The sequence below is a fragment of the Ambystoma mexicanum genome, chromosome 2p, assembly GCF_040938575.1.
Source record: "Ambystoma mexicanum isolate Mex_15411 chromosome 2p, UKY_AmexF1_1, whole genome shotgun sequence".
NCBI lineage: Eukaryota > Metazoa > Chordata > Amphibia > Caudata > Ambystomatidae > Ambystoma > Ambystoma mexicanum.
This window is the reverse complement of record NC_090923.1, coordinates 428,320,417-428,464,595: the sequence shown is the minus strand read 5'-3', so window position 1 is coordinate 428,464,595 and position 144,179 is coordinate 428,320,417.

The following is a 144,179-nucleotide window of genomic DNA, read 5'->3' as shown; positions in this document are numbered from 1 at the left end:
GAAGAGCTTAGACCATGTGTAATCGTCTAAAACATAGCCAAAGTCATCTTCCCATTTGTGGCGTATCGAGCACAACTTCAGGGATGATATTAGAATGTTGTAGAATTTTGAAGCCTTTGTGTCAGTGGGCATAGTAAGATGTGGCAATCTTAAGGCATCAGGAGTCAGAATATCATTGGAGGAGCTGTGTAGAGCGTCAAAGCAAGAATTAACTAATTCGTTATAGAAGTTGTATTCTGTGTTGGGGTTTGAGAATTGACTTTTAAGCTGCTGAAAGGAAAGGATAGATGTTTTTTTTATGATTTGTTGTATAAATCTAATACCCTTTTTCTTCCAGGATGTTCTGTTTAGGGTTTTATTCTTAATCAGTATCTTATTGTTATGCCATAGATAAGGAGAAAGGCATTTTTTTGGGGAGTCTGTCTGTGTGAATAAAAAGAGTTGGAGGGCTGATATTGTGGCTTTAATGGGATCTGATATTGCTAGCGAGGAGTGCTTAAATACATAAATGAGGTTGGTAATTTCAGTGGGATACATTAACTGTTTCTCCATAGTACACCATGTGGCAATATCTGACGTTATGGGGCAGGCAAACCAGTATCTAGCTTGCTTCAAAAGAAAGGCAGTGTGGTATGCTTTGAAATCAGGAAACCTAACCCCTCCCTTGTCATATGGTGCTTTCAATTTGATTAGAGCTATTCTTTTGCTTTTACCCCCCCCCATAGGAAATTTAGTAGGATAGAGTAAATTGATTTATAAAAGGATGGAGATATCGGAACACATAAGAGTTGTAGATAATATAAAATTATTGGTGATAGCATCATCTTGATCGTATCTAGTCGGCCCCACCTAGACAGATATAAGGGGGACCATCTGGATGTTAGTTCCTTTAGTCTATCTAGTAATGATTGTGTATTCTGCTTGATGATGTCTTGAATGGTAGGAGCAAATCTAAGGCCTAGGTATTTAATAGAAGAACTGCACCATTTAAAACCAAAGGGGTCAATTTCATGTCTGAGGCAATAGGGATTGAGGGGCATAATTTCTGACTTATCCTTGTTAAGTTTATAACCAGAAACCGAGCTAAATTGAGATAGTACTTCGAGTAAATATGGGAGGTGTGTTTTGGGGTTTTTGATGAGAATGAGGATATCATCAGCGTAAGCGGCTATTTTAATATGGGATGAGCCGCATGCAATACCTGGGATGTTTTTATTGGATCTGACTAGTTCTAGTAACGGTTCTAAGGAGAGGATGTATAGAATGGGTGAGAGGGGACAGCCTTGTCTAATACCTCTGCTGAGGTAAAGAAATGGGGAGGTAAGACCATTAATACAGATTGAAGATTTTGGGGAGGAGTAAAGTAACTTGACTAGAGAGATGAACTTGTCGCTGCAACCATGCCAACGGAGGGATTGAAACATAAAATACCAGCAGACTCGATCAAAGGCTTTTTCTGCATCTAATGCTATAACCACTGCTCCGTGCTTATCTTTTTTATTTTTATTAGATAGGTGGATAGCATTTAGAAGGAGTCTGGCATTGGAGGAGATGTTGCGCCCTTTAACATAGCCGACTTGTTCTGGTTTGACAAGGGAAGGAAGGGAGGATTCAATCCTGTTGGCTAAGATTTTTGCAAAGATTTTACTTTCCACGTTTATTAGAGAGATAGGCCGATAATTTCCTGGTAATGACGGGTCCTTATCGGGTTTAGGCAATATAATGAGTAAGGCCTCTGAAAAGGAACCTGAGGACGTTTCTTGCGAGATAAAGTAAGAGAATAGATTTTGAAGCTTAGGTATGAGAGATCGAGATAATCTATCATAGAATTCTGTGGAAAGGCCATCTGGGCCTGGAGCTTTGCCTTTACCCAATCCTTTAATTGCTTTGGAAATCTCTGGGAGAGTGATTACAGTGTCTAAAGAGGATAAATCAGTTTGGGGGTAGGAGGATCTGTTAATATTATCAAAGAAGGACGTGATGTTGTTATGGGGAATGGAGTTCTCGGTAGTATATAGTTTGGTATAGAAGTCTCTGAAACAATTTAATATATCTTTGGGATGATGATTAACCGTGCCAGATTGGTCTGTAATATGGGATATGAGAAATTTCTCCTTTTTGGTTTTTAAGTATGAAGCTAGTGCCTTCCCTGCTTTACTAGATGTTTGGTATATTTTTGTTTTGTATTTAAGAATTGTCCCTGCAGCGAGATCTGTGATCTCCTTGTTGATTGAGAAGCGTAAAGACAGTACTTTGTGGAGATTGGTAGGGTTGGAGACTCTGTAATAATGTTGTTCGGCTGTAGTTAGCTGAGAATAAAGGTCATCTAAGTGTTTTTTGCGTAGAGCTCTCATTTTTCCTGAGTAAGCCATGATGTGACCTCTCAAGGCAGCTTTAAAGGTATCCCAATTGTTCACTACCGAAGTGTCACTGTCTAGATTGTCTGCATAGAATTGCTGAGCAAAAGACTCTACTGATAGGATGAATTGAGGGTCTTGTAAAAGAAAGTTGTTAAGCTTCCATCTAGATGACGGTTTTCGAACATCAGAAAGACTGAAAGAGGTACAGACAGGGGCATGATCAGAAATAATGATGTTTTCTATTTTGGAGTCTATAATGGTACCTGTCAGGTTTTTGGTAGAGAAAATTTAATCAAGACGTGAGAGAGTATTATGTGGGGAAGAGTGGAAAGTGAGTGGGGTGAGATATTCTCCATGCATCAATAAAACCAGTTTCGGCTAAGCATCCTAAGAAGGATTTGTGTGTTTTGTTATTTTTGAACAAGCAGCTTGATTTTCTGTCCAGAAAAGGGTCAAGGACTTGATTCATATCCCCACTCATAATTAAATTGGTAAAGTTTTTTTGAAGTATCATTTGTTTGATGGTAGTCCAAAACATAGAATCTGGATTAGTGGGGCCATAAATATTCAGAATGGTAACTTCAGTGGAATCTATCTTTAATTTAGCCCAAACCCATCTGCCATCTGTATCCGCACCTTGGTCAAGAACTTTATATGATAATTTCTTGCTGATTAAAATAGCTACACCATTTTATTTAGCAACAGCAGGACTAGAAATTATTTCTTTGATCCAACGGGACTTCAGTTTTAGTGTTTCACTGATAGATAAATGCGTTTCCTGTATACAAGCTATGGAGGGGTTGAGTTTGTTAAGATGAGAGATGACCTTACACCTTTTGATGGGATTATTGCAATCTTTGATGTTCCATGTGACACATTTAAAAATTATTGTAGCATTTTAAATATTATGATAGTATAGCAATAACATGAGACCATATATATACAAATGTTAGGTGTTCCAGAACAGTATCTGAAATAGCATTTGTGAGCCATATAAATGCAATTAATAAGTGCCACGGAACAATATCTTGAATACCATATAATGATAAAAAGACACATTAGGAAAACACATGAGGTAATAGGATGAGGGTTGGGGTGTCTGATCATAACCGCCTGCCTGATGGCTTGAAGATATGGGGTAGAACACTGATCAGATTGGAAAAAATGGGAGGCTAGGGGAGTATAAAGTTGTAGGGAAGGGTGACACCCGCTGAGTCGTCAAAAAGGGAGTAGAGCGACTCAGGATGGAAGATGGACGCCACGTGGCCACCCGTCCCACGTCATACATACAGGAGATAATCATTGCATTAAATTTGTAATAGTAAGGAGAGAAAGAGAGAAAGGGGGTAAAATGATCATGTAACAAAAGAAGTGGAGGTACTTGCAGGTGAGGATGTGTCCATGTTATCAGATTTGATGGATCTTATGAATGCTCTTAGGACTGCTGGTTCTTCAAACATCCTGATATGGCCTTCATATGTTATTTTAAAAGAACATGGGTGGTATAGCCCATAGCGTATGTTGAGCTGTTTCAAGGCTGGATGAAAGGATAAAAATACTTTCCTGCGTTGGGCCGTGCTTTTAGCAACATCTTGTGAGATGAAAATCTTAGAGCCATTCCATATAAGGGATTTACATTATTTTGCTGCGGATATGATGAGTTGGAGTTGGGAGTATTCAAGAAGATAAAAGATCATTGTTCTGGATGAAGGTCGAGGGGAGGTGGAAGCAGATAGTTGGCCGATTCTATGAGCACGTTTAATATTAAGTGTTAGGTCAGGAGGTAAGTGAAGCAGCTTTGATAGAAATGTTTGCAAAAAGAAAATGGTATTAATTCCCTCTGATCCCTCTGGCAGCCCTGAAATGCAGAGGTTATTACGTCTGCTACGATTTTCCAAATCTTCATTGTGTTTTTGAAGTTCTTTTATTGCATTTTCCAGTTGTGTTACTTTAGGCGTAGTTTCTTCTACAATACCCACTGTTTTCTCCACCTCGTCCATTCTATTCTCAAAGCCCCTCCATCTGTCGTCCAACTGTTGTAATTTTAAATTTGTGGTCTCTATGAAGGGCTTGAGTGATCTAATTTCTGACAAAATGGCATCCAAAGCAGGGTCCAAGATGTCCAACGGCGGAGGTGAGTCACTTTTGGGTCTCTTAAGGTTGGAAGTGGGAGTATTAGATTCTTTGGTAGCAGAAGTTTTGTTTTTTTTGTTGGCCTCCATAATATTGGCTGCAAAGTATGGATATATGAGCATTTGAAAAGAGCTTGGTTGGCTATATTAATGATGGAAGGTACAGAATTGCAGAAAGTTATTACATGTAGAGCAGAAGTAGGTTCTGTTTCAGATGGAAGATGTTTTGAAAAGGGCTTGTGGTGGTAAGCACAGCCGCATAGAGTCTTTAAACAGCAAGTACGTGAGGCTCTATATTCCAAAGTTTACAATTATTATGTCCATATTATTTCGGTAGTACTACTCCTGATAGAGGAGGTTAATAGAAGTACTGTTGAATAATAAGGCGTAAACTTAGGCGTGAGTTGAGAGTGCTACAAGCCTTGTAGTGGTAGGATGCTTCCTATTAATATGGGTATCCAATTATAGTTAGGTTCAATTTACGGTTGAAGTTATACCCAGTTCCATGCTTATTCCATCATGTTAAATGCGTGGTTCACTCATAGTTCAGGAGACCAAATATGTGCTCGCTATCAGAGCCAGAGGCGAGCGAGAATAGGAATTTGTCTCATGAGTGGCAATGTGTGGTAGATATTCTGTGAAGTATAACAGTATTCCTTTCTATGTTTCTTTTTTTATCCTCTTTATTTAGTCACCAAAGTCTTAGAAATTACGTAAATGGGATGTTCTATATTTTATTTTTTTTGCATGGAGGGGTATAACCAAAATATTGTTTATATTGAGATGGTTTCTTTATCTTGTGGTATATGGTTTCTTATGAAGCCACGTAGGGCTTACTAATCCTCTTTCTATTTTATCCTTTTTTTTTTTTTTTCTTTTCTCTCCTCAAGGGAAGCTAAGAATATGGTGCTGTTGCACGCCGGCACCAGAGGCGGCCGCTTTGAGGCAGAGAAGAGATGGAGGGTGGACCAGGCCGCAGCCGGCGCGTCACGTTACACGTGACGCCGACACTTACTTCAGAGTGGGCGGATACCGGAAGGTGGCTGCGGCGGTCCCTGGAGCTGGAATGCCGGAGCTGGTGAGGCAGCGCGGCCGAGCATGGAGCAGCACTGAATTTCGCTCAACGGTATGTGGAGGAGGTCCGGAGCTCGGGGCAGGAAGAGAAAGGTAAGTTATGTGGGAGAAGAATATGGGGAAATGCCTTTTTTTTTTAAACGGTGGGACGGAGCTGCCAGGCTACGCCGCCATCTTCGTTGGCGTCAAGCCATGCCCCCCAATTTGGTGATTTCCTATTTACTGTGCAGGAAGTTTTTTAAAGGTCTCAAGAGAAGAAGACCAATTTACTTTTGATCAGAAAACCGTCATTGTAAAGATCTTTTTCTCTTGAGACCTTTAAACTTTAAAATGCATTTTTCTCTTTTTTTATGCATTCGGGGTGTTTGTCCCCTGAGCCCCCAATTGTTCTCCCCCCACCCTCTCCCGTGGGATTTTAGCCCCAGCCCCCACACCCCTAAACCAAAACACATACATACAACACACACACCAACACACACACGTGCACACACACACACGTGCACACACACCCCCTCACTTACCCGTTCTCCTTGCTCACCGCTTCCTGGTCCCGCAGAAGCGGTCAGGGGTGTGACAGTTCGCTTTAGAAAGGCCGCTACGTGCGGTCACGGAGCGGTCTCTCTAAAGCAACTTTTTAGGGAAAAGATCTTTTCACTGAGAACAGCAGATTGCGTTGCATACACTTGTGTTGAATGCATTTCACTGTCCGGGATACAAGAAACCCATGGTACAATAACAGCCTGACACCTATCTGGTATGGCCATTGGGGGTACTAAATGGTCTGGGTGTTCAGCAAGGGTGTGATCGGCATGGCTCCATATATTATAACGGGAAGCAATCTCAGTAGCCATCACAAATAGTTAATTTGGGAGCTATTATAAGGAAAACGTCAGGTAACAGATGATAAACTCACAGAGACAACTAACTCTTTAATCCATCTGAAATCAAATGAAAGGGTCATTTGAAGTACTAATGGTGGCATTTCGTGGCTGACCAGCACCTCTGTAGGTCTGGGTGAAAACAGATTTCCGGTATGCTTTGGTGTGGTCGATATAATGAGTGATGTACATGTGTTTAACTCTGTATTATTACAGTGTGGAAAATTCATGGAAAACATGTCCTAACAAGCCTACGCCTTACATGTAACTGACAATGCCCAAGAAGTAACATCATTTCAGTCATAAAACTTCCATAGCCCTTCCAAACGTTTAGCTATCATTTTATGAGTGATCCAGACATGTGGAAAATGAGGTTATTTCAGGGCTTCCATGGGCGCCTGTCAGACATTTCATTGACTCTGCCACAGCCTTGCAGGTCTTTCAAATTCACACGCCTGATATTGTGCTGATGTGAGCGAAATCCTCATTCCAATATAGTAGTGTGACGAGCCACTAGTGACTAGGCGGACACGTCTGCCAACCGATATGTCTGGAAGATTTTCATGCAGGCTTTAAAGGAATGTATTTCTATGGAATCTGCGCCATTTAGCGTCTGCTAAAGAGCAGATGGACTCCATATCAATCCCTGATAAATGCTGCCGGCCAGCATCATTTGCAGGTGACATATTCTTTTTAAGAGGCAACAGGGTTCGTAATTAAGATTCAGTAAGAAGGAGCTAAAACCAACTCCTGGGTGTCAGGCATCACCCAATAGGCAAGAACTGCGCCTGGGGAACCAGGAGCAAGTACTCAGTAATCAGGCACTGATGCTGGGGAACCAGGAGCAAGTACTCAGTAATCAGGCACTGATGCTGGGGAACCAGGAGCAAGTACTCAGTAATCAGGCACTGATGCTGGGGAACCAGGAGCAAGTACTCAGTAATCAGGCACTGATGCTGGGGAACCAGGAGCGAGTACTTAGTAATCAGGCACTGATGCTGGGGAACCAGGAGCGAGTACCGGGCGCACTGTGAATCTGACTTCTAGAGGAGATGCACACTTTAACTTTTTTCCATTGTGGGTGGTTGATTATGTTTAAATGTGTATTATATGTGTCCTAATTCTTCTATATTAAGATTCTCAAGTTAATGCCATATTTGCATGTTTGTAAGGCACCAATTGCCGCCTGGGGAGTCAAAAGTAGCTCCTGGTAGCTGTTGCTTTCAATTTAACCAGGCCCTCCTAGGCTAGAAGCAGGAGCTAAATAGCTAAATAGCTCCCAGCTACCCCTCAATTTTTAACCCTGTCGAAGGAAAGACTAAAGGCAATTTCTTCTGATTCTACTCTTTTCTTTTACACTCTGCCTTATTCAAATATTCAAAATGGCATGCATGGGTCCCAGCAGCACATAAGTGCAGCAATTGGTGGTCCGCTGAATGGAATTTGCAGTTATTAGAATATGCCCCCTAATGCGGTATAAAGAGAGGCAGATAAAAGAGTAATTCAAAGATTCAACTCCCTGTTTTGTAACACAAACACATTGCATCGAATGTACTGACTGAGTTAAGTTTCTGCACTATTTGAAGACAGTGCTAATGATATACAGGCACAGTATTTTCCGGTGCAACTCTGCCTTCCTTAACATTTACGCCTTTCATGGTAAAAAATCTGTGGCGACCCAGGAAATCGAGGAGATTTTGGACAATGTGGAGAGGAGTGTTTCGACGGCGTAGTTTGGAATCACACTTTGACTCATGACATGTTTGCAACATGTTCGACTGTTTCAACCCAAACATTATCAACTACTCTGCCTGATAACGGGAACACAGGCTCCTATGAAGTTCACTCTAAATATGAAACCACATTTCTATCTGATCGTATGTTTGGGGGAGTATTAATAACTGTGTCAAATCTGGCTCATATCCGCTGAAACTACTATTCGAGAACCTCTTTAGATCTGACAAGCCTGTACTCGTGAATAGAAGCAATGTATTAGCACTGTTTTATGAAATCCCTAATTTAAGGTTACAACGAAAGATATAGTGCTTGTTGAATTCCTGGATCCTAATAGAGATGACTGGGTTACATTGCACAACTAAAATCGTATTTGATGTCTTAATTAATGAGGCTAATATCCTAAAACAACTAGATTATGATATTGTGCCCTTTGAATCCACTGAGATGAATAATGTAGAGTGGCCTGTAAACAAGTAGACCTTACAATCAACAGGAGAGTGATGAGAAGGCTGGTCTAACTATAACCATGGGAGGATATTGCGTTGGTGCCAGAGCAGTGAGCTTTACAAAACCTCAAAGTGACGAAATGTCTGATGAGTCAGATTGGACCTGGCTCGCTGCAGTCTTAAAGAAGTTCACCTCTAAACTAAAGGGTCTAAAACATCAGCTTTAGTAAGAGTGAGCAAGTCAAGATTATTTCTTAGATTGTGTGTGGATTCATGTAGTTACTTACAATGTTGAATTTCATGCTTTTTTAAGAAGGTCAGATAGCACAGTGAGTTGAGCGCTTGTCCTGACATCTGTGCACCGTCTGCTGATGCAGCTTTGAATCCCCATCCTTTCATCCTTCCAAGGTTGATAAATCTTTCATCCTTCCAAGGTTGATAAATTGAGTACCATACAGTGGGATATTTATATCAACTGTTATTTCAGCGGATGGAAACCTGCAGGTTTGTATCGCTAAAAAAGGAAAACATTACAAAAGCACACGCTTGTTTTATTACTGGAAATTTGGCTTACCTCCTGCTCGAGTCTAGATGGGTTCCACATTGTTTTCCAGGCAGCAATTAAAGGAATGTGGGGCGCCCATTCGATTGTCTCATAAATGCCACTAGGAATGAGGCAGGATTTAAAGTGTTAAAACAATGTGATATTGGTAGGGTAGTTACGGCTGTCTATTGTCTCAAGAAATTAATAATATCATTAAACATGATTTGGTTTTGAACATTTCTTGGCAACAGACTACTTTCAAACCTAATTTACTACTGGATAACCTATCACATTCTTCTGACATCTACCTCCTTCTTGAAGACGTTGATCTCGACGTCCTCGCTTTCTCCCACCGAGACATGGTTCAATGCCAGCTCAGTCACTGCTTTTGACTCCCTTCTCCCTGATGGCTACAAGATCCTCTCCAAGTCTTGCCCCAACCGACCTGGTGGTGCAGTAGCCCTGATCTTCCCTGAGTGGGTCCCTACCTCTCTTCTACCCACCCAGCCCTACTCCTCCTTTGAAAGTCTTGTCTGAAAGCTTGGTGTCTCTCCAACTCTCTCACCCTTGCCACTATCTACTGGCCACCTGGCCCTGTGTCTGTCTTCCTTTCAGAATGGGCTGACTTCACCTCCTCTCTTCTGACCTCTACTTCTAAACTCCTCCTCCTTGGAGACTTAAACATCCACCTTGACTCCAATGCTTCTGCCTCTTCTCTTATCCGTGATCTTTGTACCTCTCTCTCTCACTACTCTCCCCTCTGGCCCTATCCACTGTGCCGGACACACTCTTGATACCTTCATTCGTGCTGATCTCCCGCTCTCCAACCTTCTCATTGCCCCGCTCTCCTGGTCTGATCACTCTCTCCTCTCTTCTCATCTGAGATCTCTCGGCTCCCTGACCGAGCCTCCAACAGCACTGCCAACCTCTGCTGCAGTCCATCCGACCGATGAAACGAGTGTCAGCTGCTGCATTTGCCTCAACCGTCAGCACCTCCTTCTTCCCCTCCTCTTTTAAAAAAAATAAAGTAGTTTTATTGGTTTCAACAAAATAACTTACAGACTCATGTAATCACTCACAAGACAATATATAGCCACTTGTGTCTGTTCCCCCCAACATCCCCCACCCACTTCCCAGCCTATTCCACTTGCCCTGTCTACTTATTCTATGCATCTGAATGTACCAAGCATGTACCTACATCTCTAACCCATTTCTTGTATCGGTGCATGTGCCCCCATTTGGGTGCCACTGCATGCAGACGCCATCAGTTCCTGCAAAATATGCTTACAAGCATCTAAGTCTACATTCTGTTCCCCTAGCCCCTGGCGGGATGCTTCATGCCACAATGAGGTTTCTGACAACGTCCTTTTCTGGAAGTCCCTCCACCACACGTTTACTACCAGACCCTTGTGTGATTTCCAACCCATTGCTATCCTACGCTTCACCCTGATGTATGCTAGGTCTTTCAACTTGGTAACGTGTCTCGTTTGCTTTGATCTTGGAAAAATTCCTAGCAAACAAGCTTCAAGCTCTAGGAGATCCAACGTCTATTGTTATACTTGCTTTGGCCAAGGCCTGAGTGACCTCTTCCCAATATTGTAGAATCTTCCTGCAGGCCCAGAAAATGTGCACCAGGTCTGCATTGATCAGGCCACATTTCGTGCAGGTTTGTTGTGTTGCCCTGCTGGATTTGGCTATTTACTTCAGGGTTAAATACGCCCTCTGAGTTACATATAATTGGATCAGCTGGAGCTTCGTATTTCTGGATACTTTCTTGCGATACGCTATAGCCCTTCCCCAAGCCTCATCTGTCAATTTCTCCTGCAAGTCTGCTTCCCAGTTACTCCTGGTCTGTACTAGCTTATCCCCCGGCCTTGCTATAATATCTTAGAGCGTTTTTCTATTGTGTCATCTTCCAGCAGTACTCTCTCTATTCCCGGCAATTTACGTTTTATTGTATTGAGGAGTGAGGAGTAAATCATGTGTTGCCCTTCCTGTACTCCTGTTTCTGAAGTGAGTGCGCTGAAGTTTATCGGTCTCCCCTCCCGTAGCACATCTCTCACTGTCACCACCCCTATGGGCTCCCAGTACTTCCTCACATTCAGCTTTAGTTGTGCATCTTCCCCCTTTAGTGCCACCAGTGGGATCTGGGGGGAGTAGGGTGTTTCTTTATTTAAAACACAAGCTCTATGTCATATTTTCTTGTCCAGCCCCAACAGCAACAGGGGTTTCGAGTCCTGTGATGCGGTGGTCTATATCGCCTATTTCAAAAAGAATGGGGTGCATGCCCGCTGTAGCAACTGGGTGTCTTGGGTCTGTTCGTCTGACAGCCAGTTTATGATGAATTGAAGTTGACAGGCCACAAAATATGCTTCAAAGTCATGCACTTTTATCCCCCCTTGATCGTACGGCCTCCACAATTTCTCCAGCGCCATCCTTCACCTCGATTTGTGCCATAGGAAGCCTCTACATGTGGCATCAAGTTTCCTAAAAAAGGCTTTAGGTATATCAAACGGAGCATTAGTGACATGATGGAGGAGCCTGAGGAGCACCACCACAGTTAATAGCGCAGTCCTTCCCATCAATGAAAGCGGCAGTCTAGCCCAAAAAGTAATGGATTTCTCAATTGTGCCTACCGCTTTGAGTGTTTTTTGTATGTGTTCTGTCTTAGGATCATGAAAAATGTCTACTCCCCGATATTTAAATGTGTTTGCTTCCCATTTAATTGGTAGTTCTGGTAGCGTATTCAGGGGTTTCCCTTTATACCCCAATAGGGGGAACAAGCACGACTTCTGTTCATTAATCGTGATACCAGATAGATCTGCGTAGTGGTAAAACTCATCCAAAATATACTGCAAGTTAATTTCTGGGTGTTGTATCTAAAGAAGCATATCATCAGCATATAGGGAGATCAGATTCTTGCTTCCATGAGTGGTTATGCCTGCCTCTTGATATTCATTTTGAATATACACCGCTAATGGCTCCAAGGCCAGTATAAATAACATAGGAGACCATGGGCAGCCCTGCCGTGCGCCTTTACTTAACCGCCATTGTTCTGAGATATCGGTGCCCGTCTTGACCCTCACCATTGGATTGCTATATAGCACCTTTATCCTTTTAATATATGTGGGACCTGTACCAAAGCTTTTCAGTACCATCAGCAGCCATGACCATCTGACCAATACAAATGCTTTGACTGCATCAAGCGAAGCGACCGCCAGAAGCTGAGTGCTGTTATGTATGTGGTCTATGATATGGTGTAACCGTCTTAGGCTAAATGTAATATTTCTGTCCTGGATATACCCCGACTGGTCCGGGTGTATGAGTTTGGAAATTACTGGCTTCAGCCTGTTAGCCATCAGGGCTGTTAGCATCTTCCTGTCTTGACTGAGCAGCGAGAGGGGTCTGTAAAATCTGCATTCGGTTTCGGGTTTGTTGGGCTTCAATAGTGGGACAATAACTGACTCTCTCAGCGAGATAGGTAAAGTGCCCTTGTCTAGCACTTCGTTCAGCATTGCTAGTAATGGGGGCATGACATCCGCCATGAATTCTTTATAAAATGTGCTTGGTAAACTGTTTCCTCTGGGAGCTTTACCAGTCGGCAACCCTCTTATAGTGTATTCTAACTCCTCTATGGTGATGGGGGCCTCCAACCTGTCCGCTGCCTCTGCATCCAGCTTCAGGAGATCTATCAGTGCTAAGGGCTCTTCTATCTCTGATGCCCGGGTTACTGACGCCTCCGCATATAACACCTTGTAATAATCATAAAAACATTTGTTTATACCTTCTTTTGTCTCACAAACCTCCCCATTCCCCGCTACTATTGTCCATATCATATCTCGCTCAGATTCACTTTTATATAGCCAGGCCAGGAAGCGTCCTGGTTTATCTCCTTCAGCGTGCTGTCTTTCCATGTATTTCCAATAACTCAAAATACCCAATCTATCCCAGTGCTTTAGGCACTCCTGCTGAATGCCAATGGCCTCCTGAGCCTTTTCCTTGGACATGGCACCCCAGCAATCCATGGCTTCTAATTTAGTTTCTGCTTTATGTAGGTCTATTTCTATCGTGGCCTCTTTTCCCTTTGCTTAGCTATTGCTGTCCCCCTAATTACTACTTTGAAGGCTTCCCATAGTGTACCTACTGATTCTACAATTCCTTTGTTGGGTGTGAAGTAGTCACTCATGCCTTCTCTTAGGTGTTCCTGAAACGCTCCATCCCTCAGGGATTCGCTCCTAAACCTCCATGTCGGGATGTGTGTCCTGGGGGGAAAGTGCGCCATATGACCACCAGACCGGCATGATCTGATAATACTCATGCTTTACATTCTGCAGTTTTGAATTCACCTTAGGGCTCATCCTCTGTCAGACATAATCCAGTCTGGTGTAAGGATCTTGGGGGCTGTGTAATGTGAATATCCACGGGTCTGCGGATGTAGAGTCCTCCATATGTCTGACAGTTTAAATGCTTGCAGCAGTGTATTCAAGGGCTTGGCTGAAGGGGCTGGGTGTATAAATTTATCATGAGATCTATCTAACGCTGGGTTGAGTGTGCAGTTAACGTCTCCTCCCCAAATTAATGTACCATCTCTGTGTGTGCTAATTTGGGAGTATAACATGCGAAAGTAGGCTGCTGTATCCTGGTTTGGCAGATATGTGTTGTTAATACAACATTTTCTCTGTTCCACCCATTTCTGCATTACAATCATCCTGCGATCTTTATCCTGAAAAGACTTGAGCACCCGCAGTGGCATAGTTCATGCTACCCATATCAGTACCCCTCTCACACATGCTGAATATGGCGAGCCTAGCGTTATGCCTCTCCATTTCTTGGCTAGGGCACTTTGTTTCTCCCTTGTAAGATGCGTTTCCTGTAGGAGTGCTATGTATCATTTGATGTCTCAAATATGTCATAATTCTGTTATGTTTAATATAGCTGTTTAGACCCCCGACATTCCAGGATGCTATTTTAAGTCCCCCCATCGCATCTAAAAGCTCTGACATGCCTGGCAGTCCGATGCTCAAATTCTGCATAGCCTGTGTGGATCTATAGGCTAACTCCCAACTAATTACCCCAACTCCCCTTCCCTCCCCCCCAACAATTGCCCAGCTCAATACCTTGTGCTCAGGCAACCCCGCTTCTCACTCTCGTCCCAGATACTTGTCCTGATGCACGGCGTGCAACAGGTGGAAATGTAACTGCTAGTATCCGAAAAACAAATCCAGTTTTAGGTGAAGGACGCTTCTTCGCAGTGCATACTTAAATGGGCACTACGCCATTGGCTCCTGCAGTTAGCAAAATGTTAGCGCCTGAGGCTTCCACCGAGAGGTCGTACCTCAACATCTTCATATAGTTATGATGCTCTGCATCCTCCCAGATTCTCTATAGGTCCTCAACATGCGTCCTCTTCTCCGCTTGCTCGGTTGTCCGCTCCGGTTGGCAAATTCTCCATGTCCATCCACTTATGTGCATCCTCCTTTGTTTATAACTTTCAGTCTAGCCAGATACAGCAACATGTACTTAAGGTTCACTGCACGCAGCCTCCTTTCGACCGATATGTAGTGCATCCTCTGTTTCTGCACTTGTAGGGTGTAGTCTGGGTTTGCAGTAATGGTGTCTGACACTCGCTGAAATGGCCTTACTTTACGAAGTGTTTGAGGATCTTTTTCCTATCCTTGTAATTTAATATCCGGGCTATTGTTGGCCATGGTAGTGCTCCCAGTGGTGGTTTCCTCATCAGAGACCTGTGAGTCCTTTCTACTGTGAAGCCTTGAGTGATGGTTCCCGGGCCTATTTCCTGTAGCAGCATTTTCTCTATGAAGTTTGTAGGGATTGCTCCTTCTTCTTGTTCAGGGAGTGTATGGAAGGAAAGGTCGTAGGACCCCCCTCCACTGCTTTGCCCAGCTACGTGAGGCTCATGACTCGTCGGCAGCCCCCTATGCACCTGGGCCCGGGAGGAAGGGCGGCTGCGGACCGACACGTGAGGCTGCACGGCCAGTAGCCTGGCATAACATAGATACCATTTTGTAATAAGCAAGACTCCATTTTAAGTGTATGGGACCCAGGCCCATGCAGAATAGCTGCAGCTCGGCCCCCACTTGACCGCACACGGAGAGGCTTGCACTTCCCCCAGCCTCCACGCTATGGCAGATCCACTGAAAGCCCGTTCTCACGAGCAAATAGACACGAACAAGCAACAGAACAAATACTGTATCATTTTCCTTCCGCAGTACATCCTTGCCCTAGGACTGACCGGACTTGTAGTTGGAGTCTGGAAAAGAACAAAAACAATCCCCCTCAAACACACCCCAACCCCGTGCCTAACCCCTGCCCAGGTAATATATGGTGTCCCTGACCCCCCTGTTCAGTTCCCCAGATAATGTGTTAACCACATATACTAAACCCTCGAGTCTCTCAGCCTCATTCCTGTTGCCCAAGAATGTGAAGTAATTAATGGTAAATGTATAATACAGGCTACTTATGTTAAAGCAAAGTGACCCCGCATACCTTCAAGATGCTTTTATGTTCTAAGGTCCAGTGTATAACTACTCGAAATATTTACCCTATCTCATCCAATGTTTGCTGCTAGTGTAAAAAGGATAAGTGAAAAAGCAATATATAAAATGCTTGTGTATGATGTGACGAAATATGATGTATTACATGTAAGCCACGTAGGGTATCGAATCAGTTTGTAGTCTAATTGAAACGTTATATTAATATACTGCTGTCGTGCTCCTGAGGGTATGACCCAACCTGACACTACCTCATGTTTTAGTTTTTTCCGTCTGTCGTTTTCATGAATTACACTTATTAAGACCGACTAATGGTATGTACTGTATGTGATATTGACAATTCTTTAATGTTATGAGCTTAGTAATGCAGACAAAGGTAAACAACAGAAATGTGTAATTTCCCAAATGCTCCCAGTTTTAACATGCATCCCCTCCAATGGTATAGTGTGCCGCCCGTGAAGAGAGATTCGCTTGGTGCTCCAAGGCCATCTCCCCCTCCTCCCGCCAAAGCCCACAGGGGTTCGCTGGTGAGCGAGCTGCACAGCCTCACCTCCCCACATTCCTGCTGGACCCGCTTCAAGTATTTACCTCCCCCATGGCAGAGACCGCCGTGGCTAGGCCAAATGAATTATGAGCTACCTGGTCCTAAATCCCACCGCCTTTGAGGTGCCAGTTAGGTTCCCCCACTGACCAAATGGTACCCCAGTTCACCCCAAATCCAACAGACCACAAAGGCAGTTATCCATCCTTTTGCAAACATCCCTCAGAGTCATCCCATACTACACCAAACAGAGTGAAATGATGAAGACAGCCTGACCCATGCCCCCTGATAAGATACTTGGTCCTACGGGACTGTACCCCTTGCAACTGACAACTTTATGATGATGCATAGAAACAGCCTCGTATTGCATATTGTTTTCCTGTGTCCCCACATAGGTATTAGGTTAATGTGTTAGAAGTTTTAAATAACAACTTGGTATAAATGAATGTGATGAATGGGTATGAAAGGCCACAAGGGCAGGTTTCTAGAACTATCGTGGTGAATCTTCATTGACAGCCAGCGGTCACAAGCTCCACCCCTGATGAGCCCAGCTAACCCAAGCATGTTGGGATGCCACCACTTGGATCTCCGCCAATCATGGAGCACCAAACCTATAGCTAGACATCGCCATCCAATCCCCAAGACTCTGTGGCCCCCATAGTTTACCTCATGAATGACGTGTATTTGTAATATAACTGACTGTCTTTGCTATTGTCAGAAAGAGCGCTCTTTGAGTTTGCAGAGTCCTTTGCATGCCCTATTTGATTTAGATAAAACCTTTTAACTTCACCCGCACTTGGTCGTGGTCTCATTCCCTCCTGGGGTGTGTCCTTTATTACCTCTCATTATGGGGGGTCTGTATCTCATTGGGGGACGGTTACTTTCAGTGGTGACCCCATCGACGTGATTCATCTTAATTGTCCCCTTTTGGCACAAGACGACCCCGGCCGCAGTGAAGACGCACGGCGCGCCCGCTCAAGAGCGCTGCCCGCCTACGGCAAATGGTACGCTTAGACGTGCGCACGCAGTAGGGAGAATGGGTACGGGTCCCGTTCCAAAAAACCCTTAGTACCGCTCGCCAGAGCCTCGGGTGTCCATTGAGTGTGAGGCAGCGCTGCCTGGACGGACCAAGTCCGGAGCATCTCGGATCAAGACGGGCACTTGAATATTAAGTGCGAGTGACACTAAAAGGAGAGGGATATAAATAAGGGTGCATGAGGTCGAGCAAGAGGGAAGGGGGTCTTTTAGGAGTAAACTGACTGGTACTTTAATACTTTTCTCTTTTCTGTTGCATATGGCCATTAGGATAAGTTAAGGAGATTACAAGGTGAGAAAAGGAAAACGGGAACCTAGTTCTGCAAGGGGGTAGAAGGCGGCGCCGCATAGTGCTATCTTTGCTAGTTCTGGGAATAGTGGAAATAGAAATAAAGGTGTCTGAGATAAGGGAGACATGGTGTATAAATTAGAAACTGTTTATTTCTTCTCCTTTATTCCAAGTGAATTGATGTTAGGTAAACTACTATAAACTCTAAGGCTCGAAGGAAAGAATTGGGTGAGGGACAGAGGGTCTTTTTCAAAGGAAAGATACAAAGCAAGAAAAGGGAGGGTCTTGTTATGTGTTGTATGTTCAGCATTTGTTAAATGTCTATTTGTGTTAAATATGCTATGTGATTTACGTTTAAGAAAAACTGCACTGCAAATTAATAATGTTGAATTAATGGTACAAGAGATTTCTGTGGTATGGTCATTGTAAGTGTGACCCGGTAAGATTCAAGACAGATGCATTGTGTAAAGGCATTTTAACATTTGAGAATTGTTAGTGATAGAGCACACACACAAACCCACACACATGAGTCATAGTAACAGTCACAGACAACACAGGAGGGCGAACGACTAGAAAATAACATGGGGGCGGAAACACCCCTGGCCCATATTTGTAAAAACATACCTGGCTATGCAGAACGCATAACCAAGTACCATGACCAGTGGGTCACAGAATTAAAAGGAGAAGGGCTACCCCAGGTATGGCCGCAAGGAGGGTCATTTGATAAAAGTGTCTTGGACATGGTTGCCACATGCATAGTCATAAAATACAAGGGAAAGCAATTTCATAATAGAATAGAGATACTCGATCTGTGGAGGTTGTTTGAAGAGGTCCCCCCACTTAAAAGAAAAGACATGACACCAGAACAGCCCACCACTATCAACACTCCCCTGGGAGCAAATGAGAGTGAAGGTGAGGATGGGAAGAAAGAAGGGTTAATAGAGGTAACACGGCTGTACCCTCTCCTAAACAAGCAAGTGCCCGCTGAGGGGTATAGTGATCCTGCGTATGTGCCCGCTCTTACCCTTGCAGCTGCCCCACGGCCAACTGCACCGCCACCATATGATTGCCCCAGAACTAGTGGGCAGGTAAGTACTCCTACAGTAGATATTGAAAAACTAACAGAAGACTTACATTCCCGACTATGGCCAGAAATGAGCTATCTAGAACACAAACAATATGTGAACAGAGTGGAACGAGTATGACAAGACCCGAACAACCGCTAAGGTCCTCCAAAGAGGGGTGGAAAAAGGGGGACATATTATTCTGGATACAGGAAGAGCCAACTAGAATAATAGAATTGGAGCCACATGTTCTTGGAGAAAACACAGGGGAGGAAGGGATGGCCACTGGGGGAATGGAAGAGCTGTGGTGTGATATAGAGGAGGATGAGCAGGAAGCTGGAAGACTGGGCATAGCAGCAGGGGGAAGATCAGGAAGGATGGATGAGAAGCCACCCCTGGGAAGGGCTATGGAAGAAGAGTGGACATGGAGGTTAAGAAACAGGATGGGAAGAATGGCCACGCTGGGGAGAAAGGTGTTGAAGGTAAGTACCAGCAAATGAACCAAAAATAAACTACAGCTTCCCTTGGTACATAGAGGGTGAGGGAGGCCAAACTACATACCCTGGGCTCAGATGGATATGGCAAATTTATTAGAACTATTGCCCCCACTGTCAGGAGGGGCAAGTAAGTGGATATATGCATTCGAGAAACACACTGCGGGAGTGCCATTAGCAGTAGGTGATGTCAAAAGTTTGTTGGTGTCGGCAGTAGGTGACCAAGCCGACAGGGTTTGGTCAAAGTCAGGTTTTCCAGGAGTAACACTGGATTGTGACCGCCATGATGGAGCCTCCTTTAATACAGTACATGCAAGGATATGGGAGGCCTTAAGAGAAACCTTCCCAGACATGCCAGATTTACAGTCAGTAATGCAATGTACCATGAATGATGGGGAAGATGCTATGGATTTAATTTTTCGAATGCAGGAGATGTGGAGAGCAGAGACGGGTACGGCCTGGGATTAATCAACATCCCTATTTTTCTTTATAATAAAGAGGGGGCTCTCAAAAGGAGTTCAAAAAGCACTCGATAAAATAGCAGGGATTGAGGAGAAAGGCTGGCCAGAAATCCAAAGTATAATAGTGCACCACTGCACGAGAATTAAAGAACGAGAGAAGGAGATAGCACAGAAAAGGTTGGCAGACCAGGCAAAATTAATACAAACGAAACTGGTCAAGGTAGCTGCAGCCATAGCAGCACTCCCCACAGATAGGGATGAAGAAGAGGAGGTGGGACCAGTAGCAATACAAGGGAGGATGGAAGCAAATTGGGCAGGCACTGGGTAGGCACAGTGGAATGGACAGGAGCAGTACGGAGGACCGCAGTGGCAAGTGTGGAGCCCCTGGGGAGGAAGAGGTGGATACTGAGGGCGCAGAAGGGGTGGTCAGGGGTACGGAGGAAATGGCAGGTATGAGGGGCAAGGACCTAGAGGAGGACAAGGGAATTGTTGGAACTGTGGGAGGTGGGGACACTTCTTGCTTGAATGCAGGAGCAGGCCAAATAACAATTACCAGGATGATCAACCTTATGGTCACCCGCATCCAGGAAGTCCATATGGGCTACCAATGGGAGGGGGACAAAGACAGCAGGAACAAAGGTGCCCAGAGCAAAACAGGGAGGAACCGCATAATACCCAGCAGCACCCACAATGCCGCGAACATATACCATACACACAGACCAATCCCTTCACCACAACAGCAAATGGTGCACCTGCACCGTATGGGGGAGTGGCAGTGGCATCGGGAAATGTCTTCAGCCAGGGGGGGAACACGAGACATCCAGCATAGGACATCCCACAAAGAGCACTTGCGTGTCCAGTACTATCGACGGCCTACAATGCAGCAGAGGAACCATTGATAGGGGCGGAGATAGGGAATAAACAATTCATTTTTATGGTGGATTCGGGAGCTGAGAAGTCATATCTGCGTGAAGGCCGGTTTCCACTATCTTATTGTAAATTGGAGATGCAGGGGTTCTCTGGGGTGGTGGTCGAAGTTCCTTATACAGAAGAGTTAGATGTCACAGTGGGAGGTAAAACAGGAAGGGCTCCGCTATTGTACTATGAACAGTCGCCGATTAACTCACTGGGAAGGGATCTCCTCAGTAAGCTTAACATGACCATATCCTTCACAGAGAGAGGAATAGTGTGCTCAACACCTTGGATCTGCCCTATGCGTGTAATGCTGGTGGTGCATGCGCGAGCAACAGCACCAGAAGTGCGCAGGATACCAGTGGATCCTGACATGTTTATTCGGGGATTGAAAACATTGGCATGGGTGGTCCCAGAATTAAAGAACCTAGAATGGAGGGTACCCGCAGAGTTTATTTTTCGCCCGATAGCACGCCCGGAGATAATGCCTGGGACAGTGATGTCATTGGATTTACATGCAGTTCAGATCTCAGCCAAAAGAATAGCAGTTATTGCAATGGACATACACGGTTGCGAGTGGCGCACAGTTTTGTGCATCAATGCCGATATTGCATTAAGAGATTTGTTAGATGAAGACCTCTTCACAGACAGCGATGGGGAAATAATAATGGAGATAGCAATCCCCTGCGACATCATGATACAAGAAAGACAAGTGCCAGTCCAACTAATGGCTGTGGTGGGAGCACCACCTTCCATTTTTGATAGTGACATGAAATCAGTGCCAAGTGCCCTGTGGACCACCGGCCCGCACGATGTGGGACTATGGCATGGGGTTACACCAGTTAAGATAACAGGAGCTATACTGCCCAGAGTGAAACAATACCCCCTATCCCGAGAAGCAGAAGAAGCGATAAAAGAAACAGTCAGCGCAAGGAATAATAGTGCCCTCAAACTCACCATGTAATACATGTATCTACCCTATTAAAAATAGCAAAAGGAGGGGCGTGGAGGATGATCCAAGATCTACGGCCACTCAATGACGTCATCTAAAATTAGTTCGCTTTGGTCCCCAAACCCTGCATCTATCCTCTGCAGCATCCCAAAAGATGCGTCTCACTTCACAGTGGTGGATTTGAAGAACGCATTCTTCTCAATACCACTTGCAGAAGAGTGCAGATACTTAACAGCATTTACCTTGGGAGGGAAAAGATACGAGCATTGCAGATTACCCCAGGGTTACTGCGAGAGCCCCAGCATAGTCAACCGAATTCTACATGAAGATCTAGGGAATATGACAGCAGACAGTGCAATTATTCAATACGTGGATGATTTGCTGATCTGCGGAAAAAATGTGGAGGAGTGTAGAAAAGACTCTCTTACCCTCCTGACATGTTGGCCAACAAGGGTTACAAAGTTGACAAAGAGAAATTGCAGTACTGCCAATGAGAAGTGTTATACCTGGGACAGCTAATTTCAAAAGACGGCAAGAAAATAATACCAGACAGAGTAGCGGCCATTACGGCAGTAGGAAGACCAAAAACAGTGAAAGAGATGCAAACATTTTGTCGGTATGTGTAACTACTGTCGAGCATGGATACTAGATTACGCAGCATACACGAGGCCCTAATTGCAGGCACTCAAAGAAGCCCAAAGAGAAAACACTGAGATACAATGGTCAGCAGAACTAGATGATGCTTTCACATCACTCAAAGAACTGATTTCAAGTGCTCCAGTACTCGTGAACCCAGATTATGAATGCGAGTTCTATCTGTTTTCACATTGTAAGGGATCCCTCATGACAGCAGTGCTGACACAAAAGACATCACACACAAACCCCTGGCATATTACAGTGACATACTGGATGCAGTGATGGAAGGACACTTTGCTTTGAGCAATCTCTCGCAGCCGCAGCGTTTGCAATTGAGAAAAGTGCAACAATAGTGATGGGGTGTTCTGTGACATTGTTCGAGGAACACTCACTATTTGCAATCTTGGAACGATCCAAAAGCACACTCACAACACAAAGAGCCACTGCATATGAAATTATTCTGCCCAGTGCAAACATACATGTAGTAAGATGCAAAACGGTGAACCCAGCGACATTCATTACAGAGCCATGCACGTTAGAGGACATGCAAGCACACGATTGTGCAACATACAAGGGTGAGGAGGGAGAAACCACCATGGTAAGTGAAAATGCACTAAACGAAGGGTAGGTATTCTTCATAGAAGGGTCAGCATCAATAAATTCAGAGACAGGAGAAGAACACGTAGGGATAGCTGTTGTAAGGTTAGAAGAAGGTGAGTACGAAGTGTTATTACAACAACGCCTACCTGCCCATTTCTCCGCACAAGCAGCCGAGTTAATAGCACTCATTGAAGCATTGCATGCAGCAAAGGGGTGTGCAGTCACAATATACACAGATTCAGCGTATATGACTACTACCGTACATGGAGGATTGGCAAGATGGGAACAGAGAGGGTTTCACAGAGCAGATGGGTCAACTGTACAACACACAGAGCTCCTAAAAGAGCTGATCGAGGCGTTAAAACACCCCACCATGGTAGCCATAGTGAAGTGCCAGGCACATACAACCAACACAGATGTAATCTCTTTGGGGAACACAGCAGTAGACGCTGATGCCAAAGAAGCTCCTTACTTAGTGAAAGAGAGAACAGGTGAGTACCTGATACAAAAACACGTAGAAGAGGATCTCCCAGATGGCTATAACACCATGCCCGTGCCACAAATACTAGAGCTGCAAGATGGGGCAACAATAGAGGAAAAGGAGCTGTGGGAAAAGCGAGGATGTAGCCAGTCAGCAACAGACCTCCTATGGCGTCAAAACAATACAGGTAAGGTAGTGATGCCACTCAAGTTATTAGAAGTGGCTTTCCAACAACTGCATTTCCCAGCACATAATGCGAAACAGCATATTGCAGCAGAGATTCAGGAGAACTGGTTTGTCCTAGGTCTACAGGAACAACTTTCAAGAATGGCAATGGAATGCACCACATGCCAAATATATAATTCAGGGATGACACAGAGAACGTTACGAGGAACAATCCCAAAACCTACAGGCCCCTTCAGAGAGCTGCATATTGACTATGCAGACATGGGAGAGAGATGTAATGGGGCACGTTACATGATAGTAGTGGTTTGTCCGTTCTCAAGGTTGGTTGAAGCAGGACCCTGTGCACATCCGGATGCCAAATGCGCTGCAAAGGTCTTGGTGAGGGAGGTATCCCCGCGCTGGGGAACTTGCGACGTAATTTGCTCGGATAATGGCACACATTTTGTCAATGGAACATAGAACATATGTTCAAGGAAGTAACAGCGTTGCTAGGAATCAAACACAAATTATGCTTGATTTATCATCCGCAAAGTAATGGCATAGTTGAGAAAATCAACAGCCTCCTGAAGGGGGGGTTGTCGAAATTGTGCTTCTCACTTAAAAAGAACTTGGTGCACTGTCTGCCTTTGGCCTTGTTCGAGCTGAGAAATCAGCCCAGCAAGGACCACCATCTGTCACCACACGAAATAGTGACAGGAAGGCGCATGCATACAGCTCACTCCCCACTCCGCAGACATTGAGACGCCCATAGAAGCACCACGGTACTAGGTGAAGAGTTTAATGAATACTTGACAAAGCTCACCAAAGCAGCCCGTATGATAGCAAGACAACTTGCACCCCCATTCACACACGAGAAAGAAAACGAAACAACAAAATTGACTGAAGAGAACCCAACAGGTCAGTTAACGCCAGGAGAGATGGTGTATGTGAGGAGTTTCGTGCGTAGGTGGAATGCACCAAGATTTCATGGCCCATACGAAGTAGTGTTTTGTACACCAACGGCAGTGAAGGTAAAGGGCCTGAGATATTGGATACATTTAACAGACATACAAAGCCTATGACAATGTCACACAGAGGGAGGACGAGGAGGTACAACAAACAGTGTAACAATAGATGAAGAGAAAGAAATGTACTGCATCCTGTCAATAAATAGTGGTCTATATTGAAAAGAAATCAAATGAATAAGATGACTGTGTAGCATGACAATGTATATAACTTTGAAAATGCAACATGGAGCTCTTTCTCTCTCTTCCTCTCTCTTGCTCTCTATCTCTTTAACGTTTATATATTTGTTGTGAGATTGCTTAATACACTTTTATGTTTCAATGTATAGGAGAAACCATGGTAACGAACGGGCAGCCCGCCCAGAATAATGTTAGGGCAGACAGAAACGGCAACGAGAATTTTGATTTGCGCCGATATTCATATGAGTGTGGTCTGTTTGTATGTGCAGTTATATTCTTTACGATGATGTTTGGACTAACCTTCTATTGGGCAATTACATTCATCTCTATAGAGATGAATGAGGGGGGAGGGAATGGAACCAACAATGGAACAAGCATGGTGAATGGGACAAAGATGGTTAAAGAAGGGGCTTATTTAATATGGGATGGCTTCCAGCTTGTATGGGGTTATGACAGCCACCCTGATCATGCACAGCACCCCAATGACATCAGTACCCCATGCCCAACTCTCGTGCACAACACTTCTGAATATAATATTCATGGGTTAAATGATCGAAACACCTCTGTTTTATCATGGTTATACAACACCACTGCCACCCCACCCTCACCAACAATCACCTCACTCATACAAAATGAGTCACCCCTAAGCAGGAAGGAAGAAAATGATGAGATGTCTGAAAGATTTCAGGCCTTATATGATGAGTGGGAAAAGTAGGGGACGGGCAAGCGGGGAACAACGCTGCAAGCAGAAGACCCTAGACATCCACATCAGTCAAATAAATGGTATGCGGATATGAGCTCCACCGCAAAACAGATAACTAATGAGAGTTGTTTTGTATGTTCCTTGATTCCCCATGCCTCAGGCACACCTAAGGTACTACTGCCTCAAGAATTGCCTCTTGCAGACGCCCAGTGTCTCCTTCAACTCACCCTATGTAGAATTAAGAACACCTTCCAGGCACACACAGTGTCTTTTGAAATGCTGCAAAATGAAAAGACTTGCTACTCAAGAGCTAAAGGAGTGATATGTTTGAAAGAATCTTTTTTCGTGATTAAAGGGACATTGTTTTCAGAAAATAAATGGAAGGATGAAGTAATAACATGCAAAGCAGAAGCATTACGAGGATTGCCAGCAGAGAAACTACAATGGGTCGAGAAAACCTGCACACCAGTTTGGATGGAACATATCACAAGGTTAACATGGGTGACAGCTATAGAAAATCCGTTCAAGCTGCAAAAATAAATATCCTACAAACTATGCGTTCATGGTGAGGGGAAAAACAAAATGGACACAAACAAGAGCTGCAATCTGACACTCAGTATCCCAGACATGAAGAAAGGGACAGCAGCACTTATGGACACTTACTGGGTCTGCGGTAAACAAGCATAACTACACCTCCCACAGTCTTGGAGGGGCACATGTTCTCTGGCAACGCTGCACTCAGCCCTGATGGTGATCCCAGAAAATCACATTGAAGCAGGAAAGGGATTGCAAGCCAACCGTCGCCCAGAAAATCCACAATCCGCAGAAGAACCACCACTGTATGCCCTGTCAACGGACAACGTACGAGGTGTGATATCACGAAAGCGGAGATCGTGCAACTATATAACCAAAGCCTCTTCAGATCTGTTGGCACAGATCCCTGACAAGTACCGGCTGTTCAACTCAGCTGAAACCTTCTTTGCCTCCCTCGTCCCGAGTATTTAGGTGCGAGCCAATGCAAAATGGCTCCAAATCACACGCTGGGAGTTGATCCAACTGGCCAACGACACTGAAGAAGGGTTCAACGTGATCAAGGTGGAGCTAAGGGCCCTAAGGCTAATGACAATGCAGAACAGGTATGTCCTAGACCTGTTGACGGCGATGGATGGAGGTGTTTGCCGAAAGATCAGGGGCACGTGCTGTACATTCGGCCTTCTGAAGATGCGGACAATGGAACACTATCACACGTTATTGCGGGAGTGAACAATTTGGGGGAGCGGATGAAGACAGAAGGTGGAGTGGACCCGAGCTCTTGGCTTGACAACCTTTTTTCCTGGGTACCATCCTGGCTAGGATTGACTATCAAAATGCTAGTACCCATCATCGTATTTTTAATACTGATTTTTTGTGTGTGCCAGCTAGGTCTTCGGTGCTGCGCAAACGCAGTCCCTAATGGTGCAATGATGATGGTGACAATGGGCAATGCTAGAGGAACAGCACAAATCATGCAGGAGGTGCAAGTACAGACAGGTGAGGATCCCGAACCCAAGTATAGAATGGTGCCTTTATACTATGACGGGGATATAGTGGACAGATTATACCACACAACAATAAAAGAGCCCCTGGAACGAGAATGGTATAAAGAGGTATGGGTAGATCTGGAGGGAGATGGGGGATGTATATATATGACCTGCTCACCAGACGAATATGCTAGGATGGGGGTAAGTCTCTGAGGGGTGTATAGAGCCTGGATGCCAATAAAAGGGACACCGGCATGGGATGAAGCAGTTGCGAATGAAAAGGAACGCCAGAGGTTGGGCGAGTTGCAGTATTCGTTACTTAAGTAACAAAAGGGGGGAAATGTATGGAAGGAAAGGTCTGTAGGACCCCCTCCCCTGCATTGCCCACCTACGTGAGGCTTGTGACTTGTCGGCAGCCCCCCATGCACCGGTGCCCGGGACGCAGGGCGGCTGCGGACCGACACATGAGGCTGCATGGCCAGTAGCCTGGCATAACATAGACACCATTTTGTAATAAGAAAGACTCCATTTTAAGTGTACTGAACCCATGCCAATGCAGAATAGCTGGCGTATCAAACTGCAGCTCAGCCCCCACTTGACCACACACGGAGAGGCTTGCACTTCCCCCAGCCTCCACCCTATGCAGATCCACTGAAAGCCCGTTCTCACGAGCAACTAGACACGAACAAGCAACAAAACAAATACTGTATCATTTTCCTTCCGCAGTACATCATTGCCCTGGGACTGACCGGACTCATAGTTGGAGTCTAGAAAAAAACAAAAACCACCCCCCTCAAACACACCCCAACCCCATGCCTAACCCCTGTGCAGGTAATATATGGTGCCCAAGAATGTGAAGTTATTAATGGTAAATGTATAATACAGGCTACTTATGTTAAAGCAAAGTGACCCCGCATACCCTAAAGATGCTTTTATGTTCTAGGGTCCAGTGTATAACTACTAAAAATATTTACCCTGTCTCATCCAATGTTTGCTGCTAGTGAAAAAAGGATAAGTGAAAAAGCAATATATAAAATGCTTGTGTATGATGTAATGAAATATGACGTATTACATGTAAGCCACATAGGGTATCGAATCAGTTTGTAGTCTAATTGAAACGTTATATTAATATGCTGCTGTCGTGCTCCTGAGGGTATGACCCCACCATGTATTAAGACCGACTAATGCTACGTACTGTATGTGATATTGACAATTCTCTATTGTTATGAGCTTAGTAATATCGACAAAGGTAAACAACAGAAATGTGTAATTTCCCAAATGCTCCCAGCTTTAACATGCATCCCCTCCAATGGTATAGTGTGCCGCCCCTTGAATAGAGAGTTGCTTGGTGCTCCAAGGCCATCTCCCCCTCCTCCCGCCAAAGCCCGCAGGGGCTCACTGGTGAGCGAGCTGCACAGCCTCACCTCCCCACATTCCTGCTGGACCCGCTTCAAGTATTTACCTCCCCCATGGCAGAGACCGCCGTGGCTAGGCCAAATGAATTATGAGCTACCTGGTCCTAAATCCCACCACCTTTGAGGTACCAGTTAGGTTCCCCCACTGACCCAATGGTACCCCAGTTCTCCCCAAATCCAACAGACCACAAAGGCATTTATCCGTCCTTGTGCAAACACCCCTCAGAGTCATCCTATACTACACCAAACAGAGTAAAATGATGAAGACAGCCTGACCCATGCCCCCTGATAAGATACCTGGTCCCACGGGACTGGACCCCTTGCAACTGACAACTTTATGATGATGTATAGAAACAGCCTCGTATTGCATATTGTTTTCCTGTGTCCCCACATAGTTATTAGGTTAATGTGTTAGACGTTTTAAATAACAACTTGGTATAAATGAATGTGATGAATGGGTATGAAAGGCCACAAGGGCAAGTTTCTAGAACTATCGTGGTGAATCTTCATTGACAGCCAGCACTCACAAGCTCCACCCCCGATGAGCCCAGCTGACCCAAGCACGTCGGGATGCCAACACGTGGATCTCCGCCAATCATGGAGCACCAAACCTATAGCTAGACATCGCCATCCAATCTCCAAGACTCTGTGGCCCCTATAGTTTACCTCATGAATGACGTGTTTTTGTAATATAACTGACTGTCTTTGCTATTTTCAGACAGAGCGCTCTCAGAGTTTGCAGAGTCCTTTGCATGCCCTATTTGATTTAGATAAAACCTTTTAACTTCACCCGCACTTGGTCGTGGTCTCATTCTCTCCTGGGGTGTGTCCTTTATTGCCTCTCATTACAGGGGGTCTTTAGCTCATTGGGGGATGCTTACTTTCAGGAACCCAATGTTTCTTACGTTGTTGCGCCTGGCCCTCCCTTCCGCATCTTCGACTCTTCCCTCAAGGTTCCGTATTTGTTGCTGCAGTATCATAACTTCTCTTGAAGTGTCTTTCAAGTCGCTTGTATTTACTGCCACTTCCTTTTCAAGAGCTCCTTTTCGTTCAGCCTATCATCCTCCCTCAAGAGGTTCACATCTAAAATGATGGTGTCCATTTTAGATGCTATAGCGTCCAGGACCTTTTGGTCCCCTCTCGTGTGGACCTGCTCTCTTTGTGGTGTTGAGGTCGTCAGGGTGGTGCCCTCCGCTGGGTTTGAAAGTTTAGCAAACGTATCTAGTGTGGGCTTCTTCACCTGGTTTTTTTGGGTCTTGGACACCATGACTGATTGCTTTTGCACCACTCTGTTCATCTTCTTTGAACCCCTTTCTGATTCATGTCTATTCCACTGCTCACTAGGCACTCCCGCGTGGTTCCATACCCACCTTGTATCTCTTCAGATGGTCCCTCCAGCGTTTCGGATGGGGGATTTGAGGTTGCTTTGCTGGTGCTTAAATGTCCTGGAAGTGCTCAGCTATTGTTATGCTCACCTGGTCTTGCAGGGACGTTGGGGCACGGTCGCAGCCGTCCCTGGAAGTGGATCACTTTTGTCAGGCTTTTTCCCCTGCACATATGCTGTGGGCTGCGACAATTGGTGACACTGCTCCTGTTGATTAATGATGATCAGCTCTCTGTCCTGCTTCTCACTGCAGGGGCGCTTCTTGATGCAGAGAGTTCCTTCACTGGCCCATTGTACATGGCAGCCCAGACCAGCTGTGGCTTAGCCAATCCTGATGGTAAGTGTTGTATGGCTTTAAAATATTGTGATGTTAGTTTCTGATTATTGTCTGTGTCTTTTAATGATGTCTCTCTTCTGCTTTCTTCCAACAGGTGAAGTTGCGGCCCTGCGGCAGTTGCAGTGAATGAAGCAAGGCCAAAATGGAAGAGAAAGGAGCCCACAATGCTCGGACAGCAGGTGAGTGTTGGTTAAAGGTTGAGCATGAAGATTTGTCAAAAGCGCAACCTTAAATATGTCTTTGTAATTTCTAACCTTGTCTTTATATTTTTCTCTTGCAGGTGCCATCTTCGGATGAACTGCTCGCTGTGCCCGATGTCGGGGTTAAAGTGCTGCTTTCCGGAGGTCTGGAGATGGATGATGAATGCCAGAGTCAGCAGTGATGCGTGCCGACGAGAACAGGTCCCAAGGTGAGTGCTGAGGCTGGTAGCTGGAATCAAAAGTAAGATGCGCTCAGGCGGTGGTGAGCGCTACGCAGCCATCAATGCAGCATAACGCAAAGCGCTTGCATGAAGGCTGGGCGGACTTATATAGTCTAGCTCTGGCCACGCCCATTAGCCTTGGCTTACCGGCCCCACCCTGCCACTCCTAAAGGATGATGCACATGCAATCCAGCTTTCCCCAGCAGCCACGCCCGAATAAATGCATGTGGAAGTTCCTGCAGATGAAATAAAGTACTTTTTCACCAAATAAAGTGTGTCAGCTTACATTTGTTCATGAGCCTGGTGCCAAAGGGGCCAGGACTGAGTCCAGTTTGGCCTTTTAGGCATTATTGTCCCAAAGGGACAATTAAACATTGTGTTATCCCTTACCCTCGTCCCCTGACGGTGCAGTCTGTGTTTTCGGCCCAGTGGTCATGACAACACTCCCCCTCAAGGCCCCTCTCATGGGTGTTCTTTCTCCTGGTCCTGGCTTGGTGGGATTGTTGCGATGGAATTGTCTGATCAGTCGTGGAGTGTGGACGAATTCACTGGGTTCCCAGGTACGGTCTTAAGGTCCATAACCCTTCCAGTCTATAAGATAGTACAATTTAGATCGCACTAACTTGGAATCCAGAATAGCTTTGATCTGATATTCCGGTTCTCCTTCTATGATGTCAGGCTCGGGTGGTGCTTCAATCCGAGTACCTGGTTTCATTGGTTTCAGGAGTGAAACATGGAATACCGGATGGATTCGCATATTAGGTGGTAGTTCCAATTTCATGGCAGAAGGGTTTATCACAGCTTTGATGGGATAAGGCCCCAGGTACCTGGGACAGAAGGATTGTGGTCCTTTCAGGGGAATTTTTTTGGATGCTAACCAAACCTTGTCTCTGACCTGATAATATGGGGCCTCTCTTCGGTGTCGGTCTGCAAACTGTTTCTGCTTCTAGTTAGCTCTGGTAAAACGTTCTGCTGCCTCTTTAAGAATCTGAGTGATGGTTTTATGTAAGGTTGTCACTGCTGGCATTTCCAATTCATCAAGTGAATCAAAAACAGACGTTTGAGGATGTCGACCATGCACCGTGTACAATGGAGTCTGTCCGGTGCTAGTGTGGATGGAATTGTTTTAGGCATATTCGGTCAACCAAAGTATGTCTTTCCAGGATTTCTCAGTTTGTTGCAACATCACCTTAGATATTGCTTCAAGGTTTGGTTGTCCATTCGGTTTGGCCATCGGTTTGAGGATGATGACTAGTAGATAACCATAGCTCGATTTTGGCTATTTCGTAGCATCTCCTCCAGAGTGCTGAGACAAACTGAGTTCAGCGATCTGATATTAATATTGATGGGAACCTGTGTAATCTGACAATCTGTTCCAAAAACACGGTGGCGAGGGCAGAAGCAGTGGGGAGTCCTTTTGATGGGATGAAATTGGCCATTTTGGAGAACAAATCCACAATAACTAAGATGGTGTTATATCCATTGCAGGGAGGAAGATCTATGATAAAGTCCATTGACAACGTATGCCATGGTTCTGCCGGTACCGTCAATGGATGCAGTAAACTGGCTGAGTTTAGTTTTTGAGATTTGTGTTGTGCGCAGACACCATAGGTCATGATAAATTGGGCACTGTCTTTTCTCCAAGTTGGCCACCAATAGTTTTTTTGTATTTTAGTTTGGTTCTTGGCAATTCCTAGATGTCTGTCCACTAGTGAATCATGATAGTTTGCTATTATTTGATCTTGTAGTGTTTTGTCCTGAATGTACAGTCTCCCTTGAAAGTATGGTAGATCATTTTCAATGGTGTATTGGTCTCCTCAAGATAGCCATTCATGTTTTGTTGATTGATTCATCTGAGATTGGAGATCGGTTTTCAAGTCGTCCAAACAGGTGGTTGCAGCGATTTTGTTCAGCATTCGTTCTTCAGGAATGATGCCCACGGGCTCAGACCTGGTAAAAGCTTCTTTGTCCTCAGTCATGCGTGACAGAGTGTCTGCTTTTCCATTGCGTGCTCTGGGTCTATAGGTGATGATAAAATCGTATTCCACAAAGAAAAGAGCACAACGAAGTTGGCGTGAGGATTGGGCTTTGGCGGTCTTCAAGTATTGCAGATTGAGGTGATCCGTGATGACAGTGACTGTATGTCACGCTCCAAGAAAGTAATGTCTCCATGCTTTGAAGGCTGCTTTAATCGCTAGCAGTTATTTGTCTGTGATCGCATAGTTCAACTCGGTGCAGAAAACTTAAGGGACCAGAATGCTACAGGATGTAATTGTCCTGTTTCGAGGTCCTTCTGCGCCAATACTGTCCCCATGGCTACATTGGAGGCATCTGTTTCGACCACGTATGGCAGGTCCGGCCGAGGGTGTTGAAGAACTCGTGCTGTGATGAAGGCAAGTTTTAGCTCGTGGAAGGCTTTCTCTGCTTCTGAAGACCAAAGGAATTTCTTGTTTTTTCTCAGCAGGGAGGTAATTGGATGTGCTATCTGCGAAAACCTGGGAATAAACCGAAGATATAAATTGGCCAGTCCGAGCACACTTTGTACTCCTTTTGTTGATGTTGGTGATGGCCACTGGAGGATAGCATCCACCTTGCGTGTGTCCATGTGTACTCCTCGTGGTGTAAGCATAAAGCCCAAAAATTCAACTTCTGTTACATGGAAGAAACACTTTTCCAACTTGTCAAACAGCTGATGTTGTCGAAGCTTTTCCAATACTGCTCGCACATGGCCGACATGGTCCTCCTTGGAAGCTGAGTAAATGAGAATGTCATCAATGTAGACAAATGCGCAAATGTCCAATAATTCACGAAGCACGTTTTTCATAAAAAATTGGGACGCTGCGGGGGCATTACATAACCCAAAGGACTTAACCTGGTATTCGAAAAGACCATACTTTGTGTGGAAAACCATCTTTCACTCATCCCCCTTTTTAACTCTTACAAGATGATAGGCTCCTCGTAGATCCAGTTTTGTGTAAATATGAGCATTCTTTACCTGATCCAAAAGCTCTGGAATAAGTGACAGTGGATATCTGTTTTTTACTGTGATCTGGTTAATTGCTGTATAGTCAATGCAAGTTCTTCATTCACCCTCCTTTTTAGGTACAAAAAAGAGCCGAGGAGGCAGGGGACTTGGTCTCCAGGCACCAGATCAATTTGGCAATCGTAAGGCCTGTGTGGAGGCAGGAGGTTCGCTTGTTCTTTCTGAAAAACCTCCTGGTAATCAAGATATTCAGGTTGTAAGGAACCAGTGAGTCCCAGAATGGTTCCTTTCTTTGATTTCAGGTTGCAAACATTTTTATTGTAACTGGTGTTAGCACACTCTTGAGGAAAGGTCAGAACTAATTTTCGCCAGTCGATCCTAGGGTTGTGGGTTTCCAGCCAAGACATTCCTAATATCATCTGGAACTGAGGGGCACCGATGAGATCGAAGGTAATGTCTTCTTGATGAACGTCCCGACATATAAGAATGACTTTTTTGGTATACTGCATCACTGGCCTGGACGATAGCTGGGAACCATCCACTGCTGAGACGTTTTCCGATTTCTGCTTTTGTCGGAGAGGAAGGCTTATTTGTGTAGCCAGATCTTGGTCAATATAATTTCCCAGTGCTCCGCTATCAATGTATGCCTCCAAGGCATGTATCTTTGATGGTTTGTGGTTAAACAAAAGTACCGGGATGACTAGATTTGAGGTCTGTACGGATTCCTTCTTTTCGCTCGACAAGTGGATCCCCGCGCTTGCCGTGGGCATTGGAGTTTCCCGTATCTTGTTCTTCTTTCTCGTCATCTTTGTCCGTTGCTCCAACTAATTTCTTGGGTGGTTTCACCTGGCATTCTCGGAGGAAGTGCCCTGCTTTCCCGCAGCATAAGCAAAGCTGTTGTTGCCTTCTTTTCTCCCTTGCTGCCTTGGTGATAGGACTCTGTAATCCACCAATCTGCATTGGTTCAGTCTGTTCATGTGATTTGGCTTCATTGTGACAGGATCGCACATAGACCGACCTCCCTTCAGCTCTTGTTCGGTCCATTTTTTGATCCTGCAATCTGTGATGGAGCTGCACGGTCAAGTTGACGTATTCCGCACATCCGTCGGGGGGATTTACCACTTGAGCTAGAACATCCTTAAGTTCCCCACACAAGTCTCGATAAAAGAGCGTAGTTCTCTTTTCTTCTTGTCAGTTTGTCTGTGCTACAAGATGACTGAAGGTTTGTGATGTAGGTCAATAGGTCTTGGTTTCCCTGTCTGAGTGACAACAATTCATTGTCCAGAGCTTTTCCTTGAGTATGCCTTGCAAACAATTTCTCCATCTCACGCTGAAATTCCCCAAACTGGTCTGTTCCCGAAGTATCCATAACGCCCAGGCAGAGATTTGTAGAGGCTATTACGCTCACCTGGTCTCTGCGGGGACGTTGGGGCACGGTTGCAGCCCTCCCTGGAAGTGGATCACCCTTGTCAGGCTTCTTCCCCTGCACATATGCTGTGGACTGAAACAATTGGTGACACTGCTCCTGTTGATTAATGATGATCTGCTCTCCGTCCTGCTTCTCACTGCAGGGGCGCTTCTTGTTGGACCGAGTTCCTTCACTGGCCCATTTTACGTGGCAGCCTGACCAGCTGTGGCTTAGCCACTCCTGATGGTAAGTGTCTTATGGCTTTAAAATATTGTGATGTTAGTTCCTGATTATTGTCCGTGTCTTTTAATGATGTCTCTCTTCTGCTTTCTTCCAACAGGTAAAATTGCAGCCCTGTGGTATTTGCAGTGCATGAAGCGAGGCAAAAATGGAAGAGAAAGGAGCCCACAATGCTCCAACAGCAGGTGAGTGTTGGTCTAAGGTTGAGCGTGAAGATTTGTCAAAAGCGCGACCTTAAACATAATGTATTCATAATTTCTAACCTTGTCTTTATCTTTTTCTCTTGCAGGTGCCGTCTTCGGATGAACTGCTCGCCGTGCCACGATTTCGGGATTTAAGTGCTGCTTTCAGGAGGTCTGGAGATGTATGATGAATGCCAGAGTCAGCAGTGATGCGTGCTGACGAGAACAGTTCCCAAGGTAAGTGCTTAGGCTGGTAGCTGGAAATAAAGGTAAGATGCGCTCAGGCGACAGTGAGTGTTACGCTGCCATCAGTGCAGAATAACACAAAGCGCTTGCATGAAGGCTGGGCAGACTTATATAGTCTAGCTCTGGCCACACCCATTAGCTTTGGCTTACCGGCCCCATCCTGCCAGTCCTAAAGAATGCTGCACGTGCAATCTAGCTTTCCCCAGCAGCCACGCCCGAATGAATGCACGTGGAAGTTCCTGCAGATGAAATAAAGTACTTTTGCACCAAATAAAGTGTGCCAGCTTACATTTGTTCATGAGCCTGGGGCCAAAGGTGCCAGGACTGAGTTTCAGTTGGGCCTTTTATGCTTTATTGTCCCAAAGGGACAATTAAAAGTTGTTTTATCCCTTACCCTCATCCCCTTATGGTACGGGGTCTGTGTTTTCGGGCCAGTGGCCATGACAGCTATTAGACGTCCACCATAAGTATTATCATGATAGTGAGCGACTGCACGCCCCAATGGAAGGTAGTTGCTTGTTTTACTTCATATTGTGTATGGAGGGATGCTGATAAGTATTGTATTCCCCTCGCTCCGTAGGGAACCTTCTATGTTCATGGAGGTTGTTAGCTTTCCTCTCCGATGAGTTTCATGGAGGATGGTAGCTTTCCTCTCCGATGAGTTTCTTTTTCTCTCCTCTCTCTCGTTGAGTTGTGCGCCTGTGATCACGCGCCTTGCTTCACTACTATTGGTAACACCAGCACTGCATGCTCGGGCAGCAGCTATATATTTACAGCACTCTTTTGTTTCATGGAGTTTGTGGTTGTATTTATGCTTATTCGTGTCTGCTACTGCCCGTATGTTAATGTGTTAAACTGGTGTCTGGGAGTCCCTGGTGTACACTGCTGCTGAGCAACCAACTGAAAGACTGTCGTGGTGGTGAGCGTTCATGCACCGCGATGGTAGGTAGCCGCTTGTTCACTCGTATGTTGTGCACTTTGTGAGTGCAATATGTCCTTCCCTGGCCAAGTTGGTGGTGGCCAGCGTGCACTTCTCTGCTTAAATGGTCACCCCTGTGTTGTTCGTTCACCACTATACTGAGGGATCTGGCTGTGTCTGGGAACTTTGGCAATCTTACTCATTATCTCTTTCAATGTTGCGACCTTGCACAGCATATGGATGAATCTTCTATGTTCCGTCGTGCCGCAGAACTGTGTGTGGGTGCCTACTTGCTTGCTTAACCACCATAGGGATTCCACCAGTCAGCATGCCATGACTGGATAGCCACCTCTTCATTGCGGCGTCCCGTCTTTCTTTGGGATTCATGATTCAATTTTCGCTACTACATGTCCAATTTCTGACTGTGTCACTTATTTAGCAGAGCCATTGATATATATAACATTGTTTCTGGTGTTAACATGGGCCCCATTCCAGGGCTGTGCTTGGACGGATGTGGATTGACTTAAGCTGTGTGTTGTACACCTTCTCGGACTTCAGCGTGTGTATGCCCTTCATTCAGCCCACTTTGATCTGAGCCGACTCCTGCCTCCGCCTGTCCTCAACCTCCAGCCTGTATTGGGACCAATGTCTGGGGGGGACCGGTGTTACCGCAGGCAAAGCTTCACTACCCACACACTGAGGGATCCCTACAGCATCTGAATGCAGCACAGCCAAAGTTGCTGTTCTGCAAAGTGACCTGTTTCAAGAGGGCTTTTCTCCCATCGCCTATACCACTCTTATGCCCTCAGCGCCTTTGGTAATACTTGCGGCCATGAGTATAAGAGCCACCCTGCTCCTCGCTCAATGGGTTCACCTGTCTCAGGCACCGATGCAGCCGTATGTCCCATGGCATGAGGCTCATTTGTCTCCAGTTTAGCTGGATGGAATCTGACCTGATAGTTCCCCAGTGTGGGTTTCGGCAGGGTTTCTGCCTAGTGCTCGGTTGTCCCTTCACCGAAGCTGCACTATGCCATAGTGCCCCGTACCCACACAGGTCATTATCTTCCTGATGCCTCCATCTTGTGTTCACTCCACTTGCTGGGTGGCGAATTTCAGCCGGCCCACTCTCTGTTATTTATTCGCCTCCAGTTTCTTGTTTGCAGCCGGCTAGGCACACCTCCTTTATTGAATCAGTGATGAGTTAACAGGTGCCAACGTACATTGTAGCCTCAATTTCAGGACAGGATCTTTTTTGGATCGGCAGGAGCAACAGGAGTCACGTCCTACTGCATGGATGCATAGCCACGCCCTTCTCTCCTCCTCTTGATTCTCTCACCGACTATGTCCTTGCCAACCTTCATCTTGCTATCACCAACACTCTTGATATTCTTGCTTCTGTCATGAGGATCTTTCTGAAACCTACCTCCAAGCATGACAGTTGGTACGACTCCGATCTAGTCGCTCTGAAACGCAAGTGCAGAGTTGCTGAACTGAAGTGGCAGAACTCAGACTCATTCTCTGATAAACTGGCCTGCCGCCTACTCCAAAGGCCATACATGTCTCTTTATCCGATCAAACAAGAGGGCTCACATCCAGGCTCTTATCTCTGGAGCCTCTAACAACACAGCTGAACTCTTCAAAATCTGCAAAGAACTAGCCAACCAATCTGCAGTCGCCACCTCACCTCTTCCTTCTTGGGCCCTCTGAACTGGCCACCCATTTCACTTCTAAATCTCAGGTCATTCTGACCTCTCTCTCTCTTCTTCCCCCTGCTCAATTCTTCCCCATCGCCCCTACCTCCCTTGGTCTCACTTCCACCCCTCCCACTCTCTTCACCTTCTCACCTATCACAACAGATGAGATCTCTAGAGTTGTCTTCTCTATTAAGGCCTCGTCCAAACAGGCGCCACCCTGTTCTTCCAGAACCATTAAGGACACCATCTCCTCCCTCATTCTGGCTCTTGCTGACTTCTGCAACTACTCCCTAGGATCTGACTCTTTCCCCTTTTCTTGAAAGCACTCCCTTGTGAACCCCTTGATTTGAACTCTCCTGCTGTTCTCATTCTCCTTGACCTCTCTTCCGCCTTTCACACGGTCAACCATTCCATCCTCATAGAGCGGGTCCAAGATACTCTTGGTATCTCAGACCGGGCACTGAATTGGTTGACGTCCTTCCTCACTGACCAGCCTTCCTTGTTGCTCCTCGGCCGTCCCCCTTTTCCTCCTCCTCCACTCTCTCTACATGTGATGTTCCCCAGGGCTCTATCCTCTAGCCTTGGCTCTTCAACATTTACCTTGCACCTCTTGCTGTCCTGATCTCTGCCTTCTCTCCTCATTTCCAGTGTTATGCAGATGACATACAACTCTTTTTCAAGATCCCCACTTCCTCTTCCTCCTATATCATCCCTGTCTGCTATTCAGTCTTGGTGCACCTCCAATGATCTCTGTCTTTATGCCAGTAAGACTGAGATCCTTCGTATCGGGACACCTGCTCCAAGCTTCCCCCCTGCACTCTTCCCGTCCTCTATGGGCTCACCTCTCTCCTTCCACTGAGGTCAGAAACCTTGGGGTCATCTTCAGCTCCTCCCTCTCTTTTTTTCCTCACATCTCCGAGCTTGCAAAGAAGGCCCACTTTCAACTTCACCTCCTTAGGGGCATTCTCCCTTTACGGACCTTCCCCCAGAAGCTCAATGTCACTAGAGCTATGGTCCTTACCAGACTAGACTACTGTAACAGCCTTTTCCACAATCTGCCTCTTTCTTCACTCCGTCCTCTTCAACTAATCCAGAATAGGGCTGCAAGAGTTATCAATGGCCTCAAGCCCTGGAACCGAGATCTCGCCAGCTCTAAAATCTCTCCACTGGCTTCCGGTTCCTGCAAGGATCAAATTCAAGACCCTTTGTATCATCCACAAAGCCGCCTGGGGCATGGGACCACGCTACCTGCAACTCTCTCACACTAAATATTCTCCTTCCAGATTCCTTCGATCTTCTAGCTCCAACTCTTTGCTGATCAACCGTTTCTCCAAGCAGAGAGCGGTATACAGTATTTATGTTGTATATTTTATATTGAATCCCCATATATCGAATTTTTTATATTGAAAAGTCACTTTGCACTGCAGAAATACACTATGCACGGTTCCATGAATCAGGGTGTATGTTGGCAGCGCAAAGTCAATTTGCACCAGTGAAAAGGCACTTTGCACAGTGCAAAAAATTCAATGAATCAGACCCTAAGGGCTGCTACTCACTCCACAACCGGTGAAAAGGCAATCATTACCATTGAAATACAAAACAATGTCCATATTATGAATATAAAGAGGAAATGTTTTAAAATAGCTCTGCAACCTTAATTGTCACAAATTAGGTAAGTAAATGAAGAAGGTCCACTACTGGTTAAATATGGGACCCAGTTCACCCACAAAACCCAGTAATAAAAATGTTATAACAATATACATAATTTAGCTACCATAGGCAATACGTTCTGTCTGAAGAATAGTTATTTGTGATTCTAAAATGAGTATAAAATCACTAGTACACTTTCCAGAAGACTCAAGGGCTCTAATGGACACCAGAGAAGACTGGCAAAGTAGAGATTCAAGTACCACATTAGTAGAGTTTTTCAAGTTGCCCATATGTTCTCCCATAGGAATCAATGGACTCAGCCCAAAATACCTTCTATGGCTATACGGTAAAGTTTGTTAAACAGCAGTGGCTGTTCATCCATAATGGGCGGGGGGACATCGACCCACCATTCCCCTCGCCTATTATGGAGTAGCCAAGGACCCAGCACACAGAAACACTGAGCCCTCCCTCAGCTGCTTTTTCCAGCTGATGGATCTGTGTATGCTTGTGTTATGAGTGAGTGTATGATTATGGGTGCTTGCTGCGTGAATGTTTTGTGAATGTGTGTGTGTATCCAAGGCGTTGATTTTGGTGAGTGTGGGGAGGAGGGCTGTACAACGAAGGAATTTTTTAAATGTGCCTTTGTTGCACAAACCCTCTCACCACCAGCCAAAATGTGTTCTTCTTATGAGCTGCTGTGAGGCCCAGGGGTCAGAGATAGTATTTATTTTACTGGACATCTATTATAAAAGTCCAGTAGAAAATACAATGCCTGCCCTCTGGGCCTCCAGCATCTTGCATACACACATATCATGTTGATTGCGTGTGTGTGTTAGGTACTGTGGGGCCCGGGGGACAGGGCTGGTGTTTTTTTACTGGATATCTATGATAGATGTCTAGTAAAATAGCACCATTCCTATCCCCCGGACCACTCAGCCCCTTGCATACACACAAAATCATGTTGATTGTGTGCATCTGTGAGGCACTGTGGCGCCCAGGGGATGGGTATGGTATTTGTTTTTTTTAATTTTTTTTTATTTTTAATTTAAAATTTTTGTAATTAGATCAAGAATGGGCAATAAATCACAAAGTCTCATAACACAGCATAAAGGATACAAACATGTAGGAACAGAAAAAGAAAGAAAAACAAAAAGAAGACATCAATATACAATCTTCAAGGTGAACTAGTACCTACTCAAAAAAGCTCCCCAGACCTTCTTATGTAAACTCAATTTTCCCATTTTTCTATAAATACATTTCTCAATATTCGCAAAGCAGCTCATTTCTGTAATTCAATCCTCCAAAACTGGTGAGACACGAGATTTCCAGCTCCTCAAAATCATTTTTTTGCAAAGAGAAGCACCTCTGAACAAAAATGTCTTTTCTGATAGCGAAAGGTCTTCAAGCAAATCATTGCAGCCTAGCACCATTGTTTTAAAATCCAAGTCAATATTTCGGTTCAAAACCCAGAGACAAAGAATACAAACCTCATTCCAAAACCCACAAACCCTCACATAGTCCCACAGAAGATGTTCCATACTGCCTTTCTCACTCCAGCAACACCAACAAACATCAGAATCACACAAACCTCTACTTTTAAGCCTTTCCGTCTCCAAAAAACTCGATTGAGAATTTTAATTTGTCTCAAACGTTGAGTCAAACTTATCGTGCAAAGCTTCACATTTGCACACATCACAAGCCATAGGTCAGAAGTGATTTCACAACCCACCATTCTCCTCCATTCATTAAGTAATTCGGCATTCTCTTTACAATTCGATACAATTCGATGATAAACCCTACTCGCAAGTGACTGAACACCAGTAGTGAAAAGTTCAACATTCGCATCCTCGTCACAATGCACTTCACGAATACATCTCTTCAATTTCCTGTAGTCCGAGATAGAAACATTTTCTACAGTAAATGTAGCACTTAGCTCAGTAAAGTCAATCCATTTCTCATTTTTAAAAATATCACTAATCCATTGAATTCCTCTGAGAAAACATTCCGGCCAAAACAACACCTTGCCATTGTCTGTTATAGCTTTATTCAGCCAAATAGATGCCTCCGGCGATTTCAGAGCAACCGAGCCACACATCTCATAGATATTCTTCCTAACATCTCTAAGAAACTCAGTCAAGGGACATCACCTACCGTGTTTGCCAACAGTTGTGAATATCGCTCTTGGGGCGAGTGGGCCCATCACACTTGCCTCAGCCATAGCCCACTCACTAGGAGATTCCTTCAAAAAGGGAAGAAAAAATTGGCAAGAGAAGGCCAAATGATATGCCTTAAAATTCGGTACACCTAGCCCCCCCTTCTCGACCGGAAGCTGGAGTTTCCAAAGCTTCAGTCTTGGTGGTTTCTCATCCCAAAGAAAGGACTGTAGAGTGGTATCAATCAACTAATATTGACCAATTTTCAGGGGAAGCATACTCAGAATATAATACATTTTTGGTGTAGCATTCATCTTAAGCGTATTAACCTTACCCCACAGAGATAGATGCAAAACCGACCACCTTTGGACGTTCAATTTCAGCTCCCTACAAACCATACCCATGCTCTCTTCAACCATATCACTTATACCCGGAGTCAACCAAACTCCCAAGTACTTCAGTTTTTTCTCACACCATTGAAATCCAAACCCCACTGCCAAAGACTTATCACAATGCGCAGACACCGGCCTTACCTCCGATTTAGACCAGTTAATCTTATATCCAGCCACTTCATGAAACCAATTAAGTGTGTTCATCAACGAATGCAAAGACAAATCCAAGTTCTTCAAAACTAATAAAAGATCATCTGTGTAGAACCAAATCTTCTGTTCAACACCGTGAAAGGAAACACCTTGCAAATTCAAATCACATCTCAATGCAATAGCTAGCGGTTCAATGGCTAGGACAAACAACTATGGTGACAGTGGACAACCTTGCCTAGTGCCCCTATGTAAATCAAAAGACTCGGACAATAAGCCATTAGTTTTAACATCGGCTGTGGGGTGAGCATATAAAAGGGAAACCCACGCAATGTATTCTTCTCCTATGTTCATATTTCGTAAAACCATAAACAAATACTGCCAGTTAATTCGATCAAATGCTTTCTCAGCATCTAGGGAGAAAACCGCCACGTCTTCATCCAAATCCTGTGCATGGGACATGGTCAATAGCAAATTCCTGATATTACTGGAAGTCCCATGACCTTTAACAAACCCAGATTGGTCAGTATGGATAAGCTTCGGCATGAGTTGTTCAATACGTAAAGCAAGTAATTTAGACAAAATCTTATTCAGTGTTTATCAAACTGATTGGCCGATAGTTTGACGGCAAGTTACAATCCTTGCCCTTCTTTAAAAAGACCAAAATAGTTGCATGGGTTGTAGACGACGGGAGAAGGCCAACTTCCTTGGATTCAGTAAACATATCCTTCAAAAGACCCAACACCCTTTCTGGCAAAGTTTTATAGAACTCAACCGGTAATCCATCAGGTCCCGGATTCTTCCCAGAATTCAATTTACCAATGGCAACCTGATTTCATCAATTGTGACCCGTCTGTTCAACTCTTCCTTCTCATCACAATTAACCTTTGGAACATCCAACATGTGCAGAAAATGTTCACCTTGACCAGTAACATCAGATTCATTTCTATTTAGATCAGCATAAAAGACTGCATTAATCTAACGCAGATCAAAAGTGGTCACACCATTCCAATCCTGAATTGAAGTAATGGCACCCTCAGAGTGTTGTTGTCTCAATCTGTAAGCTAGCCAATTATCGGACTTTTGGCCTCGTTCGAAATAAGTACATTTGATCCTATACAAATCTCTTTTAGCTTTCATACACAAAATGTCATGCAGTTCTTTCTTCAGCTTCCTCATTTCATTCCTCTTACCATCATCATTCGGAACACACACCAATTCTCTCGTCACCTCAATAATACGAGAATCAATATCAGAAGTCAACCTATCCAATTTCTTCCTTTTGCTGCTAGACAAACTTAGAGCAAGACCTTGCATCCTCCATTTAAAGGCCTCCCAGATAGTTATTTTACTAAGTTCTTCCGAAGTGTTTTCCAACACAAAAGAATCGGCTTCAGTCCTAAACTTCTCCAATAGGAAATCATCATATACAATGGATGTATTCATTTTCCATTGAAACAATCTACAGCATTCAAAGTTCAGAGCTACACTCATAAAGACAGGAGCATGATCAGTGACAGCAATAGAACCAATACTGCTGTCTAACAAATTTGCGGTTATCCCACCCGCTGTGAGTAGCATATCAATTCTCCAATAAGTAGAATGTGAGCCAGAATAAAAGGTAAACTCCCTGACATCAGGGTGGTGCAGCCTCCAGCAATCTTTCAAATCAAAATCTTCAACAAGAGTCCTAAATGAACGATAATGTACACCTTTCCTCTGAATCATCCTCTGAGTTGAACGATCAATAGAAGGATCATAAACCAAGTTAAAATCGCCTCCAATTAAAATATTGGGACAATCGAGATCAAGCAAGAATTTGGACACATCCCTATAGCCGGTCAAGTGGCACAGCGAGTAGCGTGCTCGCTTTGATATTTGTGCAGAGCCTGCTAACGCAGGTTTGAATCCCGGCGGGGCTGAACTCAGCCTTTCATCCTTCCGAGGTCGATAAATGAGCACCACACTCCGTGGGTAATAATAAGCAGCGCTCAGATACCTGAGGGTTCGTAGTGCTATATAAATGCCAAATTATTATTATTATTATTATTATAGAAGGAACCATCATCCAGAGATGGAGCATAAACACTGCAAAACACATTCTTAGTCCCCTGAATATCCACCAAAAGAGCAAGCATCCTGCCTACTTTATCACTGCAAGTTTTCAAAATTTTAATCAGAGAACCTTTCGAACAAGAATTGCAACACCCCTGCTTTTACTGGAATAGCATGAGGTGAAGGCAGTGATAACCCACCTCTTCTGTAAAACACTTACATCCTCTTTCAATAGGTGAGTTTTCTGCTAAAAACAAACATCACATTTCATATCCTCAATACAATTAAGAATCTTCTGCCGTTTCACCGGATTATTCATACCATTAATATTCCATGAGGTGATCGATAGACGCGATTCCCTGCTAGCAGACATTGTGATAGGTCCGAAATGAAACCAAAAAGTAAGCACTAGTTCAAAAAACAAAAAAAACAAAGAAAATCCGCACCCCCCAAAACAGAAATATGACGCCAACGTTACAAGTGCTCTAAAAAACCCAATACCCCTGGCACCCCTCCCGAATAAGATTTCAATTGCCTATACAAGAACACAAGCATCACTGCTGAAAACCAGTATGATACAACGTAGTGCAGCATATTCCCCCATACCATACCATACCATAACATGGCCCAACAGCTAACAAAACACTTACCACATCGCATGCCAGGATTACATAGAGATGTGAGAGTATGTAACATAGCCGTAACATTATAGAGCATATTGACTACATGTAAAAGTCACTGTCACCCCACACCATACAATCAACCTTGCGCAGTTCCTCAGAAAACGCACATACTCAGGACCTGACCTCTACCCTCGTAATGCAATAAGAGCAATGTATCTCAGCAACAGTAGGGTCCATATTAAACTCAAGATTAAGTAATTATCAATTGGAACCCACCAATGTAGCAAAGAAAAATTACCAGGTCAAATGGCAACCACAAATCAAGTACTAAATGCAGTATACTAGTTAACTAACACACTAAATAATATACTTATATACTTATTTAGATCTCCAGCGTCTCCAGCATTACCTAAGCCCAATGATGGAAACGGTATAGAGTAATTAGCCCTGGCCACTTTGTGCTAATATCCAGTAGCATAGATTAATGCACAAATAAAATAAGCAATATCACGTGTTCTCGAAAATAAAATAATAGCAAACCGAAGATTAACTAACACCGCAGCCCCCATCACAAAAGAATTGCAACCGTTACCCCCCCTCAAACTGATACAAACACAGGCAGCCATAGAAGGAACTAGATGCGGGGGCACACTGCAAGGGCATTGCAAGGAGGTGGCGATGGCAAAGGGGGACAATAGAGCAAAGTATTAATTTCCATGTCCACTCCAGCACTGCATCATCATTTGATGCTCTGTTCCAAGTGCAATATACCAAAACGGAACTCATGAAACGAGATCCCAGCCATGTTTATATCACATTGCCATGTGATCCACCAAACGATGATTGTCACCTTAATCGCCCTAACAAGTCATGTGTTACTTTCAATGCACTTGTGCTGGCAAGGGCCCCTTTTAAGTCTGAGCGAGCACCTTTAGTCATTGCTCTCCTTCGCCTCCCCAACAGTCATATGTGGCGTTTGCGAAAAGAACGATGCCCTGCAACCCCGATGCAGTAACGCTTGGGTGAGCAGGCTAGGTCGCCCCTAAGCATGCTGTAAGGAGTTCACGCATCGGGAGTCGGGTAATTCGTGTCACCAGGCTCCAGCACAAAGGATTTCATTGGGGGAAGGGGAAGGAGGGGGGTATGCGCGCCCTCTCTCAGAAAGGCAGTGGCCCTAGTACACATGAGCAGTCTTTCTCCTTTAGCAAGTCCTGAGAGAACAAAGGTCAGCCGGCATAACGGCTGGAGAGCGCATGCATTTTGAAACGCTGCTCTCCCACCCATGCAAGCCCTGCGTACCAGAGCGGACAGCCGCTGCGCTCCCCATGATCGGCCCCCTGTCCACATAAGCAGCCGATTCCTCTCTGACGCCACACACAGTCTCAGGCAGAGAGCCGGCCATGCAAGAATCATTGAGGCATGAAACATAGCCACCATGCAAAGAAAGGGGAGGGGAGCGAAACGTCAATCCAGGTTTCACCTCACCGTGTCCACACCATGTTCCACCTCACCGTGTCCACACTTGCCAGTCGAGTGAGCGCACTGCAACGCATTCCCTTCCCAGCAGGTCCGCAATATTATGTCCCATCTTTCCGGCCCTCGGCGGTAAGCACGCGTATCCGGAATCAGACATCCGGGCATGTGACTGATCAGCTGGTCAGATGAATAATGGGTTCTTTCCTCAAGTAAACAAGCTTCCTCCAGCAAGTCCCGAGCCAAGCTTCCACGATAAAAAAACGTTTAAATGCAGCATATAACAGACGCCATTTTAATAATAAAAATACAACTCTAAAAAACACTGAAAACAGAGTTTATTCACCAAATAACACAGTTAATCAGCAATATTACGTGTCTTTTGAAAATCCTCCAACCAGGAAAATGCCTCCTTAGAGTCAGACGTAGTTTTATCACCCTCTGGCAGCATCAATGTTAGTAAATTCAATTTATTCAAGAAGACCCTCACTTGAAGTTCCCTTGCCAAGTCTTTCACACCTTTAAAGGCTCTCCTAGCCTCCACAACCTCCTTAGTATAGTCAGGATAGGTATAAATGGGTTTACCTTTGAAGGAAGCAGCTCCTCTACTCCTGGATGCAGTCAATAAGGATTCCCTTTTCCTGGAGTGAGTGAAGGATACCAATATGTGCCTAGGTCTGGAACCAGGGGCTTTACCGACCCTGTATGCATGATCAATGTCATTTTCACAGATGTTATCCACTCCATAACACTCTTTAGCAATCTGCATAACCAGTGGTATCAAATTCTCAGCCTTGGGATCAGCATGCTCCATAACCCCAACCAGTCTGATATTCCTTTCCCTCAACTTCAAATCCATTTCCAGGTGCTTGCTTTTCTCACTCTGTAAATCCGTTTGCAGATTTTTATAGGCTCTGTAGCTCCCTGCCATCTCAGAACCCATATTAGAAGATTTTTTCTCCAATTCAGATACCCTTGTATCCAGATGTGCAACTGTTAGATTAATCTCAGTCATGGTTGTCTTGACTTCAGCCATGTCCAGAGCAACTTGTCTCATCAACTTGAACAAATCCTGAATGCTGGGATTTTCCTCATCCATATCTGAAAGGTGCTTTTGTTTTTTTGATGAAAGATTTTCGGGCTCCTGAATTTTCTTCTTAGAATTAATATTAGTAGGAAATAGCTTCAGGCAGGGACCAGGAGCTGCAGGTTCAAGCTGCTTCCACCTTGGCCAACATTCCGGAACCGGGTATGGTACCGGAATGTTGGCCAAAGTGGGTATCGTATTTGTTTACTGGACATCTATGATAGATATCTAGTAAAAAGTACCATGCCGGCCCCCCGGGGTCCTACAGCACCTCGCATACACACATAATCACGTTGACTGTGTGCGTGTGTTAGGCGCTGTGGGGGCCAAGGGACAGGGATGGTATTTTATGATGGACATCTATGATAGATGTCTAGTACAAAATACCATGCCTGCCCCTGGTTACCTAAAGCCTTGCATACACACGTTATTTTTATTTATTTATTTCTTAAGCGCCAAAAGCCCACAGGCATCTGGCCGCTCATATACACAATGAATTAAAGTAGACGAGACAAGAAGTAGGGCATCTGAGAAAGAAGATTCAGAAATGTGGCAAGCACTAGCCAGATGTAATCATTCAAACAGTAAGGTTTTGAAATGCTTCCAGGCGTAGTGCCACATACATTGATTGTATGCGTGTGTGGAGCTGGGGATACAGGGGCAGGCATGTAATTTGTTTTACTGGGGATCTATGATAGATGTCCAGGAAAAAATACTGTGCCTGACCCCTGTTCCGCCCAGCGCCTTGCATACAAGCAATCACATTCATTGTGTGTGTGTGAGGCCATGGGGCCTAGGGGGCAGGTATGCATTTTTTACTGGGTTTGCCCAGAAAAAAATGCCAGCCCAGTCGGATGGGATTCCTAGTGCCTCACATGTGAAGTTATGCCTAACACCTAAGCCATCCAGTGTCTCGGATGCACACATAATTGATTATCTGTGCATGGGAGGTGCTGTAGAGCCCAGGGGGAAAGCATGCCATTTTATTAATGGGCATCTGTGATAGATGCCCCGTAAAAAAGGCCAGCACCTCACATGCACATAATTGCACACCTCACATGCACACAATTGATTGCATCTATGCCCAGTCAAAAATGTCATGGCTGTAACCTGGGACCCGAGTGCCTGACACAAATCTTCTCCCTGGACCCCTAGCACCTCACACTTGCACATAATCACATTCATGATTAATATGATTATGTCTAAGTGCAAGGCACTGGTGCACCAGGGGGCAAGCATGGCATTTGTGACTGGGCATAAGTATGATAAGTGTTATTATGTAACTGGACTGGCATTTTTATGCAACCTGTCAAGCCATTTTTTACTGTGGCATGACGTTTTGTATTGGGCATCCTTGATAAAGCAAGCATGATCAGTGGCATTATTCTTACTGTGGCATGACATTTTGTATTGGGCATCTTGGATTAAGCAAACATGATAAGTGTTATTATGTAGTTAGACTGGCATTTCATTGAAGCCAGTCTAGCAATTTCTTATTGTTGTACGACATTTTGTATTGGGCATCTTTGATTAAGCAAGTATGATAAGTGTTATTATGTAGCTAGACTGACATTTTGATGCAGCCAGCTTGGACATGTTTTTATACTCTGGAATGCATTTTAATGGTAAAGCCAACTGCTCTTATGTTCTTATGCAGGGATACTACCATATATTGGCAGAACAATCATGGACATGTTTTCGTATAGTATAATTACTGGCTTAATGTGCAAAGCAAACATGAGTATGTTCTTATATGGGAATACTATGGTATAATGGTGCAGTCAGCATTGAAATATATGGGCACAGCAACTGTGAAAATGTTTTATACTGGCACATATTGTGGGCAAAGGCATCATGAAAATGTTTTGCAGAAATGCTCCTGTGCACTGTTGGTGACTTGCATCTATTGGATTTTTTCATGAGTTACCCTACAAAACCAATTGCAAACTGTTTGGCTTTTAACACATTTTCTAAAAAATGTCTTGGGGAGACCCCCCGAACCTCACTTTATTGGTTTAGGCTCTCTATGCTTCCTCTTGTATTTAACAAAACAGTTCTTTGTACTTTCTTCAAATAGCTGTATTGCTGGGTTTTTTTCGAACACAGTTTGGTTTCTTATCAGCTCGTCCTTCGACTCAACGGCTGTGATGAACCGCTTCTTTCCCTTTTCTCTGGTGTCAAGGCCGGTACCACGGTGGCAAGCGTCTCCCCTCAGCTTGGTTATCAGCAAAGAAGAGCCTTGTGTACCGTTGACATCTGCTGCAACACACGCTGGCTATTGTTAGCGGTATTACAATTCCTTCTGTGGAGGATTCACAGGTCTGGCTCGGAAAGGGCAAGTTCGCTACTCTCCTTGCACCCTCTCGGCTTGAGCCGTCTTTCTCCTCCACTTGAACTGCCATGCTGAGTTAGCTCTCTCATCATGCAGTCTGCCTTGCTCATATTGTGCTCTCGTGCTTCACCTTTTATCCCTGTGGAGAAGGGAAAGGGCCATTAGGTGTGTGTGATTCCGGTCAATTGCCTGTCTTTTCCTGACCGTGGCGTTGGGACATTTCAGGTAAATGGCTTTGGTTTTTGTCCATCGTCTTTCACGATGTGTGAAAATGTTGGGGTCGGAAAGGGGGGGGGGTAAAGTGTTTGACTATCGTACAGGGTAGGATGGGAAAAAGGTATAAGAAGGTGGATACGCATCTCACCAGTCAATGTCTGTCTTCCACTCCGCAAGGACCCCCCATTCAGGTGATCCTTCCTCACTGGTCCACCCCCAGGAACTGGATCCAATAGCGATGGCCATGTCCTGGCCACCTGGAAGACAGATCCCCGCAGACTAGTAAGTGAGACACCTTTAGGTTTCTCACATATTCTTCCCACAGGGAAGGGGGATATGCCTGTCCTTTGTCCAGGTTTCTGGTAGGTAAGACCTGGAAGAGAACAGGGATGAGAGAAATCCAGGAACTCCCGCATATTCTGCTGGTTGTGGTTGTGATAGGCAGAGGTGGAATGGGTTCATTTGTCTCTTTGCAATAGCCCATGAATTGTGGTTTAAGGTCTGTTTTGGGTTCAATGTTTTCCCAGTTCCATTTTGGGGAGTTTTCCGAAAAGTACGTTTGCCATGATTTCTGGGGTAGAAAATCTCCAAAGGGTGGTGGAGGCTCCTGTAAGAGAGTAGAGAAGATGGGGAAATCCCACCCCAGAATGACTTCTTCGGGGAGTCCGGGAATTAAAGCGGATGGTATCTCGCAGGACTCACCATGGATCTCAATGTGTACTTGTATTTTGGAATATATTTTGTAGCCATGTAGACATGTTACTCTTACTAGGGCCACATTGTCCAGATCTTTTGTTGTAACTAAATCAGCCTGTATAGCAGTTTGCTTACTACCTGAGTCAATCAGGGCTCTCACTTGCCTCCCATTCACCCAAGCCTTTTCATAAGTAAACTCAACAGAAGTTTGACACAGGCAGATGCTGAAAGCTTCTAGCTCTTCCTTGGGTTCTTCACATTCTTTGCCCTTCAAACATCCTGTTTTCATGGGTTAATCTTTTATATTCTTTGGACAGTATTTAGCTAGATGTCCTGTTTCTCTACAAGAAAAACAGATCAAAGGAGGTGGTCTATTTCCTTTTAACTCCTCTTTTCTACTTTCATCCTTAGCCTTTGGATCAATTTTCCTACTTTCTATTCTCTCCCGTGATATTCCTTCTTTGATCCTCTGTAGTCCCCCTTGTTTATCTACTCCTTCGATGGATGGACTTATGGTCCTTCCGTTCTTCCCATCGATGGGGTGAATGGAAGTGTTAAGCTGTATCTGAATGGTTCTGTGCAGTCTCAATGGCCGTAACTAGAGTAGGCCGATTTAACTGGAGTAAAGATTTTTGCAGGAAAGGAGGTAAATAATCTGTGAATTATTCTAAGATAATCATTTCCGTTAGTTCTTTAAGGACTTGTTATTAATCCATAGGGCCACTGTGTTTTTAATGTGTTCACCTAGTTCTAAAGGGGTTTCTCCTGGGTTTAACTTTATGGCTCGCAATTTTTTTCGGTAGAAATTATAGGTCTGCCCCACTCTTTTTAGTAACCGTTCTTTGATAGATAGAAAGGTGTCTCCCTGTGCAAGGTTACTTAGTTAATAGAAAGATTGGAGTTCGCCTTCAAAAAGGCTCCCAAGTAGCATCTTTGCAGTCTTACTTCCCATCCTAGTTGGTTGGCCGGGCATTCAAAATTTAGGAAATCATTTCCTAAATCCTCGTCTTCAAGATATGGCTGAAGTATGCCTTGTGGTAGTAATGGTTTAGTTTGTTATTCAATTAACTTTGTAAAGTTTTCTTGGAGCCTATTGTCTGCCTTTATCTGACGGGCGGCTAACTGGACAAAGACGTTGGCTAAGTCGGCCATTTCTTCTGGCCGTGTAAGGGTACCTTCTGTGGTATCTGAATTTGAAAAGAAACAGCTCTTGATTCTGTTGGATAAGGTTTCAAAGTCCTCATAATCATCTGAGTCTGTCGAAGGAGTAGGTTGCAGATACTTTGTTGTTAACCCTGAAGGTCCTGCAGCGGATGAAGACTGAGTTCCGAAAAACAAAAGGTTCGAAGGGAGAGGGACTCAGAGCACTAGGTCTGATAAAAGAAAACACAGGTCGAACTTTAAGGATTATTCTGTCCCAAGGCTGTATGTTGTAATGGGAGAGTGGAACAGTATCTAATAACACTTGTGTTTTAAAGAATAGATCTTGTTGACTAGGTGGAATACACAACTGAGAGAACAGCACCTATTTCAGTGTGGATATGCGATCAGAATATAGGAGATCAACTATTTTATTTTCACCTTCCGGTAGTACCGCAATTATTAATATGGGTTTAAGTTTTTATCAGTTGAATCATATCCCACTCGTGACACCACGGCCCTCATTACAAGTGTGCTGGTCCAGAAACAACAGTGCTGGTAAGCTTACCGGCACGTTGTTTCCATACCGGCACACTACGAGTCTGCTGCCGGGTGCTGGCATGCACACCTTGTCTGACCCTGGCGGGCAGAGCGGCACCAACCAGCAGACTTTCATGGAAGCACCAGCACCGTTTTTTAACGGTGCCGGTGCTTCCGTGTTCCCCATTCCCATGGAGTCCTATTGGACTCCTAGGGAATGGGGATCACCATTTTACTGGCGCCTGACTTCCCGGACCGCTGGGGCTGTAATGCCCCGGTTATTCCGGCAAGTCAGGTGCCGGTAAATCATTATGGGTCCGGCGGCCACCTGCCAGTTTTTCCAGCACGGTTACCGCAGACTCGTAATGAGGGCCCATACGTAAGTCACACATGGTGGCAACAGTAAAGACAGACACAAGTGATCACAGTTCAAGGGTGTTCATTAAACTGTATATGCGGGTTGGAAAAATGCCTAATATAAACCTAAATCTACGATGGGAGCAAGCTACAGCCATCAAATGATACGAAGGCAGTTCTAGTGGCATCCTGTCAAAATAAAAGGACTATACTAAGAAAAACCTATTGCCAATCCTTATGCTGAATACAAACAAAAAGTGTGGGATAGGGTTCATAGGAAAGAAAGAAGAGTTCACAGATTATAAGTCAGGATGCAGTAGTCTGGGTCTCCCTTCCCCACATGTTTGTGCAAAGGACAAGTTAGGACTCCGGAGCACAGCACACACTCGAGCTTTCCCAGCATAAGCTAACAGTTTCGCTCTCATCTATCAGAGCCTTTGGTGGTTAAGTATCTGTTCTACAAAAAGTCTTGCCTCCGAGGATCTGATGTGTCCAAATTAATAAATAAAAGTGCCTTTCTGCATGCACGTTGGGTGATGCCTTTTCATCCCTGGATCCCCCTCTTCCGGGGTCAGATCCCTAGAAAGTACTTTACAATATCTGAACCTTCTGTATTTCACTCTCTTGCTTCCGAGGGCCTGATTTATTCTGAACAACAAAACAAAAGTTATTTTCCACTTGGTTACAGAGTGATGCTTCTTCACCCCTGCTCCCCCTCCTTCGGGCTTAGAGCCCTCTTGAATGTCAGCCTCCCTCTGTCGGGTTCACTATGGCTTTAACACAATCTTATCTGTGCCATTCACAAATCTTAATGTCTTTTTTTATACAGTTCACTGTGGACAATGGTCTGCTGGGTTCACTCTTGTCAACACACTGCACATATGGGACTTCAGACTTTGCCCCCTGTTCATCAGCATCCCTCCGTCGGGTTCACTCTTCCCAGCTTTTGTAATTTACACAGTTCTTGCTCTCTGTTTATCGGCATCCCTCCGTCAGGTTCACTCTTGCCAACATTTGTAATTTACACAGTTCTTATGATGAGGGATTCACTTCCCTTAGCTTTACCTTTATTTGCCGGTCAAATACTGCACGGTGGATTTTACTAGTCCCCATACGATCACTTTTACCCTCTTCACACGCCGTTCCCAAGGCCTTCTGGTAATGGTATATTTAACCTTAGGGTAATCGCCCAGAGTTTCCCAAGTGTACACCCACACGGTGTCTGACTGGTATTACCCAAATTGATAGTTTACAAACAATTGTATGCTAATCTGGCCGCATTCAGCCAGTATCATTCAATCGTTTGTAAACTATCAGTTTGGGTAATCTCTACCAAACATGGGGAGCAGGGGTTGAGGGGGTGTCCCCCGCTCCTCATGTTTGGTAGTGATAGCTTTGGGGGTACCGGGGGTGGGGGAGTGTATGGAGGTGGTTTTTTTGTTGTAGTTTGGGCAGATTTGGCCGCACCAAAATTGGCTTTGCGGTGAGCAGCACACAATTGTGTCATGGCCAAACCATATACATCCATCTGAATTCTCCCTAGCTGGTTTTCTCCTCTCATTTTTGACAAAACAGTTCTTTGTACTTTCTTCAAATAGCCGTATTGCTACTTTTGTTCAAACTACTTTTGTTCAAACACAGTTCGGTTTCTTATCGCTCTCCCCTCGACTCACCGGCTGCGATGAACCACTTCTTTTCCTTGTCTCTGGAGTGAAGGCCGGTACCACAGTGGCAAGTGTCTCCCCTTGGTTTGGTTATAAATGGAGGAGGGCCTTGTATACCGTTGACATCTACTGCAACACACGTTGGCTATTGTTTGCAGTCTTACGATTCCTTCTGTGGAGGATTCACGGGCCTGGCTCGGAAAGGGTAAGTTTGCTTTTCTCCTTGTCACCCTCTTTCGGTTCACGCTGTCTTTTTCCTCTTGAACTGCCATGCTGAGTTAGCTCTCCCATAGTGCGGTCTGCCTTGCTTGTATTGTGCTCTCGTACTCCACCTTTTATCCCTTTGGGGAAGGGAAAGGGCCGTATGGCGTGTGTGCTTCCAGTTAATTGCTTGACTTTGCCTGACCCTGGAGTAGGGACATGTCAGGTAAATGACTTTGGTGTTTGTCCATCGTCTTTCGTAATGCATGAACATGTTCCTGTCGGAAATGGGGGGTAGAGTGTTTGAGTATCATACTGGGTAGGATGGGAAAAAGGTATAAGAAGGGGCATAACATGTCTCACCCATCAGTTTCCCGCTTCTACTCCACAAGGACCCCCAATCCAGGTGATCCTCCCTCACTGGGCCACCCCAGGAACTGGATCCAATACTGATGGCTGTGTACTGGCCACCTGGATGACAGATCCCCATGGGCTACGAAGTGAGACAGCATCAGGTTTCTCTGATGTTCCATCTAAGGCATCTTACCGGCTATGCCCCCTCAGCGAAATTCAAAAACAGGGAAAGGACTGGTTGGAGGGAGGAATGTGACCCTTTAATCCTGCATGCTGCTGATGTCTTCTTGCTGCTAAGAAGAGCTGGAACTGGGCCGGTTTCAGATAGGACAGTATCACCACAAAACAATGTAAATGTTAAGAAAAATGAATTTGTGTATGTGCATGTTCTGAATATGGTGTGTGTGTTTGAATGAAGATGCACAAATGGGTGCATGTACTAGTATTTATACCTTTGTGTGAACTTAACCCTAAACACTCTGAATGAAAACATTGTCATATGGCCCCTATATTTTGGGAATATGTCTTTAGGTTTAACACAAGTTCAAGTTCATCTCTAGAATATGCATAGCAGAAAACAGAGAAAAGAATATCAGATCTAAACACAGTCAAACACACATCATGGGGTTGCCTAAGTTATTAAGGACCCTATTTTGTAGATGGTCTCAAGTGTCTCTTCACAAGTGTAATACATAGATCTATATCCGCACTAATACACAGTTCAGGTCCTCACTAAAAATAGGTCCTTGCTTCAACAGTGAGGATTCCTTATTTTGACCTCACAAGTATAGACTTGTCAGATTATGCCTTTACCTGTGCTTGTGACTTAGATAGTTCGAATGAGTATGCATGCATGTGTGGCTGTCTCAGTGTATGTGTTCATGTGCAACTATGTGTGGGTGTGTATATGTGTCTATGTGTGTGTGTGCATTTAGTGGATGAAGGGAGCTGGTGGTGCATGCTGGCATATATTGGGCAAGCACATCATGAAAATATACTTGCAGTGCCATAACTGGTAGTTATTGGGTATACTACAAAGCTACTCAAAGCGATAGTTCACTCTAAAATGTTATTGGCTCAAAAGATGGGCATGATCAAAAATATATATAAAAAATATTTTTTAAGACAGTTCACATGTAAACTTTTGAGCAAATGAGGTTCAAAGTCACACTTTTCAATTTCTAGGAGGCATCAATTTTGTGAAATGGATGAGCCTCCTGTGCTTCTGTTAAGTTCTGCCCTTGCGGCACTAATAAAGCAAAAGCCAGTCAGCTATAATAAACAAAAGCTACCACTGGGTGGCTTTTTCCTCATTATTGCTGGTGAGAAGATAATGCAGGCAGGAAGGCTGCATGCAGGTAAGTGCTTATTTCTTTTAGCACCGAAAACGTAAAATATATTTGTTTGCGGTGGCTTCAGCTTTGAGTCTCCTGGGCTCCTCCGTTTCGGGGGAGCCCAGGAGACTCAGGGCTGAAGCCACCACAATCATAAATATAACATTGTTGTATTTATAAATGCTGCTGTTTTCTTTTCTAAGTTCCCTGGCTCCTCCGACCCAGGGTAGCCAAGGAAACTTAGAATAGAAAACCGTGATATTTATAAATAAAACCGCATTGTATTTATGACTGCAGTGGCTTTTGCTTTGACATAAAGCTGAAGCCACCACAATCATAAATCAATGTTGTTGCACTTATGATATCCATCGTTTTCATACCTCTGCAATCATAAATACAACAACGTTGTATTTAAAATTGCCGCGCCTTTGCGTGTAGGCAAGTGCAGGCAATTATGAATACTTCGCCGGCATCCGCAGGGGAAACTAGAAAAGAAAGTGGCAGCAATTATGAAACTCAGCCGGCAGGCGGCAAAGTATTTATAATTGCACGCTGCCTTTCATTTTAAATTTTCTGTGCTTCCCTGGGCTTGGGGAGCACCAAAAACATACAATGAAAGTGTAGGCAGCCTCCTCCATATTCAGCTCTGCTCTGACTGCAGTAAGCAAAAGCTCCCGTAGGGATTTTTTGCTGCTTGATTAGTGTCACCAGGGCAGAGTTTACCATGAACAGATGAGGCTGCTTGAAATGACAAAATGAATGCTCCCATGTAAACACTTGGAGCCTCCTTTGCTCAAAAGTTCACATAGGAACTTTCTTTAAAAAGATGTTTCATATATATTTTTGATTATTGCCCATCTTTTGGGACAATAACATTTTAGAGTGTACTATTCCTTTAATGTGTCAGTGCTGTCAGATTTTGGACACCACTGACAGCATGGGAATGGCTTTTACAGTATTATGTGGCAGAAACTCGACCCAGCCAGCAGTGAAAATTGATTTTTCTGTGGAATAATCATAAACAATGTGCACAGTCTGTATGAACATGAGTTACAGTGGCATCGTGGTATACATTGGAAACAGGAAGCATGAAAAATGTTCTGACCATGGCATAGTGATATTTATTTGCTATTTTTTTATTATTACCATTTTAAACAGTTGTACAAAGCAAAACATCTTTTCAACACAACACATAAGATAACAGAAAACAAAAAAATAAAACATCAATCCCAAGCACATCAAAAATATATTTCCCAACTCTCAAAATAATCAATGCATGGTACAATCCACCAAAATCAGAGCAATCTTTCTCCAAAACACAGTGAAGAAGATAATAGAAGGCTCATCATTTCCACCCATAAAATGCTGACCGCAGGGCTTCCCCTGCAAAAGCAAGCCCAAGCCCAGCAGCGTTAAGGGCAGACAACCTCATTGCCACTAACGACACAGAAGACGTCAATAGATGTTTGGTGGAATCTAGTTGATTGTCTCTGCACAATCGACATAGGCGGGAGGTCCGCAGGATATTCCAGTGTTTTAACAGAATCCTTGTTAGCTTAAAATAATCCCAAACCAGGGCATTAGCCACAAAGTGATGGATGTAGTATATTCCCGAGTTTGAATGTAGTCCATGAATGGGCCACTATTGCTCTTTGTAGCAAGATCAACTATTTACTGTTTGTGATAATGTAGCAATAGACCACCTGAAATTGATAGCTCAAAAGGTCACCCGGGAATCACAGTGAATCATCTGTCAACAAGTTTAATGTTGGCCAGAACACTGTCATGCATAAGGGAGCCCTTAATCCAAACTGCTTCAAAAATGAGATAACTCAGGTTATTTGTCAGAGCAGTAGCCAATTTCCAATTGTATTAAGACAAGAAAGCTGTAATCTCACTGAGCATGGAACAGTTCCAAGTTTGAGATAGATTATCTCGATTGAGGTACGTGGAGAGAGTCTGAACAATTTCTTTAATAACACAGATTCCAATTTAGTTACTTCAACAATGTTATTAAAGTCCCAGCTTTCGGCTCCATGAATAAAGATTGCTAAAAGTTTGGCTAGGTATAATTGGGATAATATCCCTACAGAGCAATACCCGCCATTACGTGCCAATTTGCCAATGCTCCCTATAATTTGGGAACCTTTCAGCTTGACATATTCTAAATGCTGCACGTAGATTACAGTCTAAATATATACCCAGGTATTTATATTTGCTTACCACCTCCAAGGCATTCCCTTCCAGATGCCAATGTGCACTCTTCGTCTTTCGAAAAGGGTGGTTAAACCATAACCTTGGTTTTGTTTATATTCACAACCTAGTTGGAGTCCAAGACGTTTTTTAAATGGTTTGAATGGTATTTATTGGGCACAGACAGCATGATCGTTTTCTTACAGCGACAATACTGGCAACACATTGGGCACAGCCAGCATAGGAATGTGTTTTGCAGTGGCATGCCTACATATATTGGGTACAGCCAGTAGTGAACAGTTATTTTACAGAGTCATGCTGGCATATATTGGGCATCGCCAAAGCAAATATTTCTTCTTACTGTGGCAAAACTGGCATGTAGGTGCACATCTATAATGAAAATGTGTTCTTACAGTGGTGGGATGGAACAAATTGTTCGCAACCAACCTATAAGTATTATTATACAGTTGCCGCATCTACGGGGCACAGGACAGGTTGCATTCAAATGTTTTCTTACAGAGGGATGATATAATAAACACATATATTGGTACAACAATATGAAAATGTAAACATATAGTGGCAATACTGGGATGTACACCCAACAAGAACATGTTTTTCTTTTATAGCATCCTGGAATATACAGGTGGCATACAGTAGCAATGTGTTTTTGTAGTTGCAATTAAGGCATATATTTGGCACTGGAAGCATTTAAAAAATAGTGGAATGCTGGCATATTTTTTGGGATTCTGCTGGGTTGAGCAAGTATTTTTCAGAGTAATGGTAGCATATATTGGTGATCACTGAAAACATACAAATGTGTTTTACAGGACAATGATCGCATATATTGTTGTGCACTGGTAGCATAAGCATGTGTTTCACACGCCAATTTTGGCATACGTTGTTGGGCACTAGCACTATAGAAATGTATTTTAGAGGGCAATACTGGCATATGTTGTTGGGTACTGGCAGCATGAACATATGATTTACAAAGTAATGCTGCCATATATTGTTGAGACAGTCTGTGCTTGTTTTGTTTGCTTGTTTTCTTTGAAACTGGCAGTTTGAAAATGTGTTATGAATGCTGCCATCAATTGCAGTTTTTCTTATGTTTCCCTAAATAAATACTTACTGCAATTTTATGACCGTGGTCTGCAAACTTTGGCTCTAGAGAATATTTTGTATACAACTACCATCAGCTCTAGCTAGCATAGTTAATGGTGACTGATCATGGGATTCATAGTACAAAATGCCTGGAGAGTCGCAAGTTGTAGAGTCCTACAGCATGGTTTTTATTATCATTTCTTCCCTGAAGTTTGTGCTGTAAACAGCAGTATTTTAAAATGCACAATTTAAAACAAAATGTTTCATGAATGGTTCAGGCTCACTCGCTCCTCTCACTTGGCCCTATACTGGAAAACATTACACAGTCACAGTAGTGGCTGTGTAGTTATGGTTAAGTTGCTAATCCCATAAGAAGAGCACTTTTTGGGCAGTTTATAACTTTGTTCCCCCTTGACGAATCGTCACCAAACTTTTTTTTTCAAATTTTAGTGAGCTTTGGTTCAGGGGGGCAAAGTTATAGGGGGGGTCCCAAAATGTATTTTTTTCCCATAGACATAATGGGATAAAACTTTGCACATGCCTACAGCTCAAACCGCTGGATGGATTTCCACCAAATCTGCAGCAGGAGTGGCGGCTTAGTCCCAAAAGTGTGCATTTGTTCATTTGGTGTAAATCCGTTCAGTAGTTTTTCTTTTAAATGGCCGAAACGTAAGGCAAAAAAAATAGTTATATCTATGTCTGCTGCGCGGACACACTTCCCTGTTCGCTCCAAGGACAGGACACCGATTGGCTGAGCGGCTTACGTCATGTCCGCGGACATGCAACATGTTCACTGATTGGCTGGGGTGAGGCGTGAGGCTTGTCACATTGTTTCAATGCACCCGCCATCTTGTATTCGCCAAGAGTTCAGCGGCGAACAGAGGATAAATGCAATTTTGGGGAGTGTGTTGGTGTGCAGGAGTGATTGGGGAGGGTTGAGGAGTAAGAGATGGGTCAAATATGGTATTTGTTTAGGTGGCAGGTGCCCTTGATGTGTTCGCCATGCCCGCGGTCATAGCTGCTGTCCACGGACATAATGAATGCACTACTAGCTAATTTACTTTAGTATGATGTTGGTTTTGAGTTGTTAGTACAGCATTGATTATTATTAATATGATCTATAAGCAGCCCACATACCACAGTCAAATGTGTTATGCTGTGGTGGTTGTGGCCAGGGCCTAGAGTCTTGGGTGCATGGCCGAAGGCCGTCCCTGGCCACAACCACCACAGCATAACACACACATCGAATCAAACACCCATCAAATATGCACAACCCAAAAGTTTGTGTACTGTTTCATTTGAAGAGTTTGTATGTGATGTTTTGGCTAGGTTATGCAGTTAAGATTGTAGAGTTTGTAACAAGGAATGCAGCGTTTCTGAGTTTATTTGTTGGATACTTACTGGTTGAGTTTTGTTAGTACAGCATGGATTATTATTAAAATGATCAATAAGCAGCCCACATACCACAGTCAAAATGTTTGGTATTATAGGTGTGTTAAGCTTTAGTGGTTGTGGTCAGGGCCTAGAGTCTTGGGTGTCTGGCCTACGGCCTTCGGCCATGCACCCAAGACTCTAGGCCCTAGCCACAACCACCGCAGCATAACACACCCATAGAATCAAACACCCATCAAATATGTAAAACCCAACAGTTTGTGTACTGTTTCATTTGAAGAGTTTGTATGTGAAGTTTTGGCTAGGTTATGCAGTTAAGATTGTAGAGTTTGTAACAAGGAGTGTGGCGTTTCTGAGTTTATTTGTTGAATACTTACTGGTTGAGTTTTTTGTAGTTATATGCAGTTTTTCATGACATGGGTAACTGGACCAGACATACTTTTTCAAGCTCTGTGATAAAGGAAAAGATCATATGTCAGAGCAGGTAGTTCATAATTAGTTATTGCATTGCATAATAGACATTTCTGTATTTTGTTTACCCTCATATTTAGTACTTTACAAGTACTGTAGTTCAAATCAGTGTACTGCGCAATTTGCTCATTTCTGTGTTTGTTTTCTAAATCATTGGGTCTGTGGGGAAAAGAAATCCATGCTGGTACAATATATTTCTTTCATTGTTTTACTGTTTTTTTCTTGTTACATTTTAATGGTATTTATGTATCTGTTTGCTTGTTGCAGAATCTTGGGGCAGTTAGATACATGTTGGTGTACTCTGTGCACAGTTTTGAAGTTGAAGTTTTGCTTATGTTCATACACAGATTGTGTATTAAATTTTGGTTTTAAGAATATTAAGTAAGCGTTTACAAGATTTGCTGGCAATCTTTGCTTTAGAGTAATAGTATTATCATTACGTTCGAACCATCCACAATTCTTTTTTATATATGCAGTGTAGTGACCTGCATTGGTTGTGGCTCCTGCGTGGCAGATTATACCTATTGTTGTGAAGGTTTTCTTACCAAGTGATACTTGACCATGTGTGAATCCAGTCAGCTTACAGTTGTTTTTGGTACCATCTGCATTGTAACGTAAAAGCATTACTATTACTTATTTACTATGTGTCTGTATTTGCAAGCTGGAGCAATTATCTGAATTGCAGGTAGTACATAATCTGCCATGATTTGCATTTTGTACAAGTTGCTGAAATGGAATGGATTCCCAGTTAGGTATGGATATATACACAAAGCGTTCATTAGGGACCACATGGTTGCAGATGGTGCATGTATGTTTCCACATGTATGAAATCTGAAAGAGTTCATTTATAGGTATGTTTTTATTTTCCAGTACTTGTAGTAAGTACATGAGAAATTCTTGTGGATCTTCTTGTGAGTTTATAGTGAATTTGACAATTCTAGCACAGTAGTCCAATTCTTGTCTTATTCCATGAACACTGTAAGTGTTGTCAGGATTGTTAGGTGCATTTCTATGAAGGACTAACATTTGCAAACATAATTGGTCTGTACTGTGTAAGTAAATGTTCTCAATAATTGGTGGCAATTGGAATAGAATATTTAGTGCTACATTTGCATAGCAATTTACAGCAGTTACATTTGAAAATTTGAATGGACCTGGTAGTTCTGTGTGGAAGTCATTTGTTTGAAGAGTGTGTTGCTTCTTTGAAGAAGTAGTTGAGTCACTTTTACCACTAGATTCTTGTTTAATTGTGGTACTTGATGAAGTATTAGTTTCTTCTTTTTCTTTGGAGGAATTGTAGTGATATCCGGTATCGTTTCAGTTTAAGTAGTTTTCTTTTACAACATTTTACTTGTTGTGGAATAGGGTGTGTTTTCAGATGGGGGTGTGGAGTGAACGCAGCCTATTGTATTCTAGAATGCAGGGAATATCAGCATTTACTTTACTTGCATCAAAGTTGATTAGAAATAACCCGTCAGGCGTACGTAAGTGTGATAGTGCTACGTAGCTCATGCCTTCTTTAAAGACTGTGCTACAAATATCTATTAATGCTTTATCTAGGATAAATCCTTGTGATTTGTGAATGGTCACTGCATATGCTAGAGTTAGTGAAAATTGTTCTCTGCGTACATACATGTCTTTGAAAAGAAAGAAGCGGGCTGTTCAGCGTCCTATCCTTTTAACTTCTGATAGTTTGTTAAAGAGAATATTGACAAATTGAATGTTGTTGTCACGTGGGTATGTTTGAAAGCCAACAACTGTACCAAGTGCTCCATTAACTAGTCCTTGCTCCACGTCAAGGTTGCTTTTAAGAATTACTCTACAGTTTAAAGATAATTTTAATATTTTCTCCAAACCAGCTGTGTTGGAGATAGAGTTTTCTAGGATATTTAGTCTTGTTGTGGCTTGTTGACACATGGGAAGTGTCATACCATGTACATCCAGTTTATCTGTGGAGCAAATTTCAATTATTGGTTGCATTTCTTTTTTCAACATTGTTTCATTGAATTTGGAACAGCTTGCAAGAGTTGGCATCAAGGACATACAATTGACATTTGTGTGTGATAATAGTTGCATGACATCAGTAGCACATGAGTTATGGCCATAGAGTGTATGGATGTGCCTGGTTTTTAATATTGATTGTGCTTCTTGAGATAGTACACCAACTCTAATACTTTTTAAAATGTTGGCGTATGTGAGGTTTGCAGACAGGCACATGTTTTCAGTTAATTCTCTGTATTGGAAATGTTGCCAAAGGTTTATATTTCCCATGCTGCCAAGAGTTTTATGGCACAGTTTGTGCCCTAAGGTTTTAAAAATAGGTTCAGCTTTCACTGGTGTCAATTGAAGAAGATCTCCAAAAACAATAATGTGTTTTCCTCCAAAGAGCTGGTCGTAGTCTGTTTTGAGGACCTCTTGTAATCTGAGGTGAATCAAAGCCAACATTAGGTTGGAGACCATGCTCGCCTCATCTATTAGCAGCATTTTTGTTTGTTTGAAAACTCTGCATAGTTCCATTGCAGCTTCTGTGGAAAGTTTGTAATAGTCTAATTTGTTTTGGTGTTCTACTTGAAGGAGTAGTAATCGGTGTAAAGTGACACTGCCTATGTTGTAGGCAGCTAAACCTGTGGGGGCAGTTACAACAGCTGACAGTTTGTTGTTTGTCAATTGTTGAAGGAACTTTCTGATGATTTTGATTAAGAATATTTTGTCTGAACCAGCTTCACCACTCACCTATAGCAGTATAGGTTTGTAGTCTTGGCAGGTACAGTTTTTATTTTCATGTTCCACACCATGTTTAATTTGTTTTGTTATTTCGTGGAAAATGCTATGCTGCTCATTGTTCATTTATGATTTCAGTACAGCAAAGTCTTCTGTAGCTGGTTCATACTTGCACATGGTGTTTTCTACTTCAGTCATGGCTAATTCTGCCTCATTTGCTATTAGTGGCTGTACAGGTTGTTCTTGGCTTCCTGTTACAGAAGGTTGACTACTGTCTGGGAGTGTCCACTTGTAGTTGGGCCTGGAGTTCTTCTTCGTGTTGCTGTTCGTTGTGCAACATTGTTTGGTACTGTGCAAAGTTTACCTCTGTTATAGTGCTTTCATTTGCTTTGAAAGGGTCTTCATAGGAGTCATATGTATCCAGTAACTATTCTTCTTTTCTTTTCTCCATGGTTTAAAAGTTGTAGCAGATATATGTAATACAGTTCTTTATGTTGAGGAGTTTTGAATGACAATTAGATATGATTAATTACGCTGCGTTTGGTAAGTTTCACGTAGCCGCCTTCACAATTTACCACTATGTATCTACCTTTCTTTTCATCTGGTTTAACATTATTTTTGTATGTGAAGTTTTGGGCTACGGGGTAGAGACTCATGGTTTCCAAAGTGGTACTCGTGTTTGGGTAGTATGTGTCCAGTAAATTGTTTATCAAAATGTCTTGGATGTTGGGATCATTTTTGGCTATTGTTTCTATGTCCTCATATGATTTGAGAACTCTTTTTCTAGATTTAGCAGGACCAAGACTTAGCCATACTATACTGTCAGATTTTCCATAGAAGGCAGTACCCATTAAACAGTCTGCAGCTTCATAGCAGCCACATTCTCTATGAGAGAGCATTTTTATGCCTAAGCTGTACAATTTCTGTGATAGTGTTTCGTCAGATGATATGTCATCCCAGAGGTCATAAAGCTCGGTTTTCTCTGCTTTGGTTAAGTAGGCTGTGACACATTGTGCAACTGCAGTGGAATTGTCTGCAATATACTGCACATCTATGTTTGAATTTCGTAGGAGGGCAATGATTGCATTGTAATCATTGATGTATTTTGATTATTCTGTTCTTTTTAGGCAATAGGTGTTCTTAGGTGATTTACCTTTGACACTAGTGTCTGACTGAAGACATGAAGTTATTAACTTGACCTGTTGCTGAAACTGGTCTAGGGAAACCAAACCAGCATTTTCTCTAGTATTTCCCTTTTTTTATATTTATGACTGCAATATTTCCCACATTTGAGTCTTTGAAATTGTAAAATGTGTGCATGGAGGTCACTATGTGTTGTTTATGAAGGGATTTCACAAGTGACATATTTTTGGATGAACTGCAAAAGAGTGGCATCACTATCCTGACAAAATTTAGGAGCATCTTTAATCTATAATAGCATGTTGATGTGTGGTGCTCCTCTGGCTTTGTATTATTTTCTCCAAAAGAAGTGTTGAACTTCTCAGAGGGGAGGAACAGTCTTATTACAAATAAGGTGTAGCATAGCAATGAAGCGATGATGGAAATATCTTGATACATTTACAGGATCTAGGGAGCAGAGATCTCCTGGTGTTTTTATATCTATGTTTGTTTTATTTTTATTTGCTATGCATAGGAAATTGTGTAAATCTTCCCATGCATATTCTGCACTACTTAATGTTACAAACCAAGTGGGCGGGCCAAGGTTTCCTATCATACAGCATACAACTCCGTGACGTCGGAACCAGTATTCTTTTGTACCACGCATGTTTGCTAAAAGATTTGCAGTACTTGACTGTAAAACCTCATCTTTTTCTTTCACTTTTTGTAATAATTGCTTAGCTGACATATTCTGAAAATGGGTACCTGATTTTAATGTGTGTGCAACTCCGTAGCATGAAGTTGCTAGTTCACTTTCAAAGAGAAGGTGGAATATGTATTACACGTTTTGTCTGAATCTGGGGTCATCAGAATACATTTGTAGAGAGCGATATTCTGATGCTGTTATCTATGTGGGTCTATCATCATACCTTCCTCCGTTTCCAGTAGGAAAGAGTTGTGGAAAGGCCTGTGCATCTATACTTTTTTCCCATATGCTGATTGGAGATCCTTTGGCTTGTCGCATTTGGTATGTTTGAAGTGCATCATCTATAGCATCTTTAGAGTGTAAAGGATTAATTGTATAATGGTCTAAAATATTGGATTCTGTAGTAGGATTTAGAAGTTCAAATTGACCAGTTTCTGGTGACTCTTGAATTATTTCAATGGTTTCTCTCAGGTTTTCTTCAATATTAATTTCTTTGTAGTATTCATTGTTGTTTTTTAGATATTGCAGGGCTTGTCTAACTTTATGTAAGTCACGAGTTGTTTCCAACTTTTTTTGTCTTTTGTAGGTACGTCATTTACTAAGACAATGAAAGATTGATCTATTGGCCGTTGCACTCCTAGAGTGTATACATTTTCTGTGAGATCTAATGGTAAATAAACTACTTTGCCGCAAATGCCTTTGACTAATTCAGAGGGAGGTAATCTTGCTTTTTTTTGGTTGGAGGCGTATTATTGCTTGAAATGGGGGAACTGTTTGAATTATTATACTCAAAGATAAATTTAGTTTTTGAAGGGGTTTTGGTAGTGGGAATAATTCCAGGTTATTTGTGATAACACGTGAAGGTGTTTGGTTGTTGTCAAGTTTTGTAGTATTGAGGGGTCAGTAACGTCATATTTGTTTTCTGCTATAAGGTAGAGAGCTAATTGGAACCATTTCGAATCTTCATTGTCTATAGTTTTTGTGGTACTTTTAGAAGAATTCCTGCGGCAACACACGCACACATGGTTTGGTACTTCAGTTGAGGTACTTTTAAACTTTAGTATTTCTTTTTTATATGTGTTTAATAGAAGGTTGCTATTTATACAGTAGTTGCTAGTTTGTTGTACAGCTATTTCATTTTGTAAGTGGCTTTCAATTTCAAAATATTTTCTCTGGATGTGGTCTATTTCTTTGAGTAGTTGTTTGGCTGTACCATGTAGAAGATTGTTATTTAAGTTGGCTAGTGCTAAAGCAGGATTTTAGCATAGTAGAGTTTTTGGACTAGATTTCTCATAGTTGAATGATGTGTTAATATCATTTTGATGTGATGGAAGGTGCTTTTGCAAATATGTCCTGAAATGCAGGCTAATGAATGTCCTTGTAGTCCTGTGTATTTGCGCACTGGACAGGCATCCATATTTTATAGTAGTTTCTTGTTCCATAATGGCGTTATTAAGTTTGTCATACCCTCATCGTGGTGTGACTCCATTCACCTCCATTCACCTCCACAGATGTTTCAGAAGCTATTTTTGGTGATATTCCATTTATTGAGAAGTCTTTTTGGAGTTTAGTAGTTAGTTTTGTTAGTGGTTTCATTCTGTTTAAAACTAAAATAAATAACTTCATTTTGAGAAGGATTGCACTGTCTACGAGAGCTTCTAGGATTAATTTTCTACGGTACGTTTTAAGGGTTGTGCATGATTTCTCTCCTGTTTTTAAAAGGTTCTGAAGGACTCTGTGGCGGAACATTTTTTGTAAGACTTTTTTTTGGTATGTTTACTTGCCACTACATTAAGATTTATAGGTCCAGTGTTGGCAGTAGTGGTAGTTGAAGTCTTGTTAATCACTTTCTGTTTGGTTTTACATTTTGATAGAGGATGGAAAATGGCTGTACTGGAAGCTTGTTTTGTTTCGCTTAATGACTGTACTAGCTGTTTTGTTTGAACTTTTTGTACAAGATCTGCTAGAGATGGATGCTTATTTTGGACACTTTTATTTTGATTTGCTCTACTTCTGCGTTGCTTTCTACAGAGTTGCTTTTTGGTAGGCATTCTTTGGGGTCTGTTGGAGAAATAAAGAAAGTGTGGGTTCGGCTGTTGTGCAGTGTATGTGTGCTTTGTGCATGAGTGTCTGAGTATGATGATAAGTATGATTGTGGAGGTGTGTGATTTTGCAATACGCAGGAACATCAAGTTGGCAAGGCTATTCTTGTATGTGTTTGTTATTATACTGGGCTTCAGATGACAATATAAAGTATGTAGCCGGCAAGGGGAAGCACTAATACTACATCTAATGTTAAAGGGTTAATATATTTGTTTCTTCTACAACACTAAAATGCTAGTGTGTTTGAGTAACAGTTAGAACATTATAGTTAGTTTTGTACTTACTTTTTTGTATGGAAAGAGTAGGTTTCTTTTAAGTCCTTGTTTGTACTTCAGACGCTGCTGCTTTTCAGGAGACTGGTGTTCACTGAAAGTGTAAAAGAAAGAAGTTAGTGCATATGTGTGTTTATAGCATTTTTGTTAATGCAGACATTGTTTTGCACTTTTCTTTGCCTATGTGCATCCTGTATATTTTATTTAGAATCTGTTAGTTGAATATTTTTTTTCGAATGAGTATAATAGTAAACATATAGAGCACACTTGTTTTTTTAATGTTATGTTAATGTATGTTAAGAGATAGAAGAAATAATCATATGCATATTTTGCTATTTTTACAGGGTAAATGGCAGAGATCGTACATAAAAGCATTCAATGTATGCCTTTGTGAAGGTGTGGGTAATAAAGCAGAAGGATTCGATATAAAGGCAGTGGTGTTGTTTGATCTGGGAGCCTTTCTAATGACATGTACTCATCTTGGCTGTGTGTAATTTTATAACACACTGGAGAGTCTTTTTCATAATTATACTGTTATTTTTCACAACTTATAATATGAAACAATATTTCTATAGACAGGTGTGTGTGTAAACAAAAATTTGGAGAGCTGAAAGCTTTGCAGTGACTCTTCATCATAGCAGATGTGAGAAATGACAGTAAGTTCATTTTACAGTTTATACAGGGTTAGTGGCATTTACTCTGTTCATATTTTTATTTATTTTGTTTTACATTTTTAAAGCGCTTACACAGCCCACAGGCATCGAGGCGCTGATACAGGAATTGTTTGTTTTTTAGTTGCGTAATTATTTTGTCTTAGTTGCGTATTTATAGCGGGCTTAAGCACCCAGAGGTTTCTAAGTGCGGACCCGGGGATCGAATCTGCGTTGCTTCTTCTCGTCTTGCTTTCAAGGTGCACACGTTGCCGCTGAGCTATGCTCCCGGGATGTATTGTATTTCTAGAAGAGGTGTACATGTACTGTGTAGAAAATATTTATACCTGTAGTCTGTGTTCTTGCATGTGGATGTGCTTGAATATGAAAGTGGAAATCTTGGGACGTTTTATAGTAGTTGTTGCTGTAGGTCCTTTGCAATGACAGCCAAATTGTACTGAGGGTGATCAATAGTACATTTAAAGTACTGATCTGTGATGACAGAGTTTGATGTAGAGTTCTTGGATGTGATTGGTTGATGAGTGTGTGACTGCTTAACAGTAGCCAATGAGGAAATGGTGCAGAGAGTGCAGTGGAAAGGGTAGAAGGGTTGAAGGGTAGAAGGGTTGCCCTCAGTGTTACTTACGCACTCCGCGGACAGCGCTGCTGTTTGCAGATGGGATATGCTACATCCGGGATTTCCGAGCATGAAGTGGGATTGAGGATTAGCCAATCAGTTGTTGAGGTTCTGCTTCGTAATGAGAGAGGCTGTGTGTAGTGGCAGAGGTACAGAAAGTCAGGGTGTTGGTGGTTAGTGTAATGCCCACCTGGTTCCCACGGGGGCGCTGATCTAGTCTGGATTACTGCGGCCTCTTCTAGCGTGATGCGCAGGACCCGGAACACCGATTTAGGACCTCCAAATCGTGCTTCCTTGGCCCGTAGGAATATCCTTCTGCAGATGAGAAAGGGGATTAACAGTCTGCAGAATGGTGTGCTAGCTCCCCCCTTATCCCCTCCGTTCCTCTCCAAACCCGGTTTAAGCTCACTTTATGGTTTGGAAGGTTGAACTCTCCATCCTGCTTCTGGTGCAGGGGCGCGCGTTCGTCCAGTTACTTCACTAGTTTTCAGAATGGCGCTGGCAAAATCCACTTGACTTTCCTGAGCGATGCGCCGTAAGTATGAAAGTTCAAAGTTCAAGTGAGGCCCCCTTTATGCTGTCTTTCTCACCTGTGATCTGTCCTTTATTTCAGGTGCAGAATGAAGGCGATGCGTCGAGGGGTTAACCTGCCGAGGTGAGTAGTGATGAGGGCGATCCCTCTAGATGTCCTTATCATTTCTCTGAAATGTCTCTAGTCCTTTCCCCATAGGGGCCGAGGTACGGTACCTGCCAACGGGGCGGCGCCGACCCGAAATGTGGAAGAAAAGCCGGTAAGTATTATGGCTGTTAATCAGGCTTTCCTTCTGTGTGTCCTTCACCTCACCTTTTGTTTCTTCCTCTCTCCCCTAGGTGCAGAGATGTGGCATCCGATGTTGACAGCCGCGATGGAGCCGGGAGATGTCTCGAGGACAGGACAGGTGAGTGAAGCGTGGCGCTGCAGCGAGCAATGCGATGCTTTTAAATTGAAGTCTTCCTTCAGGGATGCTGGCGAGAAGATTCCGGATGCAGGTAAGAAGCTTGAAATAATCCTTGGTTTTCACCTTTCTTTTCTCTTCCTTCCTTGCAGGTCTTCCAGGTTCAAGACGGGCGTGGCTGTAGTCCAGGAGCAGGAGCAGACACGGTGTGCGTTAAGCTGCAGGAAGCAGAACAACGCGAAGCATGAGCTGCTGTCTGGGCGTGGCTTAAATAGCCTCCAAAGAAATCCCAGGTATGTATCCTTCCCCAACTAGGTATGTATCCTTCCCTGGCCACGCCCGAGTGAAAAAATAGTCCCTATGAAAAAATAGTCCCTTTCAGGTCTCAGGGAGGCCTGAAGCGTGCAGCATGGTCTGCATCAGGTAAGTGCACAAAACACCTCCCTTTATGAGCCTGGTGCCTATGGCGCCAGGACTGATGTCCAACATGAGCCTGGCGCCAAAGGCGCCAGGACTGAGTCCAAAGAGTCCCTATAAGGGGCCGCTGGGCTTTTACCCGAGGGCATGATGCCTGCTTCCGGGGGTGCTGGGCCTGGCCTGATGCTCCTGGGGTAGGCATCATGACAGCACTCCCCCCCAAGGCCCCTCCCAAGGTCGTTCCTTCTGGAGGTTTCGGTTTGTTTGGGAAATTCCGATGGAACCTTTTTACCAGCCGAGGTGCATGTACGTGATCACTGGGTTCCCAAGACCTTTCCTGAGGCCCGTACCCTTTCCAATCAATTAGATAGAAAAGCTTTGATTTTAAGATTTTGGAATCCAAAATGTTCTTTACTTCGAATTCTGGCTCTCCATCTATCAGGATTGGGTCTGGTGGCTTTATTAATCTGGTTCCTGGTTGTACTGGTTTCAAAAGAGACACATGAAAAACGGGGTGAATCCGCATGTTGGCTGGTAGATCGAGCTTGACTGCTACTGGGTTAATTATAGCTTTGATTGAGTAAGGGCCTAAATACCTTGGATTAAAAGTTCGAGGTCCCTTGAGCGATAAGTGTTTGGTAGCCAACCATACTTGATCCCCAATTTGGTACGGAGGCGCCTCCTTTCGATGTAGATCCGCATTCTTTTTGTATTTCTCTTTCGCATGTTGCAAATGTGCAGTTGCATCCTTGAAGGGTTGAGTTATCGTAGAATGCAAATGATCCACTGCGGGCATTTCAAGGCTCGAAGGTGAGTCCAAGTCTGAAGTACGAGGGTGATGTCCATATAGGCTGAAAAAGGGGCTTTGACCCGTTCCAGAGTGTATCGAGTTATTATAAGCATATTCAGCCACCCACAGAATATCCTTCCAATTCCCCTCCGATTGGTGCAACATACATCGTAGAAATTGTTCAAGAGTCTGGTTCGTTCTCTCCGTCTGACCATCGGTCTGTGGGTGGTGGCTGGTCGAGAGTCTTACGTCGATTTGTGCCAGCTGACAACACTTTTTCCAAAAATGAGAAATAAACTGGCTTCCCCGATCGGAGACTAGTATGGACGGGAATCCATGCAAACGGATGATATTCTCGAGGAATTCCTTGGCAAGAACAAAGGCTGAAGGTAATCCTTTCAACGGAATAAAGTGGGCCATTTTGGAAAATAAATCCACCACGACCAGAATAGTATTGTAACCATTACAAGAGGGCAGGTCCGTGATAAAATCTAGTGACAGGGTGTGCCAAGGTGCTGGTGGAATGTCTAAGGGCTGAAGAAGACCGGCGGGTTTTGTCTTTTGACCTTTGTTTTGGGCACAAACTCCACAGGACATCACAAAAGATTTAATATCCTTTCGCCAGGAAGGCCACGAGAATTGTCGTATAACCTTTTCCTCAGTTTTGGCAATGCCAGGATGTCCTTCCATCAGGGTGTCATGATGACGGGAAATAACCAGTTCTTGCAATTCCTTTTCTGGCAAAAATAAGCGTCCTTGGAAGTAAGGTAAGCCATCCTTGACTGAAAAGTTAGACCCCTTTTTGATCCAATCGTGCTTGAATGTCTTCAAGGGTTTGTAAAGTGGTTATTCCCAAAATTCTTTGTTCGGGAATTATCGGCACAGGTTCTGAGTTTGTGTCTATTTCTTCCATTCCAATTCAGGATAGAGCGTCCGCCTTACCATTCTTAGAACCGGGGCGGTAGGTGGTTACAAAATCAAACTCAGCAAAGAACAAAGCCCATCGGAGCTGTCGAGACGATTGGGCCTTGGCAGTTTTTAAATATTGTAAATTGCGGTGATCAGTGATCACGGTGATGGTATGCCGGGCGCCGAGGAGATAATGCCGCCAAGCCTTAAAGGCGGACTTAATGGCTAATAGTTCCTTATCGGTAATCGCATAATTTATCTCCGGCGGTGAGAACTTTCTGGACCAAAATGCTACGGGGTGCAGTTGGTTGGTTTCAGGGTCTCTCTGAGACAGGACAGCTCCCATGGCTAAGCTGGACGTGTCGGTTTCGACTATATATGGGAGATCAGGACGCGGGTGCTTCAAAATAGGTGCGGACGTGAACTTAGCTTTCAACTCCTGAAAGGCCTGTTCGGCTTCCTCGGTCCATTCAAAACGTTTATTTTTTCGCAAGAGTGCAGTGATGGGTTGCACCACATGTGAAAACTCCGGGATAAACCTGCGATAAAAGTTGGCAAAACCAAGCATGCTTTGGACACCTTTCACTGAACTAGGTGATGGCCATTTGAGGATGGCATCCACTTTCCGTGAATCCATTCGGACCCCTTTAGGTGTCAGGATGAATCCGAGAAACTCAACCTCGGTGGTATGGAAAACACATTTTTCCAGCTTGGCAAACAGTTTGTGCTGGCGCAGTTTCTCTAGGACGGCCCTGACATGTTTTCTGTGATCAGATTCCGAAGAGGAGTACACAAGAATGTCATCGATATACACGATAACACAGACATCGATGAGTTCCCGAAGGACATCATTCATGAAGAATTGGAAGGCAGCAGGCGCGTTGCACAACCCGAAAGGCATCACCTGGTATTCGAATAGTCCATATTTTGTACGGAAGGCCGTTTTCCATTCGTCGCCTTCTTTTACTCGTACCAGATGATAAGCCCCCCGGAGATCTAACTTGGTGAATACGCAAGCGTCCTTCACCTGGTCAAGGAGTTCAGGGATCAGAGGCAGAGGGTAACGATTTTTAACAGTTATCTGGTTCAATGTGCGGTAATCGATACAAGTCCTAAGGTCGCCCTCTTTTTTAGGCACGAAGAACAAAGCTGAAGATGCCGGGGACTTTGACGGGCGAATGAAACCATTGGTGAGGTATTGATCTAAATATTGTCTCAAATGCAGATCCTCAGGTTCAGTAAGGGCATAAATCCTGCTACAAGGGGGTTGTGCACCGGGCACCAGATCGATTTGGCAATCGTACGATCTGTGGGGAGGTAACGTGCTGGCCTGTTCCTTTTGGAAGACGTCCTGAAAGTCTTGGTACTTTGGAGGTAGTTGCACGGGGACAGAGGTTACTGATGCTAGATTAATCTTTGGATTTTCTGGGTAGCAGGTTTGTGCACAATCCGGGAAAGTTATTCTCTTCACTCGCCAATCAATTCGAGGATTATGTGTCTCTAACTAAGGGACTCCGAGAATAAGCTGAAACTGTGGAGCCTTGATCACATCAAACACAACTGCCTCCCGATGGCCATCCGGACCTACAAGTGTCACCTCAGCTGTGGAATGTGTTACCGGTCCAGAGGCAATTTCGGTTCCATCTTCAGTGGTGATGACATCTTTGCTGGTTTTAGGACGCAGAGGGAGGTTTATCCTAGAGACCAATTCTCGATCCACATGGTTTCCTATAGCCCCGCTATCGATGTATGCCTTTATAGCATGCAACCGTTTTGGCTGTTCCGGATCTATGAGGACCATTGGCACAATGAAATGCGAGGTCTGAGAGTTAGTTTTCAAGCTTGGCAAGCGGACCCCTACGCTTGCCGGGCGTGGTCGTTTCCCGATACAGAGTTTCCATGGATTTTATCAGCGGCTCCTACCACCTTCTTGGGCGGCTTAACCGGGAAATCTCGTAGAAAGTGTCCTGAGGACCCACAATAAAGGCATAATTGCATCTGCCGTCTTCTTTCCCGTTCTTTTTGAGTTAGGGGTCCTTTAACTCCTCCGATTTGCATAGGCTCTGAGGCATCAGCCCCCTTGGGGTTAGCGTTGGTTTTGGCCCACACCCGGGTTTCAAACTTGGACCGATCTGCTTTTCTGTTTTGCAGCCTGTGATCCAACTGGACCACTAAGTCTATATATTCAGTGCATTCTTGGGGCGGATTTACAACTTGTGCCAGGACATCTTTAAGTTCTCCGCGTAGACCTCGATAGAATAACGTGATTCTTTTATCCTCTGGCCAACCAGTTTCCACAATTAGTCTATTGAAGGTTGCAATGTAGGATAGAAGGTCTTGATTGCCCTGTCGCAGAGATAGAAGTTCGTCATCCAGAGCCTGTCCCTGGGAATGTCGAGCAAATAACCTTTCCATGCTTGTTTGAAATCCTTGAAAATCACGAAGAATCGGGTCATCTTGAGTTACCAGTGGGACTGACCAATCGGCAGCACAGCTGCTGAGATATGACAACACAAAGGCTACCTTGGTCTGATCATTAGGGAAGGCCCCGGGTCTGCATAGGAAGTGCAAACGACACTGATTCATGAATACGGCGAATCGTTTGGGGTCCCCAGCAAAGCGTTCGGGTGGGGCCAGCGGCATGTTTGCAGGTAGATTAATCAGCACAGGGTTACTGGAAACCACAGGAGTGGGGTTCCCCCCGGAACCGGGTAAAGGAGTTTGTCCAGCTTGACCTTGCAAAAGCCGTCTAGCCAGGTCATCAGTCCTTTCCCTTGTTACAATCACTTCTCTTCTGAGGGCATTAGTCTCTTGACGAGCGGCGTGTACCTCGGCCCGCAATTCCCCCAGTAGTTGGGCCAGTTGGTCAGTCTCAGAAGTTTCCATAGCGCCTGGGTGGGAATTTGTAGGGAGGCTTCGCATTCTGTAACGCCCACCTGGTTCCCAAGGGGGCACTGATCTAGTCTGGATTACTGCGGCCTCTTCTAGCGTGATGCGCAGGACCCGGAACACCGATTGGACAGGACCTCCAAATCGTGCTTCCTTGGCCCGTAGGAATATCCTTCTGCAGATGAGAAAGGGGATTAACAGTCTGCAGAATGGTGTGCTAGCTCCCCCCTTCCTCCCTCCGTTCCTCTCCAAACCCGATTTAAGCTCACCTTATGGTTTGGAAGGTTGAACTCTCCATCCTGCTTCTGGTGCAGGGGCGCGCGTTCGTTCAGTTACTTCACTGGTTTTCAGAATGGCGCTGGCAAAATCCACTTGACTTTCCTGAGTGATGCGCCGTAAGTATGAAAGTTCAAAGTTCAAGTGAGGCCCCCTTTATGCTGTCTTTCTCACCTGTGATCTGTCCTTTATTTCAGGTGCAGAATGAAGGCGATGCGTCGAGGGGTTAACCTGCCGAGGTGAGTAGTGATGAGGGTGATCCCTCTAGATGTCCTTATCATTCCTCTGAAATGTCTCTAGTCCTTTCCCCATAGGGGCCGAGGTACGGTACCTGCCAACGGGGTGGCGCCGACCCGAAATGTGGAAGAAAAGCCGGTAAGTATTATGGCTGTTAATCAGGCTTTTCTTCTGTGTGTCCTTCTGCTCACCTTTTGTTTCTTCCTCTCTCCCCTAGGTGCAGAGATGTGGCATCCGATGTTGACAGCCACGATGGAGCCGGGAGATGTCTCGAGGACAGGACAGGTGAGTGAAGCGTGGCGCTGCAGCGAGCAATGCGATGCTTTTAAATTGAAGTCTTCCTTCAGGGATGCTGGCGAGAAGATTCCGGATGCAGGTAAGAAGCTTGAAATAATCCTTGGTTTTCACCTTTCTCTTCTCTTCCTTCCTTGCAGGTCTTCCAGGTTCAAGACGGGCGTGGCTGTAGTCCAGGAGCAGGAGCAGACACGGTGAGCGTTAAGCTGCAGGAAGCAGAACAACGTGAAGCCTGAGCTGCTGTCTGGGCGTGGCTTAAATACCCTCCAAAGAAGTCCCAGGTATGTATCCTTCCCCAACTAGGTATGTATCCTCCCTGGCCACGCCCGAGTGAAAAAATAGTCCCTATGAAAAAATAGTCCCTTTCAGGTGTCAGGGAGGCCTGAAGCGTGCAGCATGGTCTGCATCAGGTAAGTGCACAAAACACCTCCCTTTATGAGCCTGGCGCCTATGGCGCCAGGACTGATGTCCAACATGAGCCTGGCGCCAAAAGCGCCAGGACTGAGTCCAAAGAGTCCCTATAAGGGGCCGCTAGGCTTTTACCCGAGGGCATGATACCTGCTTCCGGGGGTGCTGGGCCTGGCCTGATGCTCCGGGGGTAGGCATCATGACAGTTAGTGGTGTTGGTGGTTGGAGATATGTTTGTGAATGGTTTGGAGCAGTATGCAAAATCTTGGAATGTGGCTAACCATTTTTACACAAAAGGAGTGGATGTGGTGTGAAGCACTGCGCATGATTTGAATTTGCAGGCAATTCTAGTAGTTTGTCAGGATGTGGCTAGGTTTCATAGTCCACATGTAGTTGTCCTACATTGTGGTGCTGTGTATTTGGGCTATGTTAGTGGCCCTACTTTGTTGCAAGATCTGCAAAATTTGGTTCAGGTAATCATGAAAGTCCTTTTAAATGCCAAGGTTATTTTTTCTGGGTTGACACCTAGGGCAATATGGGACAATAGTTCTGATTTTTGTCCTCAGCAAAATGTTGCTAGGTGCTTAGTCAACCGAGGCATGTTTGGTTTTATGACTAGATCAGGTATGTTGTTTTGCAACAATGACAATATTGAGTCTGGTAATGTTGATTACTTTAAGGAAGATGGGATTTCTTTATCTTTTATGGGAAATGCCATGCTGTTTTGGAACGTAAAGGGTTGCTTTGGAGAAGCTAATGTGAAGATTTTTGGAGGAAAATAAGAAACAAAGAAAAAATAGAAAATAAAAGGTGTTTCTGAAGCATCTGCAAAAGCCAGAGCCAACCTCAAATGGGAAATGGGGCACACTATTTGAATTTTCATCCCCCACGCTCAGATTTTTCAATTTGTCCATGGAGAGCGCAGATGTTCGTGACCAGCGCGTATTACATACAGGGATTTTGGGGCTGCGAGGCATGCAAATGAGACTGAGCAGAGAAGGGATTGGGCAAAAAGGTTTACTGGGTGTGTTGTGTAAGGAGAGAGTTTTTCAATAGGTCTTTTTTCTGATAGAAGAGCAGATAGCTATGGCTGTGTGTTTCAGAAAGCAGATTGTTTGGATTTTGGGAGATTCGTGGATAAATGGGTTGGAGGTGCATGCAGATCACTGTGGAGTGGTTGCACATCTTGGATTCTCTCATGGGGAAGTGTACTGGCATGGAGTGCATGGAATGCAGTGGGTCGATTTGGTACCTCTATGTGCTTCTTTGGTGACACAGCATCATCCAGACATTATTATTATTCGTTGTGGAGGGACTAGTTTAGGACATGTGTCTAGAATCTTTTTGTAATTTGCCATGAAAGAAGGGCTTGGGAAAGTCATGGACATGTATCCAAACTCTAGAGTAATTTTTTCCCGTATTCCGCAGAGACAAATGTGGCTGCATTCTTTTTCAAATGGAGAAAGCAAGGGGCAATGTTAACAAGGCTGTTTGTGCCTTTTTGAGAAATGATGGTATGTCCTCTTTTCAGAATGAAAACATTATGTTTTGTAGCACACACATTTTTCGCAGAGATGGAGTACATCTTACTTATGCCGGCAATCAGATTTTTCTGTGAAAATATACAAAATGCATTGTAAACTTTTTTGGAATTAGAGTAAACCATTTTGCAGTAGGTGTTGGCCATTTGAAGTTTTCAAAACACAAAAAAACACCACAAAAAGGCTCTTTTCAGAGCCACCACTTCCTCCCAGAGAAAAGGCCCATGGTTGTGACAGGGCAGCACTGCACAGTTTTTAGATGTCCACGGACTTCTAAAAAATGCACAGGGCTCTGCACTATTTATTTGTCACTTCTGTTTTTAAACTGTGAAAGGTGGATCTGAAAAGAGCCTTTTTTTGTTTGTGTTTTTTTGGGGTTTTTAAACACGACACATAAGGAAAGGAGGGAAAAGGAGGGTAAGGAAGAGACACCAACCACGGGGATAAGAAAGGGCAGGTGGAGAGAGGAAGATGTAGGGTGGGCCTTATTCAGGTAGGTCGCAGACCTTCTGATGCTCCTTGACCGTAGTCTCGAAAGCAGTCCAAAGGTTCTCATCCTCTTCATCCATCTCCTCTGCATCCTCACGCCTGTTCCCCTCTGCAGGTCCTTGGGGACGTGGTGGTGGTGGAGGGGGTGGGGGGGCTGATGCCGAGGCAGTAGCAGCAGAAGCAATTTGGGATACCATCTGGAAGGTTAATAAACAGGAACTAGGAACGAGGAACCAAGAGCAGCAACCTGCACAATTGTCCTGTTGTAAATCTTGGAAATACAACAGCAGAATGAGGATCAGCTCTGGGGTGTGGCCTTTTATAGGGGTGCTGGGGCGCGCTTCGCGGACACCCGCGCCATCCCCGAACACTTCAAACAACAAGAACGGACTCAAAAAGTTCCAAAATATATGTAGATCGGCAAGGACATTGTCTGGGACATGTGCAATGGTGAACTTTTACTGTAAAATGCCTTGGATTACACAAAATAGCAGTTTTTAGATGTTCGAGGGCACAGCTAGTGTCCACAAATAAGGACACACGCTCAGCGTAGGTGCGATCACACGATGACATCGCGGACACGTTCGCAAATGGGACGGCTGTCCGCAGGACACCAAATGCACAGTGATGGGTGTGTGCATGCACGCAGGTGTTCTACGGACAGTGTTCGGGTCCCACAACTAATTAAAAGTGCGACACACATGCGGCGGACAGTTGCAGAGAGGCGCAATCTTCGTAGAACCCAAGTGTGTGATGCGCATGTGTGCGGGTATTGTACAAACAATGTTGAACTCCTTGAATAAAATAAATGTGCGTCAAAACATTGCGGACAGGCGGACGGGATATGTATTCTACGGATATATTAATTCTGTTTGCGGACATAACATTACATTAATGTGTGTTCTAAGGACATCTCCATTTTAATTGAGAACAGTATGAACAGGTATGTTGTCCTTAGGACACCCTCATTTGGGTTGATTGCGTACAAGCGGACATCTTGTGTGTTCTGAGGACATTGGCATTTCAATTATGACCAGTACAAACAGGTATATTGTCCTTAGGACACCCGCATTTTGCTTAATTGCGGACAGGCATCTTGTGTGTTCTAAGGACACCTCCAGTTTAATTACGGACAGTACGAACAGGTATATTGTCCTTAGGACACCCCCATGTAGGTTAATTGAGGACATAACGGACACCCTGACTGCCTTTAAAAAAAAATATATAAGACACGGGCATATACTAAGAACACATTTAAAATGTTATTATTGTTTAACAGTAGAAAAAATAGGAAAGAGATGGGCAACCAGAAACTGAAACAAATACAGGGGAATTAGGGGTTTGGACATGATGTATGGGAGGGAAGGAAGGGATGGAAGTTACATCGTACCGTTTTTCTTGGTGGGGAGGGTTTGGGGATAGTTAGCTGGTACATGGAGAGGGGGAACAGGTACATGTGGTACAGTGGTATTTAATGTTTTCTTTAATGTGGTCCACAATACACTCTTTTAGTTGATTGAAGTGTTGCAGTAATAAATCCATTTTCAGTTCCATTCGTTTCAGAGGATCTTCTTTTATCTCTTTTGGTATATTAGTTTTATTGGTTTTCTGGTCTGTTAAAAAAATGTGTCAAGTACATATAAAGTAATGGTTATTAATTGGCTTATATAGAGAAATGTTGTGTCTACCATTATTATCACTCTTTTCACTCATTTCATCTCGTGGAAAATTCTCTTCCAGCCATTCCAAAGTACTGGACAGTTCTGTGTTAAAAAAATAAAATATTAGTTTTAGTGTATATAATACAGAAAATGTATAAGTATATGAAATAAATGTAGTGTACTTACTACTCTTTTACAAACTTTTGCTGTTACTGGTGTGTAAGTATGCTCTTGCGTCTTGCTGTGCAGTTTCTGTAAGGTAATTCAGTTGGAGGCATATTTATTTTGTTTTAGTATATTCCATTACATTGGAAATGCGACTTCATTGGATGGTTGGTGTCATACATATACAGTTTTCACTTCTTATTTATTATTAAATGTAATGTATTTATGTGGTTCTTTTTGAATATGTTTGTGTGTTTTTATTGTATGATACAATAATGGAAGATACCCTCTAAGTTTTTCGATAGTGCTGATGGGGACCACGTGCGCCTGCGGACATGCGCACGGTCCACGGACATCAAAATCACCAGTGGGTCAGGGGCTTTAGTATTTTCAATGTTATATAAATGTAAGGTAAGGGAGTCTTAGTAAACATTTGTCACATTTCCATTATCTATATTTATATTCAGTGAAAAACACTTTGTTAAAGGGGAGTTATGGTTAAGATGTGCTACTAAAAACCTATGAAATTCAGAAAAAAAAAGTTAAAGGGACGTTATGGTTCAGTTGCGCTACTAAAAACCTATGAAATTCAGTGAAAAAAACTTTGTTAAAGGGACGTTATGGTTAAGTTGCGCTACTAAAAACCTATGAAAATCAGTAAAAAAAACTTTGTTAAAGGGACATTATGGTTCAAAGTAAAACTGAAAAAACCCTGAAAATCGCAAGTTATGGTAAACTAAGCAACCATAACTCGCGCCACCACCGTGCACTGCTAAGACTAACACCCAGGACATCAAAGATGACATCACAAATGTCATTGATGACATCACTGATGACATCACATGTCTTGCTCCTTCGTTTTTCCTTTACTGATATATCTAGGCCACATGGTTTTCTTCAGTAACAGTCAGGAACTAAAAATTCAAAAGGTACTATATTTGTAGACTTATCCTTCAAGTATGTTCTTACAGTAATTCCCTTAGGGTCCAGTCACATCATCTGAAACATATACATAGAGGAAGACTCAAGCTTCAAAGACAGCAATCCTGTCTGTGCATGAATATAATCATGAAGATTTTACCGGCAAGGCTACCACCAAACTTGTAATGAGGCCCATTGTCTGCAGCATGCACCATTGAGGTGCAATATTCAACAGCTTGCCATATTAGATAGTAAAATGGTGAATGCTTTCGTTTCAGAGTTTTTCGTACTTTAAGCATGTCATAAGTAGCTAACAATGCCTCACTTACTACATATTTTTAGAACTACACACTAAACATAAACAGATCACAGCACATATAAATATGAGCATACACAGGGAAAGTAAAATAAGCAAAAAAGCAGCACTATTACCAGAAAGTGGTCATAACCTACCTGATTATCTTCATGCACAGAAAGGTTATTCCCCTATGTATATGTATCAAATGATGTAAGTAAACCGTAAAGAAACTAGTGTAAGACCATATGAGAAGGATAAGCTCTACAAATATAGTACCTTTTGACCGTTGACTTGCTGACTGTCACTGAAGAAAACCACCTGGCCTAGATATGTCAGTAAACAAAAAAAGAGGGAGCCAGATGTAATGTCATCAGTAATGTCATCAATGACATGTTTGATGTCATCTTTCATGTAATGGGTGTTATTCTTAGCAGTGCACAGTGGTGGTGCAAGTTATGGTTGCTTAGCTTACCATAACTAGTGAATTTCTAGGGGTTTTCAGTTTTATGTGTAACCATAATGTGGATAGGTTGGTATTACTACAGAGTAACTGCAATGTCCCTTTAAAAACCTGTTTGCATGGAATTTGATAGGTTTTTCTTAGGGCAACTGAACCATAAAGTCCTTTTAACAATGTTTTTTCACTGAATTTGATAGGCCTTTAGTAGTGCAACTTAACCATAACGTCCCTTTGACAATGTTTTTACACTGAATTTCATAGTTTTTTTTACCAGGATACCCTTAGTTTGTAAACATGTACCGTACAACATACCGAACCCGCTGGCACCATGTTAATGCACACAGCAGTCACAGAGTATGCGTCTGGTCACGGACATCGGGTGGCATCCAACCTGCTTAGAAAGGCACAGGTTCTCGTACATAGTGATACCATTCAGCAGACAGCACCATGTATGTGAATTGCAAGGGAAAATAGAGTTGGTCTGCAAACTGTGTGCTTATGAAAGAAATAGAACAAAGGCATCGGGAGTGCACCATAATGTAGTGCACCAATTAGAGAAGTGACGTCTGCCTTTGACAATCTTACCGTACTGCTGCTTTACATAGGAACAGAGAACAAATGGCCACAGTAAGGACTGGAAAGTACTAAGACCAGAACGTCACTACAACGTAGTAAACACACTAAACTTTGTCTGATAATTGCACAGGTTGTGCACTATACTATGGTAGATAAGCATAACGTTTCTTTTTGTATACAGCAATGGCAAGCACCTTGGAGTGGCTGGAAAATAATTTCCCTCATGACAAAATCATTTACGCTAGTAACCCCATTGGTACACACCACAATCTGAAATGTGAAATATTTAATATCTATTGCTTTATGTACATCTAACAGATTTTCTTTCTTTAAGAGAACATATTGGAAAGGAAAGCAATGCAGCACAAGCGTCACCCCTTCCACAACAACATACGGACACAGGAAAGGAAAGAAACTCTGTAAATAGCAAACTGGACAGCCTGGAAGCCAAAATGGAAGAATTGGTAAACAATTTTGCCGCCTTAAAATATTACCTACATATTAAGGACATATTATGGAAAACTAAAATACCAATGCCTGACCGGCACGTGCACCCCTTCCCCATTTCATAGCCTGCCATCCCCTCAAAATCCGTGTGATCAAAGATGTTACGAAGATACCTCAATCCCTTCCTCCCCTCATGACCAATGTGTACAAATTCTCAATTCCCCACAATGTTGATCCACTTCTGCTACCCCTTCCCTTTCATAATAGTATTTATGAATGTGTGCAAATGAAGGTTGATATGTAAATTGTTCCTGATTGTATATGTGGCTTTTCCTTTGTTTTTAAAATCCCCTTATGACTCAGCAGTGCACAGTACTGGTGGGAATGACCACAATTAAGCAAAAGTGGCTCTGTCCATCCATAATCACAATGGAGGCACCCGTACTATGTCAGTACGAGCCACATGTCTGCTTCTTGTGAACCACCTATAACTAGTTATGGCAGTGGACATTTGTCAGTTGCACAAGTACGCACATGCATATCTCTTCCTCTGTCTCCTGGTAACACCGCCCCTGTTCAGCATATGCAAAGAAACTTGTGTCGCACTATTAATCAGTGCAGAGATCCCAACGGTATGCATTGGACACCTATGCACATGCGCACAAAGTATTCTGCCCAATACATGTCCTGCGGACAGCCGTCTCAATGGAGAACATGCGCAACATCACCATGCGACTGCACCCACGCTGAGTGTGGGCCCTTATGTCACGGACACAATGCGGACCCTCGAACAGTGGAAAAATGCAATGTTCTGCGTTCTACAGAGTGTTGATCAGAAATTACACACTTACAAACTCCCCACAATGTACCATTGCACATGTATGTATTTGGTCAACAATGTAGGCCCCTTTGCCGGTTGCAAGATCTCCACAGCAGCCCTTCAAAAGGTCACACCCCAGAACTGCTCCACATTCTGTTTCTAGCTTTTCAGAACACAGTAGCGGTCCACATAGCCTTGAGCTGCAACTGAGTTTGGAACAATTTCTGCTATCCTACATTATCTTTGCAAGTAATGGCAACCATGTTAGCCGGGCTCACAACGCACTGTAATGGAGAGAAGTTTTAACACCTCTTCCTGTGAACCACACCCTTAGTACCCATAATCCACACAATCCCATTCCCATGGGCAGCATGCTGACAACGGTAGTATGTGGCATGTACACTTCCCCAAGTACCGCGAGGGCCGCGCCCCAGTAAAGCAGTAACAGCCCTTCTTCCCTTTCCACGACCCCCCTCATTCGGTACTGATAAATAGTCACACACACATCCACCAATCACACACAGTAAAGAGCTCTCCATGTAACACTATCAGTTCTGAACAACATTCCTCTGCATAGACACCACACCCATAAATGTGATTGAGCAATCCCTTAGCCTCCACAGTCTCATTTCCATGCCCGCCATCCTCAAAAGCCCCAGATGTGGCTTTTGTGCTGTGTGCAGGTGTGGGGGAATACATTTCAACCAGGGTAGGGGATTTAATCTTCAGTGGTGGCTCTGAAAATTATTGTTATTATTTTCTTTTTTTAGATGCTTCTAGAGAAGCACCTTTATTTTCAGTTTTTATAGGGTTTTCTGTTTTCTTCGCCTCCTCACTTTATTACAGTAAACTTTTCAATGCATCCTGTCTATGGGCAAACAAAGAGCATCACCCATGCTCTACAAAGAAATGCCATTTGCATAGAAACACACTGCATTTCGTGAATTAATGCTGTCATTGTTGCAGAAGAACATCCCATGAGCGGACAAAAAATCACACATGCTTCTGTTGATGAGGCTCCTTCCAGCCTCTGGCTGGGAACAACATACATTAGGATAGTCCCATAGTCTTATTGGTGTTATGGCAGAGGAAACCACCTGAGCAGTTGGAAAAAGACTCTTTACTGCCTTCATCAACCTCTTAAGTTGATGGAACAAACGTAAACAAGGCATGTAACCCAAATGCATGCCGCCATAATGCACAACGACAATGTGCACTGTTGCAAAACTGGCCACTTGTCTGCAAAGGTCAAGCATAATGCCGAAACTGTGTTTATGAACAGCACACCACAATGTGTCCACTATTTCCAAAACAAAATCACCATCAACATGTCTTTCCTGGGCATACTTGTGCAGAACTACCCCAAAGGCATCCCCCAAAATCAATACAATGTGTTTCACCATGTCAGTCCTCCTCACTATGCAGAGTAATGAAAAATAGTATTACTGCCCCTTCCTGTGAACCACAGCCTCAGTACCTGATTGGATAATCCCCACAGCCCCATTTCCATTGGCCCGCACGATGAGAAGCAAAGACTGTGGCCCGTGCGCTTCCCCAAGTACCACGAGGGCTTGACCCCAGTACAGCAGGAGCAGTCCTTCTTCCCTTTCCATTTTTTTTATCCAGCACTACCTCATTGGGTACTGTTAAATAGTCACACAGGCATCCACCAATCACAGGCAAGACGTCAGAATCTAACACTGTCAGTTCTGTACAACACTACATATGTACCGTTAAACATACACATTCAGACTGCAAGTGCTGTGTGAATCGAAAGCACCTCAAGTACAAAGTTCAGTAACACCATCCAAGACTTCTGCATCCAGATTCATCCACATCGCCAGGAGTGGGGGGAATAAATTTCAACTAGGCTGGGGGATTTCATCTGTAATGCCGGCTCTGAAAAGAGCCTTTTTCTTTTTTTACGTACTTGCACAAAACCTTGTTTGTTTTTGCTCTTTATCTCAGTTTCTGTTTCCTTTTCCTCCATACATTTTTATAGGATTCTCTTCCAAACTTCTTGCACAGTGGAAAACAACACAGCATTGCCAAAGGTGGTCAAAGAAATGCCATTTGCATGAAAGCATTGACGCATTAATGATGCTCATTAATGATATCATAGTTGGTGGAGAACATCCCAGCACTGCACATGAACTGACGTATGCTTCTGTTTATAAGAGACCTTCCGACCTCTGGCTGAGGACAAATTACACCAGCATGGTCCCATGCTCCTCTTGGTGGTATGCTTGAGAAAAACACCTTAGCAGTGGGAAAAATCTGCATCACTGTTTTGATAAAATTCTTTAGGTGACATAGCAAACATCCACATGACATGCACCCCAAATATTGACCTCCAAAATGCACCACAACAACATCAACAATACCGACAGAGGCCACACATCTGCAAAGGTCAATCATATTGCTGAAACTGCTCTCATAGGAGGTGCCCCAGAAAGCCCCCACTCCTTCCAACTCAAAATTAACAGCAATACCAAAAAGCCAACTTCACTACAGAGTATTGGGAAAAAATAGTACCGCCCCTTCCTGTGAAGTACACCCTCAACACCTGATTGGATAATACCCACAGTTCCATTTCCATGCCCACCATGCTGAGAAGGGCAGAATGTGGCACATGCGCTTTCCCAGATACAGCGAGTGCTGCGCCTGAGTACACCAGGGACAGGCCTTCTTCCGTTTCGTCATTTGTTTTTGTATCTCTCCCTCGTTAGGTACTATCAAATAGTCACACGGGCATGAAGCAATCACATCCAAGACCTCTGCATCGAACACTCTAATTTCTATACAGCACTACATATGTACTGTTACACACTCAAAGTACACATCTTGTGTGCTTTCAAAACACCTCCAGTTTAATGTTTTCCAAAAGTATCCACACTTTCAGCCTCAAGATTCACCCAGAGTGACACCCACCACCACTAAGTACAGGTAGCAATGTTTATTTTCCTCCCACCACTCCAGTAAGTGCAAAGAACCAATACTTCAAAGAAAATGCAGTACAGTAGTCAGTAATCTGCACAATGCACACTACCCAAGCACATAAAATAAGCAGTTCAATCCTATCCACTTCTATGTACGCAGTACTTCAACACTGCACCCAGTGGACAAACTGCACGACTTTTCACACCATCAGGTCCAGACATGGACTACAAACTGTAGGATCTGCAAACAATCCGCACACCTATGGAACCAACAGTGTATGCAGTGCTGACAAACCACACACACAAGGCAACAATGTGAAACATACTTACAACCAGGGCACATATTTGTTGGTGCAAGACCTCCGCCCATGCATCAAAGGGCCTACGCCCTTACTGCACATAACACACCACAGTACACTGTATGTTAAAATGTTCATGTGATGTGCAATGTACTCCCCTTCTGCCATTGATCTGCCATCAGTCACCATGGAAAGAGGTCTCTGCACCAGCTATCATGCCGTAACGCAGGCAGCCTGCATTCACCACAAAAGATAGTTGCCTGTGGAGGTACCAGCAAATTGGAACAATAAGCACAGATACTGCGGCCACAGCACCGCCTTTTTCCACCTAATGCGATATATCAGATGAACCACTTGTCACTCCCCCACCCTTTCCATCACTTCTTCCCACCACCACATGGCGTAAAGTATGTTTTCCAGGCCCTTCCGGCACTGCACTGTCCTCCGATACACCATGGTGGCGTTTCTCAAAAATTTAGAAGCACAGCACACTTCCCTCCAGCCAGAAGAATGTGCAAAAAGTTGCACATACTTCTGTTGATAAGTCGTCTTCCTGCCTCTGGCTGCCGACAACATTTGTTGGAATAGTTATATACTGGACTTGGTGGTATACAAGAGAAATGCACCATCGCAGTGGCAAAAAAGCGCTTCACTTCTTTCATCATCTTTTTCAGTTGACGGTACACACTTGCACAAGCTATAGAACCCAAAAGCAATGCTCCATAATCACTGTGTCCACAGTACCTAAAGTGGCCACTCGTCAACATTCTGCAAACAAATGGTGGAAACTATGGACAGGGACACTGCACCACAAAGTCTTCACTTCATCCAAATTGAAATTGCCATTAAGGCCTCTTTCCACAGCATCTAAGTGATCACCCACTGTAAAAGTTTGCGTTTCACCATCTCTGCCTGCCTCACTACACACAGGAATGAAAGAAAAATATGTCTGCCATTTCCTGTGACGCACACTGTAACCACCTCATTGGAGAATTCCAACAATTGCATTTCTATTGGCCAGCATTTTCAAAAGCACAGAATATAGCACGTGCGCCTTGCAAAGTACTGTTAGAGCCGCACCCGACCAATTCATAAACAGTCTCTCTTCCCTTTCCACTATCCTCTTCCCACCATGCCCTTATCTGGGTGCCTTTATTCGGAGCTCCTTCACACGCTTGTAATGTAGTTGCAAAACAAACAGCAGAAAGTACCATAGCACATCATATGATATGATGCACAAACTGCATGCATAACAACATCATTGCTGCCATGAAGGTTATACACTTGACAATATGGTCTTCCCATTGTAATGCATGTACTACAAATGTCGAAAAAGTGATCCCACAAAACCAGCAGGGAATGTATAGTAGCTATGTTACGCAAGTGCGTGCAGTCCATGCATACAAACATGATGCATGCCCGTTACCTTGCACACATTCACCATAGCCTCCTGCATTTGTCTGTACAACCAAACCTTCTCTCACACTGTTTGTGTACACATCACAACCAGCAAGCACATTGCCCAATTGCTTTGACTCCTCAGTGCTAATGCTATAGCTGCCATCCTAAAAACAAAATGAATGTGCCACGTCGAATCCTGCCAGTACCGCGCATTGCGCGGCATTACCGTAACTAGAGGTGGGGAGGGTGGGGGGATTAAGAAGGTGTTATGGATGTTGGGGGGTGAAATAAAGGGCTGGGGATTGTGTGTTTTCATTATATACGTGCATTCCTACATTTATTTTCTTCTTTTATTGTCTTTTGCTCAGTTTATGTTTGCTTCTCCTCCTGACATGTTTTCCCACTGAAGACGAACCGTTATCTAACATTTCTACAGGATTCTCTACAAAGCTTTGTGCACAGTGGCAAACACAACAGCATTGCAAATGGAAGTAAAACAAAGGTTATTTATGCTGTCATAGTCTGTGCAGAACATCCCAACCCTGGACATAAAGTTGCACATGCTTCTATTTATCCAACGTCTCTCAACCTCTAGCTGTGGACAACTGACACCGGCATGCTCCCATTTTCGTCTTGGTGTTATCGATGAGAAAATTACCTTTGCGGTAGGAAATATCTGCATCATAGCTATCATCAACCTCTTTAAATAAACGCGCAAAAATAAACAAGACATTTTCCCCAAATGTAGTCCTCCCAAATGCACGACCACCACATCCACAGTGCCAACAGAGGCCACATATTTACAAAGAAGATCCATGCAGCCGAAACCCCACTCATAAACTGTGGCCCAAAAAGCCTGCACTCTTTCCAGCTGAAAATCTGTATCGAAGCCTCTGTCCACGGTATAACTATGCAGATCGTGCACAAAGCTTTCCCCAACTATAAGCACTCTCTGTCTCTCCATGTCCGCCAACCTCTGTACATCTACCTTTTGGTAAATAAGTCACTGCCCCTTCAGTTAAACCACACCCTCCAATCCTCATTGGATAATCCCCACAATTCCATTTGCTAAGGATCCGTGCTCAAAAAGCCATGATGTGACATGTGCACTTTCCCAGCTACACCCAGGGCCATGCCCCAGTAAAACACACATAATACTTCTTCCCTTTGCACTCGATTTCTCCAACAGTCCCTTACTGGCGGCTATTAACAACTATTCAATTTTCAAAAATGCCTACACCATCCACATACTGAAACTCTGCATTGCACACTCCCATTTCTGTATACAACTCCATATGTCTCCTTTAACACTATGAGAACACGTTCCCTTTGCTTCCAAAGCCCCTCCACCATAAACTTTTCCTACATGATGCTCTATTTCACCATCCACAACAATCTGCCGGCGCACCCAGCACACTTGTCGCCATGCACACAACACTCCACCCTTGTGCACACCCACAACAGCACTATGAATCCATGCATACGACCATGTAGGCAGCTAACATCGTACACAAATGTAACATACATAGCAGCACTTCAACCCATCTCCCTCACTCCATAAAGCACCCATTGACGAAAACAGGTTGCAATTACCACGATCCACAAACATACCATAGCCACTACCATAGCCACTACCATTCACAAAGTAGTGTTTCACTAGCAACCTAACCACAACATTATCACAGCATTGGCCGTACCTCAACAAGTCTGCACACATCATAGAAAAGAACCCAAATAAGCTGCACTTCAACCATACCCTGTGCCATACTGCCAGTATGCACACACTGCACCATGTGGGTACACTGTGAGGCTTTTCATTGCACCATCTGCAATCACACATCCAAAACTTTACCCTATTCTACCATCCACCTCACTTTCGGAACCAAACATACACACCTGCCAGCTCATTTCTACTGCTCTGTGTCACCTGCAACATACTGCACAACCATTCTTTACAGGTCATCACTGTCTACTAGATGCACAGTCAAAATTGCATTAGTGGCGTGGATTTTCCAAAGTCAAATGCGCTTCAATCCATGGCCTACAGCCTACCACCTTCGGCCATACACCCAATAGGCTACCCCTACAACACAGGCACCGCAACTCCATAGTGACAGTATGCAAACACAGCACCCAGTGCCCACACTGCATCACTTTTCACAGCACCATCTCCAAGCACACATCAAATACTTTTCCATTTTGTAACAGGGTCCTCAGCACCAAAAACAAACATGCAGCCATGGCAGCTCACTTGCTCTGCTTTATTACGTTTCAAATGTGCTCCATTCACCAGCTTGTAACTAATGCGTTTGAAATGTGCTGCACACCCTTTTTTTACAGGTCACCACCCTCTACGTACTGCATATTGCAAAAACCATTAGTACCATCTCTATCCTAAAGTTCTAGGCTCTTCAGTGCATGGCCTACGGCCTAGGGCCTTTGCCCATGTACCCAACAGTCTACGCCTTCAACAGTCTCACTTGTACATAATGTCCCCATCCATTCACCAGCTTGTAACTACTGCACATTCCGAAATGCATTTGTGCCGTGTGTGTCCTACAGTCCTAGCCTCTTCAGTGCATGGCCTACGGCATGCGGCCTTTGGCCATGCACCCAACCGTGTACACCTTCAACACTATCACTGCTACATACTTGCACCATCCATTTGACCATGTGACCAACTTCACCTATCTACATATACAGCACTACCACCAACACTACTACCCAACCTGCGCACCGCCACGTACCTATATGGCGGCAAATAACACCACTTACCATAATGTAGAAAGAAAACACTCTCTCCTGCACCCCTGTGCACTTTCATTCACATACTGTAGCCGTCCCCACTTCCATTCCTAAACTATAGTGCCACTGCCAAAGTACCCACATTCGGTTCGCAACACTATCCTACTGCAATCAATTTGCACACCGCACTGTGCGGGCACCATGCACCCAACAGTCTACGCCTTCAACAGTTTCACTTGTACATAATGGCACCATCCATTCACCAGCTTGTAACTACTGCATTTCAAATGTGCGGCACACCCTTTTTTTAACAGGTCACCACCCTCCAGGTACTGCACATTGCAAAATTCATTAGTACCGTCTCTGTCCTAAAGTTGTAGCCTCTTGAGTGCATGCCCTATGGCCTACCTCCTTCGCCTATGCAACCATATGTCTACACCTTCAACAGTCTCACTTCTACATAATGGCAGCACTCATTCACCAGCTTGTAACTACTGCACATTCCGAAATGCATTAGTGCTGTGTGTGTCCTAAAGTCCTAGCCAAAAGGGTATATGGCCTACGGCCTACGGCCTTTGGCCATGCACCCAACGGTCTAGGATGTTAACAGTCTCACTTCTACATAATGGCACCATCCATTCAGCAGCCTGTAACTGCTGCACAATCCAAAATGCATTAGTGCTGTGTGTGTCCTACAGTCCTAGCCCCTCGAGTGAATGGCTTATGGCCATGCACCCAATGCACCTTCAACACTATCACTACTACATAAGTGCACCATCCATTTGACCATGTGACCAACTTCACATATCCACATACACAGCACTACCTCCAGCACTACTACCCAACCTGTTCACCGCCATGTACATATACAGCAGCAAATAGCGCCACTTACCCTAATGTAGAAAGAAAACACTCTCTCCTGCATCTCTGTGCACTTTCATTCACTTACGATAGTCGTCCCCACTTCCATTCCTAAACTATAGTACCACTCTCAAAGTACCCACATTTGGTTGGTAACAGTAGCCTACTGCAATCAATTTGCACACACTGCACTATGCAAGCACCACCCTGCACCGGATGAACACCCACACTTGCGTTAGTGTGGTGGGTATGGTAAAAGCCTATGCTCTTCAATCCATGCCCTACTGTCTACGTCCTTACTCCATGCAACAAATATGGTAATCCTTCCACTAATCCAACTACTGCAATTTCTGAAATGCATTAGTGCAGTGTGTGTCCTAAAGTCCTAGCCTCTTGAGTGCATGGCCTACGGCCTACTGCCTTTGGACATGCACCCAACAGTCTAGGCCTTCAACAGTCTCACTTCTACATAATGGCACTATCCATTCACCAGCCTGTAACTGCTGCACATTCCGAAATGCACCATTCCTAAACTATAGTACCACTGCCAAAGAACCCACATTTGGTTCGCAACAGTAGTCTACTGCAATCAATTTGCACGCACCACACTATGCTAGCTCTACCCTGCACCGGATGGACACCCACACTTGTGTTAGTCGTGGGTATGGTAAAAGCCTACGCTCTTCACTCCATGCCTTACTCTCTACGTCCTTACTCCATGCATCCAATATTATAATCCTTCCACTAACCCAACACAAGTTCCTTAACCCATGCATACCACCATGTGGGCAACTCCCACATTCCATCCACATAGCACACCCACCTGCACTACCTCCCAACCTATGTCATTTACAAAATGTTCCCCTTCTAAAATATACCTGTTACCACTCTCCGCCGAAATAGGTGCCCGCAAACAAGTGGCGGCACAATGTATGGGGCCCTTACGGCACCTGCTTCCAATCACCACACAAAGTACTCAACTGTGCAGGTACCCGCCATTTCAGACAGTACGCGCGAACACTAGAGGCAATCCTCCGTCTTCTTCCATGTACACACATATTTCACATTACCCACTTTTCACTCCCCCGCCCATTCTGTAATGTCCATTTTCCACAACCTTCCGCAGCCGCACTGTCCTCCGATACACCATGGTGGCATTTCCCAAAAACGTTCTCACAGAACACGCTTCCCTCCAGCCAACCACTGGCCGCGTCCATCGTTTGCCGACATCACGGCGTACCGCATGATAATGACACTGCGGTCCGCAGAGCGAACAGGGAAATGAGTCAGCAGAGCGGACCCATTTATCACACATTTTTTGGGACATACATTTCAGTACTTTCCAAAAAAAAGTAGTGGTTGGATTTCCACCAAACACACAAAAAGCACGCTTTCTGACCCAAGCCCCTTCTCCTGCTGCAAATTTGGCAAAAATCTGTCCAGCCGTTTGGCCTGTAGCCATGCACAAACTTTTTCACCATTCACTCTATGGGAAAAAAAAATTAATTGGGACCCCCCCTATAACTTTGCCCCCCCACTAAACATTGCCAAACTTGGAGAAAAAATTCAAAGCCGCCCATATATTTTTTTTGTAAACTTTGATGCTCATTCGTCCATGAGGAGCGAAGTTTTAAGCCACCAAAAAAGTGCTCTTCCTATGAGTTTAGCAACTTAACCATAACTACACGGCCGCTACCGTGGGCTGTGTTTTATAAATATATACACACACATATTTTTATTTATTGTGAAATATTCAAATACGTATCTTTACACATTAAAAAACACACAAAATCAACCAATTTCTAAAATCCATTAAAAAATACAATACAATGGTTAAAACATACTGCTGTCTAAAATCCATAAAAGAACCCGACATTACAATTCACAATCAATACAGCAGTAGTTAAAACATACTAACCCCAAGTTAACTAAAGAAAGTCATAAATTGACCAGCTTCTACTTGCTAAAACATACTTTTCTTCTAAACACTGATAGATTGCATTGTGCCTGTGCATCAGAGCTTTTATAGTAAATGTATTCCTATTCTATAAAGATGATAGGTCTTCTTTCCTACTGCCAATTGTTCCGTAGTCAATATGGGATATCTGTGGGATTTGTTCCACCCTGTGAACTCTATGCATAGAAAAGCTTCCCTAGTGTGACTTGACACCATCTATCCAATGGGGACATCTTGAAGCTAATCCAGAAACAGGAACCAGAACCTCCCCTGTGTCTGCAGAGCAGCCATGTGTGAAAGCTTTAGCTGCTATTTCAGCATGTCAGTGTGGCCGCAAGGCACGTGCCGTGGGCAAGTGTATGAGAAGGGAAATTGCACTTTTAGGAGCAGATTAGGACATGATTCAAGCATGTGCTGCGACCGCAATTATTCAACCATTGCAATATCTTCTAGCAGACAGTAATTATGTTTTGCAGAAATAAAACTCATTTTTTGCTCTGCCATCCAGCTGAATTATTTTTCAAGTGCCTTTATTTCATCTACCTTCATCTGCAACACTCATTTATTTCAAGTGTAGAAACACAAGGTTTCAATAACGGTCCAAAAAGCAGCAAGCACTCGAGGGCCTACATATCAGCAAAACTGCATTATGTCGCAGGCTCTTGATTCCCCTGTGGTCTCTGGGAAACTTTCATTGCTTGTCTTACAGCGGGTCGGTTGTAAACCTCGTTATTTTAGCAGTTACTTTACTGTGTTATTGGAGGTTGGCAGTGCAATGCACTCGCTGACGTAATATTCTCAGCGTGTCATCCCTCCTAACCCCAGGTCCTGGGCGTAGGATACATTGACATTCTGGGGGCGTGGGGAACAAGGGGAAAACTGGGGACGATGCTACTTATATAACCCACCCCAACAGAATGGCAGGTCTGACTCTGAATGCCACAATCTTTAGGTCTCTATGTGCATTCATAGTGGCCGATTTCTTTTTTTTTTGTCATGCCAGTCTTCAAGGTTACACCTCAACCAAGTTGCAGTTTGTTCACTTAATGCCCAGACACTTTTAAACACATTTTCTTTTCTGCTGCTGTTTTTTTTATAATACACATCACAAGGGTACCTGGCTTCAATACACCCCCTAAAGATCCTCCTTGCATAATATGGCCAGCATATCATTGACTGGAAAATATTCTCACCTTGGTAATTTTGTATGTACCATTGTAAAGGTAAATCTAAAAGCGTGCTGTAGCCCTCAGATAACCGCTCCTACGCTCACACCTGTGCCTTTATCAAAAGAAAATGGATGCTAACTGAAAGGGCATAATATGCAATTCAAAGACATCCCATTTCAGATTTGACTGCCCTCGATTCTGGGTCAGCGCTATAGTAATACACAGAGGCGTTGCTGGGGTGGGGGGGGGCGAAGGGGCTATAGTCCCCGGTCTTTTTGGTTGTAGCCCGGATAAAAACTCAGGAGCTACAACCAAAAGGCTAGCTAGCCCAGAGTCCCAACAGCCTCAACATTAGCCTAGCCCCAGATCTCTTCCAGACTTAGCCACACCCCTGGTAATGCATCCTGTGTAGGTAAGGTGCAAGCAGAGCTAAAACATTAATTGCCAGCAACAAAATGTGTATTAGTAGGATGCCCGGCATCCAGAGGCACGACTACTAGTGCTGGGCTAGAGGGCAGACACTACACTGAGTTACACATTTCACTATTCATTTTTATTTATTGTTCATTTATAATGTGCCTGTATAGCTGTATAGAAGGTTTTGAAGGTGCAACCATGCAAGGAGGGGAGACAAGGGAAAAACAGATAGACGGTCTTCAAGGCATGGTACATTCAGATCGTGCAAGTGCGCAGGCAGCCTCTTTTTCCCATTTTCTCTCCCTCACAGAGTACCTGGCCCTCAGTTTCACTGTGATTTCACCAATTCCTTTTCTCCTCCTTGGATAATTCCTGGTCCTTAAACCTGTTGCTCTTCGCGCTCACAATTTTCTGATACTCCTTTCGGAAATGCTCTTATTCATTCAGGGACTCAGAAAATAAATACACCTGGAATGTGCAGAGAACATTTGTGAAGCACTCCCCTCGAGCGTATGGATTAACGTAGGACACAATGTTTCTCAAAAAGACTTGAAGGCCAATGTGCGAGCTCATCACAGGTATGCAATAGGAATGTGCACTTTTCATACTAGGGTGGAGGTTTTGCATGAGTGGATTTTTCAAGTAAACATTACATGAATTTTGACAAATGAAGTAATTTTCTTCAAGGTCACTTTTTTGTATCAAGTGCCGTTTATTTCAAAAGAGCAAACATGTACAAATAGTGATGTGTTCTCTTGTCATGTTTGCTTGCGTGTGTCCACCTAGAAATCCCAGCAAAACAGAGAAGGAGTTTTTGGAAAAGGGGTCTTGCTGTGTCCCCTTTCTATGTCCATAATATCGTTGATTGGGACTTAAGTCCCATTTCCATTGTTGCATGTTGATTAGTGGGCTGCGTCCCCCGAAAAGGGAATAGGCGGGGTTACCGCTTTAGAGGCAGTTCTCGCGTGGTTAAGAAGCATTGAACAGGTTCCCACGTATTATTGTTCTGATTCATTTGTTGTACATCGTTGATTCCAGCTCCTGTCTCCGACTCCCGTCGGAATTCAACAGGTCTGAAAGGGCATAGCAACAGGCAGTCTGCAAATCATGTGAAAGTTCATGGAATCCTACCGAGGAGAATGACCCACGGTGAATTGCATCTAGAGTTTCAAGGACTGGAAAGCAGCTCACCTATGCAAGGATTTCACAATTTCACTTTGTTCCCATTTGCAGGGGATTCAAAAAATATTAGTACCTGGGGCCGGTACGGCAGCAAATAAACTTGCTTGGATTGCAGGCCGAATCCCACAATCCAAGCCTGCGTTGTTAGCAAGCTTGAACTACAAGCACCGGCCCTGCCATTTTCCACATCTCCCCCTATCACACCACCCCACCCTCTGGTCTCCGCTCCTTAACTCCCCATCCACACCCCACTTACCTTATTACTTTGGAGGCAGTGCCACCACTGCCACAACCTCCACATCCTGGGCCAACATGGAAATGGAAAAGGGGCTCCGCATCCATTTTCATGGTGGCCCTTTTAGGTGAGAATGTGTTTGAATGAACAGGATTGCTCAAGCGTGTCCTGTTCATTCAAACATATACATATATATCAGCACCCCAGGTTTTCATATTAAACACCCATGGTGCTAATAGCAATAACACACTTGCCGGTGGGCCAGATAAGGTGGTAACAGTAGCTTGAGCCCCGGGCCGTGACCGCAGCACTGGCATGCTGGTTCAGGCATTCTTGCTAGAATAGTTTTCACAATTAGAAATAGAAAAAGAGAAGTTCAAATTTAAGATATTGTTCAAAAAGTCTGTAGGAAACCATACAGCTCATAATCCAAAATACCTTTTGTTTTAGCGGGAGGATAGTGCAAGGGCAACACTGTATCTCAGGTACAGAATAATGCGGTGCAACAGAAGCTCAATCGCAGTCAAGAGCTTAAAAACTGTTTGTCTGGTATAAAGCACCTATCATTGATGAGTTTGTCCCTTTGAAACTGCACAAATCCAAGAAGAATTCTGAACCATGGTTCACTCCATCCTGATGGTCTTAGAAAAGCGGGTTGGAAAATCAGGCAAAAAATTGGCGCTGAATGAGACATTCCTCATCATTGAGCATTACTTGAAAAGATTGCAACGCAGATAAAAGGGGATCTCGGCAGCCAAAGCTCAATATATTTGTGAACAAATTCTAGCAGCAAGCAATACACCTAAATAACTATATTCTATTATAAGAAGCTTTACCCATCCTTCTTGCCTGCTTCCAGCTCTAAAACCCTCTGTGGAACTTGTTCAGGATTGTAATGATTTAATTATTTCAAAAACAACCAATGTTATGCACAAACTTAGCAATGGGCCAAACTTGTCAGACATCTCTGAACTGTTAACTGTCAAGATCGTTTCATTGATAGCCCAACAATTTCCTGATGACACACTATTACCTATTAACCATTGAATCTTTGATAGTTCCTTTTAAAACTGTCTCTTTTGTAATCCAAAATTCTTAAACCAAGAAAAGCTTAAACCTACACAATCCAAACTGGATTTTAACCCAGCCATACTAGCCTGTCATGCGGCTTCACATATAGTTAAGATAGTCGCATAGGTGGTCATTCTTTCCCTTACTTAAGGTATTGTACCCACCTCTTTAAAGTTTTTTATCTCTTTACTCTTAAAAAAACACTTTGGTTTCCTCCCTGATTAACAACTTCAGACCTATTGACAAACTCATGCTTGATGGTGAAAATTCTGGAGACAATTGTCACTATACAACTTCAACGTTTCATTGAACACAATAACATTCTGGACTTATATCAATCTGGCTTCCGCCTCCAAGCAGGGAACAGAGTCTGCACTAGTTGCAGTCGGGGAAGACATTCTTTCTAATGCAGACACGTATTACCTCGCACTGCTGAATAGGCTTGACCTATCAGCAGTGTTTGATAGAGTGAATAATGCTACCTTGCTCTCACACTTCAAAAACCTGACCGGGCTGAATTATCATACCCATAGATGCTTTGAGAGTTTCCTTGCTGATCGAGACCAAATGTTGAACATCGTCCCTTTTACGTCGGTACCCATTAGTCTAAGCTGTTTGGTTTACCATGGCATGCCCCTTTCTACTCTACTGATTATTATTTACATTCAATCACTGATGAACATCTTCCACACATTTCAGTTACAGTACTATTCCTATGCAGATGAAGTAATCCTATGCAGATGAAGTAATCCTATGCAGATGAAGTAATCCTATGCAGATGACACAAAGATATTAGTTGAAGTCTCAATCCCCTTCGACACCTTCCTCCCTCTAGTGAAGGGTATATCAAAGGAACAGCAATGGTTGTCCAGGAAGATCTGCAACTTAGCCCCACAGAGACTGAGACCCTCTTCCTAGGTCTTGACTATGGCAACACACTTCACGTCCATGCTGAGTTACCGTTTGCAAATATTTTGAAAGATTCAAAATGTTGGCATACGCCTTATATTTCAGCTTTGCAAAACCTCTGCTATTTCACCCTATCAGAGAGAACTTCCTTGGCTCCCTGTACACCAAAGGATATGTTTTAAAAATATTATGCTAGGTTTTTAAATGAAAACACGACTTACAACTTCCATACCTTGCCTTTCTTCCTAACTAGTATCAGCCACCCAGAAGTCTAGCTTCTTCGTTATTCTTCGCTGCCTGTCCAGAAGTGACAGACGTTTTTCTGCAGCAGTGCTGAGATTGTGGAACAATCTGCCATTGAAATACATACCACAGGATTCCTGGAAATCTTCCTAAAAACGTAAAACGTATCGGTTCTGTTGAACTCGGCCTTTCATTGACTAGCCTGTTTGTTTCCTTAGGGATTTGCGTTCTATAAATGATTCAAACTCAAATCCCAACTATATAATACGTGCCAGCCTGTGAATAATGTTCTTATTGCAGGCTAGATGTGACATCACAACTGACCTGTAAGAAGGAAATTACATCACAATTGCTCTCTAATCACTTATTACGCTTCTATTGTGATATCACAATGGCTGCTGCTTGAGCCAGCACATAGCAGAATCCCATATGTCACTGCAGTGCTTAATTAAAGCAGTGATAAGCTGTTTACACGTTCCTTGCTTGTAAATCATTATCTGTGACACTTTACAGCCATTAATTGAGAAAGCAAAACAAAAGATGTAATGACTGGAACGTATGTAATTAATCCTAACCTCTGGCATTGCTCTGGGCAACCCTCCAGACCATCGTTCTTCATTTTTTTATTTGTATTATTTATTTACATTTTCAAAGAAAAATACACACCAGATACAAGCAACGACAAAAATAACTAATGCGATAAATGATGTACATAGCCAAATTTCAAAAATCCTCCCCACCCATCCTTCGGCACGCCCAACAGATAAAACAATGGAACTAGTACAAATCCAAGAACTTCTCTGAGATTTTATCAAAGCTCAACAACTTCCTTAATCTCCTGTAGATTGTCCTCTCCATGTCCGCAAGTTTATACATTTCATCAATCCAGTCATTTACCAATGGAGCAACCCAGGACTTCCATCCACGCAGGATTAATCTCTTACTTATTATAGCCCCTCTAAGGAGCAATTTCTTCAGAGATGTTGTCAACTCATCCATAGACTCACCACCACCAAGTATACTCGTCTTGAAGTCAAGATCAATTTCCCTGCCAAGCACTTTCACACACATTGTGCATACTTCCAACCAGAAACCACGCACATGAGAGCAGCTCCAAAGCATATGCTTCAAAGTACCAACTTCATATATGCAACCCCAACAGCCAACCAAATCAGACATACCTCTCTTTTTTAAATGCATCGTTCTTCAGCCTGCCAAGCCATACCATAAGGGGAAAGACCATATGCAAATCAGGATTGGTCCCACTCCACAATAGGGCAGTCCATACCGAACTGCTAGGTCACTTCTCTTTTGCACGAGACCACGAGCATCCCCAGACATGTTTCAGTCACACTAGGTGTCATCAGTGAGGAGCAACTTGTGTCTCGAGGCCCAGCAGGCTCGGGAGCCACGTCTAGCCATACCCGTTATGATGAATCAACTTCCGGGGCAACAGTGGTCCAATCATGATTATCGGATTCTAAACCATCAACCAGCCCCATACCTCTAATACACCAGAAGGGATCCGAACAGATTGGAGACACAAGCAAATTATAAACCTCCACGTCCAATTTTGATAACGTGGACTCGACTGGTCCGACTCTACCACGTCCACCCACTGCAGCATTTCCAGAAAAGAAATGCTGCAGTTTGCCCCTGTTTCCACCAAACTTCCAGCTGGGTTCATGCGAATTGTAACGCCTCCTTCGTCTCTTATCTCTGGTTTTGCCCTTCCCTATCTTAAGTGTGGCTATATTAATGGATGCTCATTGACAGCTCATTGCTTTAAATGTCAAAAGCTTTTAAGTGAACATACTCCTGATGTTTTATGTGTCACAGAGACCTGGCTAGGAGTGGCATCTAACCCCATGGTGGGTTAACTCCTTCCACCGGGATTTAACATTCTTCACAGGGACTGGATATCCTGGAACCCCAGGGGGACAGCGGGAGAGTTGCTGTTAAGTCTAAGGTCTCTGCTACTCTTCTCAAATTAGATCATAGTGTAAAAATGGAAGCCATTCTGGTCCGCCTGATTTGTTCTTCTACTGATGTAGTTCACATTCTGCTCGTCTACCGGCCCCCTGGATCTGACCCTAAGTTTGTGGAATAATTCACTGAATTGGTTCCCGAAATTTAACTTCATATTTCCCATCTCTGGCTACTGAGCAATTTGAATCTTAAGCCCCCAGAGATACCAAGCGCCCCTGGAAATTGCCTCATTATTTTCATGCTTGATTTGGCCCTTCCTCAACTGGTAAACAGTACTACTCATATTTTGGGTAAGATTTGGGATTTCATATTTGCTTCTGAGCTATGTACCATTGGTTTTGCTCCTGTCCCTGTGCTCGGGTCTGATCACTTTCTGATCTCTTTTTTGTGGAAATTCTGCTCACCGATTTCCAGGCATAACATTCTGGTGGCAGCCTGCCGCAAGTGGCACTCTGTCCGTTCAAATGAGATTGCTGATTTATTGTTGATTCACTGTCACGCTGATCCTCTGGTAGATCTGGACTGTATTTCTCAGGCCGGACTGTCTGGCCACAGCAGATTCTTTTGCCCCTCTTAAGCCCTCTAATCCTAGAGCCCGTCAGTCAGAGTCTTGGTTTGATGTCACTCTTCGTGCATTGTGCCTAAAGAAAAGACAGGCTGAGCGTAGATGGCTATCTTCCTACAGTTCTTAAGATAGGCTTCTCCTGAGGAAGACCTCCTCTTCTTATTCCAAGGCGGTCTGCCTAGCTAAGTGTGCATATTTTTCTTCCCAAATTGAGCATTCTCTTAGTTGATCTAGAGAGTTGTACAGTATTGTATGCTCACTTTCTTCGATTCCTCATGTGGCTGTGGTTCCATCGCGGGCCTTCTGCGACTCCTTAACTTCCTTTTTTGTGAAAAAAATTGACATTATCTGAAAACAGATAGGCCCCCAGGTGTGCAGCTGGCGCAGTCTCATGCTATTTCCCTTTTTCCGGAACAAGGCAACCAGTGGCCCTCCTTTCCAACTTTCTCAGCTCAGGATATTATGGCAGCTTCGTACAAACTTAGATCTGCTTCTCCTTCAGATGCGATTCCACTTCACGTGCTGACGGCCATTACACCTTTCATTACTCAGGTTATTAACTACTCTTTCAGCACAGCCTCTATTCCCGCTAGCCTTAAGCATGCTCTGGTTATTCCTCTCTTGAAAAAGCCCTCGTTGGACCCATCTATTTTGGCTAATGTGCACCCCATTTCTATTCTCCCTTTTCTCAATAAACTTCTCGAATCTCTGGTGGTCCCGTGTCTTAGCTCCTTTTTGGAAAACTCTTCTTTTTTTGATGTCTCTCAATATGGTTTTCATTCGGGGCATGGAACTGAGGGAGTACTGTTGGCCGTGGTCAATGATTTCAGGCGCCTTCAGGATCAGGGCAGCATCGGAGCTCTCATCTTACTTGATCTCTCTGCCGCCTTGGATACGGTTAACCACTCTATCTTGTTCAAGCGCCTTATCCAAGCAGGCATCACTGGCAATATTTCGGACCGGTTCAGTTCATTTCTCTCTGACTGCACCATGTCTATTTCTCTCCCTCCTTTCCGGTCTGCTCCTGTTCCTCTCACTCGTCATGTTCACCAAGGGTATGCCATCTCACCCATTCACATTCAGCCTCTGACCAAACTCATCTTCCCCCACGTCTTCCTTTGTTATTCCTATGCCGATGATACCCAGATCATTGTGTGCCTGGATCTCTCCTCTGATGAGTAGTAATTGGCTCATGCTGAATGGTAGTAAAACCGAGGTGTTGGTGGTAAGCCCTCCCCCCTCTGCCACTGATCTTTGGACCCCTCTGTTTTGCCCTTCTTCGCTGGGCTGCTTTCCTGTTCCTGTTACCATGGTTAAAGATTTGGGCGTCAAGATAACAGCTATCCTTTCTGCTGATAAGAAGATTTGCACGGTATGTCAGCAGGGGCACCTGCAGCTAAAAATGTTGTGGAAGGTTCTTCATTTCACATACAGGTTAGGGCCCTGGTTGTTGCTTCTTTCGTGCTGTCTACATTGGATTACTGTACAACTCTGTATCTGGATCAATCTTCTTATTTGATTCACTGACTCCAGTATCTCCAGTACTCGGCGGCTAGAGCTGCTACCTCTGCCCCCCGTTATTCCCATGTCACTTCCATCCTGCGTTGCCTGCATTGGCTCCCGGCCAACAAGCTAATTTCTTTTAAGTCTATCTGCCTTCTCCACCAGGCATACTGTGGCAAGGAAGCAGGGTATCTTGAACAGAAATGTGTCCATTATGCTCCCTCCCATGCACTTAAGTCGTCCCACCTGTGTTTACTGTGGTACCTCAGGCACGATATGCTTGGATTGGCAGCCAGGCTTTATTGATTGTGGCTGCCAGATTGTGGAATTCTCTCCCTCTACTTCTTTGAGCTATTGAGGGCCATCTGCCTTTCAGATGAGCTCTTAAAACCTACCTTTTCTGAACTCTAGTGAATTTCTGACTCCCAGTTCTGTCCATTCGCTCCAAGATTCCCCTGGGTGTATGTTGCACTTTATAAATCCTCAATCAAATCAAATCAAATTAAAGGCAGGCCTATCTCAGCAAAGATCGCAGATCTTTGGTTAGTTGCTACACAGCTAACATACAATTATTTCCCAATGATAAAAGGGACTGTTCAGTCAAGGTTGCATACAAATATGGACGTTATTATTATCACAACCGTCAGTTCTGGCACACTATGACATACAACCCACCCTGTAAAGGAATGCAGTGGAGAGATAGTTTCGAAGATGGAAAATGGATGCACTCTGGATACTGACAGGAGGGTAGCCTGTATAGTAATTAATCAATGATACTTTGTTTCAACATAAAGGGAGCAATGGGTCGTAAAATATCAATAGGAGCCTTCGTAGAAGGACCAGGGGGACAGAACATCAATGTACCTTGTGCTGTAGAAGTTCTTGGTGCTTGATAGTGTCGACCCAGTTTCACGGTGCTTAGCAGCTTCTGTGACAGAGGTCAAGACGTGAGACAGCTGCGGGTATCAGGTGGCGGACAGTTCGGCAAGCAAAGCTGGATGGACGGCTGCAGGCTGGTTTACATGGCGGCTCGGGGTCAGGAATCAACTCAGTGTCAGACGGCAGTTCTGAAGCACTGGTCAAGGTGTCTCCGTTGGCTTTTGCGACTGCAGTGTCACAACAGTCAGCGGTGCTGTTGGTTTCTGCTCGAGGGTCTCGACTGGCTTAAAAATGTCCTTTAAGACGGACGTCGGTAGATGCTTCCTTGTTTCTTCATTGGGTTTGTGTTGTCCTTTAAGGTGGACAGCCCAAAGATGAGGATCATATTGCAGGCAGCTGCCTTGTCCTTGGTTTGGTCCAGAAACTATCTGGCACTTACCACCTAGGAAGATTGCTGCAGACCCTAGGAGGGCACACTGTCTGCTGGCTGGGTACTGATTCTGGAGCTGCTGGAAGGTCTTCTGAATTCAGTAACTACCTCTGTTCCCTGGGAGATGTTTAGGGGAGGTACCTTGCTACCATCTTGGAGGTCCTGACCCTCCTTCATTGGTGGAAGGTGGAAGGCAGACTATACCTTCAGCAATGGCCCAATGGTGAGGTCTTCTTGTTACTCCTTGAGAAGTCTTCAGATGATCTACCCAAAAGAGGGGGACAACCCTCTTTTAAAGCCAAAAGAACCACAGGGATTCGTGTGGGCTAAGCCTACCTTAATGAACCAATCATGGGTCCCCACCTACAATCTCCTGTATGCATGAGGTCATAACCATAGTACTTTGCACCAGAAAAGGTAAAGGGGTGAAAACATGTAATACTAAGCCTCACCCATCTTCTTGTCTGTTGTGGATCAAAGGGTCTCTCTGGTCAATGGAGCTCTCTGTGGTTCCTGATTAAAGTGGCAGGTCTCCCTTAATGCTGTTGCGAGACCAGACTTCCTAGTGCCTTCAATCCACATACTCATACCTCCTGAATGGGGTCCCCCTGTAGGGATGACTTATCAGTCCAAGACATGACCTTTCACTGTCAAAGCGATACTGAGGGCGGGAACTGGCTTCAGGTTGACACTGTGCATCTGAAAGGTTGTTGCAGTTTCCTGTCTCCTTTGTTAGCCTCTGCATCCAGGTCCCATGTGGGCCTATTTGAAGCACACTCTATTAGTATGTTAATTATGTTAATATCTGCCACCATGTACAGGGCTAAACAAAAGGACAGGGTGGATCCATGGATCTTTGTTAGTTAATTAGGCTGGCCATGGCAAGAGGATGGTGTTTCCCTCCTCCTTCTGAGACGACATGGTGAACCCCTGGCTGTCATATCCCAACTAAATTTGACAGGGGGACTGCGCCTGTAGGCTGTGTACACCCAGAATACCCGGGTCTATGTGTATGTCGTGTAGTGAGCACTGATAAATGTGTGTGGACTAGCCCCACCCTTTTCCGGAGTTTGAGCTGCCATCATTCAATTTCATTTAAAATTTCAAAAAAGCCCAGGCGAGCGCACACCCACCGTCCAGATGGTTGAATTATTCACACCCTTTCCACTCAGTATGACTTATGCCAAACAAATGTGGTGATGGCTGGAAGGTGTGGAATTAATCCGAACCTCTGGCATTGCTCTGGCAACCCTCCAGACCATCGTTGTTTAGCCTGCCAACCCATTACAGAAGGGGAAAGACCATAGGTTTGGTCCCACCCCAAAAAGGGCAGTCCAGCCGAACTTCAATGTCACATCCCTTTTGCATGAGACCACAAGCATCCCCAGACATGTTTCAACCTCATTTGGCATCATCAGTGAGGAGTAGCTTGGGTCTCTAGGCCCAGCAGGCTTGGAACCCACACTGGACATACCTGTCCCACTCAGGGTGACTTATGTAAAACAAAAGAATTGATGGCTGGAAGGTTTGGAATTAATCCTAACCTCTGGCATTGCTCTGGCCAACTCTCCAGACCATCGTTCTTCAGCCTGCCAAGCCATTGTAGAAGGGGAAAGACCATATGCAAATCATGCTTGGCCCCACCCCAAAATGGGCAGTCCAGCCCAAACTATAACGTCTCTAGACATGTTTCAGCCTCATTGGGTGTCATCAGTGAGGATTAGCTTGGGTCTCTATGTCCAGCAGGCCACGTCCAGCTCGGGACCCACGTCTGGGCATACCTGTCCCTCTCAGGGTGATTTATGCAAAACAAAAGAGGTTCCCCTTCTGTAATGGCTTGGCAGCCGAAGAACAATAGTCTGGAGGGTTGCCGAGAGCAATGACAGAGATAAGATTAATTTTAAACCTTCCAGCCATCGCCTATTGTGTTTTGCTATAGTCACCAGGAGTGGGACACAGCAGTACCTAGGAGATCACCCTGGAGGAGTAACCCTGCAATTTCACTCCAGGGACTCAGGGACAAGATGGGTCCTTGTTCTCTGGCTCCCAAATACGGGGGAGGCTGGCACACAACTGCAGGGGTCCTCCAACAGAGTGTTGTCCTGTGTGGCGTGGTGACTGGCATAATTATAGGGTTTTTGGAAATGGTGTGCATAATTTAAATGCAGCACCTGCGCTGCAGAGACTTGGATGTCACTGCAGTTGTGAAGAGGGCACTATACCTGCTCTGTGCCACTGGTAGAGTAGGTGCTGCAGATCAGGATACTGATGAAGCAACACACAATGATTTTGGTCTTAGAGCTTATGAAAGGGGAATCTGATCAGTAGATTTCCCTTTTAGAGATGGAATAACCTGCATCATTTTATTAATTAACACAATTCAAATATCCAGCGTTTGCACTCCCTTGCCAGATGGCAATTGATCACACTTTTACATTAGATTAAGCAAGAGGCTAGTCAATAAGGAAAATGAGAGCATGTGACCATGTATTAAAGGGAATAAAACAGCTCCTACTGTACGTAAAAAAGGATATTGCAAGTCACCTCAGAGTTGGTGACCTTATAATGGAGGCTTCGTTCTTGTTTGGGCTCGTTTCTCTATTTGGTCACAGAACAACCCAGTTAATTGCAATATTCTAACGTATGGTAGGGGGTACTGCACCCATATATAAATCAGCATTAATAATAATATTGTAGCATAAATAACAAATATTTATGTTTTTATAATTAGAAGCTTCTATTATTACCCAAGTAAAGTGGAACACATTTATCACGTTTGGAATTATGAACTGCTGAGGCAAACATGCTAGTTAAATTGAGGTCTCATCAGCAAGAATACTAATCTAATGGGTTACTTCGCAAATTTAAAATAGTATTAAGGGTTTATATTGGTCGGGTATCTGGGTATCAGAGCGCTAATCCATTGGAGAATAGTAAAGTGGAAAACAAATAAGTTCGAATCTTGGGCCTGCTGTTGTGCCAACAGTATAGGGATAACCCTACCCTATAACAGAAATGGAAAAGGTAATCTGTGGCAAGAAGCGCTGTCCAACAAAATAGTAAAATTGGTCAGAGTATATTATGATAGAACAAAAATGTCCATTTAATGTCCATTCAATGAAAACAAATGGCCCGAAAAGAAAGTTGCCAACACGTGTTTCGACCAATTAGGTCCTTTTCAAGGCTGGGCCAGTAAAGCATGCAACTGTATATAGATGAGACCAATACATCATTGATATGGCATTATAACAAGTCCTTTATAAACATGTTCATCAATGATTCATAACAACAAATTAGAACATGACAAAACAAAAACACAAGAGGAGAGAGAGGAGAAGATGGGGATAGGGGAACAAGAGAAACAGAAGAGAAAGCATACATTAAAGTCATCGAATCAATATGAGGAAGCCATGGTCAATAAACATGTGAAGTGGGTATTATTTAGTCCAAAAATGGTTAAAAGCTGTAGCCTAACATTAGAGAGAGGATGGGTGATATCTGGTTCGCAATGCAATAATTCCAATTATGAATAATCATGTACTGCTGGCTGAGTGCCCAAGAAAAGTCCAAAAAGAAAACTGAAAAACCCTGATGATGTCTGTAAATTGATAAAACAAATAAAAACCAATATAATGGAGAAGAGGATTAAAGAAGAAAAGAAAGTTAAGAAAAGACCCCAGAATATTACCACGTGGTGTTCTAGATTAAAACTGTACATAAGTGAACGAATGGCACCATATAGTGCTATTATATGTCAGGGTATACAAAAATACAATCACCTGTCGGTCTATAGGTGATATCTGAAAAGTTGTAGACACGATGTAAGGCATAGCAAGTAAAACCGAAGTCTGTAGTCCTAATACTGAGAAATCACTAAGGTAAAAGAAATGTAAAGATTTTAGGACAAATGTAAGCGCTTAATCGAAAGATCGACGTGCAGTGGTATATTATTCTGTATAAATAGGAAAATTTTATAACGATACCTGCACTCCAGGGCATGCGTTTAAAGATGATTAAATTCCCAAATGATGGTTCAGGTAAATATGAGTTTAATTCTAATGTCCCGTCGTATTTCTACATCAATAACAAATCGAAATAGGAGGAAATTATGCCTTGGACTTGGCAAATAACGAACCAAAGATATAGCATGCCAGCGTCACATTGGAGATAGTGTATGTATAACCGATATGTATGAACAGCCTTTACCTATGCCAGTTGGCAGATTCCAATGAACGGCAATGCTGCCCACTAGTAAGTTCAGAAAGAGCGTTTCCACGTAAAGCGCAGTGATGCATATATGCTTAATGTCATAGGAACTTCTGTGTTTTTCACCCGAGCGTGATGACCCGGTGATCACCTGAGCATGATGACGTATTTGCTGTGAGCTGCCCTGATACATTGCCGGATTGGACGCGCTGATGCGACGTACTGTGTGATGCGGAAACTACCGTGTTGTTCAAAGGAACGTGGTGACGAGATTGCTGGGGACTACCCTAATGTTTGTTACGCTGTGATTGGGGCATAGGTAGCTACGTCGGTGGCGTTATGGCAAACCTTGTTGAAATATTAACCCGATTTTTACATTGTATAATGCTCATTGTTATGGAGACAAACATACAAACACATTATTTTTGGTTATGTGAGTCTGTCAAGTGATTCAACAACGTAAAGTCGAATTGCCTGAGCTGAGACAGTGTGTGATGTCCATTGGTTCTGCGTTAATATAATCGCGGGCCTGATGGACAGGAGCCCCTTACTACATGAAAGTGTAATTTAGTTGATCTAAAGCAATAGATTGAGTAAGAGAAGTGAGAAATAAATAAAGAGAGAATTAAAGCAAGTTATAATGGCTGAAGGAGTGTATTAAAGATATATATTTGACATCCATCTTCTTCTTTACTAATCAATACTCCATTGATTAGTAAATTACCACACAATTAAACCTTCAAAAAATGCTAGATCCCTTGTTTTTATCAATACAAAGCAGTACCCTACATAGATAATTATGATTGATGATTTGGATTAAAGCACATTAAAATTCTCACAAAAAGACATTGAGTTCTTGCTCAGAATTGAGACCATCTATTGTACATCTCAGTTGACAGATTAGTTTTGCTTCAAGACAACGCAATCTCAATTAGCGATCTCCACCTCTGGCGTGGGTACGTGTCCGCTGTAAGCTCACTAAACGAATGTCCTTCATATTGTCTGCCTGATGATATTTTTGCCAATGTTGTGACAGTGGTAATCTAGGATCTTGACTTTTTCAATTTGCAAGATATTCGCGTATGCGGATTCTGAGTTCTCTAATTGTACTTCCCACATTTAGTTTTTGGCAAACTCATATTATGGCATACACAATGAACTTCGATTTACAATTGATGAAATCTGAAATGCATATTTCTATACATGATTGGGACGAAAATTTCTTAGTAGGAGAAAGAGCATATTGACATTGGTTACACGTACCACACTTGAAAAACCCAGAGGGACCACTTTTCAACCAACATTTGTTTGCTGTTACGTCACTAGAGGGCTCAAAGAAGGAGGGACTAAGTTTATTTTTAAGTGTTTGATTTCTTGTGAATATCAAATTTGGCCTATCTGTAATGTAAGGCAGTAAATCAGAATCCAATTTTAGAAGATGCCAATGTTTCATTAACATGCTGTACAGAATATGGTTGTCTTGTACATATTTGGTAATAAAAGGGACACGATTAATATCCTTAATAATTGTAGGACGGTCCCGTAATAGCTCCTCCCTCATTATCAGATTGGTCTTATGTAATGCTTGTTGTAAGCATTTGTGTGAGTACCCCCTTGCTTTGAACCTCTCCTGTATAGCAACACACTCAGTTTGGTAAGCTTCTGGCGTACTACAATTTCTCTTTGCCCGTAACAGTTCTCCATTTGGGATGTTAGATTTGACTGAAGGTTTGTGACAACTGGCAGAGTGTAAGATGGCATTAGTAGCAGTAGGTTTCCTGAATCTATTCTAAGATCTAAAAATTCCAAGTGCGTAGTGCTAATGGTCCCTGAAAATTCGATACCGAAATCATTGGTGTTCAATATCTTGGTGAAGTCTAAAAATTGTTCTTGTGTGCCATTTCTAATAATGAGAACATCATTGATGTATCATTTCCAGGTGATAGGTTCTGCCTTGTATTTTTGTGCAACAAAAATATACTGATATTCGAGAAAAAAAACCTTAAACAGATTGGCCAGTAAGGGGGCAAATTTTGCTCCCATGGCTACCCCTTGGGTCTGCAAAAAATATTCATGATTAAATAAAAAATAATTATGCCGAAGTGTGAAATCCAGAAAATCTTTGATCATATCAATGTGTTTTTTATAGGATGCTGAATGATTACGGAATGAGAAATCATTTGTCTTCAGTGCCAAATGATGCTGGATAAATGTGTATAAATATTTAACATCTAGACTAGCTAGTTGGTAGCCAGTTTGCCATTTGATAGAATTCAATAACACTAAAGTATGTTTTGTATCTTTCAAGTACGCTGGAAGCAATACCACCAAATCCTTGATCGCCGTATCTATATATTGTGAAAGGCCTTCTGTTGCCCAACCCATGCCACTCATAATGGGTCGAACCTCTGGCAACCCTTGATATTCCTTATGTATGTTGGGCAAAAAGTACATAGTCGGTATAACCGGATGTGCCCTAATCAGGAATTGCCTTACATCATCTGACAGGGCCCCTTGTGAGGGCCAGTGTTCAATTAAACTTCGAAGAGCGCTTACTGTTAAAGTCGTGGGATTAGTTTTAATCCGCTGATAACATCCTGGTGTGTTCAAGTGTTTATTTGCCATGCAAATGTAATCTATTGCATTAAGGATAACAATATTACTGCCTTTGTCTGCCTCCTTTATTACAATGGTTTTGTCATTAGATAACTGGGAGAGCGCTCTGCGTTCTTCTAAGGTGAGGTTGGCGTGTCAACTTGAGAATCCACATTTGACATGATCAATTTGATGGCAAATCTCTTTAGTTACTGCTTGATAGAAAGTCTCAATAATGCTTTCATTAACTGTGGGAGGTGTGAACCTCGACCTGTTGCGATTTTCCAATAAGTCCATATTCCGTTGGTGTATTCCCAATTCGCCATACAAATCAGAGGTACTGCCTGAAACTATAGATAGGGCTAATTGCATATTTTCAATATCTGATATCGAGTAGCTACTGGGCTTGGATATCCTCTCAGATGGATTATATGTGATGACCTGATTATGAAAGAATTCCTTAAGTTTCAATGTACGTATGAATTTGTACAAGTCTATTTGAAATTCTATGAAATCAGACCGGACTATTGGGGCAAAAGATAAACCTTTATTAAGAAGTGCTAGTTCAGATTCTGGGGATAAAGACTGTCAAAAGAATCAGAAATAGCAGAGGAAAAAAGAGAAAAAGCAGAATCAACATATAGAGAAGCAACTTCAGGAAAGGAGGGGAGATAAGTAGTGATGGTAGACATAACGCCAAAGCATCAAAGCTATGTAGGTCACAAATGAAAAAAAAGACACAAGAAGAGACAGAGGAGGAAGGGGCAGGAGAAGGAATAAAGAAGAACAAAAAGAAGAGCTTGATCCAAGGAGTGAATGGGAAAGGCTGTAACAGACATCAAAGATGAAAAGGAGGAGCACAAGAGATCCAGGCAAGAACCAGACATGTGAGAAAGTGGGTATGAGGCAGGCGAGAGGTAGTAGTAATTGAGAAAGGATAGGAGAGGAACAGAGGCAGGTGTCATTGACAGATGCAGATTAAATTCCCAAGAAGGAATAGAGGGGAGAAAAGAGGACAGAAGAGTGTCAAGATCCTCACAGAAAGAGGCAGGTGGATCTTTGAGGTGGTAGATGAGAAGAAAAGCTAAGGATTCAGGTTTGAGAAACTGAGCATATTGATATTCAAACTTAGAGAAAAGAGGAAAATTGGGCAGAGAGACAGTGTAGGAAGAACGATAGAGAATGCCAACACCACCCTACAGCCCGATGGAGAGGGGGGATGCAAGAAGGCAAATGAAGAGGTTGTCAACAAAGCAGTAATAGCAGAATTAGCGGAAGACAACCATGTTTCAGTAATACAGAAGACAAATTGATCCATCCAGTTTCTGGCCCATTTGCCTGCTGTGTTACCCAGCTTTTTAAATGGAATCTGTTTTAATATCTCAACTTCAAACTTTTCTTGAGTACTTCACTCTTTTGTATAACTTCCACGGCATGACCAAAATGCTGAATCTGTGGTGGTGTCCGTGATGGAACAATGTTAATGGATGGTGGGGACCCTTATTCTTCTGGCTCTCAGTGCACTTTGTCACCATTGGCTAGCCCATCATTTGGTTTACAGACTTCATTTCAAAGACAAAGCATTGGACTGGATTAAGTATTTTCTACCTGACCATTTGTAAATTGTGGCACTTCCCCATTTGAGTCAGATTTAGCGGGCATCAATTCTGTTATATCTCAGCATCTCTGTTGTGTCTCTGTTTTTTAATAATGACCTAAGACTACTGACAGACAACATGTGCTCCAATGTACTTTTCTACATGTATGCTGACGACAGCCAGCTTGTCGTCTGGCTAGATGACAGTCAGGGATGGGGCACTCTTGGTTGGTTCAGCAGAGAAAAAAAATTACATTAAAAAAAGGGAACAAAAAGATGCCCGCTGCCATAGGGAAAAGGGACTAAGTTGCCGATGGTGGTGGGCGGGACCGGAGCACAAAGCTTGTTACAGAAAGAGTAGATTGCGAGTGAGCAGAGTATATGACAGAGCGAAAGGGTGAATGTAAGTAGAAGGGGAGTAGATGTGGGAAGTAGAGTAGAGGGGAGAGGAGTGTAGGGAGTGGAGATTAGATGAGAGAAAAGAGAAGAGTAGAGTGCAGAGGGAAACAGGGACAACCATAAGGAGCAAAAAGATAAAGAGGAATCCAGAGTGAGAGTAGGTGGGAGTTGGGAGGTCATCAGGTGGAGAGAGTAAAAGGAGAGAGAGCCAGCGAGAGTGAGTGAGCAGAATGGGATAAGATAATAGTAGGGGGGATGAAAAGGAAGGGGAGATGTTAGTATATATTCCACCTAGAAGACTCCCAGATGGAGTGAGGCAGAAAAGGTTGAGATCTTTAGCCCATCACTCCGGTCAGCATAATAGACAGTAGAGGTTACTGATCTCTAGTTACCAATAAAGGGGACAGGGAAGCCTGAGCTTGGGTAGCTGGAAGCCCATGGGAGACAAGAGAAGGATGGCCTTTAGAGTCTCTTACTTCCATGATACAACATCAAATTCAAGCCCAACTTGAATGCTCTATCCGAGTATTGGTATTCGCAAGGATATTGGTGACAGGTTATTGATAGCTGACCATAGGCATCTGGCTGGCTTGTTGATTGAAAGACCTTGAGATAGGCATTGCAGTGCCTGGATGTACATTACTCTATAGGTCAAACATAAGATCTAAAAATGTGCACTTTGATGATCTGGCAGCCATTGTAAGAACTTCAAAGCACCAATGATATGATCTGAATTTTTAAAGCCACTGATTTATTTGTGAATGCATGGCATATATGTAGCGCAAACTGTGGTAGCGCAAACCGTGGAAGAGGCAAAGCACTGTACAGAGGTAAGTATCTTTTTTTTAATGGTCTCAGCAGTTACAGTGGCACTCAATTAGGGGTGTCACGGTATTAGTTTTATGATGGTACAATAACCTTCTTTCCAAATTACGGTATATCATGGTTATCGCGGTATAGCAGGTGGAGTTAACTAATCTTAACAAATATTTTCTAAAAGGTCATAAATTGTCAGATTTATCATCACAAACAAAACCAGGCACCCAGGGGCAGAATTGGGCTTTTCAACATACTTTCCACTGAAATGCCACCCCTTGCTTCCACCAAACACAAACACATGTGTGGAGAGGAGGAGGGGTGGGGGGGAGCCCTGCTGTGCCTGGCAAAGCAAACTGAATAGCTTTTCTTAAGTGGTCATTTCAGCTTTTAGCCCCCCCACTGGCTACTGGTGAAGATGAACATGTTGCCATCTTGATAAACTGCATGCCACAGATCAATGGAGTCTGATGGTAGTATACGTTTGTGCGCATACGCACACACGCACTCTCTCTTTACGTTATAGCCTTTAGTTTACTTGAGGGCCAAAAGGTGTTCAGTAATCACAGACATGTTACACTTTGGTATGGCAGCAGGGAATACCCACAGAGATGAGTAAATTTCGCACTGTGACTTATTATATGTAAATTCAATGATGGAACCAGGGAAATCCCCCATTGTGATATGTTTAGAAAGCATTATCCATTATAAATATATAAACCCCAAACCGCCAACCCAAAGTAAACCCTTTTCCTTCTTGGCACTGTATTTATTCTTCATATTGCTAACATATTGATTTTGTGTCAGGCATGTGTGGTTTATGGAATGGCATTAAAAACTGCTCCAACTGAAACTACTTGGCAGACGGCACATCCAACAGTGCAAGACCAAGACTGCACAGCACTTGCTTACTGCAGCCTTTCCAAATCAGATTGAAAAGCACACTTAACGGTATGAACGGTATACCGGTATAAACAATGTGACGGTTATTATTGTTCAATTAAGTGGTTCACGGTATCTTTAACGGTATACCGTAATACCGTTACATCCCTACACTCAATCAACACATCATGTGGTCTTTCCTTCAACAATATCCTCGTAAAATGTTTAACAATTTACAGTTTACATGGCTGTTTCGCTATCCGAGAGCCGATCACATAAGTATGCCCCAAATGTCCTTTGGTCGACTTGTGCTTGGTTGAGTCAGCACGTACTGTTCCTCACATTCATTAGTATAAGTTAATTCATGCAGGAAAGTGTTCATGGTAGGGGAGTTCGGGCTCTTCCATGCTTTCAATATACATTTCTTAGCAATAACACATGACACATTAAACAGTCTTCTAAGTTTTTCGGAACATTTTCTAATGTCTCCAAACAAATATTTTTGGGGAATCAAGTGCGGGGGGATCTGTGTGACTTCAGTCAGCATAGCTGCAACCCTCTCCCAGAACCGTGCCACGGCCGGGCATTCCCAGTACATGTGATAGGATCTCGCTTGTGGTGAGCCACATTTGGGGCAGTTGCGAATGTAGCAATTTTGGCAGGGGTATAGTGCAGTCTGTTAAGGATTTTAAACTGTATTTGGCGCAATCCCGCATTTAGGGACACCCTCTTTGTGAGCGCACAGTATCTTACCCATTTATCATCAGGTATTGGCATTTTCATATCGGCTTCCCATTTCTCTTTCACTTGGTTGGTTGTAGAAGTGTGGGTCTATATTGTCTTATACAATTTGGAGATTCTCAGTCCACCCTGTGTTGTGACCAGATGTATGCACGGGTGGGAGGGGGGTTCCTCAGGGAAGGATGGCCAACGCGCTTGATATGCAGATCTCATTCGATAGTACTGTAGTGTTCGGAGCGGGCCTCCCCCCACACCCCTTGTGAACACTGCAAAAGTTACGAACTTCCCATCTATATACATGTCTCCCACCTTCATCTCTGTAATGGGGTCCCAAGCCTCCTGTATACTAGCGTCAAATGTGGGGGGAAGGTTGGGGTATTTCCACAGGGGGATCTCGGGGTTATATGGGATCTCTATTTTCAGTTTTTTATATATAGCCCCTCAGGCTCTCACGGTGCAGCTCACAGGATCAAATTCACATGAGTCCTTATACACTGTATCAAAGATAACTGATCTGATGTCAGTGGGTGTAGTGGTGTATTCTTCAATCCGCGTATGTGGTGAGTTGTCCGCTTCATCATACTAATACTTTGCAAACTGCGCTTGCGCCACCATATAGTAGAGCTCAAAGTCTGGCGCCGCTATTCCCCCCGCTTCATATGGTTCTGTCATCTTTCCCCAACCGATCCTAGCCACCTTTCCGTTCCAGAGAAATGACACTGCCATGGATCGAAGCCTGGAAAAGAATTCTCTTCCCGGTCATATAGGGATGTTTACAAATAGATATAGTAGTTTTGGAAGTACAATCATTTTGAGAATGGCAATTCTACCGTGTAATGAGATTGGGAGGTGCCTCCAGACCTGTAGTTTAGTGTTGAGTGTTTGTAGCACCTGATCATGGTTATCAGCATACAGGGTCTGTCTACTGCTAGAGACCAGTACTCCCAGGTATCTGATGTGTTGCTCTGACCATTTGAGGCCGCATGTCCGAGCTGGGCATTTTGTGGAGGGGGTGAGCGGGAACATTTCCGATTTAGCATTGTTCAACCTATATTCAGAGTACTCTGCGAATTCGTTGATAACTGCCATGATGGGGACAATGTTTTTGTCTGGTTCGCGGACATATAGCAGTGTGTCGTCCGCGTATAGTGATATTTTTTGGGTGGCTGCTTTCCGAGTTATACCCTTGTTGTTATGCCTCAGCCGCACCGCCGCTGCCATAGGCTCTATTGTCAAGGAGAAGAGGATAGGGGAGAAGGGGCACCCCTGTCTGGTGCCTCTACCCAGCTCAAACAGCTCAGATACAGTTTTGTTCGTACACACTTTCGCACCTGGGGCCGTGTATAGCAGTCTGACATATTTAATGAAATAGGGGCCCACCTTCGAACGGTTCCAGCACCAGGAAAAGGTACTCCCAGGAGACCGAGTCAAACGCTTTCTCGGCGTCAAGGGACACCGCAACTGCTTGCTTGTTTGGGTTGATTTGTGACATTATACCGAATAATCTGCGCAAGTTTAGGGCGGTGGATCTTTGGGGAATTAACCTGCTTTGGTCTGCATGTATCAACATAGGCGTTATGGGTAGCATGCATTTGCCAGTACTTTCGCAAATATTTTTGCATCTACATTTATCTGGGACAAGGGCCTATAGGATGACATATCTTGTGGCGGGCGTCGGGGTTTGGGCAACACTACGATTATGGCCTGCGCATTGTCAGGGGCAGTATTTGTTTACCCAGGGCCTCTCCCCACACCTCTATCAGCACAGGGACCAATTCTTCCCGGAATTCTTTATAAAATTCAACACCCAGTCCATCCGAGCCTGGCGCTTTGCCAGACGTGAGCCCCTTGATTGCCTCAGTGAGCTCCTCTGCCGTGACAGGTTTCTCCAGTATTAGTTTATTTTCTTCTGAAAGTTTAGGGAGGTCTAGTGTAGCGAGGTAGTGTTTGATTTCATCGGGGGATTTTCTATCCCTATTCGCGTAAAGATTTTTGTAAAAGTTAACAAATTCATCATTTATTCCCTGCTCGCTTGTTATTTGGCCTCATTACAAATCAGGCGGTCCGGAAATAACAGTGGCGGTAAACCCGCCGCCACCGTTGTTTCCGGACTGACTGATCCCGACTCCTGCAGGCGGGAGGTGATGTTCCCGCCAGGTTTGACCTGGCGGATTTAACACCGCCAGCCTGCAGGCGGACGAGGAAACACTGGCAGCATTACGAGATGCTGCCGGTGTTTCCATGATCCCCATTCCCTTTGAGTCCCAAAGGATTCAATGGGAATGGGGATTAACACCATTCCGCCTCCGTGATTCCCGGAAAGCCGGAGTTGTAATTCCCCAGTAATTCCGGGAATCACAGAGGCGGAATGGTAATACGAGTCTGGCAGTAACCAGGCGGTTTAACCACCTCGGTTACCGAATTCCGGACTCGTAATGAGGCCCACTATCTCGTTTTGTGCCGTTTGGATCGATGTGATCGGGGTTATTTGTTTTTCATGCTTTACCAAATTAGCCAACATTTTCCCTGCTTTATTCCCCTCTCTGTATCTGCGAGCCCGGGTGGGGGCTGCCATATATTGTACTTCCCTTACTGCCAGCCGATCAAAATCTCTAAGAGACTTGTGTATTTCAGCAAGGGTGTCCCCGCCATGCGTGCAACTATACGTTTCTTCTAATATGTTCAGTTCCCTTTCCACCCCCTCCAGTTCACAGTGCACATCCCTCAGGAGACCCGTGGTTTTTGGATATCAGTGCCCCTCTCGCCCAGACTTTAAATGCTTCCCACACTAACGAAATGTGATCTACAGACCCAATGTTATCTGTGAAAAGGTTGGCAATTTCAGCATGTAAGGTTTCAGCGACATTCGGGTCTTTTAGTATATCTCTAGGCATTCTCCATCTCATTGTTGGTCTGGGGCATCTTTCAGAGTAAACTTCAGTATTACCGGGGAGTGATCAGATAGTGTGTGGGGAAGGATTTCGTAATTTTGTAGGGCATGTGCTATGTTTGAAGATACAAACCAATAATCTGTACGTGACTCACTGTCATGCACAGAAGAGTAGAACACGTACCGCCTGCTTGTTGGGTGGAGCACTCTCCAGGCGTCCAGTAGGGACAGTTGCGGGATGATCTGCCTTAGAGCTAATGCCGCCCTGGAAGGTGCCCTGGTTACTTTGGCGGATCTATCCAGAGTCTGGTCTAGTACTACATTAAAGTCCCCTCCCCATAATACAGTAGTCGTATCGTGTTTAATAAGGATCTCAAGCATGTGCAAATAGAAATCGGGGTCGCCTAGACTGGGGCCATATGTGTTCATCAAAGATATTTGTTTCCCTGCTATTTCTCCCAGACCAGCACATATTTACCCATTGGGTCCGCCAGGTGGCCCTTGGAAATAACGCCCAGCGAGTTGTGTATAAGGGTGCATACCCCTCTGGACTGCGATGAATAGTCTGTATAGTAGCACTGTTTGCCCAATTTTACCAGTATTTTCTCATTGATCGAGCCCTGTGCATGTGTTTCTTGCAACATTAAAATGTGAGGCCCATTTCTGGTGACATAATTACCAACCTTCCTGGTCTTCATTGGATTATTTATTTAGTCTTATTTCATTCCGTCACCCATTTTTAATGCATACATATTGTACTATACCATTGTGACCATTGACGATTAATGTGCAAGTAACCAACATTTGAGTAGCACCAGTGCAAGCAAGACCATATTTCAAGTAAGTTACAACTTCCAACAATGCATACTTTCCTCCCGGACTCAAATTCGTCTGGGCGGTTGCGATAACTCAAAACATCCCAACTCTCCCTGTCCCCCCCTCCACCCACATCATGTGCCCCAACTTGCCGATGAACCCTGGTAACTGTTTGGAACACTCCTGGGGGTGCTTTGTTGCCGTGTGAGGCCAGCCGTCTGGTCACCCACGTAGGAGGCTCCACGGCCCGGTAACAACAGATCTTGGTCCAGTTCAGTTGTATTGACTTTAAAAAAGACTTATTACTGCTGCAGGGAAGGTGCAGTTTCATCCATCTGCCGGATCCCCTCTGCCTTCGCCTGGGTTAGGTCTCGCATTTGGATCCCTCATTCGATCTTTGGGGGGCAGCGGAATGGAGGCCTCCACATAGCCTCAGCAGGGTTTTCAAAGAAGTGGGCTCTTCCTGTGTGCTGGATCCTCATTTTTGCAGGGGAAATTAGAGCATAGGGAACATTACGGAGCAGTAGTTGTTTCTTGACCATCTCATAGGATCTGCTTTGTGTTTGTATGCTCGCCGAGACGTCTGGATATATATGGATTCTATTTTCTTGGTAGTGCAGCGTTCCTTTTTCTCTGAACAGTCGGAGTATCGTGTCCCTATCTCTGTAATTTAGAAGACGTGCAATGATGGTGCGGGGTGGAGCACCCGGCTTCGGAGGTGGTGCAAGGGTGCGATGAGCTCTTTCAACAAGGAAGTGGTGTGAAAGGGATTCTGCCCTCAATACAGATTTCAGCAGCTCTTCCACCTGCCTTTCCATGGAGCCTTTGCCAAACGTCTCCGAAACCCCAACAATGCGAATGTTATTTCTGCAAGATCTAGATTCGAGATCCTCGCACTTGCTCTGGGTCTTGCGTAGTTCGGTCTGGAGTAGGGCTATGTCCCGGCTATGCTGCGAAATCACGTCTTCATTTGAGTTTATCCTGTTTTCTGCTTCCGAGATGCGTGCGCTCTCCTTTTCCACTCGTGCTTTCAGGGATCCAATCGTCGCCACTATGTCATCCAACTTAACGTTGACAGCCAGGAACCCATTCTGCACAATTGTTGCCAGGTGATCTAAAGGGTCTATTTCTTGGCTTTCAGATGCTTGCGTCGCACCTCCTGATGCCGCCTGTGGCTGGGAGCTGGCGAAGGAGTCCATTGGGCCGGTCTTTCTTCCCCCTGTAGCCTTCTTCTCAGTGCGGCCCATTAGACAAAGTGACCACCTGTGGAGTGGATTGTGCTCTCCCAAGTATATGTGACTGCTGTCCCGGCGACCAATATCAACTCACAGCGGTTATAATGGGGGGTGATGGTGCAGTCTCTGCCTTGTTTCCCTGTTCGGGGTGCGCTGCAATGCAGATGTGGGATTGGGCCCTCTATCGCCCCAGGTGTACACTCTTCCCTCCAGAGGCGTTATCATTAACCTCCCACAGTTCTGGCCTTAACACTGATGATGGCAACAGTGTGTGCTGTCAATATGTCTCCTGTGCAGTTCTTAATGTTGTAGCGACCAGGTGACCGTACCCGGCCGCCTCAGCCTGTTGTCTCGCTTCTCCACACTTTCCCTGTGGTCCAGGGGCTATGTGCCTACACAGTTGCCAGCCTGTCTGCTATGTCTTTTGACCAATTGTGCCTCCGGGCTCCCAACACTTATATGCCTGACAATCTGTGAAGGAGGTCAACGGGTGTGGTAGTAGGTATTTCAGCGGCTTTTGTTTAATCTCAATGAGCAGGATGTGTCGCGGTTCACATGAGGAGTCGGGTTCTGATTCGCCTCAGGTTTATTTTTGCTGTAGCAGGGATTGCTGTGTTACGTTTCCTCCTGCTCACAAGTGGGCACTGGGTGAGGCAAGCGGGCACTCGCTGTGTCCTACGACCAGCAGCGTACCCCGCCTCTCCTCCAAGCCACCGTTATCGCTGGGAGGCACTGGTCACGTTGTTGTACTTATCCCCTCTTACATGGGGGGTCCAGGCAATGCCCTCTCCCGCAGCCTATCCCTCACTTTGTAGCGCTGTAACGGCAAGCAGCTTTTGTTTTGGGGCACCATCAGCCACGTTGCTGCATCCGTCTCCCCTTTCGTGAGGGCCCAGGTGCGCCGTGTTCACAGGAGTGGCGGCTCCCCTTCCGCACCCTTCCACAGGTGTCAGCTGGCCAATATCGCAGGGCCTCCCCACGCACCTCCCCCGGCAGCCCACTTACTACACCTGCGTCGCCTCAGCTGGACTTCAACCGCGGGGGGGGTCCGGGGTCCGTGCTGCTGTCACGACTTGTCTCCGGGCACTCGGTAGGATTTTCACACAGGACCTGGTGTGGGGAGATCTGCTTTCGGGTCTTTGTTCCGGCGGAGGGAAGGGAAACGGAGTGTTGCCGCCCTCGGGCAGCGCCTGTTTGTTGGCGGGCTGCCCCTCCCCCACCCGGCCGGCCCATGGGTGCCAGATCCGGGCTCGCGTGTAAATGGCGTGGAGCTCTCGAGCGGCAGCGCCGCAACCCTGCAGCCGCTGCAACTTCGCCGACGTATATCTCTGTTGTCCCGGTGCCGGCGAGTCCCGTTTTTTCAGGGCCTCTTCCTAAGACCTTCCGCCCCAGTCTACCGTGGGTATTCGTCAGACAACTGATGGCTGGCAGGATATACAGTCCACAAGGATTTCGAACGAGCCCGAGCTCTCCACCTAGGTGGCCATTTTAGACCTGTGCAACAGCGCCCCCGTCCAGCAGGATATTTCATAGCATTGTCACGTAATACTGCCAAGTTTGTTTCCTGGTATTGTATTTTTGGCATTTAATATAATAAATTCCAGTCTTGCGTTAATGCAACTTCTAGAAGTGTGCTGGTCCCTGGAAATGGGTAGCTTTTTCGCTAAGTAAGTCAGTGCTTGAGTAGAGAGAGCTTTACTGTAGTGCAGTTAATTGCATATCTGCTCAAGGGTGGGACCGTGGGCACAGCAGCCAGCAAAGCTTTAAGAGAATGGAAAAGATGTGGTCTAATATCCCGATACCGGTGATTAGTCTGGCGTGTTGCATTGCTTTGATTTGCAAGAGGGCTGTGGTGGTGACTCCTGACACCATTCATGTTTTACATTACTAATGCTATCATGGTGGTCCTGAGTGTGGTAGAAAGATTTTTGTATTTTCTGCCTATGAACCTGTGCTGATATCAGGTGGGTTAGTTAGGGCAACTTGGCGCTGTGAAGTTTGAAGGATATGTTGCTGTAGAGGAGACACCCTGTGACTTGAATCTAGAGACCAATTATGATGTAAAGCCTTTCAGATTCATGCTGCATAGCCAGGATTGGATGGATATGGGATGAGCTTTAGGATATTCCTTACTTTCAGGAGCATAGGGACCGGGAAATTCAGTAGCACATACCCCTCTCTCAATCCTCAGTGGTGGGGGGATAACATACAATATATCCCCTCCATATTTCATAGCTCATAGTGGACTTAATGGCTGGGCAAAAGAAGCCCCCCTCTTGCTGCCTAATTCAAGGACGTCAGTGCACATTTTTTAAAAGACGTTATGATTGAAACATATGATTGTGTGGTGCACTGCTTAGACAGCCTGGGTGTTGTTGACAACAACGTTCTGATGTGATCCATTAATCCTGCAATGTCTTCACTGTGATAGAGTTTGTGTTTTCATTATAGAACAGTCTTTTCACCTTACTTTCTGGAATATATTGATCACGCGAAATAACCACATGTTGTAAAGCATATTGATAAGTGAGTTCGATACCAGTTCAGAAGATATCTTGGTGTGTTCAGCATATGTTGCAGAAGGTTCATACAGCTTATCACATTATACAATCCTGGCAAAGTAGACACCACATTTCCACTACATGAGGTTAATGCACTTGATTATAACAGTTTGTGTAATAGTGACATCTACTTTGCTATAAAATAATGCCTGAGCCAGAAAGTGGTATTTCTTAAAACTAAAACAGCATCAGTGTAGGGCTGGTGTAGAGCTTGGTTCTTCCAAATAACAGTTGAAAAAACTGGGCAGGCAACACCAGTGAAGAGCATTTTAGTCCAGAGATACGATTAGTTATCTACATCGAAGACAGTGCTATTAAAGTGGCAAAGCCCACATCCTGGATTTGCCACCGAACCATAGTGTCACCCTTTGCAGATATTCTCATCTCACTGTATAGTACTGTGTTGCCTTTGGTCAAATGTTCTGTCTCCTCACATTCAGGGTGCGAACTTTACTATCACGTGTTCTTTGTTTTCATGAAGGCTATTTAAGGGAAAGGGGTCCTAGACAGAGGAAAGACACATAAATGACCCAGACCAGCTTATTTTTAGGTCTGCATATTTCAACACAAAACATTTTAGCTTTTTTCTAGAATTTCGACTTTTCTCGAACCATGAGTAACAGTTGTCTTGCCTGTGTCAGGTAATTACTACAAGCAGGGGAACATATTGCATAATTTATTTTGCTGGGTATGTTTGAATCTGTAAAATGCAGTAATAAAACCCGAATGAGAATTTATTGGCTAACATCTTCTGGGATTCAGGTACTTCCAGACTTCAATGTATGATGGAGAAAATAAAGCTACAATCATGTTTCTTTAGCTGAAATGTTTTATATAAGGATTTTTAAAAACGAAATATTTTCCAGTTATTTTATTATGTTTTGTGAACTTTCAAAGTCGTTTCTGCAAAGCAGGATATATTATCTGAGTTATTTAAAGTCAAACATTTAAAAATGAGTATGCCTTGCTGTAGGAGGAACATGGAAAGAATGTGTCCAAGAACAGAAATTACATTCCCTGCTCAAATCGCAGAAATACCACTTAACCATAGTGTGGGTAAATCATTTGATCTCAGAGTGCCTAACCTGTCAACATTCCCAGTCCCTAAATATCTCATGGCATGTTCTTGAAAGAGGACCCCAGTCATGGTTTATGTGGCTTTAGCATAGCTTCCGCTATAATAATAGTGACCATGCAGTATTACAACCAGTCCTTTGTTTCTTAGCTCACTCAAGACGGCGCCCCTTTGAAAACCAAGACCCTCTTCTAATCGTATTCCATACTTGAGTACATACACCTGCTTGGTAACTTGTGGTCCATATTGCCCATCAATAATTTGGTATCTGGACCGTACTCCCGGATTTCTGAGTCCTGTATCCATGATTGAGCACATGCACGTTCACCTATGTTGAGCTACCCTTTTCATACAACTAATGATATTTGTCTTGCATTGATACAACAAACCACATACCTTCCTAATGGCTGCTACCAGTACCTACATTGTGGACTGCCAATGTTGCCCTTGAACGCCACTTATTTCTTTCTCTGAATCTAGATTGAATGAGGGGGGGGGGGCAGAGGACTTCAAGTGCATTCCCATCATATTTCTGATTGCTGCCAAAACAGCCTATCAATCCATGTGTTGTAATTGGAATGATAGGTGAGATTGGTAAGCAGACATTCTTGCATCTCTTCATTATTTCTGTTGGTGGGTGAAAATGTGGCTGTGACCAGGGTCCCAAAATCCCTGGCCAAATGCAGCGCAGAACTAGAGAGTGAGCGGTTTCTATTTACTGTTTATTTCCAGTTATTTAGAGTGAACACCACACCAAGTTGCATCAGAGAACTGTGCAAAACACTGTGCACAGTAAATACGTTACAAGCAATACAAAATCCCGCCCACCTGCCCACCAACATCACTAATACAATCGCAATGGAATGTGAACAAACATTAAAAGACATTTAAAGGACTATTTCCCATAGCCAGGTTTTCAGTTTTGTTTCTTGAAAAATCAAGAGATCAACTGTCTGGTGCAAAGAAGCAGGTAGAGAATTTCAACTCCCAAAGGCTGTTCCAGAAAAAGTATCTGCTAAAATCAGACCAGCATTGAAATGTCAGAACCTGCAGCTGAGAAAGTACCTTCAGAAATCAACAATTCTTTGCCAAATAGAGTGGAGATTGAGAATTAATAGCCTTATGAGCCAAGCAGGAAGCCAATATAACTGCTTCAAAATTGGGGATATATCATCATGTCTAGTCCCAACCACTAATCTGGTGGCAACATGCAGGACTGCCTTTAGGTGAGCAATCGTATTATGAGGATGACCAAGGTGGCTGCCGGCATCCGGGCGTTTAAGTCTTTTAATTGGAAATGTTTTGGGAAGTAGCAGTATTTGTTTTCACATTGTACATTTTCTTGTTGCTGTATAAAATGAAAGAAAATAGGAGTACATAATAGGATCCTCTATGCCATGCCATAGAACCCCTGTTCAGTTGAGGCTACTGACCCATCTCTAATGATGACGCTCCTGGCTGAGCAATTCAATATAATTCAGGTTGAAATAGTAAAAGCTGCCATTCACAGCAAGTTGCAGCCAGCACCTCTGGGTCGAATTCCTCATGATGTGCTCTCCACTAAAACACAAATGGTAATTAAAGCACCGGTGGAGATAAGGAAACAGACTGGCAAACTGGAAAATATCTTAGGAGGTAAATCATACATGAGGTAGTGTTATGATTTTAGAGCCTAATATGTACCCCAAAGGCAGTCAAAATATTCACCTGGGGCTGAGACAGATTCTGTGGCAGAAGATAGTGCTGTACCCTAAGCTAGGCTCTTGAGAAAGTTTGGTGTCTGTGCTTTAGTGCAAGATAAACTACTTGCCCTGAGCATCGACAGGCTTACCATTGGACAGCAATATTGCCCTGGGCCTTCCTTTCTGTGTACCTGTATATCAATGCATATTACCCTTGTGTGTATAATGCTATCTTCCCTACATAGTTTTATCACACTAATAAATCGAAACACAATACTTTCACTCTCTTGTTTAACATTTATGTATATTTAAACTCTTGTAGAGAAAATATGTGGTCATTAAAATAGAATAGTCAAATAATATCAAGTTCCCAATATTATCAATAAAGTAGTTTAATAGCTACCTACCCTTCTACTCTAATATTCACTTCTAAAATGTTAAAACAACCTACTACCAGTCAACAATATGTATGTAGCTAGTGTGGCTCAAATTGGCAAAGTGCCAATGTTAAGCTCCAAAGACAAAAATTAAAGTCTTGGCCTAGTTTCTGCTTGTTTTCTTACCGAAGCAGGCCGAGATCTTGTGGGCCAGCAGTCTCCTATCCACAGTGTCATTGCCATCTGGCTAAGGTGTGGACGCCTTTGCTTTTTTTGATTTTTAATGAGCAAAGTAATTATATCTATGAAACAGTAAACTGCTGTTCAGTATCCTGACCTGCAAAGCCTGCTCTCCTCGTGTCACTGGTCTGGTTCAGTGGTCACAAGTGCCCATTTGACAGCTGCAGTGACAATCATGTCTCTACAGTGCAGGGACTGTGTTTAAGATATGATATGCATTCCTGTACCAAAACTATGATGATCATTAGTAGTCCGTGCTGGTGGCAGGGTAAAGTCTAAAATAAGCCACATCTTTATTAAGGCATTGTGCATGTTCCTACTTATAATCATTTCAGCCACATACAATTTAGTATCACACATGTGACAGCTCCTGTGAGCTGGCTCAGCTATGGAAGGTGATATGTACTTTGGTCAGACAGGCTGATTGTGCTAAAGTGAAAGGACAGAAATCTGAATGGTGATACCTCCTCTTTGATCTCTTTGTGAGGGTAGGTAACTCCCTCCTCCAGAGACAACTGCACAACAGGCAGCTGTCCTGAGCCCAGGCATCAAAGGAGGACATCCATTTAGAAGGTGGAGCCCCACACCAAGGTGCTGCATTTCTAAAGTCCTTTGAACCAAGTGAGAAGGGAGAGGGCGGGGACTGTGTAGACAGAAGATCTCCATAACAGTGGGGAAGACATTCATGATCCTGTTGCTCTCTGCATTTCTCTATCTTTCCTGTCCTATCCACTTCTTCTAGAGAAAATTACTTTAGGTGTGAACACCAGAAGGGTAAAGTCCACTAATCTCAAGAGCAGGGATTGGACCAATCACCTATGGGCTTAGACCATCAAAAGAAGGGGTCTTACACCACTTTGTTCAATCATCTTTGAATCATCTTTTGTACCCCTTCAAGATTTTGTTTGATCCTGTATGGAGAGAAGTCCTTTGCAAAGTCCTCCAGTTGTGCGATGAAGACCGGTTTTCCAAGGCATCGGCAAGCACTATCCTTCTACCATCTCCAGGGACCACTGGAGGTTAACCGGCTGCTGTAACAAGACCTGCCTCTTTTCCTGCCATAGTGGTACGCATGAGCTTACTGTTGTGAAAGACCCCAACAGTTATGTGCCAGCCTCCCCCATGTTTGGGAGTCCAAGAACAAAGACCCTGTTCCTGAAGTGGGACACACAACAAACTAAGAAGTAACCTGCTCCAGGATCAAGGCCTCCCTCTCCGCCAACCCAGAGCATCACTGTATTGAAGGACCCCTGCAGTTGTGTGCCAGCCTCCTCATGTTAGGGAGCATAAGAAAAGGAGTAATCTTGTCCCTGCGCCCATGGATTGGGGCTCACAGCATCCTAAGAGCCACGATAGCCATGATCCTAATGCCTTTTGTTGATGATCTGCTTGGAGCCATGTTTCAAGAGCCATTCGACCCACTTGAACCACCAGGACCCTCCGTGGCTCCCTTTTGTACTCTCCTGATCTTCCAATTACTCTCAAAGGGACACAGAGTCTGATTTGGCACTGCCGGACCACCAAGAACTGCAAAAAGGTACTAGTGACTGCTAACAGCCCACCTTTGTCCATTTGGGCCTTCAAGTCTGGGTAGGTCACTTTTATCCCTTTTGCATACAGGAACATATCCTTTTAAATAACACTGTGGTTATTACGTACCTTACACCCCCGATTCATTACTCACAGTGCTGCATCTTGCTATATTTGCTTTTTCTGTGTTCTTTCATCAAGGATTTGGTACAGTGTTTATCTAGTTAGTTATTATTGTACATGGTGTATTTACTTAAAGTACACATATTTTTAGAGAACTTTGATTGGACATTCCTTTATGTTATACTTTGCTGTTTGGGTTGCTTCTGAACCACATTCACACCCCTTTTTGAAAGTATAATAGCCTTCCCTCTGCCCACCTACCACAAAAGATGAAGAAGGTATATCTCTTAACTGTGTATGTCTTACTTTTATTATTTTTTTGGCTCTTAGTTTGTAGAAATGTGAGAGCTGAGTAGGACTCAATGGGAATGGGGATTGACAATTTACCTGCGCCTGACTTCCCGGATCGCTGGGGTCGTAATCCCCCGGTTATTCTGGCAAGCCAGGCGCCGGTAAATATTGCAAGTCTGGTGGCAACTCGCCGGCAGCACCGGTATGGTTACCGCCAGACTTCTAATAAGGCACATAGCCTTACGTTGAAATTTCAGGTTGAAAAACAGCTAGTTTATCAATGCTATGTCCCATGCCTATCTCCCTGTAAGCCAATCATAATTCTAACAGATAGTGATGTCATTAGTCAGATCAGCAGGAACAGAAGAACTGATACTTAGATTTGTAATGCAGCCCATCTCGTAATTATCAGTAACTTAAACATGAATTGACATGTTAGTGTTTTAACTCTATTAGCCTGGACTTGCAACTTGGTTCAGGCCATGATGCGTATGTTCTGAAGTTTGCAATTAAGTATTTTCAAAATGATTCTCTTGTTCCTGTCTTTGTGTCTGTAATAATGCTAATACACTGCCACACGCTAATTATGGCAAAGCAGAGAGATCTTTTGTTTTGAAAAACAATTTGGAAATGGGTAAAAGTTAGGAGATATGCTTGTTGCTTAGGTCATCTCTTATCTTGGGTTTTAAGCATATGTTATGTTGTGTTATCTTATGTGGCATTTATATAGCGCTCAGTATATCATTGGTATGACCTTAAAGCGATTGTGGGTTGAACGCCCTCGGGGACCGTAGTCCAGGTCAGTCGAAATAGTAGGATAGTGTAGGGTGCTTGGGTTCACTCAATATGTGAGCAGCTGATGCGATTGCCTGATGGTAGCTGCATCCTATCATTAGGTGTGGTGGTATTGAGAGATCAGTTGAATGTGTGCAGTCTGGTAGTTGGTCTCCAAGACTGCCTTCTGGTGGCATTAGGATTGTGTAGGATGTTTATATGTGCAGCTAGGCTGATTTCTTCATGGGGTATAGCTACGTTCTAGGTGTTGAGGTGTTCATGGAGTAATCTTTGTATGTGAGCAGCTAGGCCGAAATTTGGTCAAGGGGTATGGCTGCGTTCTATTGTGTGTTGGTGTAGAGAGTGGGCATAGTGATAGGACAGGTGAGTGTCTGGAGTGGATGTTTTATTCTTACAAGCCCACTTTTCCGGATTACATTGCGTTTCGCTGTAGCTGTACTCAGAGGGAGATGGCACAGGAGGCAGCTAGGCCTGTGTAGTAGACTCAGGAAGCGGATAATCAGCAGTCACATATCTTTGCGCCTGCAGGACGCTAAGATTGTCATCCATGGTATACGCTTCCTGATTCTGTCTTGGTAACCTATTAGTCACTTTCAGTGGTGTCATTGCTCGGTATCTCCTCGAACACTTTCTGCAGGCTGTAATTACTTTCCAATGTAATGTAATTGAAGTCGTGGTTCATGATGTTGCTGGGTTTCAGTGGCCCTAGATGGTCATAATCCCGTTTAAGGAAAGAGACAGATTTCTAGAGCTTTGCAGAAGGCCATGTATTCTTGGGTGTGCCGAATGTATGGGGAGAATGAGTTCCACAGAGTTGGAGCCAAGGTTGAGAAGGCGGATCCTCCAATCCTGGCTGAATTGGAGGTTGGAATCACTAGTAAGAGGGCAGTGCTTGATCTTAGGGTGCGTGATGGGAGGTAGGTTTTAATTTGTTCTTGTAGGTACGTTGGGCCGGTCTTGTACACTGCTCGGTGGGTAATGCATAGGGTTTTGAAGGTGGCCCTTCATCCCACAGAGAGCCAGTGAAGGGTGCAGAGAGTGGGGGAGATGTGGTCTCTGTGTCCCAGGGCTAGAATGAGGTTGGTGGCAGCGTTTTTGGGCTCTTTGGAGTTTGTTAAATTGGTATGCTGGTGCTCCCAGGTATTAGGAATTGGCATAGTCCATTCTTGACTTAACAATGGACATAATAGCAGCGAGTCCGTTGGGATAGGTGAGGTAAGAGAGAATGCGCCTAAGGAGTTTGAGGTGGTAGTGACAGGATTTGTATATATTATTGGTCTGTCGGGGGAGGGTTAGGCCTGAGTCCATAGTGCAGCCAAGGTTTTGGAGGGAGGGGGTTTGCCAAAGGAGGGGGGCCATGGGAGCGGTTGTGGGAGACGGGCAGTATTGCCGAACACCATGATTTCAGTTTTATCTGTGTTCAGAAGTAGGTGGCATATATAACTAAATGGATGCCTTGATTAAGGCACCAAGCTTTTTTGGTTTGCAGTCATTAGGTTTATCCTCAGATGCATTCTGAAAAGTCCAGACATTTTCTGTATAAATCCAATAGAAAGCTGCCAAAGTCAATTGTTTTGAAGGGACATGTGTAAAATAAATCTCTGTCAAAGTCAATATTTTTGGATCTGCAGTTTTGAAATGCAGTCCTGTCAAACTAAAATAAGAAAAATGTAGGCCTATGCGGCTTTGCTCCATGACTCTGGCAGCTCCCTCTCATGCAATCTGAAAAACTCAAAAGTGTTTTTGTAGTTTTGTAGTTTTATTTATTATAAAGCGCTTATGCCTCAGCACAGCACAAAAGGAAAAACAGTACAATAATAGTTTTAAATGCAGATCAAGAAATTAAACATATGAAATTAGGAAGGAGAAGAACTGAGAAGAGCTTTAAGTTTAGAGAGAAGACAGATTTACAGATTGAATTGGAAAAGGAAGGGAGTTTTCATACTTTGGGACAAGAAGAGCAAAGGATCAAAGCCGGGAGGAGGCACAAGGTGGCTTTGGCATGGCAAGAAGAAATGAAGAATGTGAATGGAGAGAGCAGGGGTTGAATAGAAGGAAATAAGAGAAAACATATAATGACATATAATGTAGTGCAAGACCATAGAGAGATTTACATACAATGCATATAAAATTAACAAAGGGACGTGATTCAAAAGACAACCAAGATAGTGAAAGAAGAGCTGAGGAAATGGAAGAACATGGAGAAAGAGAGAGTGAAGTCTGAAAATGTGAGATCGTAGGCTGATCAAAGAGGGGTGAGCTGATAGACAGGGAGACTAAACAGAAGGAAAGAACAGTAGAAAAGGCAAGAGAAAAAGAAAGTAGAGAAACAGCTTTTAGAATTATACAAAGATAATAATAGGTGAGTCCTACGTATCTTAGAGAGATGGAACTGAAAACTGCCGCCCGTGGAGGTAATTTGTTGAGGATAAGAGGGAGAGATTAATCAGAAGCTATGCCTAGATTATGAGCTAATTAAGAAAAATGCAACAGAGGAGGAGGAAATGAGAGAATAGAAACAGGAGGAGAAAGAGTGGAAGAAGTACGGAAGAAAAGGGCCTGTGTATTGGAAGGATTCAAATGAAGAAAGTGAACATTACTCCAATGTTGAATTGTGGTCAGACATGCAGAGAGAGCAACATGAAGAGTGTCAGATAATTCAGAAAAGGAGAGTAATAGCTGTGTATCAGCAGCATAGAAATTAAAACTAAAGCCAAATTAAGAGATGATATCAGGAAGAGGAGATGTGCATAGGAAGAAACAAATGGGGCTTAAAGCATAATCTTGGAGAACTCTGTATAAAAGAGATAAGGAAGGAGAATAGGCACTAGGACAATAAATAGAAAAGTGCAATTAGAAAGATAGGATGAAACCCTGTCAAGGACTGAGCCAGGAAATCCAAGAGAAGAGAGAGAAAAAAGTCCTGTAGGGTGATCGACAGTGAGTACTGCCGCAGAAAGATCAAGAAGAATAAGGATAGAAGACTGCTAGGAGTGTCTGGCAATGAGGAGCGAGTTAGTGACATCAATTAAACCAGTTTCAGTAGAGTGCATGGGACGAAAGTCTGATAGGTGAAGACGTGTGAGAGAACAGTATGCTCAAGTAGCTTAGAAAGAAAGGGAAAAAGCAAGATTGTATGATTGTTAGATGGATCCAGAGAAGTCATTTTCAAGTTGTTCTGTTTATGTTTTACTTGTGCTTGAAAAGAGATAGTCGTCAAAGCCAGTAGGTGGAATGCACATTTGTGAAATGTATCGCTGTCAAAATCAACAGGGACGTCCATTGTGGATGTAGTTACATATGGCCTGACTTGGAGCTTAGAGCTGTTCAAATTCTTTCTGGGTATGTAATACAATTTATGATGGTAGTGTGGTACTTGGAGGCTAATCTGACACTTGTAGACATATCTACACTAGGCCAACACCCTCTTCATGACATACAGTAGAAAATGTCACCTCTGTTACCATGGTTTTCTGGGCATACGTCAATCTTTTCTGAGATGCCACCACTGACCACTGACCACATTGATGAAAGGCGGAAATGCCATTAAAATTCTTATATTGGACTAGGATATTTGCTCTAAGTGCTGGGATTTACACAATGCATCCCTCTTAGACCCTCCTTGAAGGTGCTCTGGCTAAAAAGTCATACCTAGGAGAAATTACTAAATGTAATGGTTTATTTGAAATAATTAAGAAACAGTTGATATCATCCAATATCACTTGCAAAGTCCTATGCAATGTCCTATAAGCTAGAGATTGAACACTGGTATACTGCTTTGCAGCAAGGAAACATTTCTGGCTTCATGCCTCAAAGTGTAGACCTTCCTAGAAACTATCCTTCTTAGGCTTTTCCTCTCTATTGAAACCTACTTCTCAAACCAAAAGAAGGGGATAACCGGAGAAGCACTTTTTAGAGCAGAGATCTTAGTTGCTCAGGAATGTGAATAAGCACAGTCTACATGACTTCTGCACAACCTTAATGACCAAATATGGCACCCTTCTTCTTATGTTAGACCAGACCATTCTTTTGGGAGTCCACGTTCAGAATTGCTGAATGCATGGTACAAGGCCATTTCAGATGGTGGAGTGTTTGAAGTAATGCATCAGGTTTACTCTATAGAGTAGTACTGCATGGTTCAAGAACGCTTTAAAGATGTTATCTATACAGTAGGATATATTAGTAACAATTTCAGAGAGGTGTCTTTAAGAACACCAACGCATTAATCAAGTCATACTTTTCCCTAATGGGTTATCAATTATGATCATATATATATATTATATATATATATATATAAATGAAATACAGCTTAATGTAAACATTAATGCCTTGTTTGAGAATCATTGTGCACAGTAACTTCCACTGTTTCTTAGAAGGAATTGGTTGGTAGGTTTACTGTGTAGTTACATAATATAAATAGTTTGAGGGTGGTACTTGTCTCCTGACTTTTGTACCTTTTTGAGTGACATTCAGATTGACAAAACAACCCCATCCCCCATCATACCTTTGAGGTTCACAGGACGATAGTACAACTTCTGTGGATTTAGATGACGCCTACATCCTTATCCCCATAGTTCATCAAACATTTTTATACAGGAAGTTTAGGTTTCAGACACTTCTGTTTAACTTTGAATCAGCTTAAAGACCATAGCTCCTTCGCTGGCATTACTACATAGATGTCCAATATTTCTCACTGTAAGCTCACAACTTACTGTCTCAAGGTTCCTCTGGCTTTCCAGCACACCTGAATAGCCAGGCATTCTGTGATCTAATAGCCAATATTTGATGGAAAGTGACAACCAAAGTGGACCTCTTTTGTACCATCTTAGGACCTGGAGTTCATCAGTTGCCTAATAAATACCTTGTAGTGTAGAATGCAGCTGTGTTCTACTTCAGGATTCAAGATGGATTTTTTGTAGAATGGAATGGAATCATATGAAACTCACTAAAGCTCTCTCTAGCATCTCTATCCTCTTTTAGAGAGGCGATGCAACATTCGCTTGTCTAGGGAGAGCACCCGTATATAGGGATAATTATCTTTTCTAACACACCAAACAATAATAAGTAAGGATGTTTGAGAATCTACCCTGTGGTAGCAGTGGTGAATGCCTTGCTGAGATGTGGTTATGATGCATGAGAGGTGATGGTGGTGAGGTTGACTGGTGATTCCAGATGACGGCAGTGAGGTGAAGCCCAAAGCAACTTTAACGCAGCAACGGCACTGGAAGCTGACATCTTACCAGTTGAGTATTAGAAAATTGCCTCAGATTTCCTTCTGCCTTGAGTATAACTTTTCTTTTTGTTGCTTGCAGGTTGAGCTTGAATGTGGCAGGTCCACTCAAGCAGGACTGACACAATCTCTGGCATGGTCTGCGAAAAGGCAAAGCATTAAATAGCATCCATGTAAGGTTCATGAAATCTTGTGGGATTTCGATGAAAGCCTGCTGTCAGATGGGATTGACTCCCCAAACCTCTCAAGCACATGATTCTCAGTCAGGACTAATTAAGCTATCCTTATTAGCCGTTCAAATGTCTCTGTGAACTGGCATAGAGTAGCCTTTTTTGGATATTGGTAGCGACCATTGTGTTTGTGGTGCTGTGTGCATGCCCATGACAGCCTTCCACTGCAAGATAGGAGTGATGGACACATTGTGTATGTCCCCTCACACCTGTAAAACAGGAGAAGTGTAGCATTTGAGTCTGTGCCCCCACTCCTGAGAGAGTGGGAAGATGTAAAATGTTGTGAATTACTGTGTTCAATCATTGAAACCTCTAGAATAAACACATCATTCATACTTGGGTTATGGTCTGATAGTAGACAAACACAATTAAGCACACTTCTCTTGGTACTTCATAATCTGGGTGGCGATGTAATCAAAATGGTGTTTCATCGTCACCACAGCCTCCATCCATCATCACCACCACAATACAGCTTAATGTTCTCAAGCTGAAATAGTAGTATCAATGGAATTCAAAGTAGTCACCACTCCCCTACACTGCCCAGGCTGCCCTGTCCATGTTAACACAGGTCATCCCCTGACTCAACTATGATCTTCTGCTGACCTTGAAGCCCTTGTTGCTGTGCCTGTGAAAACAACTGTATCTTGATATAGTTGACTGAGATAGTGTGCCTAATAATTTCAATGAATGTCAATTGTTCTAAAGAGGAGCTTCTCCTCTGATCAGAGGCAATATGAAAATAGTGCCAGCAGCAATATAAATGCACTCTGACTGTACACTAGCTGGAGAGGTAGCTTAGGATTTCAATGACAACATGGGCAAGTGCTGATGGCTACACAGACTGCTTGGAAAACCATTACTGCAGTGGGTCATCATCCATGGCAAGCTGGCATGTGTCGCTCAAACACGCATCCATCATCTGTGTACCTCTAGGCCTACTATCATTACCTGTTGTTCTACCAGGCCCAGACACATTGAAGAATGCACAGTCTGGAGGCAAGTCCCTGAGGGGTTTCTGAGCGAGAGTTGTACGTCCTAAATGTGGTGCTCTTACCCTTGTAACAGCTGTATATGACGACAGACTCCTAACTGGCTGTTGGGGAAGCTCATTTCTTGTTATTGTTGTCTGTCCTTCAAACCACTGCTCTGAAAGCATGTGATCTTGAAAATGCCTCTTGAGTGTGTTTTTGCACATTTCAAATTTTTCTTCTGTATGTGTCGTCTTACTGCCATAGTCTGAAATGCAGCCATTTTAACCTTAACAAATGGAGGTCAACACATGACACCAAAAGATTCTCAATGCTTTCTTAAATGTGTTTATTATGTGGGTCATTCTGAAATTTTGCCAGAAGATCTCTCACCAGCTGCACACTGTTTGGCTGAGCCTTGTTAACATGTTTTGTTGTTCTTTTGTTCTTTTGGACAGGTTATTTTTGAGCAGGTAGATCAGTGCCTCAGAGCTTTGGGTCACAGGCTTTATGGCTTCCTCAAATGGCTGTAACATACAGCATTTATTAGCTGATCAAGCATGTGTAATGGAGTTGGCACGCACATTTCTAGCTGATGGTGTACAAGTTGTGCGGCAAATGGAATACACTTAAAGCATTTCTTGTGCTTTATGGCTGGTTGAAATGAGAACAGATCTCTTATGCCACAGAAAGCATACCACCGACAGGGGATCACTTGCTAACAAAATATGTCACTAGAAGATGGAGAACATGAGCAACCCATGGAACATGTATTGTGATCCCGAGACTTAGTGCAGCAATGGCGCTGGAGCCAATCTCTGCTGCCTCAAAGCCCAATGCTAATTGCCAGGGAGTTAGCCACTCTGCCACTACAGACTCCACTTTACTCAAGATGACTGCTCATGTGTGCCTCCTTCAATTAAAGCCTACACAAAGGAGCTTGTTGGTGTACTGCATACCCTTGCTCTGATCAACCCATTTACTCCCAACAAGAGTGGATTGTGACCCATTGTGCTGTTACAGCCATGTAATCAGTGCTTCTACTGCTTGGCAATGTAGCCATAGTGAAATGGATGCTCTCACCCTCATACAATTCAGGTACAGCATTGCGTGGAAATTATGTCCAGCTGGGAATTGCCAGCATGCACAGCACTTGCCATCAGCTCTGTGAAACATTTATTTTCAACAATGCCATATGGTAGAAGACCTTGGGCCCACACTAATGCCAATTTAGCATTGTGCAGCTATACTTGTAGATGATTACGATGATATGTCTGACTGTTCTAAATTACCTGCTAAGGTAGCTGGCACATAGACATTGTTAATCTAACACTACTTTGTTTTGGGAGCAACTGATGGCACTAGACAACTTTCATTCAGGACTAAAACACCTCCCACCTCTGGGTTCACTGCATATGAAGGGCCAGCATTCTGCAGAGTGTTTGTTGGTCCTGCTCTTGTGCATGGTGTTGCTTCACATGGCTTAGCAATAATGACAAGCCCATATTTGTCCATGCCTTCCCACGAGCCACAAACATTCTGCACAGAGTGCAGAGGGCAAGATGTTGCTCTTGACTTGCAAAGAAATCCTACTACATAGATCTGCTTTGTGGACTCATAGTAGGTATCACTGGATGTTGAGCAGAGATGGACGAGGGAAAGAGGCACTATGCAAGGCACATAGATGCAAGAGGTGGTATTGGTTCATGTGTTTGTCTTGTATGATCTATCACTGATTGACATACACCTCCACCTCAGGGGGTGCAAAGAGAGTGCATGCATTACGATTGCTTTGTGGGGGCATTTCTACACTCTGGATCTGTGCAGCAGATGTGGCAGGATTGTTATTAGGCTATGTTATGTAGGATTATTATTATGCTTTGTTATGTCGGATTCCTCTTATGCTATGTTATGCAACGCTATGCTGTGCTATGCTTCGGTATGCTACATTTGGGTCTCCCATACAACTAGGCCTCAGACCCTCCATGCCGCCTCCCTCTGCCTCACTGCGCCTGCTGTACACACAGCACCCCGGACAGGCCCAACCCCCTCCTAGGGCAGAGGACATGTCAGACCTTCCCAACCGCTTATTCTTTACAAGTATAGCATTCGCCCCATATATGGGAGATTCCTGCAGGGGTTCTACAAATGCCGCTTATCCATAATACAACACGATGTCCCCACAGGACTGCACCACAAGGTCACAAGTGTGTTCTTGCCAAATGTCTGCAATATCGTGCCAAGTAACACCCCCATTGTTAAAGTACTGAAACATATTAGTGTTTGCCTAGGATATCCTATATAAACAGGCTCTCTGGGGTGGGGGACCTAGAGAGAGCTCTGTGTACCAAACTTCCTAAGCACTTGCATGCTGTGTTCCCTGCTGATCCCTCTGTACGCGTTGTATTTGGAATATAATACAGAAAGAATGATTTACCATCAGTCTGTATCGCTCCAATTATTTGATTATATTACTTATTGTCTGCAAGCTGAGGCCAGCCCTTGGGAAGAGGGCCGCTCTTGGTCATGACAGATGGTAGTATCTGCCCTTTCAGGTTGTGATTGTTGTTCTTGAAAACCGCCCTTTGAACCCCTGATGGGGTTGGACACAGTATCAGTGCTCATAGCTGTAAACATCTATTCCAGTCTTCGATTATGGGAAGTGAGGGTGTATTCAACCTCCTGGTCATCATCACCGTCACCACCGTCACCACCATTGCCATCATATGCCAAATGAATGGACATGGTGAGAGATGCAATACGTGTGCTAGTCTGAGAAAGATTCTGCTTCTCTAACATAGTCAACTGGTTAGGAATTCCCAACCCACTTACCTACAGCTGACTACTGCAAATTCAAACCCACTGAAGTACATTTCCTCTTTCTGCCACAGATTCAGTGGCAGTATCTTCAGCCTGCACCTCAACAGACCCTTTCAGAACATGAAACACTGCAATTGTGCCAGGCTCTGATCTTAGGGAAAATGGGGTCTGGGCTGGCTACACTGAAGTGGCAAACAAAGGTAAGCCACAGTTGACATTGGAAGGTCTGGTAGTCACCCCCCACAACTGGAGTTTAAATACTTGCAATTGTTGTTTTTTGTAGCAGTGGTATATGTAAAACATGTGGTTATTGACAGATGCTTTGCTGTTCTACTTATAGGCAGTGGGCATTAGTGGCAGGTTGATTGGTTGTGTGACGTAATATACCACATAGGGGAACACTAAGCAATAGTATGCAGGAGAAATATGTGCTAGGCCAGCTTGCTTGAATGGGCACACTCAAACACAAAGCAAGCAGTTGAATTATTTAGGGGAAACAAAAAAATGATGTCAAGCCTGCTCAATCTCATTTCTTCGGACCTCTTAAAGGTTTGTGAATATCTGCAGATTTCGAATATCATGAAACTTCAGGTGCTTCAGATTTCAGACAAATAATTCAGCCTAGTCTTGGGGACACAATTTCAAATGTGTAACTCTTCTTATTCCTCAGCATCATCATACTGTGTACCTGGGAATTCCTTCTTAGTTCTCTGCTGGTGGTCACTTCTCTCTTTAGTGCACCTTTTGAGTGTTGGTATTGAAATTGTCAACTGCAACAGTTCTTGATTGTTTTTTGCTTGTCAGATTCCAATGCCATCTACCTTTGCAAGGATGAAACCGTTTACTTTTTAGGGACTCCTGTGGTAGAGCTTTGGAGTATTGAAACCACAACTACAAACATGCAATATTCCTTGGTCCTTGTCTGCCTATCAGAATCTGTTGTTTTCAGCCTTTGGAGAATTATCTTACCAGCTGCTAAAATGCAATGTTTCCACCTGCTAGCACCACCTGGTCTCTGCTTTAGAGTGTTAGGATTGCAACTCCCAACATGCAATATTTCGTGGTGCTCATTCATTTCTTAGCCAAACCTGCAATTGAACTTGGAGTGTTAACATTGCGACTCCCAACACATCTGCTTGGTTCTTTTCCTCTTCTCAGTGCAACCTGCAGTCTACATTTGGAGTGTTGTAATCACACTCTCAATAGTTCTTGGCCCTATTTTCAGGATTATGACAAACCTTTTCCTAAAGTATGAAGAAAAGCCTGTAAAATGCCATAATTTGCCCTGTAGCATAAAGAATATCCACATTTGTGACTTTTTGGATTTTTAAGACATCTCATCCTATGCTCTTCTTGATTAAAAGGTGCTGATGTTAGTGGTTGAGTTGGTTCTTCCCCAGCCGCACGCTTTGCACATTCAGATCTGATATGCTGTTTTTGAAAGACCCTGTACAAAGTGTGTTTCCCTCTTGACTCTGCAACTGTGGCATTGCCCTCTAACTTCTACTCATCTTCATCATTGGTTTCCAATATTATGTGTTGTTGGGATGGCCAATTAGATGCATCATTAGCGTCCTGGTGGGAGGACCTGGGGACCTCTCAGGGAATCAGGAAGCTCGGAATGGGGGCTTTACCTCGTGATGAAGCCCACATTCCAAGCATCCTCAGAAGCGGAAGGCTGTCATCTTCCCTTCCATGCTGCTGGTAAGTGTTACTCTGTGTCCCATTCCCTTCAATCCCCCAATTTCCTCCTCCCATTTACCTGCAGCCTCCTTGTCCCTGGGCAGGAACACTCAATTATTGTCACTCCCCAGTACCCTGCTTTCACCCATACTGATTCTGCCTGATCACCCACTGTGGACACTAAAAGGCTTTTGATATCTCTTATGGCGAGGGACACACCAGCCGTGTTTTTCTCAAAGGCATAGATCCTTTTTCCCACGCCTGCTGTGAGTGAGGGGAGGGATTTAAGGAGGTTGTTTTTATCCATTTGTGCCCAAGTGATGAAATGGGGCAGCTCCGCTCCCTTTTGGCTCAGGGGCATCGGTAGTTTTGATTTCACCTTCCCTCTTTTTACTCATGTTCCTTTCTTTTTTGCTAAGGCTATCCTCCGGAGCCTGTTTCTTAACCTCTCTTTCCATGTATCCTCCACTCTCAGGGTGGTCCACTGTACCTGTTGTAACCCTCCTACGGTGCCCTCCTCTACTTCGTCAAAGTCACTCCAGTACTCTTTGTCCCTTACCAACCCCACATTCTCAAATCCCAACCTATCAGTTTCCTCCTCCTTTTCTATCCTCACAGCCCATATACATCCTGAAAAGAAACTCACCTGATTTGCTTTCATCTTCAGGTGTGGGAGGGGTGGCGCTCATGGGTCGGGCACACTTTCTGGTGCTCTCGCTGCCTCACATGCTGCTCATAATCGAGCCAATTCCGTGCGGGTGGAAGTTAATTCCACCTCAATATCCCTGGCACTTACCCCTGTGTGGGTGGGGGTCGTGGTCAATGGGTCGAATGGTGGGGGTGGGGCTGTACTCAGTGTTTCCTGAGCACTTCCCCCTGACACATAAATTGGATTTGAATACCCCTCTGCTGGTTGTGTGAGCAATGAATAGATTTTCATTTATTCCCCCTCCCCTTTTCCGGTTTCTCCCACGTTATTTCCCATTACTGTTAGCGTGTCTGGTGCTGATCTCCCTCCTATTTTGTAGTTGTTTTCCCTTATATTTGGCCATCAAATAGGTGGACAGGTGGTCCAACGTTCCCTTATCAAAAGACCCCTCCTCTGGCCAAGCGTGAGGCAGTCCTTCCCCCTTTGTTTCCGTTGCCCACTTCCATGATATTTTTTCATTTTGTCACTATACAAGGGCAGGTGTTTACATATGTGGGATAGCGGGTATCTATCCCCATGGCTACTTACTTTAGTCTCAGGTGTACGTTCCAATGTCAAAAAAATAAATACATCATATGGACATTTTCCTTTTCTTCCCTCTAATTCCCTTCCTGTCTGCACCCTTGGGGCGTACCCTTGTCAGTCAATGAATAAATGTCAAATATATCTCAATCTTGTTTATCAAATAGTCAAATACACATAGACATACAACAGTTTTTTACCAAAAAACAAAGACACATGAAACAAAAAAAAATTCTTGCCCACTCACTCTTCACTCACATCACACCTGCCCCTCCTAGGCCTCCTCCCTACATATAAACAAAACACTGAAAATAACAAACAAAAATAATACATTAAAATAATAACCACTACTTGTTCCCGAGCCCTCTAATTATATGGGGCTCCTACGTTATTTCCGTATTTATTCTCCGCACTGGTCGAGACAATGGGCCTCATTACGACCCTGGCGGAGTGGGTTTACGCCAGCGTTATTCGCGGCGGACCCGTCCGCCCTACTACGAGTTCCCGTAGCGCCACGGAACGTTTTCCGCCTGGTTTTTCCGGGCGGAGAAATCCATGGCGCTACGGGACCTTGTTGTTGATTACGCCACCGTATTTTACGGTGGCGCAATTAACGCCTTCCCCACTCCCATTATACCCTATGGGGCAAAATTGGGAATGGGGAAGGGTAAAATGGGGAATGGGGATTTACCGCCCCGCCAAGGTCGGCATGGGGCGGAAAATCCGCCAACCTCCATGGCGCTATCGGCAGCTTTCCGCCGTGCTCCGCGGTGCATTTAGCACCGCGATTTCCGCCAGGGTCGTAATGAGGCCCAATGGCCCTCATTACGACCCTGGCGTTGGACCATGGTGCTATTAGCACCATGGTCCATGCCGGTCTCCGCCATGGTGGATGGCGGAATTACCGTCCCCATCACAAGGTTGGCGGGGGCGGTAATTCCCCATTCACCATTTGCCCTTCCCCATTCCCATTTTGCCCCATAGGGCATAATGGGAATGGGGAAGGCAATAATTACGGCAACGCTAATAGCGGTTGCCGTAATTATCGCCAAGGTCCCTTTGGGGCACCCACTTTAACGGCTGGTCTACACCAGCCGTTAAGTACGGGTCCCGCAAAGGGACCTTGTAATCAGGCGGTAATGGTTTAACGGCGCCGCCGCCTTTTACGGCGCCGTTAAACCATTACTGCCTGGGTCGTAATGAGGGCCAATGTAGTGCAATGTGGCCACCACCTTCCGCCCCTTTTCGGGGTAGGTTCCTGTATCTCCTCTTTTATAACCTCCTCATTACTTAAAAAAAAGAATAATAAATGGGCAAAAAAAAATAATCTTCGCTTCAACTACCCAACTCGTTCATCCACATTCAACCACTGCGTGCTCCCTTCAATCACACTGCTCTATCCAAAAAAAACCCAGTCTGTTTCTCCTTACAGTTTATACTCACATGCCTGTGTTCTTCCATGACCCGTCTGGGCCTCTCCCTGGGCGGCACCCAGCTCCAACGAGCAGCGGGGTAGTTGCAAAGCCGGAACACACAAGAACCGCTTCTGCTGCGTACATGTTTTGGGGGACTGGTAAGCTGTAGGTGGCCACGGCTTTTCTGGGGAGGCCCTGGGTCTTGCCGCAGATATGGGGGGCTAAGGAAATCATGTCAAAGGGGTCACCAAATGAAGGCACCAACCTCTGAACACGTGTCCCAATAATCATGCATCCCATCAGGGATTAAGATCAAGAGATATTTTGCAAGGATAAAAAAGTTTATATAATATTACATGCCAGCAAAGAACTCTGCTTCCCGAGAGGGCTCTGCAAAAAATTACACGGGCAGCACATTAAAAAGGGCAATGCATCATCAGTGATGACATTTTGTATGGAAAAAAGTAATGTTGCTGGTTGGTGGGACAATATAGATAAACCTGCTCCATAGGGATGCCAGGCGCTAATTTGCTGCTGCCTTCCAGCCGATCTTGGTGCACATGGGTCAGCTGGGCTAACGGTCGGGTCATGCAGGCGAAATATACTATCTAGTCTAAGCTAAACAATAAGAATCGGTAATTTATAAGCAATGGCAGGCACCTGAACATCATATGA